Here is a 144,179-nt window from a genome sequence, read left to right on the forward strand (position 1 = left end):
TAGACAATACTGAGTATTAGTTGTTGTAGATTTTCCAGGCTGTATGGCCGTGGTCTTGGCATTGTAGTTCCTGATGTCTCGCCAGCAGCTGTGACTAGCATCTTCAGAGGTGTAGCATCTCTCAGTGTCAATACGTGGAGAAGATGTTAGCAGGTAATTTATATCTACTCATGAAGGTGGGATTGGTCTGAGTCATCCTGTAAGAGTTTCCCAGGGTGTGGAATGCTAATAGGGGGAAGCTTCGCTGTATCCTGAGGAGGTTCTTTTGCATATGGATTGGTAGTTGATATGCTAATCTTATTTGCAGGGCTATTGTAAGGTGTAGAGTATTTTGTTAGTCTGGTGTTTTTCAGGGCTGGAAACCATGCTGTATTCATTCTTAAACTCTTAATAATAATACTGACTATGATGGAGTAATGGTCTGACTCAGTATAAGGAAGCTTCATGTATACTTACGGTTGCCAAGCAACCAGCAGGAGATGGAAGATATAGGGACTATTTTTTTTTTTTTGCTGGGGGTAATCAGTGTTCCTGGTGCAATGACATTGCTTTCAGGGCTGATATTCTAGTGCTGGCCCAAATCTCTATGGTTTATCATAGAGTTTGGGGTGCAAATGCTAGAGTGTCACCTGGTGTGATGATGTCACTTTTGGACCCTGCCAGAAGCAATGTCACCTCACCAAGGATGCTGACTGTACCCTCCCCACACACATTTCATCCAGGTATCTTTTTCCACTGCTCAGCTGAGTGGCAGTGGGCACTAGGGGTGGGAGATCCCCTGTCCCCAGCAGGTCAACGCTGTGTGTTCAGGTGTGTGTCTTATACACATAACCCAGAGATGGAATTCACTATAATTTGAATGGTCCCAAACAGACACAATATATAACACAATCACAACACATTACTTCTTTTATCTGTGTGATAGGAATAGGCTATTTTCCCAGGAGAGCATGCTATCAATATCACCATCCACTTCATGCTAATTGATTGATCACATTTGCAGTTATAACAGAAGAAAAGTTAGGAGGATATTAAGCTGTTGTAGCATGCCCCGAATCACCCTTGATGAAGTTCAATTGGCAAGGTCATTACGGACAAAATCCATCCTTGCAAAATCTGACAGGGTAATATGGTGTACCGCACACAGTTCCTTTTCCCACTGTGAGCTTCATAATGAAAACCTAAGTGATGACTAAAAAGGGAAGAAAGAAATCTAACTATAATAAGAACAGGCTGTAAGTTACAGCTTTCATGAACAGCATCAGTGGTTTAGCAAATTCTAAACATAGAGAAATGAGATCAACAAGCAATACAGGGAACTGCAGTATAACTGTGCCTCCAATTTGTTTATTCTGCTTCATGTGCCTCGGTACTTTATCCTGAAGAAACATGAGCATTTGGCCAGCAGTGGCAATAGATGCTGTGGAGTGTTTGCCGAGAGAGGGGTGGGAGGGCAGCAATACCCACATATCTTTGGCATCTACATTAGGGAGAAACGTGGGATTATAAATATTTTTTTAAAAAATAAATAAATAATTTTACATAAAAAGAGATGTTGTGGATTAGGGTAGAGAAGGGAGTTGTAGTTAACACATCCAGAGGGGTTAGCCATGTTAGGCTGTAGTTGCAAAATAGTAAAAACTCTAGTAGCACCTTTGAGACTAACCAACTTTATTGCAGCATAAGCTTTCGAGAACCACAGATCTCTTCATCAGATGCACGGAGGGTATGAAGAAACTGGCCAGAAATATATAGGTGGTGAGGGGAGGGAGAAGGGATGTCCATGTAGATGCAAATCAGTGGCAAAAGTCATGAAAGAGGTGGAGTGCACAATCCAGGCTGGGTATGACCCCTCCCCTCAATTGATGAATATGAATGGAATGCCTGAAGGCAGTTACTTCTGATAATGAGATATCCATCCAGAGTCATTATTCACTCCAAGTCTGATTGAGTCAAATTTACATATGAATTCCAATTCGGCAGCTCCCCATTGGATTTTGCTTTCGAAATGTTTCTGTTGAACTATGGTGATCTTTAAGTCCTTGATGGAATGTCCTGGTAGACTGAAGTGTTCTCCTACTGGTTTCTGGATATTGCCATTTTTGATGTCAGATTTGTGTCCATTTATTCATTTTGCACAGTAGTTGGCTGGTTTGTCCTATGTACAGAGCAGAGGGGCATTATTGGTACACGAGGTCATATATCACAGTGGAGGACAGCTGTAAGAGCCAGAGATTGTGTAGTTGACGCCACTGGATCCTGTAATTGTATTTTCTGGGTAGATAAGTGGGCAAAGTTGGTATCTGGGTCTGTTGAACGGTCTGGTTCCTGCGTTGGTGGCTTTGTTAGCTAGTTCATGGTTGTCAGTGAAAAGTATTTTTAAGGATGAGGGGCTGTCTGTAGGCAAGGAGAAGTCTTCCACCCAGGGCTTATGAGAGAGAGGCATCGTTTTCCAGGATGGGCTGTAGATAACTGATATGTTGGATAGGTTTGAGCTGGGAACTATAGGTGACAACCAGTGGTGTTCTGTTGTTGGTTCTTTTAGGTTTGTCCTGGAGTAGGCTGTTTCTGATTTCTAGTTAACACAGTTATTCTTTCTGCACAGCACTTATTTAAAGTATTTATATTCTTCTCTCTCCATAGACTCAAGGTGGGTAACAAGAAGAAGGTTGTCTGAAGAGTGTAACTGGCACATAAAAGTGTATCAAGAGATGTGTTTTGATAGGTATGAGGGCCCTAGGCTATGAAGAGCTTTAAAGGTGATAACCAGCATTTTGTATTGGACTCACAACAAAGTCCAATACAAATATGCTCTGAGCGCCTAATTCCAGTCAGGATTCTCGCTGTTGCAGTTTGTACCAATTGAACCTTCTGTTTTGAGCCAACTTCAAAGGAAGCCCCCACATAGAGCATGTTAAGGGACTAGCTTGCAAGCCAGACGAAGTTGAAAGAAGGTGCTCCTAGCAACAGCAACAGCTGGTTTATCCCTCAATCAGACTGAGTCCAAAAGTACCCCCAGGCATTTGATTTGCTAAGAAGAATATAACCCTATCTAGGTCTCGTAAATCAACACCAGCCAATCACAGTGCCTTCCCAACCAGCCCCACCTCCATCTTATTTGGATTAGGCTTCGTGTATTTTGAATTCTCCATGCAGGAAATTTTGCTACAACTGGTTGAGTGGTGGATGGTTATTCAGCCAACGCACAGTTTTCCTGAACTGCACAAGGCAGATGGAGATAGTTGAGGTCATGGATATTTGAATCTCTGAATGCTCATCTCTTTAACCTTGTTCAAGGTTGGGGGAGAGCAATTTTCAGAAGACCTGTTCTGAGGCATGACCTTTGTGTTATGGTTGGGATGTGGTATTGAAATTCCTGGTGGGTGTTTGTAGCTGAGGATCTGAAGAAGCAGGCCTCTAAGATGTTCTGAGATGACAACTCCTATTAGACTGCCCTGTATCTTTTTATTGTTGTTGTTCTCCATGGCAGATAACTGTGTGGCCTTTCATCAAAGTTCCACATTATTAACTGATAAACGCCTCACGTTGTATGTAACCCTGTGTCACACATGTTGTTATGTGAGCTGCTTTCCCTTGCCGAATCTTATATACTCCTGGTCCTGTGTGCTGACTGGCTACTCAGTTACTCAGTATTCTTCCATCAGATGTGGCTAGTGAAGGTGATGGATGGCAGCTGTTTTAGGACCTCCATCAGCTCTTAGAGATGTATAGTTATTTACTACAGTTATTTTAAAGAATAAGTAACCTAGCTATAGAGAATGATTCCAGCTAGAGTTGCCAGGTCCCTTCACTCCTCTGGTGGGAAATTGGGATGATGGCTCTTACCTACCTTCCTTCCTTCCCCTTGTCCTCACCTTGTGTGTGTGCTCCCAGCTAGCATGATGACATCACTTCTGGGAAGTGACGTCATCATGTGGGTCAAAGGGTGGCCCAGAAGCACTACTGCGCTCGCCAAAAGGCTGAATTGCCCCCCACAGGGCCTGATTCAGCCTGAAACAAGCCGGCTGCATAACATGGGAGTGTGCCTCTGTGGGCTGCGGGAGCACACTGCACTGCTGGTGGGGCACCCCAGGGGGTGCTCCCCCCTGCTGGCCTGGAAAGTGGGGGCAGGGGTGCGAGGTGGGAGCAATTCTCCCCAAGTGGGGGAATTGCAAGCCTAATTCCAGCAAAGCAGACCAATCCTCCAGCACCACTTTACTCCTTTAAACTATGTTAACTTAAAAGTTATGATGGCATAACGATACCACTATAGAGCCTTTTCAATCATTACAATAACATAACTTTACAATAACATTATAACATTACAATAACATAGTTTTGGACTTGCATCATAACTTTGGACTTACATCAGCAGAAGTGATTAGTTGCTATCCTATCCTTGTCCAGTTTGTGCAACTCAAAGGTGTTATTGCAGTTAGTTACCCTAGAAAGGTAACTTGAAAAGGTGATCTTTTCAATTCTGCGCCCCAGAGGGAAATGGTCTGTAGCCTGCAGTGCTGAAGATGAATTTGTTAGAAAAGTAAAGTAACAATTGAACAATGTATCTCCACTGCTTTTCTTTTCTATAACCAATTTAAAAATAATTCCCATTTTGTATCACGAAGTGAAAGAAAAAGTCTTTCATTTTTCTTTAGTTTTATACCATTACCATAAGAAACCTGAAAGGTTTACCTTGGGAAAGGCACCTTGATAGAGAGATATTAAAATGAAAGAACATATTTTACTTGGGTGTTCAGATGAAAGGCTAGGCATTCTCACACAGTCTGATTAAACACTGAAGTCAACAGAAAGAATTTGGATTAGATTATATTAACATGGCTAGTATTTACAGAAGCCCACTTGAAGGGTATTAGCAGTGGATACTAGCCTCTGCTAAGCAAAAACCTCTGCTAAGCAAAAACCAGGGAAGCACAACCCGAAGAACATAGCATAATTTTGCTCCAAATGGGATCTGGACTGGAACTACAAATTCTGGTTTAGATGGAAGCATTTCTGATACAGGACTCAGGCCCAGGATTGGCTATTCTCTGGAAATTCCTAAAACATATTGAGTATAGAAAAGTTGCACCCATCTGCAACATGCTGATGTTGCTACTGCCTCAGTATACTAGAAACCTGAGGGTCACATGAGGAGAGGCCTAGTGTGGCTCAGGGGATGACTCTGAGAGATATTCTACCTTGTTTTGTATCCTCCAAGGCCAGTAGCATGCTAGAGGTCTCTTTCAACATAACCAAAGAGATCCTTAGAATGCCTTATGGCAAAACCCTCTCCAGTGTTTGGGCAGAAAGGAAAATGGCCATTCAAATGCTTTGCATTGAAGCTAGTGTGTCAGTTCATCCTAGGGTTGCCAGCCTCCAGGTAGTGGCTGGAGATCTCCTGGAATTACAACTGGTCTCCAGGCCACAGACATCAGTTCACCTGGAGAAAATGGCTACTTTGGGGGTGAACTCTATGGAATTATGCCATGCCAAGGTCCTTTCCCTTCCCAAACCCCACTTTCTCCAGCTCTCAGGCAGCTCTCCAATGTTCTCAGTCTCCCATTCTTTGTATTAAGCAACACAAACAACATTCACATTATCTGAGCTGCCACTAAGGGAGGTCACAGGGGGGAGTCAGAGCCAAAGTCATCTATCTACTGTAGAAGGAAGCTAGCAAACCAGAAATGTGACATCAACGTTTCTAAACATGCAGCCCCACGAAACAGTTTCCCAATTAAAAAATAGGCAGAATATTTTGTGTTCAACAGCAGTGACCAACTTCAGATGCTAAAACTGTCTGCATGTGTTTTTAAGCAGCAGTTCAGAGTATGTGATTCCCAAAATCAGGATGAGTGAATCAGGGGTATATACATGCCCTCTCATATTCAGCAGAATTTTCAGCATTTGTTTTTAAAGGACTCTATTCTCTTTTTGGAGGGGCAGTACAAATGTGGCAGGCAAACTTCTGCACAGTTGTTGAGAGATGAATCTGTTCCTACTTTCCAATGTTCTGGGAAATTAATTAAAATGGACTAGAATAGCTTGCAAGCACTTTTGCACCTCCCTTTTAATTCCATTATAACGTGTCTAGTGGGTAACACATATTATATTACATATACTTGAGTTCTGAAGCTTTGCATTCAATTAGGATGTCACCTTGAGTCCCCAAAAAGTGTCCTTAGAAACAACCACCAAAAATTTCTGGCTACCATTTTGAAATGAATAAATGAATAGAACAGCATCCAGGCTGTAATCTCCAGAGTAATTATTGAGATAGGGAAAACTATGACTGGTTCCCTAGCAAATCACTGGAAGAGCTATACAATGAGGGATAAACTGACTCTCCTTAAGTTTAAAAAGAATTCATAGACAGCAAAGACCTTTGCTTTCATGTGTATAATAAGAACATGCCCATCTTCAAAGTATTTATTTGGAAGACGGTCTCCTTGCTCTCATTAGGATTTCCTTCTGAGTGATTAAACTACCAATCTATCATTTCCACTGATACTGAGTAGAGATGGGCACAAAATGAAAAAAAAAACCCTGAACATGGGGTTCAGTGTTTGTTGCCATCCACGAACAGGGACCCATGAACACTTATGAGCATGATCTGTTCACGAACATGTTCGTGGTTGGATGTTCGTAGGAGCCAGCAGGCTCTCCTCCAGCCATCATACAAGTTTGGTCAAGATCCCTACTGCACCACTCCCAGAAACCTGACCTGAGCAGGCATCAGGAACTTGAAGGGGTAGATCCCTACCGCACCACTCCCAGAAACCTTACCTGAGCAGGCAGCAGGAAAGCTACCAATAGTAAATAATAGCTTGGCCCCAGAGCCTGGCAGCAGCCCTGGAACTTGAGGGGTAGATCCCTACCGCACCGCTCCCAGAAACCTTACCTGAGCAGGCAGCAGGAAAGCTACCAATAGTAAATAATAGCTTGGCCCCAGAGCCTGGCAGCAGCCCTGGAACATGAAGGGGTAGATCCATATCCCACCACACTCAAAGAAAATTCAAGCTCCAATGCACTCTCCCTGTCTCTCTATCAAAATGCCAATAGTATCTGTCTTTCTCCCTCTCCACTGTCTGCAAAGACTAGCCAGAGCTGGGAGCCCCCCCTCCCCCATGGTCTTTGCTCCCTTGTAACAAATTTGGAGCTCCACACTTGAAAGGAAGACCTGCCTATCAAGCTAAATTGGGCTTAGATTGGGGTTTCCAGAGCAACAGCAGGAGTTCAGACAGAGTTCAGACAATCTCTGCCTAAGTTGCCAAGGGAATTGATTGCAGGTGCCAGTTTATCTGGCTTGATGAACAGCAACGAACGAGGCTTGCAACGACCACCTGTTCATTTAGAATGGGGCCTCACGAACATCTTGTTCGCAAACAGCAGATTGGGTTGTTCGTGGCTTGTTTTTGTTCATATTGATGTTTGTGCCCATCTCTAATACTGAGAACTCCCCAAAAATAAAGAAACTAGAATTTTCCAAAAGCTACATGTGAGAAAAATCCAGATTTATACTTTTTTAAAAAGTACATGTTTTGCGCAGATCCGGTACTACCATCATAATTTTTTAAAGAATGGATTTCAGCCAAATATCATGTATCATTGTGCACTGGTGCAACAGCACATTTGTACGGACAAATGTATTAGCACATATGCATGTTAGAGCATCTGTACAAGAAGTGGGAGATATGTTAAGTTACATGGAAGATGGGCAACATTTGTTTGTTATGTTAGATTAACCCAGAAGTCAAGCCACTATGCTGAACTATCTTTTTTGTATTTAAAAATGGCTTTGATGGTTTGGCAATATATTTCCTAGGTATTTCTCATATAGATGCAAGTGCTAATTAAATAGTTAGAAAGTACTCTAGTGTTAATTAAAAGAGTTAGAAAGTACTGTATAGGGTTGCCAGGTCCCCTGACCCCCTGGGCAGGAGGTCGGAGGCCTGGCACCTATCTTTTAGGATCCCTTGTGTGCATGGGAAGTGACATCATCATGTGGGTCACTTGTCACCGTGGGAACACTCCTGCGCTCTGTAGGGGGCTGACTCAGATGTTATTCGGCCTGATTTGGGCCTCTGTGGAGTGTCTGGGCCAAATCAGGCCCAAATCGGCCCAAATCTGGCCGCTGTGGAGCACAGGAGCATTGCTGCGATCCACAGTGTCCTGATTCTGGTAACTCGCTGAAACCAATCCATGAGCAACTACTTAAACCAATCCAAGGACCATCTAATACCTACTTTTGCCTCTGAATGCCTCAATAGGATGGCATGATCTACTATATCAAAAGCTGCAAATAGATCCTTGGGATGTGGATGAAAAAAAACCCCACACTGGGTTGTGTACACTGGGAACAGGTACAGACTGTAGGTTAACATACACATGAAAAAAAGATCTCACAACGCTACATCGTGTCTCAGATCTCCTGACGTACTGCTCCAGTACCTTGGCTGCAATTCTGAGGGTTGCTTAGCAACTCTATAATCAATCAAAACCAGCTACAGTGGCAAAAAGACACTGCTGATGGGTGGCAGAGGTGTCAGGGCAAAAGGAGGGCCACGGCCAGGTAAGCTAGGCAGGCAAAGTCCATGTCAGTGATTTTGTGTGTGATAGAGTTGCTAGGCATGGCCTTTAAACTGAGGGAGCCCTAGCTGGACAGCCTTAGCACAGAATCAAACAAGCAAGAGCATGGACACACATGGCTGTGATCAGAAAAGCAATTGGAAAGAAAGGAAAAGTCACTGAGGAAGGCAAGAGAGGTGGCACCACTGTATGATCCCAGGAGGAAGAGGACGGAGGTGAGCAGGAAAAACAAGAGAAAGATGAGGGGGGAAAGGGAGGGAAAGTACCAGCAGGATGACACAAGCAGCAAGAGAAGTGGGGCGGGAAGGGGCAGGTGCTGGCGAGGCCACGCATATCCTACAAACTCCAGCAACAGCTGTCCATAAGTCTCAAGGGATTGGATGGGGAAAGAATTGTCTACAAGCATTCTTGCATTCATTTAGCTGGATCCAACCCATTATCTTTACCTTCCCAGGCCTTATATTTCCTATGTCACACCCTTCATACCTTTGGCTGAGACTTCCCGCTCTTTTCCACCCTGTAACCCTCCTGTCCTGCTTTACACCCTCTGCCCTCAGCTCTTGGGGGCCCTACAGGCTCCTTGAGCCTCTCACAAAATCCCTTTGACCTATCCAGCAGTATTTCATCTCAAATGTGAGGTAACTGCACCAATATCAGTCAGACCATCAACCACACTGTCCCGTTCCCATACTTCCTGCATCCTTTAGGACTTTGTATTCCAATGACGCAACCATAATACTTTTAGAAACGGACTTCTCGACTTTTTCTTTCTTCATATACAGTGGACATATAAAATGGGCAAAAATAATGATGTAGAAAATTCATTTATGAAAGAATATGTGATGTGGAACAAAACTTTTAGCACTGGCAATAAAGCAGTAATATGAATACAACCTATTACCTCATTATACAAAAAGGTATGGTAGATGAATGTTCGCAGAGGTTCCTGGCAGTTCTCCTACAACTGAATCTTCTAGATAAGACTGCAAGGCATTTCCTATAATAACTTCCTCTTTTCACTTGATCATAAAACCCTCTGAAACATTAATCTTGTTAGGCTGCAATTTGCCAAGCTCAGCACATGTCCTCAAAAGGCACGTCTCTCCGGAGACACTGAACCCAGGGTTTCCAGACTTTCTCCCTCTCGCTGCTGAACTTATAAAAAAGGAAGGGATGACAAAGCACTTGAACACACACACAATGAAACAACACACTTGGTTAGATACATTTTGTTACCAAAGGGATTAAAAAAGGCTGACTTTTACCAATCGAAAATGGCAGTCTGGCACCTTTGGGCTTATTGTCATTTTGGGACCATTTCCACCAGGGATTCGTTTCAGATTTCACAGAGAGGCAAGATTCCTAGCAAGGTCCAAAGATCCCTTTTTGAAAACTGCAGAAAGAGTAAACTTTTATAAAGTCAATGTTTGCTTTTTTATTGTTGACGAACTATACTGTTTAGTCAACTTTGATATACAAGTTCTGGGGTTTAAATTGATATTATGGAACCATACTTATAAATAGAAATGACAGCTATGGACAGGCCCTAATTCAGATCAGTATGATGTGGTAACGGATAAGTGTATATAATCCCCGCTCGCTGCTCTCCACTGTTAATAGACATATAAAGTAAAAAAAAAGGTATCCATTTTTTTAACCAGTACAGGAAACCTAGTTTTGAACTGAGAAGCTACATGGAGTGAAAAAGGTAAAGACTTTCTCCCCTTATCGCATGGCTCTAATTGAAATCAAACCCCCAAATGGATGCAACTGCACTTTTAAAAAGACTATAGGATCAAGCAAGATGCCCTGCGGTACAGTGTAAACTTACCATTAAGAAGGTAGATGTTTCATTCACCTCTACTGTTTTAAGAATTTACTTGCATATCATACAGAAGCCACAACCAAGAGCTATACCCAATAGCATTTCCCTCAAAACTGTATTCTGTATGATAAACTTATTTGCACAGAGATGGTAAACTTATTTGCATATTCAATAAACTTATTTGCACAAATATTAGATGTACACCTAAAATGCAATATGCATAATTCTGGGTTTGCAGATAAAGGACAAGTTGGCCCACCTTGCTCCATATTCCAGAGTCCCTCCATAGGGGTGTGCAAGCCAAAAATTTTCGGCTATAGCCGAAAGTAGAAAGCCGAAAGAAGATTCTCTATCGTTAAAGCCGAAAGCCGAAACAAGAATCTCTTTCGGCTTTCGACTTTCGGGATTCTTTCGGCATTATTTCGGCATTCTTTCGGCTTTTTTCTATGGGAAAATGCCTCCGTCTTCCAGGACGCCTGGAGGAGGCATTTTCCCACCAAATAAGCCCAAAATTGGTGGGGACCTTCCTCTAACCCTTCTCTAACAACCACCCAAGTTTCAGACAGATTGGACTTTGGGGGGCCATGTTATGGCCCCCCAAAGCAGGTCCCCCCATCCTCCCATAAGAAAGCGAAGGAGCAGCATATTGTTAGCATGCTGCTGCTGATCTTTCTTCATTATTTCCTATGGGGAAAAAATGAAGAGGCAGGCTTCCTTTGCCAGGGGTGGCATTTTGCATGCAAAATGCCCCCCAGCCCTCAGGGGCCCTTCTCCCACCCCTCCTCCCACCCCCCACCAAGGCTCAGCCTGCTCCCACTTGGGGGGGGCATTTCATGGCCTCCCCAAGTAGGTGCTCTAATCTCTACCACTGACAGCTGGGGGAGGCTTGTGTTGCCAGGGGTGGCATTTTGCATGCAAAATGCCCCCCAACCCTCTGGGGCCCTTCTCCCACCCCTCCTCCCACCCCCCACCAAGGCTCAGCCTGCTCCCACTTGGGGGGGGCATTTCATGGCCTCCCCAAGTAGGTGCTCTGCTCTCATCTCTACCACTGACAGCTGGGGGAGGCTTGTGTTGCCAGGGGTGGCATTTTGCATGCAAAATGCCCCCCAGCCCTCTGGGGCCCTTCTCCCACCCTTCCTCCCACCCCCCACCAAGGCTCAGACTGCTCCCACTTGGGGGGGGGCATTTCATGGCATCCCCAAGTAGGTCCTCTCAGCCCCTAAAGTCCACCCCTTACAGCCCCACACAAACCCAATTCCCCCCCAGCTGCCACACACAGACCCAAATCCCCACATTAGCCCCTCACAGACCCAAATCCACCCCCACCTGCCCTACACCCATAACCCCAGGAACAGGCTGGCAAAGGTCACCCCTCTCCCTTTGTTCCCTATGCTGGGAACTTCTAAACTCTCTTTCCCTGGGCAATTCTGCACAGCCCAGGGGTGCCACAATGGTGGGCACACTTCTGAGTGCCAGCTGGTCCCTGTGAAAGAGCACCTGAACCACAGACACCCTCCCTCAAATTCCCCCACCACCTACAGAGATGGCTGGCCAGCCAGCCCCATTGTTCCCTATGATGGGAACCAACTGCACAACAAAGAATAAAACAAGAACAACACAAAATAAAGTTTTAAAAAAATTATTTTCTCCCTTCCAAAGTACAAGTAGGCAAAGCATTATGACACATTACACCAGCAGTCCCCCACACAGAAAAATTAAAACAAAACTCACTTAACATCAGAGAATCACAAAGCATGATTCCTGTCAAAAACACTTTATTTCTTGAACAGCTTTAGGTTACACAGCAGGGGGGAACACCAAAGGGCATGGCAGCACTATCTTACACAAAAATAACACAACTCACTTAACATCAGAGAATCACAAAGCATGATTCCTGTCAAAAACACTTTATTTCTTGAACAGCTTTAGGTTACACAGCAGGGGGGAACACCAAAGGGCATGGCAGCACTATCTTACACAAAAATAACACAACTCACTTAACATCAGAGAATCACAAAACACAATTCCTGTCAAAAACACTTTATTTCTTGAACAGCTTTAGGTTACACAGCAGGGGGGAACACCAAAGGGCATGGCAGCACTATCTTACACAAAAATAACACAACTCACTTAACATCAGAGAATCACAAAAACACAATTCCTGGCAAAAACACTTTATTTCTTGAACAGCTTTAGGTTACACAGTAGGAGGGCACAACAGGGCATGATAGCAATGTACTACAAAAAATAATACAACCCACTTCACCGTTTTTGACAGCAATTGTGTTTGTGTGATTCTCTGATGTGAAGTGAGTTGTGTTATTTTTGCGTAGTACACTGCTTTCCTGCTCTGCGGTGCCTTCCTACTGTGTAACCTAAAGCAGTTACAGAAATAAAGTGCTTTTGACAGCTATTTTTTGGGGTGATTCTTTAATGTGAAGTGAGTTGTGTTATTTTTGTGTAAGATACTGCTTCCATGCCCTTTGGTGTCCCCCCCCCTGCTGTGTAGCCTAAAGCTGTTCAAGAAATAAAGTGTTTTTGACAGGAATTGTGTTTTGTGATTCTCTGATGTTAAGTGAGTTGTGTTATTTTTGTGTAAGATAGTGCTGCCATGCCCTTTGGTGTTCCCCCCTGCTGTGTAACCTAAAGCTGTTCAAGAAATAAAGTGTTTTTGACAGGAATCATGCTTTGTGATTCTCTGATGTTAAGTGAGTTGTGTTATTTTTGTGTAAGATAGTGCTGCCATGCCCTTTGGTGTTCCCCCCTGCTGTGTAACCTAAAGCTGTTCAAGAAATAAAGTGTTTTTGACAGGAATCATGCTTTGTGATTCTCTGATGTTAAGTGAGTTGTGTTATTTTTGTGTAAGATAGTGCTGCCATGCCCTTTGGTGTTCCCCCCTGCTGTGTAACCTAAAGCTGTTCAAGAAATAAAGTGTTTTTGACAGGAATCATGCTTTGTGATTCTCTGATGTTAAGTGAGTTGTGTTATTTTTGTGTAAGATAGTGCTGCCATGCCCTTTGGTGTTCCCCCCTGCTGTGTAACCTAAAGCTGTTCAAGAAATAAAGTGTTTTTGACAGGAATCATGCTTTGTGATTCTCTGATGTTAAGTGAGTTGTGTTATTTTTCTGTGTGGGGGACTGCTGGTGTAATGTGTCATAATGCTTTGCCTACTTGTACTTTGGAAGGGAGAAAAAAAATTTAAAACTTTATTTTGTGTTGTTCTTGTTTTATTCTTTGTTGTGCAGTTGGTTCCCATCATAGGGAACAATGGGGCTGGCTGGCCAGCCATCTCTGTAGGTGGTGGGGGAATTTGAGGGAGGGTGTCTGTGGTTCAGGTGCTCTTTCACAGGGACCAGCTGGCACTCAGAAGTGTGCCCACCATTGTGGCACCCCTGGGCTGTGCAGAATTGCCTAGGGAAAGAGAGTTTAGAAGTTCCCAGCATAGGGAACAAAGGGAGAGGGGTGGCCTTTGCCAGCCTGTTCCTGGGGTTATGGGTGTGGGGCAGGTGGGGGTGGATTTGGGTCTGTGAGGGGCTAATGTGGGGATTTGGGTCTGTGTGTGGCAGCTGGGGGGGAATTGGGTTTGTGTGGGGCTGTAAGGGGTGGACTTTAAGGGCTGAGAGGACCTACTTGGGGATGCCATGAAATGGCCCCCCCAAGTGGGAGCAGTCTGAGCCTTGGTGGGGGGTGGGAGGAAGGGTGGGAGAAGGGCCCCAGAGGGCTGGGGGGCATTTTGCATGCAAAATGCCACCCCTGGCAACACAAGCCTCCCCCAGCTGTCAGTGGTAGAGATGAGAGCAGAGCACCTACTTGGGGAGGCCATGAAATGCCCCCCCAAGTGGGAGCAGGCTGAGCCTTGGTGGGGGGTGGGAGGAGGGGTGGGAGAAGGGCCCCAGAGGGTTGGGGGGCATTTTGCATGCAAAATGCCACCCTTGGCAACACAAGCCTCCCCCAGCTGTCAGTGGTAGAGATTAGAGCACCTACTTGGGGAGGCCATGAAATGCCCCCCCCCCAAGTGGGAGCAGGCTGAGCCTTGGTGGGGGGTGGGAGGAGGGGTGGGAGAAGGGCCCCTGAGGGCTGGGGGGCATTTTGCATGCAAAATGCCACCCCTGGCAAAGGAAGCCTGCCTCTTCATTTTTTCCCCATAGGAAATAATGAAGAAAGATCAGCAGCAGCATGCTAACAATATGCTGCTCCTTCGCTTTCTTATGGGAGGATGGGGGGACCTGCTTTGGGGGGCCATAACATGGCCCCCCAAAGTCCAATCTGTCTGAAACTTGGGTGGTTGTTAGAGAAGGGTTAGAGGAAGGTCCCCACCAATTTTGGGCTTATTCGGTGGGAAAATGCCTCCTCCAGGCGTCCTGGAAGACGGAGGCATTTTCCCATAGAAAAGCCGAAAGAAAGCCGAAAGAATCCCGAAACGTTTCGGCTTTTTTCTTTCGGCTACCCGAAACGTTTCGGCATTCCCCGAAACGTTTCGGCATTCCCCGAAAGAAGCCGAAACACTTTTGTTTCGGCATTCTTTCGGCATTCTGAATGCCGAAACGCACATCCCTATCCCTCCATTAAATCTGAGATGTCATCATCTACAGAATTTCACTCCTCTGACAAATTTTCATAAGACAGCCAACCTCAATTTGCACTAACAAATAGTTTGAGAAACATGCATCCCCAGTTGCTTACAAGCAGGTCTGGTGCATCCATGGAGGTGGTGCCAGCAGCCACCTCAACGGCCGAACTCTGAAGGAAGTGCCGCATGGCCCCCGATGACCCCCCCCCGACCCAGAAGCAGGCCGCGTCCCCGCTCACCTCTCCACCTCTTCGCAGATGCTGCCTGCCTCGGCTCAGCTCTCGGCCCAGGCGGTGTGGCAGTGAGCAGGAAAGCGAGCAGAGAAGCAGGCTGCCTCTTCACCGCTGCCGCCCACCTCAGGTGAGGGGGATGCTCCTGTGCAATGTTGTCACAAGTGATGTCATCGTGCAGGGCCGGAGGGGTGAGGGGTGCAAGTAGGTATCTTGCCTCAGGCACCAGAAACCCTGGCACCAGCCCTGCATACAAGATAAGTGCATTCAACAGGACTCTGTGTATGAGAATCTATCCTGCATTTTAATTCAACTAATCTGGAGAATTCTTAATTAACATAACATAATCAAGTTATGCTGATGCTAGCATTATTACCTTAATGAGATCTTGTTTTTCAAAATATCCCATTCAAGGAAGAAAGAACTTCCTTATAATGATGTCTAATATGACAAGCATTGTCTCATTTGTAGGTATCGCACATACTTTATTCAGGCATCAATATATCCGATTCTTGCTTTTGCCGAATCTGTGGTTACTTAAATCTGGAGACTGGTGTCATGAACAAACAAGACAGATTTTTCTACAAAATAAAATCTGAAATTGAAAAAAGATACATGGGGGGGGGGCGTTAACTCGCCATCCAAAATAACAGAAGACGTGCTTGTTGCTTTAAGAAACAGATACCCTCTGTGGCTGTTGTATTTCCAGTCAAACTCTTGGCAGCAGGAGGGACACTTTCCAGGGCTGTTCTAGCTGTTGAGGGAGGACTTTGAGGAAGGCAGCAACCACTGGGCAACTTGATACCATGGGAGCTGAACTGCTCGCTATTGTTTCAGAGAAACCACTCAGAAAAGCCACTGTAGTGTAATGGTTAGGGTTCGACGAGGATCTGGGAAAGCCAAATTTGAATCCCCACTATGCCATGGAAGCTTGCTGGGTAACCTTGAACCAGTCACACATACTCAGCCTAACCTACCTCACAAGATTGGTGAGAAGATAACATGGAAGAGAAGGTTATAAGCTTTGTATCTCCACTGTGAAGAAAGGTGGGGTATAAATGATGTAATTAAATAATAAATATAGCTGAGGAAGATGGCAGATAACAGGTAAGTACAAACACAATATGTGAAGCGAAGTTCTTAGGTGAAGATTCATTTATTCAGATGTGGAATAAACTCCAAAGGAGTGTATGTGTAATATTTCGGAGTGTAATCACAATGATTTATTTACATTAATTCTCTGCCTTACAAGGATTGTGGCGAATAACTACAATTAGTGTGACAACATTTATTTCTCTTCATTCCAACAAATCATGGAGAATTTTCACTCTTATCAGACCCAGGATCCTATATTTATCCTGCTGTGAATTATTGTATTTTTGGTAGAGTATTTGGATACTGTTGCTACTCTCCTTGCATTGTGGAAACATATGTATGGATAGTTTATACATACGGTACTCTATGTTTCACTCTGCTGAGAATTATTGTACTGTGAATTATTGTATTGTGTAAACTATATTGAAAAATTTTATGCATTACATATTATGTTCATTCAGCTGTGAATTGTGTCTGTTGTAGAACTAATTATACTCTTTTCACTTTATGGAAATATATATTTGTGGACATTTCTGTATGTAGTATTCCATGATTCATTTCACTGTGATTTATTGTGCTGTTGTGAAACGTATTCTAACTAATTTCTCATATATTACATATCATGTATTATATATGGTTTTATCTGTCGTGATATACAAATTGTATGATTTTGTTAAGGTCTTTATTTGTTGGTTTGTTCCCTCTGTGGTATCATTACTTTTTCCCAGGACTTTTTTTCAGCGGGAACGCGGTGAAACGGAGTTCCGGAACCTCTTGAAAATGGTCACATGGCTGGTGGCTCCGCCCGGTGATCGCCAGACAGAGGGGAGTTTAGATTGCTCTCTGAGGGCAATCTAAACTCCCCTCTGTCTGGAGATGAACAGTGAACAATACACAAATCCTGGACGAGATCTTCAAGTACAGACCACAGAAGATACTAAAAATTCACCTAAGATTCTGGGCTGGATCCTATGACTTCCTTATACTGAGTGAAGAATTATTTCCTCTGGATCACATATTGGAAGGAGAAGATCTAACCCAATATAAATTGTATAAAACAACTAAGCAGCTCATAGTTGTTCTGAAGTCACCCACTGCATTCCCTAGTAGGTTGTACAACATAGATGTCATAATAAATATCATAGCTCTTTTGTACAATTCCAGAGTAACATTTAAATTACATTTTCATGCTATTTCTAACAATTGTTTCTTATCTGATTCTTAGCAGATACAGAGAACAATAATCTCCCTTCCGTCTGCCTTTGTTTTAGTTTTGGAAGACTGCCAGCATATTACCTGCTTTCTTTTAATCTAAAATACACACAGACCTTCCTTGCAGAATTTGCTTTCTGGGCTCATCATTTTTTATAGCTTCCCTAAGATTTTTCTAGCATGGAGTGGAGCCCAGAGCTGAATACAGCATGCCAATAAAATGACTGACCATAATTTGGATTCCCATTTTATCTAAGTATTAGACTGTAATTAAGTGAATGCAATGGCTATATTACCACAGATTATCCTTTTCTTGGAAGATGCAAGCATCTGGCATAAGAAGTGGTTTGATCACATGTCACTACTTGGTAAACATATATTCACCTACTGTCAGCTCCAAAATATGTGAACAGCTGATTTGTATACTGGAGAGTCCTGACATACAGACATGAGAATCATTAGCATGTCTGAGAGCCAAATACACAAGATGAATGGCACGTGAATGACACACAAACGGACTTACACGTCTCCCCATAGCTTTCCTGTACACTCGCCAGTGCAGCCAGACTGCACTTGATCCCAAGTCTGTGCTGGCACGGGTTTCTTCTGTGTTCCTCCAAGATGCAGGAATGGTATCCCATCATGCACTGCCAATTTGCACATGCTTAAGCCGTCCCTTGTAACTATCCCCTGTTCCCTATTGCCTTTTTGTGCAGGAAGAGGGAAGCAACTCAATGATATTGACCACAGACACTCGCAAATGTGACTACACGTAAACTGCTTTTTTGCCGACACATGCACAGAGCACAGCCATGGACACAAGTACACCAGGGGTAAAAGAGACATGGGAAGGTAAGGAAAAATAATGAATCTGGCCACTAGCATAGACTTGAGTAATTCATCTTGTCTAGTTCAGCTGTTAATCTCCACAGGGCATGAGTCTATGTATCAAGGCAGACTCTGGATTCCCAGTACAATGAAAACATGTTTTATTATAGCTGACATTCCCTTTTGCTTTAACATAATCTTCATTGATGGGTAAATCACTTGTATGTGCGGATCAACTCCAACTTGGATAAGCACTATTCAATGGATCACCCACCAATCTCACAACTGTTAACATCACCATGTTAACCTCTGGACACCCACCCTGAGAAGCCTAAGGTGTACTCCATTTTGAAATCAAATGAATTCCACTCAGCATAAATTGTGTGAATTCCTCTAAGCAGATGTTAATTGACAGTGAATTAAAGAGGTCAGCAAGACCTTTAAAGTACATTTTCCAGAAGAGCACTTAAGCACAGAAACAGATAATAAGAACTTGGCAATGGTTCAGCTACTTCCAAAACACCATGTTCTGTAAAGAGGATAGTTTCACCTTTCCGATTGTAGATACCTAGCAGAACCAGAATTTCCATACATGGGCCATTTTCACACATCTTTAAAATAGCACAATTCTCACAGATGGCTGCTGGCTTCCTCGCATGATTTTTGACACCATCCATTTACAAATTGGAGGCAGGTAGGCAGCCATCAAAGCACCACCATCACGGATGGCATCAAATATCATGCGAGGAAGCCGGCATCCTTCCATGTGTATCACGCCATTTTAAAGATGTGTGAAAATGGCCATGGTCATATACATATATAAACAAGGTCAGGGGCCTTATAAGTTGACTTCTTTCAATATGCCAACAGTGTATTCTAGCGAAAAAGATTATCCAGTTTTAGGGAATATAATTTGAGGATGAGGAAATATGAATTATTTGAATTAAAAGAACATATATTATTGGATTTAACAAATGTGTTCTGAATATTTTACAATCCAAGTCATTTGAAATTAAGATTTTCATTAGCATCTTAGGATAGAAATGCTTCAAGCCAGTAAGAGATTTCATCAAACACCTTTCCTGAAATAACTATGGACTTCAGCATAAGCCTAAGGGCCAAGCTACAAGTGACGAATGACACTTGAATGGCAAGTGGATTAAGTGGAGGGCAAGTGAACAGGGAGAAATACACTTGCCGTTCAAGTGTCATTCGTGACTTGTAGCTTGGCCCTAAAGATTGGAGAAGATAAAAAGCCCAGAGTTATGAATTGGCATGGTGTCAACTAAATGAAGAATGCATAACATGCTAGTAAATGGTAGTGAGCAAACGGAGGGAGCTGCTAATCAGAAGAAAAGTGTCTGAGGGCCAAGCTACAAGTGACGAATGACACTTGAATGGCAAGTGTATTTCTCCCTGTTCACTTGCCCCCCACTCAATCCACTTGCCGTTCAAGTGTTATTCGTCACTTGTAGCTTGGCCCTCAGTAACCAATTCAGTGCTTCAGATTCTGGTTAAAATGGAAGCAAAGAATTGCCACCTGTAACTGAATTACACAGATCGTTAGAAGAACCCTGTACGTAATTAAGAAGTTCAAAAGAAAAGCATCCTAAAGAGACTTGCATGGAAACAAGTACCTAAAGTTTCTCAGAATCAACAGGTGTTGCTGAATGTGGGGGGAAAAGATAAGAAGCTTGAGTACCAAATGTAAAACAAATGTATGCCAATAATTGTAAACATTTTATTTTTTCCTTTCTTTTTCTCAATTTCTTTGTTGTGTTGCATTTCCCTTTTGGGGTTTTTCTTGATTGTTGTGTTTTGTTAAAGTATGATTATAGGCAATAAACAAAATAAAAAGAAGTAGCAGCCTGAGTACTAAACTGGCACAACCAACTAAGAAGCAAGTTAGGGCCAAGCTACACATGACGAATGACACTTGAACGGCAAGTGGATTGAGTGGAGGGCAAGTGAACAGGGAGAAATACACTTGCTGTTCAAGTGTCATTCGTCATGTGTAGCTTGGCCCTCAGTCAAATATGTATTTGCTTTATTTATTGCCCAGTTTCTCACCAAGACTCAAGGCAGAGTGCAAAATTTTAAAGAAAGCAATATGGCAAAACATAACAACCTTGAGGAGCCAAATAAAGCACTGCCAGAAAAGACATTGCAGTATTTGGGATATTACTTGGGAGATATTGTGAGTATATGTTTTTTTTTTGTTCCTCTAGAAAAGAGATCTAGTGTTAAAGTAAATTAATGGATGTTCATAGCTTCCCTAACCCTTAGCCAAGAGAAATGAATAAAAGACAGAAGGGGATGGGTGTAGTATTGGGTTTCCAACTCCAGTTTGGGAAATTCCTGGAGATTGGGGATGGATCCTGGTAAGGATTGCATTTGGGGAGGGTAATGGGCTCAGCCATCTCATAAGCTGGCTAGGATACACGGGGCGAAAACTCTTTGGGGAGATCCTGAACTTTCAGCACCTAACAGGTAACTATAGTTTTAGAGACTGAGAACAATTTACCAGCTAAGGCAACTTTCTCAGATTCAGTTGTCCTATTCAGAGGACATCAATTAGCTATTTATTTACCTATTGCCTTAATTGGCAATGCTGAAACAAAAAAAAGACATTTTTTTCAGATTCCATCATCCTATTATTTTCTATTAAATGTTAGCAAGTACTTTTACCAACTCTGACCAGAGCATCTTCTAAGCAGAAGACAAATGTGGTATAAAAGAGTAGACATGGTTGATTTGTTCCATGTTTTCGAAATCAATATGACTATTAAATAGCCATTGAATAATAAATAAGTAGTCATTAAATAGTCATTAAATAATAAAAATAAATTAAACATAAGACTATTAAATATTTCTTATATTTCACTGTGACCAAGGAAGATATTTTATAACTACAGAAATACCTGTCTGCTCATCATGATTAAGCCAGACTATATTATTATCCTGTGTGATCCACTTTGCTAGAATTAAAAACTGTGCTACATAATTATAGCAGTGGAGATTAGGAAACGTCAATCTTCCCTATTGCTTTGGCAAGATTTATATCTGAGTTCCTCCCACCACCCTATCCAACAAGGCAAATATTTTCTGCCATGAAACCAGTATAATGAAACAAAAACATTCAACATATAACACACACCTTGACTAGTGTTATTCCTCCCCTCCACACGCATACAGCAACTACAGTTTTGAATCACTGTTTTATCTTCAAATCTCTATGGATCACATTGATAAACTTACAGTTGAAACACAATTGATCCAGCCTGGAATTTAAGCTGCACGCTTCAATATTTTACAGATTTAACCTTCCATTTAACCCACAGAAGTTTCCCTATTACTACATTTTGTTGCTTGTTCAAAAACGTCTAGAAGCATTAACCTATTTTTCTCCCAAATCTGTGCTAATGCTTGAATAAATGTCCTTAATCAGTAATTTGGACTCAGCTAAGCATATTGTCATCTAAAACATGCTAATGATAACATTAGCATCCCACTGCCTCATCTTTATTCTTCACATTCTGCTCTATTTCCTAAACTTCCCCACAAACAGGACTGATGACAGTGAGCAGCCTAATCTTATAGCTGTATCTATTTCAATAACTGGATGTAGATTCCAGTTGATACACTACAGAGCCTTAGTTTATTTATATCATGCTAAATTCTATGTAATGGCTCCTTCCCCAATGGCAAATTTCTGCAATCCAAGACAACCAAGACAACCAGAAGAACACCTTGAAAAGATGATTATTGCTCTTCCTTTTACACATAAAAGAAACAGCATGTCTTACATCATAGTTTAGCAATCTTCCACTAATAATTACTCCAAATGAATATGCAAATATTACAGTTTACTCTAGTCAAGCTAGAATCTTGGGCCGATTCCAGACGGCCCCCCGCCTCGCGAAACGTCACGCGTCGTCGCGCAGAAAACGCGAAATATCGCGTTTTCTCGTGTGAGTTTTGCACGAATAAATGCGATATTCCACAGAGCGGGAACCTGCATATTCCCTGATGACATCCCCATATCAAGGTCAGGCAGGCTGGCGCCTCACAGGGTGATGCCCACGACAGAACCTGACAATTAGGACCATCACAGTGGCACCACGTAGACCCCAGACTAATGAGCAAGCAGAGTGGATGGTACAACCACAAAAGATGCACTGGAAAGGATTATTTCTGGGGACTTGACAAAAAAATTGGCAAGATTCCTGTTGGCATAACATGTTTCACCCTGCCTTGCAACCAGGTTCAGCCCAGTTGAGTTGCTTATTGGATGCTATCTCAGGACATGCCTAGATCATGTCCACCCTGACACTGCAAGTGACTTGCAGTCTAGGAATCAACAGGAGCTGTATTCTGCTTTGACATTTATGAATCTACGTACATTTGATCTCAGGAATCAGTATTGGCTCAGAACTATGGAACCCATTCACAGTGAGTTCCAGCTAAAAATGTGGAAGTCACAGGGCCCGTCTTATATAGAGTGCAGACTGTGGATGGACAGTTGGATGGACGGAGATGTCATGTAGACCAACTGTGTGGTCACACTGACAATTCTAATTCTTCAACTGTATCTTCTAAAGCAGAGATATTGAACTCATTTGTTACAAGGGTCAGATCTGACATAAATGTCATTTTGTCAGACCAGGCCATGTGCATTATAAAATTTAACTCCAGATACCGGCAATATAAGCTTTATAAAGGGCTTAGGCAAACCCAATCAATGATGTTATTTTTTTACTCAAAATACAAATGTGCTTTAAAAATTAACACTGACAAGACTTCCATTATTTAACAGTCTTTGATAACTGACACCTCTTGCTCTGAACTATTGCATCAAAATCTGGAGTTAAAGTCTGTGCCGTAGCAATTTTGAGTATGCTGTTCAGATGTGTCTCTGTAAGCTGAGAAGAGTTTTTTGGTTTATTGATATTCATTACAGAAAAGAACTATTCACAGACATACGTTTACCCTAAATAGTAAAATTTGCTAATGCCAATTTCAGAAAGCTTCCTCTAGAACACAGGATCATACTGCTGATCAAATATTTCCATCTGGAGTGCCACCGGAAACTCATGGAAGCACACGGAAAATGGATTACCGAAAATTCCTAAGTTTCGGTGTAGGTTTCCAGAAACAGAAAAACCTTTCTTGGAATTCATTTTTGAGTTCAGAAATTTTTCTCATGTACTTTTCTGTGGATATATTATCATTAGAGATTTCATGGTGGAAAAGTGTGCCAATTATTTTCTTGAAGTTGCTTTCCCCCAAACTGAAGCTTCATCTCAAAGGCACAAATGCTGTCATAAAACCTCCTCACAATTTTGTTTCAACTCTGCATCTTTGTGTTGAGACAGTTCAGGTGTTCTGTTATATACATCATAAAAGGGAGCAGTGTGGATGGACCATGAAGGAAATCGTGCACCTGCAGGCTGTCCAGTGCAGCAACCAGATCGGAGACAAGTTCTGGGAAGTCATCATTGATGAACACAGTATAGACCTCACGGGCACCTACCATGGAGACAGTGATCTTCAGTTGGAGAGGATCGTCTACTACAATGAGGCCTCAGGTGACAAGTACGTCCCCAGGGCTGTCTTGGTTGACCTGGAACTCGGCACCATGGACTCGGTCAGGTCTGGACCGTTTGGGAAAATATTCAGGCCTGACAACTTCGTCTTCGGTCAGAGTGGTGCTGGAAACAACTGGGCCAAAGGACACTACAAAGAAGGAGCTGAGCTGGTAGAGTCTGTCCTGGATGTGGTAAGTGAAGAAGCGGAAAGCTGTGACTGTCTCCAGGGCTTCCAGCCAACCCACTCACTTGGTGGAGGCACTGGATTTGGGATGGAAACTCTACTGATCAGCAAGATCCAGGAGGAGTACCCAGACAGCATCATGAACACCTTCAGTGTGGTACCATCACCTAAGGTCTCAGACACTGTGGTGGAGCCTTACAACGCCACTCTCTGTGCACCAGTTGGTAGAGAATATGGACAAGATGTATTGTATTGACAATGAGACGCTCTATAACATCAGCTTCCATACCCTCAAGCTCACCACTCTCACCTACGGAGATCTCAATCACTTGTACTCAGCTACCTTGGGCAGTGTGACTACTTGTCTTTGTTCCCCCGGCCAGCTTAACGCTGAGTTCGAAGAGGAGGCAGAGGACGAAGTAGCATGAAGATCTATTTTCTGTTCCCTCATGACTCTTGTTTATTCCCAGCAGACTTCTGAACCAATGGACCATATTCCTGTGCTGGCATAGCCTTGAACATTCAAGGCCCACCTTAAAAGAAGATCAGAGCTGTGTCAGCCTTTCCCTCCCAGCTGCCAGTGCCATGGTGCAAAACGATCCATATGGGATTGTTGGGGGGGGGGGCATCAAAGTCTCTGTTCAGGAATGGTAGTGAGTGGTAATATGTCTAGGTAAAGCACTACCAACCTCTTTTTCTCACTGGCTCTTGCCCTTTCTTCCCCTCTGCCTACTCTCGAAAGTGGCTTATCTGCAGTGATGTCTACTTTTAGTGTTCTGTACAGTTGTGTGAAATTTTTTGTTTCCAAAAATGAATATGCACTAACTCGTAACCTGCATTTGTTGTAGGGTTTTTTTTCTCATCTATTCCAGACTTAACGGAGATTGTAATGGAACTGGGAGGGAGGGTGGTTGGTGGGACTCTCCTTTATGGTAAAATGTAGTCACTTTTGAGTGTGTTTGCTGTTAAAACAGCTGTATGTCTTCATAATAAATTACTGAATATTGAAAATATATACATCATAAAAGCAAGATCTTGAAGCCAGTCATTATCTTGTAATTCAGGGACAGCCTTTCCTTTCTTATCCATAAATACCTGTATTTAACAGCGTAGTTCATAGAAGCATTTCCGTACAGCTCCATGACTTAACCATCATACTTCAGTATGGCATGGTACTCCAAGTCTGACCATGCTTTCCTCCAAAAGACTGTTAAATTGCCTATGGTTGAGTCCTTTGGCTCAAATAAAATTAACAGTTTTTATAACCATATTCATCACATTATCCCTCTTCAATCTTTTACTGCAGAGTTTCCTCATGCAAAATGCAATGAAAAGTGAAAAACTGATGATGTGGGTTTGGAGCTGCCAATTTTTCTCTGAGTTTTGCTGCAAATCCAGCTTTCCCCTGCCCTGCCCTATCCGTTGTGCTCAGTCTGTGGCTGGATTCACAGCTTTTGTCCAGTTGGCACCTATTTTATCCAGAGCTCCTCCCATGTTCTTGAAGACGTCATCACCTGTGGTTGTGTCTTTCATTGGAACTATTTCTACAAATTCTTTGTAACATGCCTCCTTTCATCAACTCCACAAATAAAAATTGTAAGCTGTGCTAAATCAGTAACATCTGTGCTTTCATCTATTGCAGCTGAAAATGCAATACAGGATTTATTTTTTGTCTGAACTGCCTGTTAAGATTCTCAGTTAAATCACAAATTCTCTCGGCAACTGTTTTTTTCCGTGTGTCTGATGAAAGGAGTGTTGACTCTAGAAAGCTCACACCATGGAAATCTAGTTGGTCTCTAAGGTGCTACTGAACCTGTGTCTTGCTTTTCTATTGCAGGCCCACAGGAATACCCACCTGAAATTTGTTTCTTGAGAGAGTGCTGATCTGGGCAAACTAGTTATACAGTCACTTGAAGGAAAATTGCTTCGTGAGAGAAAGGGGGGAGAACTTGCAGAAATGCTTAACTTTTTCCTTTCCTGCCATTCCTCCCCGCTAGTGCAGTTCAAAACTCATGATTGCTCTCTCTTTGGGGGAAGGAGTGTTGTATACTGTCTCCTTAAGAGACATCCCAGTGTGTCTCAGTTTAACTTTTCCTGCTAGAAGCCTGCAGGCTACCAGAGCCTACCAAGAACGCTTCAGAACCAGGCCAGGACAACCTTGGGCCTTTTGTTACGTATTCTTATGCCCCCCCCCCCCAGCCAAGTTACCTGTCCTATAGTGACTTTTAAGAAAGAAACTTCCAAGTTTAAGGAAACTGTGTGTTTCATTGTTTACCCCACTACACAATACCAGGCCTGGTGTCAGAAGAAACTAAGAGGGCAGTTGCCAGAGCCCAAGGGTGTCTATGAGCCTGCAGGTTCTTCCAAAGATCCCAGGGGTACCAAGGTCCCAAGATTCTCCCCAGTGAAAGATCACTGTAAAACAGCTGACCAAGTCCGCTTGGCAGGGGCTGCCTCATCAACCGAGAGAGCTTAGAGGGCTATGAAGGCAGGGGACTTGGGCTGGGCTGTCTCAGGCTTTCTGGTTCCCAGAAGCTAATGAGATTTGTAGTCTTCTCCTCTAAAGGACTGAAACAAAGAGGCTGACCCCACAACTGCCTCTGCCCCCCCCCCTTCTGACAAGCTCATGCTGCCTGAGCCAAGACAGACAAGAGCCCCTCTTGGTGTAGTGGTTAAGAGCGTGGGACTCTAATCCGGAGAGCCAGGTTTGATTCCCCACTCCTCCCCCTGAAGCCAGCTGGGTGACCTTGGGCTAGTCACAGTTCTCAGGAGCTCTCTCAGCCCCACCCACCTCACAGGGTGATTTGTTGTGGGGATAATAATGACATACTTTGTAAACTGCTCTGAGTGGGCATTAAGTTGTCCTGAAGGGCGGTATATAAATCGAATGTTGTTGTTGTTGTTGTTGTTGTTGTTATTGCCCTCCAGTCCTTCCTTTCACCTGCAAGGACCACCTCAGCCCCACAGCTGCTGCTCTGGTGAGGCTAGCCTGCAGGAAGCATCTAGTCCAACTGGGAATTTCTGCCTTGACTCATCCTGCCCCAGCCAGCCACAGGGGCTGTGGTGCCCCTCATAACACCAGCCTGCCTCTGCCCCAAGGCATGCACACTTCCTTCCCACAGTGCCACCTGCTACATGAAGAGCCTTCTTTCCCTCGTGCTTCTTCTGGACAGCCAATGCTCTCTCTCTTCATTATCAGCTCCGGCAAGCAGGTTTACTGCAAAGGGACCTTTTTGCAAGATGACTCAGAAGTCAGTTCCAGGGAGTTCAATGAAAACCATTCTCAAGTCCAAGAGCAAGATTCAGGTCCAGCAGCACCTTGAAGACAAATTAAGTTTTCAAAGTATGAACTTTAGAGAGTAAAACTCCCTTCAACAGATACGAGGCGTGGAAAAAAAGGAGGCCTTATAATCCAAGCCCATGGTGGGTGGGGTATTGTAAATTAGAGTGTCAGGAAGCTCGCTATAATACATGTTGTAATTAGTTTGATGGAGCAGGGGTATGAAGTGCAGAATATTAACATTTTTAATGTGAGAAAAAATCCTATACAACCCTGAGGGATCCAGTATTCCAGATTTGCAAATAAACTCAGTTTCAGCAATCTTGCACTGTAATTTTCCTTTGAAGTTTCTCTGCTTGAGAACCGCTACTCTTAGGACAGTGATGGAATGTCCTGGCAGATTAAAATGTTCTCCCACTTTTTTTAATGTTGTTTTTTTATGTCAGATTTATGTCCATTTATTCTTTTGCAAATATGCAACTCTGCCTCCATGTTCACTGAACCTAACCGCATCAGCTATACCATTTCAGGCTCATTCACTGGTTCATCATCCAATGTTATATATGCTATCAAGTGTAAGCAATGCCTTTCAACTCTCTATATTGGACAAACCAGGGCTTTTTTTCTGGGAAAAGAGGTGGTGGAACTCAGTGGGTTGCCAGCACAGGGGGCAACTCTTGGCGGGACGAAGTGCACGCATGCTCCCAGGGCCAATGACAGCACTTTGGGTCAGCTGGAACAAGGGGGGAGTTTTTAAAAGTTTAAATCACCCTTGGTGAAAATGGTCACATGGCTGGTGGCCCTGCCCCCTGATCTCCAAACAGAGGGGAGTTTAGATTGCCCTCTGTGCTGCTGGAGCAGTGCGGAGGGCAATCTAAACTCCCCTCTGTCTGGAGATCAGGGGGCAGGGCCACCAGCCATGTGACCATTTTCAAGAGGTTTCCAAACTCCGTTCCTCCACGGTCCAGCTGAAAAAAAGCCCTGGGACAAACAATCTCTTCACAAAGGAATAAATGGACAGAAACCCAAGTTTTGTTGAAATGTTCTTATCATGATAGGGTGTGTAAAATGCTACATATTCTTTGATTTCCAATATTCCCATTTAATAGCAGCTCTATCTTCAGCATCTTTATTTTCCTTAAATGCAAACTCTCATCTTTTCTGTACAAGAATATCAACATCTCTGAACTTAGTTCTGCTGATGAAAAAGAAACATGCCCTAATTTAGCATTACTCATGTATTGCTAATGGGTTTTTTTTAATGGGTCTCTTGCAACAGCGTCATTTTTTCCCTTTGATTAATTCTTTTTTTTACTGCATTGCTCTCAACTGGGTTATTAAGCCCTACAATATTCATACTAGTTGCATTCATGATTACTTCAGTATTTTTCACCTGAAGACAAAAAGGTAATCTTTAGAATCCATCCAGAAGACAAATCGCACAGAATTTGCAAAGATGCAATCTAACAGCACGGTGTTAATTATTGATTCCCTTTCTCAGTTCAGCCCATGTTTCTTCCAGTTCTTCAGTTATTTTCTTAGTTTCATCCTGCGTGTAAGCAAAAACCCATTTCCTTTGATAACCAAAAGATAACAAAAAGATAACCCCCAAAGAATTCCTTTGTCATTTAATACGGCAGCAGGGAACTTCAATTCTTTTCACTGTCACTTGATAGTAAATCAACAAGAGTCATACTCTCTGATTCAATCATTACTATTATTTAGATATAGAGGTGATATTTGAGATTCCTTCTATTACTAGATATGGATTCCTGAAAAATTCCAGAAATATTCAGGAATATCAAAAAATATTGGAGGCTGACACTTTAATAGTGCAATCCTAAACAAAGTTACACCAGTCTAAGCCTATTGAAATCAATGGTCTTAGACTGAAGTAACTCTGCTCAGGATTGTGCTCTAAGGCTGTTTTTCTTCAATTTTACAACTTTTCCAGGCAACTGGAAGAATGGGGGGGGGAGGCATCTCTCTCTTTGAGCCCCGTGGGCTCAAAATGGCAGCTACATTCATCGGCAACAACATCGCCATCCAAGAGCTCTTCAGCCACATCTCGGAGCAGTTCTCGGCTATGTTCTGCTGCAAGGCCTTCCTTCACTGGTACACCAGGGAAGCCATGGATGAGATGGAGTTCACAGAGGCTGAGAGCAACATGGATGATTTAGTCGCTGAGTACCAGCAGTACCAAGATGCTACTGCTGAAGAAGGTGAGTTCAAAGAGGAAGTGGAGGCAGAGGAAGTAGCATGAAGATCTATTTTCTGTTCCCTCATGACTCCTTTTTATTCCCAGCAGACTTCTGAACCAATGGACCATGTTCCTGCGCTGGCATAGCCTTGAACATTCAAGGCCCACCTTAAAAGAAGATCAGAGCTGTGTCAGCCTTTCCCTCCCAGCTGCCAGTGCCATGGTGCAAAACGATCCGTATGGGATTGTTGGGGGTGGTGGGCATCAAAGTCTCTGTTCAGGAATGGCAGCGAGCGGTAATATGCATAGGTAAAGCATTACCAACCTCTTTTTCTCACTGGCTCTTGCCCTTCCTTCCCCTCTGCCTACTCTCGAAAGTAGCTTATCTGCAGTGATGTCTACTTTTAGTGTTCTGTACAGTTGTGTGAAATTTTTTGTTTCCAAAAATGAATATGCACTAACTCGTAACCTGCATTTGTTGTAGGTGTTTTTTCTAATCTATGCCAGACTTAAAGGAGATTGTAATGGAACTGGGACGGAGGGTGGGAGAGCCAGTTTGGTGTAGTGGTTACGAGCATGGGACTCTAATCTGGAGAGCCGGGTTTGATTCCCCACTCCTCCACTTGAAGCCAGCTGGGTGACCTTGGACTAGTCACAGTTCTCTGGAGCTCTCTCAGCCCCACCCACCTCACAGGGTGTTTGCTGCTGTGGGGATAATAATGACATACTTTGTAAACCGCTCTGAGTGGGCATTAATTTGTCCTGAAGGGCGGTATATAAATCGAATGTTGTTGTTGTTTGTGCGACTGGGACTTTGTCCTTTAGGGTAAATTGTAGTCCCTTTTGAGTGTGTTTGCTGTTATGTCTCCACAATAAATTACTGAATATTGAAATATATATATACACATCATAAAAGCAAGAACTTGAAGCCATTCATTATCTTGTAATTCAGGGACAGCCTTTCCTTTCTTATCCATAAATACCTGTATTTCACAGCGTACTTCATAGAAGCATTTCCGTACAGCTCCATGACTTAACCATCATACTTCAGTATGGCATGGTACTCCAAGTCTGACCATGCTTTCCTCCAAAAGACTGTTAAATTGTCTATGGTTGAGACCTTTGGCTTGAATAAAATGAACAGTTTTAATGACCATATTCATCACATTATCCCTCTTCAATCTTTTACTGCAGAGTTTCCTCATGCAAAATGCAATGAAAAGTGAAAAACTGGTGTTGTTGTGCTGGAATGTCCTCCATTCCCAAGTTCAGTAGCAGGAGTTCTGGGTTCTTATTAATTTGAAATTGTAAAATCTCACTTATTATTCTTATTATTTCCCCCCAGTACTGCCTAGCTACCTCACACGTCCACCACATATGGTACAAAGATCCCTCATGCTTTTTACATTTCCAGCATTTGTTAGACGTGTTCAAATTCTTAGAAGAAAGTGAAAGTTTATGTCTGATAGATAGAATAAATTTAAAATGGGTAAGGGAAAAGGGACAAGGGGTTGGAAAACTGTTGGAAGTCAACAAAAGGGGGGGAAAGGGAGGGGGTTAGAATTGGGAAAAAGGAAATTGATTGTAATGTATAATTAAATATCTAATCCAATAAAAACTTTATTAAAAAAAAGTGAAAAACTGATGATGTGAGTTTGCAGCTACCAATTTTTCTCTGAGTTTTGCTGCAAATCCAGCTTTCCCCTGCCCTGACCTATCCGTTGTGCTCAGTCTGTGGCTAGATTCACAGCTTTTGTCCAGTTGGCACCTATTTTATCCAGAGCTCCTCCCATGTTCTTGAAGATGTCATCACCTGTGGTTGTGTCTTTCATTGGAACTATTCCTACAAATTCTTTGTAACATCCTTTCATCAACTTCACAAATGGAACCTGACTAATTCCAGAATCCCAACAAATCCCTGAACCTGAATCCCAAAACCGTATCAGGGGACTCAAATACCCCTAAATACCAGCATTTAGGCTCTTCCTTAAATTCAAATTTAAAAAATATTTTTTTTAGGTGAATATTGATACTGTAGGTCTGTTTTTAAAATAAATCTAGCAACGTGAACTCTTAGAAAGACATGCAAATTATCTTCTTCTACCTCTTATTTCAATCTTCTAATCTAAATTTTTTTCTTGCTCTAATCTCTCCCTCCATAGAAACCAGCTCCACCTTCTAAATTGAAAGTATTTGCTTTGATATTGGTCATCTCTCCAAGTGTCAGAAAAATAATATACTCAAATTCACCTAAAAAGAAACATCCCCATGCATATACATGGACTCTTGTTTCAGATGCGCAGAATGTGTTCTCGTGAAGGATTAAATGATAGTTTTCCATGAGTTTTCGTAATACACTGGGCTTAATCAGGTTCACCTCAGCTGAAAGTACCTGTGCCACACGGCATAACAGAGTTCTGTTTCCCCTCTCTCCCCACACAAGTATTAACCGTTCTGTGGGAATGTGATTCCAAGGATGTTGACAAATGGGAGGGAAAAGGGATGACATGGTGCTTGGACATATATGGTTACAGCTTGTCTCACTGCCTAACCATGTGCTGTAGAGAGAGAAATGAAAACAGGGATTTATGCTTTATAGGGAACTATATTCTCAGAGGTATTATGCCCATGGAGGACCAGACTAAGCCCCGTACTTTTCCATCACACACACACACACACACACACACAGTCTGAAAAATTTAAAATGAGCAAGGAAAAGCAATTGCTCAGTTCATCTGGCTTAACAAGGCAACTGGATGTCATGCAGGGCAATGCTGTACTGATAGCAAATGTTTACCGTAGAGGAGAAAGAGGAACCAATCAGCTAAAAGAACAGAAAGCTTAATACAAAACTCTGGCTGATTTGACTGCACTGGGAAGAATTGCTTATTAAAATAAGAAAAGCCTGCAGGGCTTTGATAACATTTAGTCTCTTTGTAGGAAATTACAGCATACATCATACTTGGACATTACTGCTTCCCCCCCCCTTTCTTACAGTCCTACCAGTTCTAAATATTATTTCTAAAGCTCTATCAAGCCTGATTCTTATATAGCTATGGTGTCAAGCAACAAAGATGAAGAGAGCACTTTTAAAAGACTATGGGAAATATTGTTGTGCATTGTTTCTAAACAGCTTGGACCTTTTAGCTGATTACATAGATCTTCTAGACTAACAGCCAGTTCTTGAATTGTGTATGGCGTATTTTTGAAGACTAAAGGTAGATGATAAAAGTTCCACTAAAATAAAACTTCCCGTAAATTTAAATGTATACTAAAATTTAATCTAGTTTAATCCCAGCTACTAAAGAAGTTTTATAGGCAAGTCCATCAGAACAAAGCTCCATACCTAGACCAGGCAGGAAGCCAATACTGCTTGTTCATGGCATGTAGATGCCTTAATAGAATTCTTTCTCACCGTTAATATACAAGGTAACATGCCAGAGTAACCAAGACAGAAATAGAACCAAACCAATTAAAACATATTTATCGATGTGCATCCTGATCAAATAAATATTTATTCAAAAGCAAGTTCTATTGATTTCAATGGTACTGACTTCCTTTGTAGTAAATGAGTTTAGGATTACAGGCATGGCCTCTGCACCACTTCTGTAATTTCCCCTACATTCTATTTAAAACAGATAACTTCATTACTCTTATACCATCATTTTTCCTTAGCACCCTAAGACATGATTCCCCAGAAGTATTCAGAAATAGAGATGGGCACGATCCAAAAAAAATTAACGATCAAGCTGATCGTGGATTGGCGCCGGCGATGATCCTGATTTAATGACCCGCACCGAGCATCTCCCATTCCCGATCAGTGGATCATGGATTGTGGATCATGGAGGCAAAAGCGGAGGGGCGCCCCGCTGTTCCTAGTGATACAGGAATGGTGGGTGATGCCGGCGGCATCTGTGTTTATGTTTGGCTGTCTGTGTTTGGCCGTCAGAGCTGCTTATCAGGGTTTGCAGGGATAAGATTGGAGTGCCCATGGCTACAGAACGCCCCCTTCCCCCTCCCTCCCCTTGGTGTCTTCTCCCAACTGGTGACTGCTTTGCTGCTCTGTGGTTGGAAGTAAGCCCTGCTGATCAAGGAAAGCTGGGTTTCCAGGGCGACAGAAAGAGGGCAAACACAGCTCAGGCATTCCCCTGATTGCTGGATCATTGGCCGTGGACGATAACGATCCGCCCAGTCACGATCGCGCAATCACCATTATCGTGGGGTTTTTTCGATCGTAATGCGGATCGTGCCCACCTCTATTCAGAAATATCAAAAAAGTGATTCTAAAGGACCATATCCTGCAGACCTAGAAGAGACAGACTATTTTCTAAACATCAGATGAGAAAATACTTTTAAAATTAAGACGACAAGGGAAAATGCAAGCCAGCAGTGCAAGCCAACAGCCACTTCTGAGTGAACTGATAGCCCACCCAGTTAAAGAATTTTCCAACTGTTTCTTTTAAAAGATGTACTTCTCCACAGACCAGAAAATACCTTGTTACTTTCACACACAAACTCTCACTTTTACACGCACACACACACACACACACACACACACACACACACACACACACACGGACAAGCATATGCACACGTACACACTTCAATTACATGTATAACAGATTTCAATTTCTGTTGTAGAACTACCTGGAATTTGATAAACTGTTTACTGGCGGCTGTGGCAGTCAGGAATACAAGCATGCTAGTAGAATGCAAATTCTACACTGATCACTTCTCTCACAAACACTCATAAACATAGAAATCCAAGCAGTTTTAGGGGAAGATTATGATTTCGGGAAAGCATACCTCATGTGTAAACTACATAAACACACTGAGGAGTACAAAGAACATAAGTCTGCACCTTTTGCTACATTCCTCCTGAATATACATAAACACTGATACACTCACATTTGCACCATACACAAGCCTTTCATACATGGCAAACATTATATTTGATTTCCAGCATGAGGTATGTGTACTGAAGCATAAAAAGTACCATGAAAATCACTATTTAGGATATGTTTGTGTGACACGTCTAATACTTGTGAATAGCACTTCATCCTAAATTCTGTCTTTAATTAGTACTTGTCATCCAGCTTCTTTGTGGGAATGTTATTACATTTTCCATGAAATAGATAGTGATGTTCCAGTGCATTCATCTGAACATTATTAGGGGTGTTATGGAAGATATATGATCATGGAAACGGTGTTAAGGCTGGGCTAATGAGAGCCACATCTGAATCTAATCCTTCTAGGTCATGGTCTTCTGAAATCAGTTGCTTGAGCTAGAATGAATTGTGGAGCCTGAAGAGCAACAAGGCAGGAAGCAGGGCTCATTTTGAGGGGGAGTGTGCAGGAATGCAGTTCCAGCAGTTCCCCAAAGAGGTCACATGTCAGGTGGCCCCACCCTCCTGACTCTCAGCCATTTTGGGCCCATTTCGGCCCGGATCAGACCTCTGACAGGTGGTGGATCACTCTCCCGCTCAGCAGAGGCCCGATCCTGACCATTCTGGGCCCCTTTTCAGCCATTTTCAGCCCGCCATTTTGGGCCCAATTTCAGCCCTGAATGGCCAGGATTAGATGATGTCAGGGGGTGTGGCATATGCAAGTCAGTTATGCTAATGACACATTTCCAGTGATGTCAAGGGACGTGGCATATGCTAATGAGTTATGCTAATGAGCTCCTCCAGCTCTATTTCTATTAAATGACCCCTGGAAGGAAGTATTTTCTTGTTGGTCAGGCAACGGCAGATGGGTAGGCTCCTGGTATCAGACCAATCCAGAGGCTTCGCTCTGCATTCATATGGCGCATTCTTTGTCTGAATGCCTTGAGTGCACACAGTCCAAGATAGGTCACTTGGGCTGGTTTCTGTTTCAGACGTACCAACATAAATTCTTCAAGTAGTACATCGTCTGTCCATCACTCAAGTAAATTTATTTTAGAGGTGATGTGGCGGTGTACTATTCAGATCATTCAAGAATGTTCTCATCAATTATTACATGCAATAGAGCAGTGGCATAGTGTGGGGGGAGCAAGAAGGACGGTCGCCCTAGGTGCATAATTTTTAGCTAGTGCTGTGGCCAAGGAGAACCTGCACTCCTGCCGCATCGATGGGGCAACTGGCTTGCTGGGTGCTGAGCTGGCCGTCCTGCAGCTGAGGAGCATGCCAAGCTAGCAGCAGCGTGGGCGGCTGCCACGGAGGGCTGCCCAGTAAAAGGAGAGGAGGCAAGCAGCCCAAATCGTGAGAGTGCATGTCATCACGCAGTCCCAGGAGCATTCATGTGCGCACTAGTGGCACCACCTCCTTCCAGAGTTGCCCATGCTACTCCGCTGCTAATCACTTGCTAAATAGCACTTTTACTCAAGAGAAAGCTAATCATAAGATTACTGCCCTAGTTTTACTAGCTTTACTCTCCTCCTTGTTCAAATAGTAGAGAAAGTGAGGGGAGGTTTTTTTTTTTTTTCATTTTGGACCATCACGTTTTGACAGACATACCTTCTACTGTTTCCCTAAACTGTGCCAAATTATAATCTACTTTACTGCTTTACCCTTTTCTGGTCTTTGGAATGCTTTTGTAAATTGAAAGACTCATGTAAAGCTGCATGGGGCATGTGCAAGCATACACTCTTTGAATACCTGAACAGAATTCCAGCCTGCATTTTTATGGATACATCCACTCAAGGGCTTGCAAGCTGTTTTGTATTTTTGGGATGGTCCCAATGAAATATTGTGTTCTTGTTTTTGGCTTTTGTGTTTGGGCCAGCAGAATTGCAATTAACTTTTACCCATCCTCATGTCATTCTCACTGAATTACTTTCTGTATCTTATATAATATTGGCATTATCGTTTAAACAGAGGTCTTCAAAAACTGACTCTAATGTTTTTCTGTTCCACCACCAGGGGAGGCATTGGCGGCTCAAAAATTTTGCTTCACTTAAACAGAAAGTTTAAAAGGAGTATTCATATTTGTAAAGCAGTAATTACTAATTAGTGCTTCTGCTAAATTGCCTTTTAAAATGTTCCCATGAAATTTACAGTGCACTGACACTATACAGGTGCTAATTAATTGGATTTGCTATCCTAATCTCTGCAAAAATAAACATTAAATATAACACACAAGTTCATCTAATATATTTCCATCGCACGCACACAAGCAACTGACTTGAAAATAAACCGATGGCTTAAGGCCAGGAGAGAATTGGTGCCTTAGGTTAATAGTTCAAAAGAAACTCCATCAATTCTGAAAGAAAATTAAGCAGGGTCAAATCTTAGACCATAACCATCTTTCCTATCAGGACAATATCTGAAAAACAATCATGCATAAATAAGTTTAATCTTCCCATCTTCACGTTTTGTGGATACACCAAACATCTTCTTTGAATTGGTTGTTTTCTTTTCCTAAGCAGAGTTCCTTATAGTTGAGTGTAAGCTGTTTTAACAAATATTTATTTGCAGACCAAGAGTCAAGGGGGGTTAGAGGTGAGACCAAAGCTGCAGAAGACACAAGACAACTTGGAAGAATTAGAAAGGCCACAACTTTATTGGTTTACATGGAGCCTTGGCGCTGCACAGGGATTGGAACCAAACATTGGCTGAGCCACCTGCCAGCTGATGGCCCCCTCACCCCCTCAGCCTATCTTCTGGCAGAGGGGGAACCGTGGGATGACAGTAAGGGGGACTCCACATGGGCACCATGTGGAAGTGAGCATGCCCCAGCAGCTCCAAACCGGGCATGTCCCTGCCATGCATCACCCCCAAGATCCTTTAAGAGGATCCCCAATTACTGTGCTCAGTTCAAGGTACTGGTTATCACATACAAAGCTCATCATGGCCTGGGTCTGGCATACCTATGGGACCACCTCTCTCCCTATGTTCCTCCACGGCTGCTTCGCTCATCTGAACATGGTCTCCTGCAGGTGCCAGCCTGCACATGGGAAAATTCAACAGAAGCCCATCCATGGGCATTCTCTGTGGGAGCCCCTACCCTGTGGAATGGCCTGCCTAAGGATATCAGGAGAGCCCCCATCCTCCTTGCATCCTGCAAATGATGCAAATCTGGATTATTCAAAAGAGCTTTTTACTCAGATAGGAGGACTATATTGTAGGGAGGAGGCTTCAGATGCTTCGCTAATGAGCTGGGGACCATATACTTCACCACCATCTTGCTTTACATACTATCTGTTGCTTTAAGTATGTCCTCCTATGTTCTACCTGTGCTTCAAGTATGATCCTACTGGAGAGTTGTATGTTGTCTAATGTTAGTCCTAGAATTGCTTATATTCTGTTTCAGCATTTCTTCAACTCTATTGGATTCTTGCTAATGTTATACCTTTATAAACTTGTATCTATTTACCCTATGGCCTTGTTTATAAAAATGTTCATTGTTTATAAAAACGTTCTTGATATTGACTGTACTAATCTCACACTGTGTAATCAGCCTTGAGTCTCAGTGAGAAAGGTGGACTCCAAATGAAATAAATAAAATTATAGAGAAACTGAGCTCAGAAGCCATGTTTCTGTGCAAAAAGATCCTTGCCCAATGTCAAAACCATCCCTTACCTAGAATTGTCACAAAGCCAAAAAACAATTAGCAAACCCCAAACCCCAGTGCAAGTTACACCACCAACCAAAGAATGGCATCCCAACCAAATTAACAAGTGTACAGTACCCCCAACCACCAGCAATGCAGAGACTGACAGATGGGTTGGAAGCCAACTAAGAGGCAGGTGTTGAAGGGCTCAGCTGGCTCCTGAATATAAACTTAGCTGGAAGACCAGAGGAAAGACTGAGTCCTCCCTGCCAGCTGAAAAACGCTCTCCAGTGAAAGCCTAGCCAGCTCACTGCTGACTGGCTGGCCAGGTGTTTTGCACTGCCAGCTGCCTACACAGCCCTAAGGGGGCTGCTGGGAGCCACTGGGCCTCAAATTTAACAGCAGCCACATGAACCACAGACTTCCACTTACATGGGCTGCAGACTAAGACCCCAGGTACATGTGGGGTCAGAGCTTAATATTGGAAGTGTACAGATATTCACCAAGATTAAAAAATAGGGGTGTGCATCAAGAAAATTTCGGTTTCAGGTTTGGTCCCCGAGGTTACAGAATACTTTTATTCAATTACTAGTTTGTTCCAAGTGGAGTGATGCCAGTTTGGATCTGATATATATATTTTTTCATTTGCATGAATTTTGACGAGTTGCAGGTTGGCTGTACACACACACTGTTCTTTTCAGGGGGGATGTGGGGCTCCGGAGTAGCTCATCTCACTAACCAAAAAGTGCACCAACCATTAGTCCCCCCTCCTAGCCTAAACCATTGATCCACTGAATTTTTCCAAAAGAACAATAACACACAAACACAATAACGGTCCTGCAGAAGTATAAGTGGGTGGGGCAGCGGCAGCGGGGTGCTTCCACGTTGGAGAGGGCTTCAACCAGTGTAGTGACATTAAAAACAATCATGCTTCTCGTTCATTTTTTGCTTTTTCTATAGTGCCAATAACTTATTCCCTTTGCATTCTGTTGTTGCCTGCTGGTTTCATGTTTCCCTGTTTTTCATAGTTTTGTTCCCACAATGAGAGGCGAATCCAAATCCTTCCTTTTGATGCTCAGCAGCATTCTGCTGCAAAACAGGGCATTCTTGCTACCCGTCTTCTCCATTGCCCAAGTGGAGGCAGGCAGAATGATTGGCCGAATCCCATTACCTGCCCAAACAGATCTGCCCTGAGCCTGCTGAAAATGTGGGGAGGGCGGAATATAAATTGGAAAATATATATATTTCCCCCCGTAAGTTTTCCTTTTGCTGTGAGAGCAGGCAGGATTGTTTTTGAAAGGGGTTTGCCATTTGACTCAGAAAAAGAGGGAGCCCTGAAAGACTATACAAGTGATCCTAAACAGGTCTACTCACACTTAAGTCCTATGTTATTCAATAGTGCCTACACCAAGGAAAGTGCCTTTTGAATTGTAGCCTATGATTGAAGACGTCCACGTTTCCAAAGTTGATAGGAGGGAAAGGGTTTCCCCCTGTGAAGACCCAATTGGCAGGGAGGGAGACAATGTCATTTCCTCTCACATGCATTAGTCTCATCCCCGCTTTCGAGTTAACTAATAACGTAAGATCTCTCTCCTCTTGGCAAATGCCATTCAAGAAATCAAGATGCTGCTCTGCAAGGAGAGTCCAGTGCCTGCCTGCTGCTGGAAGGTATAAACAAAATGAAACACATACAGTTTTTGGTGTGGGGGGGGGGTCTCCCTGCACTTTAGTTTCCCACATTTGGTTCATCATTCCAGAATCTGCTTTAACGACCTAAACCAGTGATTTCTGTGTGTATTTTCAGCTCATTCTTCCTGTTAGGCACACCTCTAAATAACTAATACCTCAATATTTATCTTTACAGTGTTATGCTAATAATGACTAGTGTCAAGAGAAGAAAAGCACCTAGGTTGGAGATGTCAAATATAGTTACACATGTCCATTTATTAAGAAGAGATCCTTTGACCTCTCTTCTCTGTGATACAACAGAGTTGTTTACACCACTTATTTCATTATGGAACTCCTCCACACAGCTGTGTACTAGTTACTCATGCCAGCTTAAAAATTTTTATTTGTTTGTTTAATGTGACTTTGGGTTACTGGTGATTATTAGCAATTAATAAACTTGTATTTTATTGATACTCTAACTGTGCTTTAAGTTTTTGCATTGTTTCTTTGTTCATCACTTTGTGCCATGTAGTTGAGAGGTGGGATATAAGTCCTTTAAATAAACAAAGAAATATTCTTAAAACGATTTGGCACTAACACATTTAGTGGAACAGGGTCATAACTACCATATTTCTCCTAAAGTAACATTTCAAGAGGAATATGAATTTTTTATAGTACAATCCTAAGCAGAATTAAAGCCTTCAAAGTCCATTGAAGTCAAGGGGCTTAGAAGAATATAACTCTGTTTAGGATTGCACTGTTAATCACGTAAAACAGCTATAGAAATTTTTAGGAAACAGAGTTACGAGAAGACCAGCAAAAGTTGTGAGAGATTTGATGCTATCCAAGGAAAAAGTGGATGTAAAGGAGTGTATTTTGTGAAAAGAGCAAGACAACTTCACTGCCACATGGCATTGCATGGCTGCATGGATCTGTATTACAGTGTGTTACAGTGTGTTTAGCCTAATAATTATTTCAGCCCTACTTGAGGCCATATTCATTAGTTCATGGCAGGCTAGAAAGTCTTTCCTGTTAGATCACTACCATCATCATGTGTTTATCAATCTCCCTTATTCTGTTGCATGGGCTTGCCAAAATAGACACCAAATTGTAAGAGTAAATCTGTCTTTGATGAAAAGCCTGCATCTTCCCAGCACACTCCAGATTTCAATCCTGTTGCAAATTCCACTTCTGCCACATCAGTACTGCCTCTAGGCTGTATTATTGCAAATCTTCTTGGAAATACAAAACAGCTCAGGATATATTTTTGATACAAAAAATACCTCTACCAGAGAGCACAGATGGCCTAGTCTGGATTATTTCCACTTCATGAACCATTTCAGTATAATCCAATAAAGTATAAAAGCCTTAATTCAATACAAAACTCCTTGGATTTGGGATGCAAACTAGATGGAAAGATGGCCTTGTCCAAATATTTCAATGTATATGTTCCAAACTTTCATACAGAATCTATAAGACCAACATTCCAAGGTACAGAAGTGTCTGTTAAAAGCATAAATGAATACAAAAAAGAAGTTAATTAGGGAGCACTTCATCTTCCTTAATTGAGGGAGGGTTGGGTGTGCATATGTGACATCAGTAATGTCACCGTATCATTTCCAGGTACAACCCGGAAGTGAGAGTGGTGCATTGTGGTAAAACTTTATGGTGATTTCTATAGCTACCACTGTCACTTCCAAGTTGTACCTGGAATAATAACAACAACAACATTTGATTTATATGCCACCCTTCAGGACAACTTAACGCCCACTCAGAGTGGCTTACAAAGTATGCTATTATTATCCCCACAACAAAACATCTTGTGAAGTGGGTGGAGCTGAGAGAGCTCCTAGAAACTGTGACTAACCCAAAGTCACCCAGCTGGCTTCAAGTGGCGGAGTGGGGAATCAAACCTGGTTCTCCAGATTAGAGTCCCACGCTCTTAACCACTACACCAAACTGATGAGCTAGTGACTAGCCTAGAGCCTTTTTATTCAACCCTGCACTCAGAGCAGCAGCAGGCAACAGATCAAATCCTCAGGAGTTTGCCTGCCATAAGCTACTAATTGATCAGATTTTCTGGCAGCAAAGAACTTTTTTAAATATATGAATAAATAAAAGACTATGTCATAACAATTAACTTGCCTCAGTTTTTAAACAAATTATCCTTCCATTTCTGTTACCGTGCATCATTCACTGATACACATTTCATTTTAGCAAAAAAGACCAAACTGGCAACAGAAGTATAATTGGGGCGGGAGGGACCAACCTCCACTTCTTAATGAGACTGGGCAATTCTTCTCTTAAATACATATTTTTCCAACAGAAAAAAATATGGGCTGAGCTTATAGTTCCTTCCTCTGTTACAACTGTTTCACTTGAGCAAGATGCAAGCTCTCTCTCCATTCTTTGGCTCTTTGCCTGTAACTGTCCATGGTGCTGAACTGAATTACTGAAACCAGCTCCTGTATCGCATATATTTTTCTCTAAGTTGTGTTTGCATTTATTTTCTAAGCCACTTTGAGTCTGATGGGGAGAAAAGTCAGGTATAAATGCATTAATACATGAAGAGTTCTACCAGCTGTGATGTTTCAGTTCAAAACAGTTATCTTTCCATGTGTAAGAGGTACGGTGAAAGAATGGACCGGTGGACTTTTCTTCACAAAACGAAAAAAAAAAACACATCAGTTTCTGGATCTCTTTTTTTCAAAATGAAAAAAATAGAGGAGAAAAAGTGGTCCACTGACAAGAAAGCACAAAGGAAAGGACAAGCACACAACTGGATGAAATAACTGTTCATGGCTTCTTCTGAACTCCAGCAAATTGAAGCTGGGAAGTTTGCCCTTCAAGTGGTATTTTCTGCATGGTAAAAACAATTCATATATCAGTTTCTGGATCAGACAACCCAGATCTTTTGTGCAGTTACATGGACCTTGATACTAGCTAAAGGTCAGTCCACACAGCAAAGTCCTAATTCCTCAAACATTGCTCAGCAAGATGCCACACTTGGAAAACAGAAACCTGATATGTGACTTGGATGAAGACAAAGCACGTGTGCCAGTCTATATCTGCTAAAGTGGACTAAATGTTGTGCAACTAGGGTTGCCAGGTCCCTCTAACCTCCCACTGGGAGGGTTGGGACCTGGCACTTACCTGTTCTTTTTTTTTTATTATTCCTTGCAAATGCACAAAGCACATATGTGCTCTGGCGCCATGATGACGTCACTTCCATAAGTGATGTTGCTACGCCGGCTGCACGGCGATGCCACTTCCATAAGTTTTGTCATCGGACTGGCCATGGGAGCGCTCCTGCGCTCATCATGTAGCCGATTCAGCCCTTGGGGCCCAATTCAGCCCCAAACGAAGCCCGAGGACACTCCCGCGTCCAGCGCGATGATGTCACTTACAGAAGTGATATCACCGCGCTGGGTGGGAGTGCGTGCATGCGTGTGCTCCTGAAGTGCCTGCCAGTGGTGGGCAACCTCCAAGACCTTCCCCCCTCCCACCAGTCACCCAGCAATTGGCGGATGAGGGGGCAAATCCCCGGGAGTTTGCCCGCCACCAGCAGGCACCTAGGAACCCCATGTGCCACATGTGCTTGTGAAAGTGACCATCTCCCTTTTCTTCTTTCCCAGAAACACTGAATGGGAATGGCTGTGGCTCAGCAGCAGAGCATCTGTTTGTCATGCAGAAGGTCCTATGTTGAATCACTGGCATCTCGAGTTAAAAGGACCAGGTTGGAGGCGATGTGGAAAAGCTTGGGCCACGGACTGCTACCACTACTGCCAATTAATTTAAGAGCCATGATCCTGAACTTTGAAGCATTTGACACTCATCTTCTGTATTAAAATTGGACACAATCCCCCCTCTTATGATTGAAAAGATATATTTTTACTTCATGAAAGAGTAAATTGTCAAGTCCACATGGGAGGAGGGGAGTAATAAGGCCATTCCTCTGCATGAATCACTATTCTGACTCACTATTCTGGGCAAGCCAGTGACTCATACACAGTGACAATGGGAAGCATCTTTTGGAAGTGCCTACTGCATCTCTTCATTGAGAGTAATTGAACAGCACAGTTACAGCTAAGGAACTTACTTGTGGCCATAGATCCAAAAATGCACTCAAAGGACATTTTTTTTGATCATGTGAATATAGCATAGGAGAAATACAATCCTTGCAGTTGTGCTGAACTTGGGAGGTACACAGGAAACCACTGTGCAGCTTACCTGTGTTTCTGTAGCTCAGTCTAATGTCACAGGCAAGGTTCTACCCTTCCCTGCCTTAGCGAATGGCACAAGGTCTTGTATCTGACAATGTACGCTAATAATCACAAATTTATCTTATACATGTTTATAGTCTCTTTCTTCCAAGGAGCTCAAGGTGGCATACATGGTTACCCCCTCCCCCATGATTTCCCAACAACAACCCTGTCAAGTAGGTTAGGCTGAGAGTGACTAGCCCGAGGTCACTCAACTGAGTTTCATGGCAAGTGGGGATTTGAACCTGGTCTTCCAGATCCTAGTCGGACAGTCTAACCACTTGGGTTACCAAGGTTAGCCAACATTTGTGGAACCTTTGATGCAACAGACTGGAAAGGGGCAGTGGTGTTGATTCTACCCCCAATTTTTCCATTCCAGTGAGCAAAGTTTGAAACCTTCCACCAGCAGAAGATGACTTCCTCCAACAGAAGAACCATTTAAATTGATGGATGGATCAACTGGTTGCAACAGGCTGATTGCAAAAGGGACGTGGGAGGATCCTACCCCTATCCTAGAACATCTGAAGGAACCTTCCAACAAGTATCTTTTCCAAGGGAATCCAACGGAAGAGCCACTTGGAGGAAGGCTTCATTATGTTTACTGGACTGCGAGGATGGGGTAGACCCCACCCCAGTGAATCCTGCAGAGAAGTGTGCTGTAAGTGTATCAAATAAATTTTCTGAATGGAGATCTTCCCTTTGGTTCCATTGAGGATGCTGGAAATGGTCCTTGGGACTTGCCTAACATGGAGCAGCTGAGATTATTTCAAATGGTTTTGGATCTTCTGTAATATAGCAAAGGTTAAATGACACTTCTGCTATTAGCCAAGTGACACAATTGTAAAGGGGATATAACATGAGCAAGTATCGACCCAGGAGCTTTCGATTTCACCTAAGCAGACATTCGATTTGCAACACAGAGGCCATTGGCTTCCAGCAGCTGGCACCTACTGCTAGACATAATTTGCTCTCTGTTGTCCTAAGAGGTGGTATATAAACAATTAACTTTCAGCCCCATGTTTCAATAGCATACGTACTTATAATGATGTCTTAACATTAAAGCAACTGTCTACTTATGAAAATGAGAATTGTGATAGGGTCATGCTCGTTGCGTAATGTTTATTATCACTGTTATGACCCAACAAGGGTGCCTTCCAACACGGTTCATTAAAATTATCCTTTTTATGGTCATCTGATGGCATACAGTTGGAAGTTAATCCAAATAGGCATTTACATTAGTGAAAAGCTTTTAGAGGGAGGAGACCACCTATGGCAGGTAATCAACGTGTCAGGCTTTTGTCTATAATCTAGAGGGGGCTTCTTCCACTGCGTTGTCAAATTTCTATATTTTATTATCTTAGTTCTGAAAAACTAAGGCTCTAGGTGACCCAATTAAAACTCATTCTAAGAAACAAATGATCCTCGGGTACTAGTACAGGACAAAGCACTGATTAGAGCCAGCATTAATTAATGAATGTTTCCCCTGGAAGACTTCAAAGTGATTGCATATAGGATTCTGAATTCAGAGACCAGCAATATGTTAAGACTTGCAGCATGAAAAGCAAGCAAGCGGTGTCTGTACAGAATGCTGAATGGTCTCCTTAGAGACGAGGGCTTAATGCTTCCAGGCAAGGAAGAATTACCAGCAGTCTCTGTCGTGATCTCTGGTTAACTCCCTCGTGCGGTGATCCATAGTGTGGTGCCCTCTGGTGGGTTTCATGGTAACCACCTCCTTCTTCCACACAGCATCTCTTAGCCAAAACAATGCAGTCATTTCTGGCTTCCCTCTACCTCACTGGAGCAGGAGTTATTTTAGAAGAATCCCGAAGGCATCAATTTTGTGTCAGCAAGGAGTGCCTACTTTGCCTCAGTTTTAGGAAGACAGGTGGCTTGGAACCTCCCAACATTTTGAGACTAGATGCATGGTAGCCATTTTGTAATGCCCTCCACTAGCTGTTATCAAAATCCAAAAGTGTTCACAGGTTCAATAAGTTTGGGAACTCCTGCTGTAGTGGCTAACCTTCTGTGCACCTCCTTCTCCCACCTACTGAGGTACAAAGAGATAGCCAAAGATAACAGAGCTGGCTAGGCTTAATAACATTAAGACTTCACACTTTCTTCGCTGTGGCCATGAGGAAACCTTCAACACTTCAGCAGAACAAGGCTGCTTTTCATACAAGAGATGTAATACAGAGTCCTCCTGGACAGAAAGATCGGCACCGAAGCAACATCCTTTGTACTCCTTATTCATTCCGAAAGGAGCTGGGATGGGCTGCTGCTTTTTTTCTCAGCACGAAAGCAAAACGAACAGGAACAGGAATAAATATTATCCGCACAAAAGTATGTCAGGAATCTGAACAGGAAAAGAAGTGAAGCAGCTTTCTGATGAACTGACATGGAAGGACAGGGCTGTCATTAGAGAAGGTAAACATACCCCACTCAGGCATCACCCACTCGCTATCTCTACCCAGTTTTAAACACAAACCTGCTCATAGCCATACTGGGCCCCTGGGCAAAGATTCTTACGGAGCCTTTCTCCTCCTCAGACATTTGCATCTCCCCTTTGAATAAGAAGTGCACATCACATTCTAGCATTAAACATAACATTCACTAATCTCTGTTATAAGTTGGAAGCAACATAGGAAGCATTCCCATACCTGCACTATCTCAATTGTTTTATCTTCCAAACAAGGTTTGGGGTTAATTTGTAAATCTTACACTACAACCCTATCCAGGGGTGCTCAGTCTAAAGATTTTTGAATAGACTGCTCTGTTAACACCCCAATGAAGCTCTGTGTTTCATAGCTCTTGCTGCATTTTCAGTGGTCTTGGTTATTCACAGTTTTCTGCTAATTTTGGAAATCAATTCATCCCCCCATTTAGGACAATTTGAACTCTTGAATCCAAAACATTTGTGACTACCTGTCTCTTGATGCTACTAAAACAGGAAGATGACAAAATGTCACCTTACTTTTCAACAGAGACAATGTGTTGATGCATGTGTTATCTGACAGTTGTCTAAAAGCCTGCCTGCTCATTAAACGGAACAAACGTTAAGTGTGTGTGACCACAGGATCACAACAAGCATTTTTGATTTAGTTAAAGAATTCTATTTCTCAAAAAAAAAAAAAAGATCCTTCAAATCTCTGTTCGAATTGAGTATATAGGCCAGGACAGATTTTTTATGGATAAAAATGAATATTTCATTGGTCAATGTCACTTAGGAGGAACAAGTTTGGCAGTTTTTGAAACATTATGTGGAGCTTGCAGATCATTACTATAGGTTCATATTTGCCCCTCTATGCAAAAGAATAAATGGACATAAATCTGACATTAAACATCACAACACTCACAAAACAGCAGGAGAACATTTTAATCTTCCAGGACATTCCATTGCAGACTTAGAAGTGGCTGACCTTAAACAAAGAAGGTTCAAGGGCGGATTACAATGTGAGGCTGGGGATCCCTGATCTAACACAACACATAGCACAAAGAGGTCAGAAGCTACTTACAGGCTGGGCAATGAAACTAGAACTTATAGCAGTCATATGAAAATATTTTGTCTACATCAATAACAAAACAAAAAACATCTTTTGCTCAAGGGATATCATACCAGGACTTGCATAAGTAATACAATTCAAATTTCCTCAAAGAATCTGCTACAATGAATGCAGAAGATTTTTTACCATACTAACTGCTATCGATGCTTCATGGACAAAAGAATTAATTAGGATTGTTTCACTCATGCCAATAGGGACTAAACTGGACTCAATCACAATCAAAAGCCTCAATGTTATTAATTAGGGGTGTGTGCTTCGGGTTTCCCATTCGGGGTTTTAACCAGAATTGGGGCCGATTTGTATAGATTCGGGGTTCCCGAATTGGCCCTAGCATTGCTGAGCCGAATAGGGAATCCCGAAGCAAAGCTTTTCGAAGCATTTCGGAACACTTCGGGAAGCTTTGTGTAGAGCAGCAGCACTTTCCTTGCTGTTTGCAAACAGCAAGAAAAGTGCTGCTGTTGTTTTCAAAGCTCCTCGACCTCTTTTTCACCCAATGGGAAGGGGAAGAGGGAGTTCCCTCTTCTCCCCTCCCATTGGATGAAAAAGCCAGCCTGGAAGCTTTGAAAGCTCAAACCAGTAGTTTTCAGTGCTGCTCTGAGTTTTCAAATCTCCACCCCTGCTTTTTCACCTAATGGGAGGGGGGAAAGAGAGAGTTCCCTCTCCCTCGCTCCCATTGGATGAAAAAGCCAGTCTGGACGTTTTAAAAGCTCAAATCAGCTGTTTTCAGGGCTGCTTTGAGCTTTCAAAACTCCACCTGGCTTTTTCACCCAGTGGGAGGGGGAAAGAGGGAGTTCCCTCTTCCCCCCTCCCATTGGATGAAAAAGCCTGCGGGAAGTGCTGCTTTGATCTTGGTGTGCTCGAATATTTACAGAGCATACCAAAGCAGCTTAAATACCCGAACGCGTAGCTGCTTGCCGCTTTGGGTTTAGGGTTATTTCGGATTATTTTTCCTGCTTTGGGTAAACCCGAAGCAGGAAACCTGAATTTTTTTTCGAGTGCACACCCCTAGTTATTAATAACCTTCTGGCACAGAAGATGTATAACATTCAGGCATGTAGGAACAGCCATAGAAGGTGCTGGATTGAGGAGCGTCAAGGAATTGAAATCACTATTACTTCTGAATGCACAGCTCCAGCGAGGGGAAAGAAAAATTTAGTCCACGTGTTCCTTGTCACAGATCCTGCAGCCTCTGGAATGATATTTGCAGGTGTCACAGGGAACTGCAGAGATGGCAGGCCCCAGACACAATGACATTCTACCATGTTTACTGTGCGATCCGTGAACTGTCTGGGAGCTGCTCCACCTCTTCTCATCCTAAATTTAAAATATATAGAATAACTTAAATTTCCAAAGAACCTCTACTGAAACAAAGCAGAACTTTTAAGAAATATCAAGTCAGGTGCGTGTGTAGAGGTGACATAATAGCAATACCTGTTGATACTTGATGATACCCTGAAATGCGGTGTGTATGGGGACTGCCGTCTTCAGAGTTTTTGGTAAGAAAAGCTTATGTTTCTATGGTATCAATTCAGTTTGAAAGAAACACTCCATATCTACTCCATGTTCATAATTTCTTGAAGAGACTAGAAACTGGAGCAAGTTATTATACCAAGCCATTTCTGCACTGATCTCATTTCATGTTCTCATCTTAAATGGAAACTTCATGTGACAGTCTTACGAAATGGTCTCATTTTTATTCCATTTGATAGTATGTGGTCTCGATGATGATACGCTTGCAATTTGCAAGTTTTCCCAGGCATTCACTGGTATTTATGTAACAAGCATTTCATTCATGTCATTATCTCAGGACTTTTGACATCAAAGAGAATGGAAACTGTGACATCACCAAGTTATAAACTGCAGAATCACAAATTACAAACTGATGCAAGAATTTAAGTTAAACATTCAAATTGAATTATGGAGCCGAAGCAAACAATTTTGATTCATCAGCTAGCAAAAAGTGCAATTCACTTCAGTCTGGTCTGAGATGTACCATCCCAAATAAGATTATAAAGCCTATAATCATTGATCTCACTTGGCTGATTGAAACCCAAAACGTGTGCTTTACAGCCAAATGAGCTTACAAGGCAAGATTTAACAGCTGGCTGATATTAAGAAACAGATTCTCAATTGCTCTGAACAAGTGCAGGCCATCTTCTACTGCTTGCTTCTTGTACTTGGCTACAGTTCCTGAGTGGCTGAGTAACCACTGATGAAACCTTGCATGCGCCATCACTCTTACCCATTATCCTTTTGAACAAAGCCTGGGATGTTATACAGGACTGAGACAAAAGGGTTATACATCTTTCACAAATCTTTCAGTAGGCTGAACGACAACACTATGGCAAATTTTGAAAGAGGACAAAAGTTTTCAGTTGTCACCTATGTGCTACGTCAGACTGCGTTGCGGCTAATGAATCACACCAGACACATGTTTGGGTTAGAAATGGCCACAACCTTATTGATTACAGCTCGATGGAGCATTGGCCTGGCATCTGGGCATGGATCCCAGTTGGCTTCGGAGGCCTGGCTGCTGACCGAAGCATCACTCGCCAGCCTCCCACTGGCACATCTCGGCACATGTTGTTCTGTCACCAGCCCTGCCTGGCAACCCTTGCTTCCAGATCCGTCAGGGTGAGCAGTCTCGAAGGCCCACTCACCCTGTTGGGATCCGGCCCAATGCCTCAAAACTGCCACCCCATAAAGTTGTGACAAAACCTCCCAATAGTGGGACGGTGACAAGCTGCTCCTGTGGATGCTTGGGTGAAATGGTGTTGACCATGCGGCTGGACCAGCGCAGGATGGATGCTCCTCCTCCTTCAGGTAACCCCGCCTCCACTGTGTCCTGCACCCGGTGCCAACCCCAGCTAGCCGATAAGTCGTCAGCTTCCTTCCACTGAAACTGACAGTAATAAAGGCTTGCATTGGCCAGAACCACCTATCTGACTACTCCAGAAAACACAGCCATATTTTTCAATCAGCTTTTATTTATTCATAAATGCTGATATCATTTGGTCAAATCTATTGGGCTATCACATTCTATCAAGTTCACTGTGTGATCCCTGACTGGCTGGGTGCTGCTGCCCTTGGCCTCTATTTCCATAAAGCATCTGACCATGTTACTTAACAGAACTCATCTCCCTATTTTCCTATTACCTGACATTAAATTTTCTCTGAGGGTTTCCATCAAAGCAGAAATGTAAATGGAAACTCTACTTAGGAGCAGAAATTTTGATTCTGTGGAAGTGAATTTTCAGCAGCATCTGGTATACTTACTAGTTCCTGTCACGTTATTTGATACGACTTGAGATAATCAATTATACTGTCAATCTTGTAACAATAAGTGCACATACCTTTACACATACCACCTGCATGATTGACAAATTTATGTTTGTTCTATGATCTGCTGGAGCACTCAGGAAGAATTCAAATAAAACCCGTAACAAGTAGTGGTAGGAGAGATGTCTTGTGTTATCAAATTTTCCCTCTTGAAATTTCACATATAGATAGTCTCCTGTCGGAAGACAGATAAAATACTGATCTGACACTAGGAACTGAAAGGTGAGGAAAGCCTTTCATTCCAGCTGCTGCCTTCCTCTTTGTCTTCTGCTGGATTACTCTCACACATGTGGAAACTCAAATGTGTAAACTATTGTCTGGCAACACCGTCCTTCTGTCCACCCCCCCACCCCACCAGCTCTGCAGCAGCAGACACCATCTTCAGGCCCTGCAGCACCGCCTCTGACAGTACCTCAGCTGCAGGTGCCTCTACAGGGTCCCAGGCCTCCTGTACCCTCAGGCCAGCAGCAGCCAACACCCAGGCACAGCCCTGGGGAACAGTCTGCAGCCACCCAGCTGACTCATTCTTTTCCTGTAGTTGCCCAGGCAGCTCCACCTCAGCCAGGCCACAGGGGATTGCCAGCAACTCGAGCCAGGCAAGCACAGGCCCCAAGCTGCCAAGGGAGCCACTGGAGAGGATCCAGAAGCTGTTCCTAGGCTGGAATAGAGTGGGTGGAACCAGACAATTGCAGAGCCTACCTGGGCCTCCCATCAGATAGGTTGGGAGCAGGGCCAGTCAGGGAGGCTGGGTGGAGATTGGGAAAGGAGCCAGGGAGGTGGGGCAAGATGAGGCTTAAAGGCAGGTTCCTGTGAAGGCTGAGGAGGACGTGAAGGGAGAGGCAGCTGAATGGTGCTGTGACTCCCAGGGCAGGAGAAGGAACAAGGTGGTGCAACCACCTTCCATGCCCATCTGAGGCTGGAGGTCACCTGCCTGGAGAGCTGGTAGGATGGCAGCCTGTCAGGTGGCAGCGCCAGTGAGGGAGGAGCCTCACAACTATCTAAATTTGGAACCAAAATGCAAGTATGTCAAACATACCACTAAAAAGATTCATGGACAAAGATCACCTCTTTATATCTAATACGACGCAGGAAAGGCAGAGCTTGCTCTCCACTCTGCCTGAAATATGCCCCACACTGCGGCTATGGCCAGGTCAGCCTGGATGATATAGCGAAAGCAGAAGACACCAGGGTCTTTAGTTGCCTTTCTTTGTCATTTCTCAGTACTTTCTCAAAATAAATTAAAAGGATGTTTCATGGAGAGACAAAAATGGAAAGGGGGACATCAGGAATCTTGGAGCAGAACTACTGCAGGCCAGCACCCAAACTGGAGGGAAAACTCCATGTGAAAATACCGTATTGTATTTCCCCCAATAAAAGCATCTTCCTCAACCGCACCACTTCTATCCATTCTAATCACCCATAATAAACAGCATCAAATGTGCTGTGGTAATTTAACATGCCCTACCCTCAATTTTTATTTCATTAAGAAGTTATTTGGGGTTAGTTAGAACCCAATTAAAGGGAAGAGGGCAGGGAAATACCATAGCTTTTTTAAAAAGAAGCTTTTTCCTCTACTTGAATTGCCACTTACTTGGAATTGCAAGCAGCGTCCTCTAACAGCAAAAAAGTTCAGAATTTTGTTCTGCGTGTTATTGCAAATGGTTTTGTGCGTGCACATTCTCATGCTGCATTCAGCAACTCCTGTCCCTCATCGGCATGAACCACCTGATAGGAAAAACTATATTCGTCTATATAGGAAGTACTTTCAACAGTTGTCTCAGAGCCAAGCTACAAGTGATGCCTGACACAGATTGGACACTTGTCAACTTCCCTCAAGTTTTGATGGGAAATGTAGGCATCCTGGTCTTGCAGCTTCGCTCTCCGACTACTGTCCAATGGACTTTTCAACTGTCACTCATCCAACATTCTGCCAAGCTGCCTACATTTCCCATCAAAACTTGAGGGAAGCTGACAAGTGTCCAACCTGTGTCATTCATCACTTGTAGTTTGGCTCTCAATCACGCTTTGCGAAGGGCAATGGTAACACATAGCTGGTCTCACTAGCGCTGTAGGGTGGATCTTGTTGCCTGCCTAGCTCTTAGGCTAAGCCCTGTTCACATTAACCGAGTTTTTTAAAAAATTGTTCCCAAATGCCCAGCTGGGAACTATAGCTTGACCAAGCAACGTCTGAGCATGGGCTCACACGGTGAATGTCTTGTCTGCAAGAGCAGAAGCGGAACAGATGCTCAGAAGCAACCTGATTTTAAATGATACATGATCTGCCCAGAATGTTCCAGGACTGCATCATTCTAGCAATCCAGTCATCTGTGAGCATGAGCCCAAGCTGGCTATCCAGTCAGCCACCATGCAGATTGCTTGACTTCATTTATACTCTACCTTTCTCCCCACTGGGGACACAAAGCAGCTTGTGTCATCCTCCTCTCCTCCATTCTATCATCACAACAACACTGTGAGGTTGATTAGGCCAAGACTGTGGGCCAGACTACAAGTGACGAATGACATCGGTTGGACACTTGTCAGCTTCCCTCAAGTTTTGATGGGAAATGTAGGCAGCTTGGTGGAATGTTGGACAAGTGACAGTTGAAAAGTCCATTGGACAGCAGTCAGAGAGCGAAGCTGCAAGACCAGGATGCCTACATTTCCCACCAAAACTTAAGGGAAGCTGACAAGTGTCCAGCCTGTGTCATTCGTCACTTGTAGCTTGGTCCTGTGTGACTGACCCAAGGTCACCCAGCAAGATTCCATGGCACAGTGGGATTCAGACCCAGGACTCGCACTAATCACTATGCCCCATTGGCTCTCAAATGTAAAATCATTACCCCAAATATAGCACTTTATATTGTGAACAAATAATAATTATAATAATAACAATAATGACAACATTTGATTTATATGCCACCCTTCAGGACAACGTAACATCCACTCAGGGCCAAGCTACACATGACGAATGACACTTGAATGGCAAGTGTATTTCTCCCTGTTCACTTGCCCTCCACTTAATCCACTTGCCAGGCAAGTGTATTTCATCATGTGTAGCTTGGCCCTCAGAGTGGTTTACACAGTGTGTTATTATTATCCTCATGGTAATCATCCTGTGAGGTAGGTGAGGCTGAGAGAGCTCTGGAAGAGCTGTGACTGACCCAAGGTTATCCAGCTGGCTTCAAGTGGAGGAGTGGGGAATCAAACCCAGCTCTCCAGATTAGAGTCCTGCCGTTCTTAACCATGACACCAAACAATATAAGCATACAAGTTTCTTGATTCAAGGGATTTATAATCAGAAATTCAATTTTTCAATTGAATTCAATTTACTTTACTACTTACTGTTTTTACGACCTAAGTCATAAACAGCAACCCTCATTACATAAATGGAAAAACTAGAAGTTGATTATCATGTAACTTAAGTTGCCAGCACTCCTCTCCCCAAGATTATTTGTTTAAAATATTGAGGTGAAGGAAGTTTTCAAAAATTCCAACACATACTTTATGTGAACTTGCCCTAGTTAAAACAACAAACAGATAACCTTTTGGTACTTTGTCTGTCCCAGGAGCTGTTGCGATTAAAAAGTATATGACTTAAATATTGGGGTCCTATGACCCTCCTCTTCAACAAAATAGTAGCAGTAGTAATGGCAGCAACTGTGTTGTTTCCAGTGCAGTAATTAAGATAAGAGAGTGTTAAACTTTCAGTACTGGTTCACCAAGCGTACTTTAGCAAAAAATTTTTAGTTAAATCACACACACAGTGTTTAGGCATCTGGATCTAAGAGGTTTAAGATTGGGGGGAGATAATCATTTTTCCAACAGATCATTACAAACATTTCTGTGCAGGCTGAGCTATTAATAATTGTCATCCAGACCAAATGGTTTCCAGTTGTTGTCTGGCATAAGCAGCTGTCTGGATTATTTATTTTGTTTTACACTGAATAAACATTATTCAGTAGTGACACTGCAAAATTAAGGGCCTTGCATAAGAACTGTAAGAATTATGACAATATAAAAACAGTAGATATGTATATCAATCTATGTACAAACAGAGTGAATGCAAATATTTCAGGCGGCTAAGAACCCTGTGCAGGCTTTTGGCCTGCAATGGTGGGGCTCCCAGAGCTATGCAAATACAGTATTTATATAGTTCTTTTTCTAGTCTCTGAAAACACTTCAAGTACATCATCACAGTAGCTCTGATGACCCCTCTGCAAGACATTTCCTTGACTGCTGTGCCCATGTTACAGAACAGCAGTGGTGAAAGTTGTACTTTCCTAAAGAGCTGAATCATACATTCAAAGACATATTCTAGTGTCCTGTACCTCCCAGATGCAGAGGAGTTAGCCGTGTTAGTCTGTAGTAGCAAAACCAAAAAGAGTCCTGTAGCACCTTTAAGACTAACCAACTTTTATTGTAGCATAAGCTTTCGAGAATCACAGTTCTCTTCGTCAGATGCATCTGACAAAGAGAGCTGTGATTCTTGAAAGCTTATGCTACAATAAAGTTGGTTAGTCTTAAAGGTGCTACTGGACTCTTTTTGATTTGTACCTCCCAGGTGCACCCTGATTCAGGCTGGGACAGTGGTGTTCAGGAAAAGGATGCTGAAGCCTCTTTCCCTGAACTATTTTCCCAACCTGAAACAGCCCTATTGGGAAAACTTGTGTGTAGCCATTGGTACTTGTAAGGTTCCCTAACTGGGCGAACAGGATCGTTAGGGCAATGGGAACTCCTAAGCACCCTCTCCTTGCATGCTGTTGTCCCAATCTCAATTGGATCCATGGTATGGTTGTCAGGTCTGACTTGGGAAATTCCTGGAGATTTTGGAGGTGGAGACTGGAGAGGATGGGGTTTGGGGAGGAGAGTGGCCTCATTGGGTTATAATGCCATAGAGTGCAACCTCCAAAGCAGCCAGGGGAACTGATATCTGTCACTCAGAGATCACTTGTAATTCCAAGAGATCTCCAGCCACCACCTGGGGGCTGGCAACCCTAGTCCATGGGTGTCTGGGGAGCACTGGATTCTCGAACACTTCTGTGCCATTTGGCCCTACAACTACTCAGTGAGTTAGTGGCCAAGTGAGATCTGAACAGGCCACATCCTAGTTCATAGCTCTTAACCACTACTCAGCATCCTTTGCAATACAGTAAGTAGGCAACAGGATTAGCGGTTCTCAGACTTTCTGAAGTGGGACCCAAACTGCCTGCACTTTCTGAGGGACCCATTTGCAAAGTCGCTCCATACTACTGACCTTTGCTAACAAAAAATACATGAATCTCACCTCAGCTCATATCAAACAGGTTTATATTTTGTTTTCCATTTCTGTTATTTTTAAAATATATACCCATTAACTGAGAGCCAAGCTACAAGGGACAAATTACACGAGGAGGAGCATGTGAAGGGAGATGCAATGTTAGATGGGAAGCTGAGTTTTAAAAGAGATGAGAAGGCTTTGTCAATTTCCCCTCTCTACAGAGCCAGGGAGATGGCTGCTTAAAGGGTTTGTTAATTTCCTCTTTGCCTCCCAAAGGCTCTGTCTCCCCTTCTACCAGGTGAAGAGGAAATAAACCTTCTGAGCAGATCACCCTGGCTCTGTCGAGAGGGGAAATTGACAAAGCCTTCCGATCTCTTTTAAAACTCAGCTTCCTGGCTAACACTGCGACTTCCTTCACGTGCTCCTCTTCGTGCAATTCATCTCTTGTAGCTTAACTCTGAGCAAAGGGTTTTATGCAACAGCCCTTTCACACGTTAAGGTAGAAACAAACAAACTCTGCTATCAAGCCTCTCAGGGCCTCCTCTCCCAGCACTGACTGTTCTTCCGTCTCCCTCCTGGCCTCACAACATGCCTGAGAGGGAACAGTCTGTGAACGTGTGTAGCAGATGGTCATCATCTTCTAAAGGAAGAGTGGTAAATATGCGGAAACTGCAGGGTAATGCTTCTGATCCTCTTCTCCCTTATCCATCATTGCTGCTTAGAATGAAATTACGGCTGAAGATATAGGGGACATACAATCTTGTTTACTCATCCAGCACTTGCCCAAGCAGCTATCCAGACTGTAACTTCGTTTAAAAAAATGTGCTTTATGTCTATACTAGGGCATAATACTATTGTCTATATGGAATCTAGTTTCAGCCAGGTTAGATGGCACCCTGTGAAACATAACAGCTCAAGTTTTCCTGCCAGGCAACACTACCCATTTAAAGGTGTTTCATCCTGTTTTCTATTGTGTGCATGTGCAAACCTTTTCTACAAAAAATTATTTAGGTGTTTGGGCTAACTTCCTCTTTTTCTGCTCTTTTCCCTCCATGCATTATCTCTTTTAAAAAGTGGGAAGACAGTAGCCACTTCCAAAGAAAAATTATAATGAAGGAAGAAAAAGCTGATTTCTTAGAAATCCCTTGTATATTGTACAGCAATACTGTATATAACAATAACAACATCTATGTTTTCATGGATGTTAACTATCAGAACAAAAATACAAATGTGAAGGAATAGGGTGAAAAGGATTCTGAGAATAATGTCTGCCACAAGGTTTAAGCAAAATAGTCGTGAATTCTGCAGTTCTCATGTGAACGCAGCTTCAGCATTATTTGCTTCCCTGTGTGTCAATAGAAGGTGCTGTTCTTATCGAGTATAGTAACAGAAGCTTCAGTATAATAAAACTTTTGTATTCTTTGCACATACCAAGAATGTATTTGCTGCTGTTTTTCTTCTATAAAACCTGTGTTAAAACTTGGCTCAGGCAGTTCACCCTCACAAGGGGTGGGTGGGGGGGACTCCAGCTGTAGCTGTCTGGTTTTGAAATAAACTTACAAGACTTACTTTCCCCAAATTATCTTGTTGGACTTTTTCCTTAACTTGTTACTAACAGTGCAATCCTAAACAGATCCAGAGGAGTTAGCCATGCTAGACTGTAGTCGCAAAATAGAAAAGAGTCCAGTATCACCTTTCAGACTAACCAACTTTACAGTAGCATAAAGCTTTCGAGAATCACAGTTCTCTTCGTCAGATGCATCTGATGAAGAGAACTGTGATTCTCGAAAGCTTATGCTACAGTAAAGTTGGTTAGTCTGGAAGGTGCTACTGGACTCTTTTCTATTATCCTAAACAGAGTTACTCCAATGTAAGCTCATTGAAGTTAATGAGCTTAGACTGAAATGACTCTTCTTAGGATTGCATTGCACGTTGTAAAAAGGATATGAACAGTGTGAAATGCTAGGCACATAACCTTCGACGTTTTAATATATTTCATAAGACTAAATGGAATCAAGACTTAAAAGAATAGTATACTGTGATGTCCGCCCACCCTCCCCACTGGCCATATACCATATAACAAAAGTTCAGGTTCCTGTACAGTGTCGCCTAAAAATAAATTCCCTCTAGACCATGATCAAATGCCTCCTCAATGCTGCAACGTGCTTGCATTAAGACATAAAACCAAAGGTGTCCTCAGTCTTTCATAAGAACATGCACAGATTAACAAAAAGGCCAAGCAATTTATTAGTGCAGCATTAATATAAAACAAATCATTATTTATAGCAGACATTAGGAGCAAGTGCAGATGCTCACCAGCTGCTAATTTGCAAATGCAACCAATATGGGCATAAGTCTTACTTTTACACATTATAGACAATATGATCACAGTAACTAACATATATTTGGTCTGAGTAGTCCTTAAAACCAGGATCTTCTGTTACGGTGTTTTTACATGATATTTCTATCATGTAGAAATATCATGTCATCCCTCTTTTGTGCTATTCTAGCATGTAAGCACTTTGTGCCATGAACAAACCATGTGCAACAACAACAAAAACTCCACATATAACCTGTGTTAATGAAGACATTTTAGGCCGCTTCACATATGCAGCATGTACATAATTTCAAATCATTTGATACCGATAGCAGATTTTTACAAACGATCACCACAGAAACTGTTTTATGTTGTGGTGAATGTTCTGTGCATGGAATTTTATCTGCAATGATTCTTTCTTACAATCATCGGTGATCACCAAGCATATGAGAACTAGCCCTTAGACAACAATGGCCATTTCCATACGGCTTACCTTTTTCCGGAAAATAGCGAAATCTCGTGAGAAGACGCTGTTATTGCGTCGCACGATAACAGCATCTTCTCGCAAGATTTCGTGCGAGATTTCACTGTTTCCCGGAACGCGGTAAGCGGTAAGCCGTGTGGAAACGGCCAATGTGTTCTTCCATAGTCCTATTTGGGAAGTAACTATCAATACAAATCTGCCAGTCAGACAGATTTTAGTTACACTAGATACTAAGGATGTGATATCCGGTGTGCAGAATGATCTTCCGTTACTGATTACCTTAATTTGAAAAGAAAAGGCAAGAAATGAAATTAATCCAGATAATTCACAGTTCAGGGATTGTAGAATCTTATAGAAAAAATACACGGATCTCCTATACTCACCATATTTAATTTCTTCAACAGACTTTGCTATTAAACTCTACAGCTCAGCAACAACACAGGAACAAAAGCATAGAAGATGTGGTGATAGAACGCCAGCCAGCATACAGTGAATCTCCTTATTCTGGACCCAATATTCCAGTACTTTGGACCATTTATTAAGTGTTGAGCTGGCATGGCATAGCAGATAGAAAGTCAGACTACGACGTAGGAAAACTGGCTTCAAATCCCTGCTCTGCCATGGAAGCCCACTGGGTGGCCTTGGGCCTGTCACAGTCGCTCAGTCTAACCTACCTCACAAGTAGGGCTGCCCTGAGCTTTCATTACCCATCACTGCTCCAAGTAGTGGCAAGGGAAATTGTTTTTTAAAAACAGTGCCATCACAAGTATAACTCTTAGTCTACTAGAGGGAGTTAAAGAGTTGGGGTATTCCTTATAAGGGGGGAAAGGCAGCCCTACTGCCTTTCAGATTGGAGGGTCTGAAGCTACAGGGAGAAACCCTCTCACCTCAGAAGCCCGCCTTTCTATATCAATATTTTAGTAACTCCTGTAGAAGACATCTGAATACAGAGCACAGCGACAAGTTGGTGCATCTTCAAGCAACTGGCTAGACAGAAGTCAGAAAGACGGAGACCGGGGTCTGCTCGAATACAACAGGCCTGAATTGTTATATGATGGTTGTTGCTGTATATGCTTAAATATTGTTCCATATAGGGTGTCTTTTCAACAGGGCCGTATCGAGGTGGGCAGGGAGGTTACCCTGCCCCTGGCACCACCAAAGAGGGGACGGCAAGTAGGTCGTCCCGGAAGACAGCATGCTGCAGAGCTGGCGGCAGCCGCATGGGCAGTTGAATGGAGGGCTGGAAGGCCACCACGGCGTTAGCTTGCCCCGCTGATGGGGCGGCTGGCAGCAGCGCAGGGTGACCCCTGGAAGTGTGCTGCCCACACTACCTGCCGCTGGAGGGAAGAAAGCATGCGGCAAGCCGGCTGCCCCATCAGCAGGGAAGGGGAACACGCGTGGGCAGCCTTCCAGGCCTCCACTCAGCCACACCACTAGCTCTGTGGCACACCGTGTTCTGGGGTGGCCAGCTTGCCGCACACTCCCTTCCCTCCAGCGGCTTTTTCTGGGAGCCCCCCACGTGAAGACGTCATGAAAGTGACGTTATCACGTAGTGCTGGGAGCAGGGCTTGAGTTGACCTGGGCACGGGCAACCCTAGATCCGGCCCTGCTTTTCAAGTTGGTTCATTGTTAATTTCATAAATGCAAGTGTCACAAGGTGGGATCACACTTGCATAGATGTGAACCCTCTCAGTTTCTTTAAATAAAATAAAAATATTTGATATTGCTTCTTGAATTGAATAGGTTACACAAGCATGATTATGACATTTCTGGGGAAAGTCACTTCTCAGCTCACCACCATCACATCTAGGTTGTCTCCAGAAGTGACATGGTTATGTTTGCTAAGATCCCCTCCCCATGTACCTGTTTCAACTCTGCCACTCACAAAGCTATTGTGAGGATAAAGTAGGTGCAGAACAATGTGCTAAGCCACTTTGGGTCCCGATTATGGGGAAAAGCAGGATATAAATAAAAAATAAGCACTCCCCGTACAGTAGGCAACAGCCCTTTCAACAGCATTCTGAAACTGTTACAGCATTTTAGCGCTCTCTCTCTCTCTCTCTCTCTCTCTCTCTCTCTCTCTCTCTCTCTCTCTCACACACACACACACACACACACACACTCAAAATCTTCCTTGTTGATTATATGTAATGCCCTCTTGTTTGTGCCACTGTAGTTAAGGTATCTTCTTAGTATCAGGCTACAAATAATATTTTTAAAGGATTATCTGATTACTTTAAAATTAAGGATGCAGAATACAGAAATGTTTTCAAGGCCCATTCAAGATGTTTTGGATCAAGATATTTAATATTCAGCTATCTACATTTACTTAGCAATGCCACAACCTGGATGTTCATTGAGACAAAAGTCTTGCACCAAGAGATAGACAATAGATGTACAGTAGTGGTAAACAGACATGTATATACACACAAACATCATCCATTCAGCTCTAGAAATAATCTATCTAACACTCTCATTTCCCAGTTATCTAGCGCATAAAACAAAAGTCCAGACTACATTCAAGATGGGCCTGGAGACCCTGCCATGTGAAGATAACAAGCAAAAAACCGTGGTTCCATAGTAAAAGGAGTTGTTTTATTCAAATATACTGCCACCATGCATTTCATTGACACAACCTCAGGGTCATTGACACTACTTCGTATAATGGTATGAGGCAATTTCCACAGCAACAGTCTTTAAAAAATTGTTGTTTTGGGAATTGCCTCATACTATTATACAGATCCCCCTGAAGAAGCATTAGCAAAACATCAGCCTTCTCCTGGAGCAGCACCCGGCATTATGTTATTGGTGAACTGAATGGAAGTCTATAAATATTGAAAATCATGCCGGACTATCTTGCATCTTTGAAAAAGACTCTGGAAACAGGACCCCAACCAGTCATCCCGTCAGATGGTTGTTTTCATCTGCATGCTACTGGACCTATCTTGAATCCACAACCATATGACCAACAAACTGTATATTGTGGAGTTGTACTGAATAGTATTGGTTGTGGACACAGTTTACATCTTTGCATTGCACCAGCACTTTATGGGTCTACGAGAAGAAGACTGTATAAAATAATATATGTATTTAAATAGAAACTACAATTAATTGAATGGCAATTGATATGATAACATACTTTTGAAGTGGTGATTTCGTTAGACGGTCTTGTAATCTTTCCTTGGTAGTGGTCAAGAGCAGCAGGACTCTAATCTGGAGAACCGAGTGATTCCGCACTCCTCCACTTGAAGTCAGCTGGATGACCTTGGGTTACAACTCTGAGCTCTCTCAGTCCCACTCACCTCACAGGGGATTGTCACGAGGATAATAATAACACACTTTGTAAACCGCTTTGAGTGGGCATTAAGTTGTCCTAAAGGGTGGTATATAAATCAAATATTATGATGTTTTTATTATATATTTGACTAAGTCTACTCCTTTTACCATACCACCATTGTTTTTTGTTCTTTGAGTTGTCCTGGGTGCAGCCCTCTTCTCCAGCATAGGGTTGTGACATCATTACTCTACAGTTGGCCCCAGCAGTTAAGACTTTGCGGCAGCCTACTGGGAATGAGCGGGGCTCTCTCCAAACCACCCCTACCAGAGATGGGGGAAATTCTATTGATAAACTGAACTCTAGAGCAAGGTCTCCGCTCAGGATAGTCAAGCTCACATGCACAGCTGGATGTCATGAGGGTTGTAGGATCCTGACCTCTAAACTCTAGCAAACCCTGGGGCCTAATTTGGATCAATCATATCTTAGACAATCTGAGATCCAATTCAAAATCAATTTACAAACTCCAAAAACATGATGTCTATGGCCATCTCTAATGTTCATTTCTAATACACAAAATGCATACAGCAGCTACAAAAGAAAAGTATGCAAAGTTTGCAATGCTCAGACTTATTATTTGCACAGGCTATCAACATGGCTTTAGGACTCCCGCTAGAATAGATGTAGAAATCAAGGTCGAGTCTTCCATGCATTAGCTCTGATAATTTGACATCAATAAATATGAGTAGGATGCCCCCAAAGAGCCTCCAAGCACACTGTGCCTTTGAAATTTGGCATTGTGCAAACATGTTGACGGCTACTGCTAGGAACACTTGTTCTCTCACTAGAAAAATACAGTTTTGGAGGTCACTTGTGTGAATTGTTGTTCGCATAGAATATGCATGATGATTTGTACTATATTAGAAATCATCATTATAATAATGTATTATAAAAAGTAAAGCATTTGCAGACTTTAGGCTGAAAAAATTGTCTTAGGGATATGATAGCCTTATTCATTTTGTAAGGGAATTGTATCTCACCATTCTCACACTCAGGGTGGCAAAGAAAATACAAAACACAAATCTGTCAAACAAATATTTTTTCAATGATTCTTTTTATGTGCAAAGAGGAGAAGAGGCCCAAAATGTGTGTGGTCCCACTGAATAGATAGCACCAAGATTAAATAAACGAAAGGATTAACAGTGAGATCCTTAGCAAGAATTACTCCAGTCTAAACCTATTGATTCCAATGGACTTAGACTGGAGTAACTTTGCTTAGGATTTCACTGTAAATGTGGAAATGCAGCTCATGTGAAACAGTGGTTATGTTGTAGAAACAGAGACAGCCGTATTCAAATCTCTGCTCTGTCATGGAAGCCTGCAAGTGACATTGAAATTATCATACTCTCTCAGCCTACCTCTCAGGTGGTGGTTACTAATAGTAGTAGTAGTAGTAGTAGTAGTAAAACTCATCCCGTAGGCCACTAGTATGTGGTGTGCCGCAGGAAGTGATATTCTCCCCATTATTATTTAACATCTATATGTGCCCCCTTGCCCAGCTGGTGCGGAGTTTTGGGCTTGGGAGTCACCAATATGTGGATGACACATTTTACCTATTTTTACCCCCTTAGGGGGCAAATTTCTTAAAATCCCTTCTTAGTGAGCCCCTACATCATCAAAGGAACGTTCTCCCCAAATTTCATGTTTCTAGGTCCAGGGGTTTCGGCTGAGCATTGATGAGTCAGTCAGGACACTTGTCTCGCTCTCTATAGATCTATCTTGTCTGTTCATGGCCCTAATCTGTGGATTTAGAATTAGATATAAAGGTAAAGGTATAGATATAGAGGTAAAGTGAAGGAAATATACATATTTTTACGCCAATGTTGGTTCATGAACAAAGCATTTATTGAATTGCCGTCCCAAGAACAAAACTGTTTACATTCAAATTTTCGAATCTGATTTGCTTCATTATGTACCTCAATGTGTACAAACTAACCTAGGCCACACAAGACAAAAACGTAATAAAGAAAATAGATATTAAAAAATTAGCCCCGCACAGGTAAGGCAGTTCTGTCCTCCCAACTTCAGGGAATATGTAATTGCTACAGTGAGTCATTACTAATAATATCAACTTTCTAATTTATCATAGCTGGCTCCTGCTAGTACATTCTCATCTGTACCAGGTATTTGGGCTTTTTTTCTGGCTGGTTTGATTCGCAGGGACTAACTGAATGAAACAACATGTTTACAATACTATTTGTGGTAATCTAAGTAGGGAGAAAGGTAACATGAGGCATTTTGTTCATTTTCAGATATTCGCAAACGAAGAATGCCTATTTGACTTGTTGCGGGGGAAGGTACCAGCAGAAGAAAATGAAATCACGTTTTTCAGGGATTTATTTATAACCAAATTGCTTTACCTTGGAGGAGTATAAAAAGGCAATAGTTATACGTTCCCGTAGAAATGAATTGTTTCTTGGCAATGTATAAAAGTGACAATAGTTTTTTTTTATATATCACTAGAATGCCATAATACATGGATATACTACAATTCAAAGCAAAAAAGGGACGGCTGATGGATGGTTTCAGCAACATTAACTATACATCAGATCAGGGCTTTTTTTCTAGAAAAAGAGGTGGTGAAACTCAGTGGGTTGCCCTCGGAGAAAATGGTCACATGGCTGGTGGCCCCGCCCCCTGATCTCCAGACAGAGGGGAGTTTAGATTGACCTCCGCGCCACGCCGCGCCACTGTCTGGAGATTCGGGCCCTGTTACAGTTCCACGGGGCCTGTAAAATGGAGATGTTCTGGCGGGCCTTTTGCTGAGTGCCAGCAGGTGTTCTCCTTCTTCCATCTAGACCACCACTTTTTCTGGGACTGCCCTCAGCCATCTGCTATGCCCATATATAGACTCCCAATATTTGTTTAAATACCCTGCTCCTGGACTATTTTAATTACTTTTAAAAAATTATTGATTTTATGGTTTTGTGACTTTTAATGTATTTTTTTAATGTTGGTAGCCGCCCTGAGCCCATTTGTGGGGAGGGCGGGGTATAAATCAAATAAATAAATAAATAAATAAATAAATAAATAAATAAATAAATAAGTTGCCAAAGCCCTACCTGAGGCAGCTAGCTCTTCATTTTTGCTCTCTCCTTTGAGTGGTTGTGTCATGGGCCAGTCACGGCACAGCAGTGTTGAGGGCTCCTTGAAAGAAGAGGACTCCTCAGGAGAAGAGGAGCCCTAGGTAGCTAGCCATAAACCAGGCAAGAAAGCTCAGGCCCAACAGCCAGCAGCTGAGGCAGGCCACCAGTGCCCTCTAGACCGGAGGCAACAGGTGAATCCCAGTTGGTTGTTCCTAACCCTCTACACCCTCGGAGAGCTGGAGATGAAGGCAAAGAGAAAGCCTGCAGGAGAGACAGTAAAGCGCATGCCTCCTGTCAGACACCAGCCGCTTGCTGACAGTGATGAGGAGTAGCCCCAGGATCACTCCCAAGCAGCTGCCTGCAAGCCCAGCCCTCTGGTGCCTGGCTATAAAACCTAGCCAAGAGAGACCATCAAGCGTGGCAGAAACAAGTTGCCACCTCTTGACTCTTGCATTGGAGCCTGCATTGTTTTTGTGACCTTCAGACTCTGACTTCATCTAGCCCTTGAACTTGCCAGTAACTGACCTTTGGACCTCCTAACTTTGCTTTTCGGACTGACCCTTGGACCAAGCTACCACTGGCTTTTGGACTCTGTGTTCTTGACCTAGGACTGAACCTTGACTATGCTGCTGGAACTAGCCTCTTGCCTGAGCCCTCCATGTTTTGGGAATGCAGCCTGTGTCACCCAGCCTAACACCAGACAGGTTGGGGCTATGAGAAGTTACAGGGCCCAGGGCAGCTACCTCTGTTGCCCATTGGCTATGATCACTCTTGCAAGGTGACAAGATTGTAGTCACAGTCTAAATTTGAAACAGTGATTCACCTAAATTCCAGGGGCAATGGCCTTTAGCATACATAAAAGTTCTGCTCACCATAATTCTCTTGGCTGCACAATTATTAAAATTAATGGAGCTCTGTCTCACCAAACCAGCCATCAAACTCAAGAGATAGCTTCCAAAAAGATGCATACCTGAAATGATACATTTCCGCCTCTCTACTGTCTTTGCAGAGCTCTTTGGATTGTGCAGTCCCCTCTAGATACAAATCTGCTAGCATATTAATATCAACTTGACAGCACTTCACAGCACTGTAAGAGGCGCTAGCTGGATCCCACAGGGCAGTATGATCTACTCCTTACCAAGGAAAGATTTTAGGCATTGCATTAGCAGACATAGTGAGAAAGGAAAAAAATTCTTACCAGCTAGGGATGGGGCAGTTTATTCATGAACTCTGCAAGGGAGGTCTGCTGAAACACCCAAGGGACATCTATCCTCTAGGATATACATGAATGAACAAATAATTCAGTTAGAATGAAGATGGAACTGAGTCACAGAGGCTTGAGGAAAAGTCCAAGCTGACTCCCATTGCAGAAACGCAGGGGCCAAGGCCAGAGGCACATTCCCAAATGCAAGCTCCACACCAGACAGTCCAAAAGAACCAAATTGACCCCCCCCCAAAAAAAACAGTTTCCCCGGAACAGGCTGACCAGCCACTCTGCATTGTTCCCTATGAGGACCAACGTCACACCAAAGAATCACCCAAAACAAACTGAAGCAAGGGACATTCTTGCAACTTAGCCCAACAGAACCATTCACAGTAGCCAGGCACTGGGTTCAGCCAGTGAGGGAACACCACAGAACAGAACCAAGCAGTACCCAGCCACAAGCACAAAGCATAAGACAGTGACAATGAGGTACTGGGAAAACCCAGGAAATCCTATCTCTGCAGTGAAATCTACAGTAAACACACCAGCCAAACCTCTATGCCAACAGAGAACAGAAACACCAACCAAACTACTATAAAGAAAAAGCAGCCTCAACAACAGGGGAAAACAGCCCCACCCAACAAATAATCAGTAAAAAATATACAGCAACGAAACACTCACAAAAGGAGAAAACACCCCCCCCCCCAAGAACAAGTGATTCTAGTAAGTAGGAACTATAAAAAACCCAACAGCACGATAAAACAGAAGAATTCCCCCAGAAAAACAGCAAAATGAACACTAACTGTAAGTGAAAGTCTTACACACACAAAAGCCAAACCAAACTGCATGCCCCACAGCAAAAAAAACCCCAGATGTTAAAATGCGAAATGAAAAAAACTCCCCCCTTCCCCCTTCCCCCTCTCCTTCCGAGACACCAGACCAACCCCACCCCCAATGATTAAAATAGTGAGTCTATTAATCTCAACCCAGCAGAAATCTTCCAAGTGCAGAAGGTCTCCAGGTTCAGCAGCTGAAGCCCTCCCGGTACAAGTTTCAGCAAGCAGCAGCAGGAATCTACTGGGCAGCAAGGATCCAGTCCACATCGAGTCCAAAGCTGGCCAGGCCCAGGCCAGGCCACAGAAAGAGAAAACAGCCAGCAGCAAGCAAGCAGTGCCTCTAATCTCTCCAGGCAGCCAAAGTACATCTCACAAAATGAAGACTGCTCTGAGGAAAGCCTACATATTTAACTCCTTGCACAGCAGTTTTAAAAGGGGCACTCTCCTTCTAAAGAATCCCACTGGCCAGAGAAGGAGAGTTCCTGCAAGGATTGGCCACTCCCTCCCCCCCCCACTTTCCTCTTCCCCCTCCCTTCTGCCTCTGCTTCATTCCCCCCTCCCTTCTCCCCCCTACCATCAGTGAAAAAGGCTGGAAACAGCAAAGGAACAGCCTATCTGCAATTACCGAAGTTTACCGAATTAAACTGAATTAATTTGGTAAACTTAAGTTCAGGAATACCAAATCTGATTTGGTATTCTCTTCAGAGTTCAGTAATACTGAATTTTACTGAATGAAAATAAATGCAGAGGAGTTAGCCATGTTAGTCTGTGGTAGCAAAATCAAAAAGAGTCCAGTAGCACCTTTAAGACTAACCAGAGATTCTCTGTATGAGGCATCTGACGAAGAGAACTTGATTCTCGAAAGCTTATGCTACAATAAAATTGGTTAGTCTTAAAGGTGCTACTGGACTCTTACTGAATTAAAAGAATACTTAACCAGAATTGCACATTCCTACTTCCACTTTTGCTGTCATCTTTGGGAATGTTAAAACCAAACCAATCTGCAATGTTTTGCTGTAGTTCCCCATTTTTTTCCCTATGGGTTGGATCCAGTGGCTTTGATCCTGCCATCAGATAGTAGAACAGAAGTTTTACTTAAAGCAATTCCATGTGCACAAGTCATTGCACAAGAGATACTGTAAGACCAAAGACCAGCACTGATTTTTTATTTCCAGTGTTGCCATGCACAAAAAATCACAATTCAGATTTTGTTTGTTGCTGCAATGTAACTATAGTCTAATGAGGAGACGCAATATGATTTGAGTGAAGGTCATTATGAGATGGAGGGTTGCTCTAATGTATTTTGTGCTTTACCTGTGCATGCAGACATGCAAGAAGGGATACAGTCAAACTGACAGCACAAAGGCTATTTGTGAAAACTTCCTTGTATTTCTGTTTGCACAAGAGCCCTTGCCTAAGCAGAAATGTTCCATGGGGACCAACCAAGCATCACTTTCCACCAGTGGAAGGGGGGCAACATTGCTAATTTCTCCTCTCATTTCAGCCCAATTCACTCCCACACTGTTCCTGAGAGCCTCTTGTCCCCAAGGAGCAGCATTTCAAGGAGGTCAATGGTCTCCAACAGAAGGGCAAGGCAGGAAGGTTCTGTCTTGCTGACAGAAGTGCCTTCCATTAGCAGAAACCAGACATGTTGTTCCCTTCCAAATGTATGACAACAGCAGTACTCATATATGAGGCCATGCCAATTTTCACCAATTCCCTTCTTCCTCTGAAGATTCCCACTGGGTTGTCCCGAGGGTCCACGAACCATCAAAAACCACATCTTGGAGGGCTCAGTAGACTGCACCAGAGGAGAGGGATTGCCGCTGCTCCCTTTTAAGAAAAGGGTACTTTAATTTTTCTTAATATTGTGGTTGGATACAGGCATTGTCTGGTAATCCTTACAACAACCCTACAAACTAGATCAGTAGTGTTATCTCCAGGGTATACACAATGGTCTGAGACTGAGAAGTTGTGGCTCACCTGCCTTAAGGCTACCTGTGAGTTAAAAGCAGTGGTGAGAGTAGATGAGAGGACATTCTGATTTTACTTCTATTTGTCTTTCCAAATATGCACTAAACTTTTCTATTTTTGATTTGCTATCCCCTCCCAAAGGCACCATACTCAGTACCAGAGAGTACGGTCAGACAAAAAGCTCAGGCCAGTAACATTCATACTGGACTACTACAATGGATTCTTAACACATGGATTCTTAACACATTATCTACACATTATCCACATTCTAGAGTTCAGCATATAGCTAAATTAAGATCTTAGTATAAGATCTTGCTTAAAAGCCAAGCAATCATGGAATGAGCTGGCTCAGGCTGTTGCCGAAAAGAAGGAATCCCAGTTTGGGGAGTTAGTCTCATTTGGTATGGGTAGATCTCTTTATCTAATAGAAGCCCAAATTCCTGGGAATGTTTGGTATGAACATTTTATGAAAATATACCAGTCTCTACTACTCCCAGCTAAACAGAAATTAAGGAACTGGTCATTTGCCATAGAAGTGTAGATGCTACCAGAATGGCCCATTGTATCGGCAGCTGAAGCTGGAAGTTTAATAGCTTCCTTAGCTTCAGGAAAATCTCCAGGGGAAGATCTGATCCCAACAGACCTGATAAAAACTTTTTCCAGCTGGTGGTCCCCGATTCTTGCTAAACTGTTTTCCCACTTGAACAACATAGGTATTTTTCCAGCAGGATAGAAGACTAGCATAGTGGTCCCTATCTACAAAAAGGGAGATAAGTCGGACCCAAACAACTACCTGCCTATTAGTCTTTTAGACACAGTCTCCAAATTATATGGTAAATACCTTCTCCAAAAATTGGAGGATTGGATTATCTACCATTATTACATGCTACTAACATTCCAACAATGACTCCCACAAATAAATTAGTTTAATTGCCTAATGTTAACAAGAGCATTCCTAATTAAAGTGAGATGCCTTATTCAAACCCTACAGTTGTCTCCAGCTATGCATCCTTACAACTAGCATTTGTGTGTGTATAGGTCAGACACAGTATCCAAAACAAGAGAGAATCACGGAAAGACCAGCAGAAAGAAGCACAAGCACCATGAAAAACTTACTACAATGTATATCAATATACATGCAGTGAAACAGTATATCTAAATGTATCAATAGACATTCAAAATCAACAGGCTCGTAGTACAAACATTTACAAATTACATATGTATCTTATGGCTGCGCAAAAGAACTCAGAGACAAACTCATACACGCATATCATATAGGTAACATATCATTTAAGAATGTCTTCTGAATGGATAATACAATGAGCTCAATAACTGTAAACAGACATAAAGTGACCAGAGCTTCCAATACAAAGTGCCAATGCCTCAAATTACAAGAAAGACAAGTCAATGTAAGACAACATCTTAGTGAGGAAATGTCCAATTCATTCGAAAGAGGAAGTGTTCCACGGCGTCTATGTTTACTGTTATTGAGCTCATTGAGCTCAAGGGAGGAGCACGTTAATTTCCCTTCTCTACAGAGCCAGGGAGATCACTGCTCAAAGCGTTTGTTAATTTCCTCTTTGTCTCCTAGAAGAGGAGATGAAACTAACAGAGCCTTTGGGAGGCAAAGAGGAAATTAACAAACCCTCTGAGCAGCTATTTCCCTAGCTCTGCAGAGAGGGGAAATTGACAGAGCTTTCCGATCTCTTTTAAAACTCAGCTTCCCGGCTAACACTGCAACCCTTCACGTGCTCCTCCTCATGTAATTCATCTCTTGTAGCTTAGCTCTCAGTAATAGTCTTAATTTTAAGGAGTCAGGAATGTTTGAATGCTTCAGCAGCCATTTTTTAAAATCTCTCTTTCTGGCTAGTTCATGCTTCAGACGGTGAAAGAAGGTATGGGACAGCGAGTCAACTTCAGCCAAAGGGCAATCACAAAAGCACTGGTTTGAGGGTGTGGCCCTTCATCTAGGATGTTGACAATGCAATGCAATATGCAATCATGTATGACCACCTCAGTTTTGGAACTTCCAGCATACTACGGTAATGAGGCAGGCCAAACTGGGAATATTTAATATTTAATTCCCAAATAGCATGGGAGCATTTTCATCAGCATCTTTTTGAAGAGAATCCCAGTTCAGGTACTTTAATACATATTTTGTTGCAGCACCTTTTTTCAGTAGCCTCAGAAATTTTTTTAATGCACTACCTAGATAATTTTTCATCCTTGTCTTATCATAATCTAGTTTTACTCTTTTTATCTGATAAATCTCCAAATTTTACCCTTCCTGTTGCAAGATTTTTCCATTGGTTTAGTGTTGTGTCCAGATGATGTCAAGGTACTTTAATCCAATTAAAGCAAAGCAAAGCCCACTTTGCCATGGAAGCTTGCTGGGTAACCTTGGGCCAGTCATACACTCTCAGTCTAACCTGAAGATAAAACAGAGGAGCGGAGAATAATCTACTCTGCTTTATGTACCCATTTGGGGGGGGAGTGGGTTATGAATGAAATGGGGAAAATTTAAAAACTTGCAGAGAACCAAAACTCAATCAACATTGTTAAAAAAATGAATAGTAAAAAAATTGCTCATCTGTAATTTTAGCCTGATCCTGTAATATCTCAGAAGCTAAGCAGGGTCTGCCTTGGTTAGAAATTGTATAGGAGGCCACCAAAGAAGACAGGGTTGCTATGCTGAAGCAAGCAATGGCAAACCACCTCGGTTAGAGCCAAGCTTTAAGTGACGCCTTATACAGGTTGGACACTTGTCAGCTTCCCTCAAGTTTTGATGGGAAATGTAGGCATCCTGGTTTTACAGCTTGGTTCTCCATTACAGCTGCAAGAACAGGATGCCTACATTTCCCATCAAAACTTGAGGGAATCTGACAAGTGTCCAACCTGTGTCAGGCGTCACTTGTAGCTTGGCTCTTAGTCTCTTGCCTTGAAAACTCTAGCAGGGGATTGTCATAAATCAGCTATAATTTGATGGCACTTTCCACCACCAATTTTTAGCCCTACAACTTTCTGTCATTTCTGATGTTCATTGAAGATTTCTATTAACAATTCTCCCATTAGAGCTTCCTTTCCTAGAGTTTGTTCATTTAAACATGTAAGTTTAACACTAACCGAGTTTCACAGAATTCACAGTGCAATCTTAAAAAACCTTCTAAGTCCATTGAAGTCAACGGTATATACTGGAAAAGTATAACTTCGATTAGGACAGTACTGTAGATGTGTACGTTTTAAAGGGGGAAAGGTGGAAAGAAACTACCTGTCTGGCACTCAAAGTTATGCCATTAAGTCAGAATGAAAGAGGACATGAAAAGGCAGGAAGTTAATGAATGGGAATTTAACCTGAGTGTTCCTTAGGTTGGAAGGATGAACAATTGCTAGAATATGTGTTTGCAATGGGAGTCATGTACAGCTGAACCATGTACAACTGTCCTTTTAAGCCAAGAATAATACACAATAATACTGAGAACTAAACTAAGATGCCAACTCATTCAGAAAATCCTCACCTTGTAGGTAACTGTACGGCTGTTATTACAGATAAGTGTCCCAACCATGCAATGACCCTCTTTGCAGGTAGGCAAAAGTGTCTGTGGCAATAATAGGATAGGTTTAGACATCCTTCATCAGTTTTTCCTCAGAGAGACCAGAAGTGGTCTTGGCCTGGTAAGTCATCTCCCTACTCTCAATAAAGATAGAAGTGAACTATGGCTCCAGGTGACCCAGCAATTATTTGAAGTTGGCATCTCTGATCTGAGGAGATTAAATACTTCAAAGAGGAGAGTTTCACAGGCCGAGTATTCACTGTTCTCCACAGTAAGACAGAAAAGGGTTGTGGGAGGAGTGGCGAGAAGGAAGCTGAGGGGAGATGGGAAGATGACATATGAACATGCCTTGGGCAGTCCATCTTGAGATATATTTTGACTCAATCAGGTTATACCACTCACATGTTAGAGCAGTGATGAGAGGGAGTTTTAAAAATCAGGTTCCCCTTCACTACAGTCAAAAAAGAAATATCTGTTTACTAAATGCAGAGGAACATGGATGCATACCAAAAGAAAAGTCTCCAGAGGAACTCTAACAAGTAGCAAGACATTCTGATGTTAATATGGTATCATAGGAGAGCTGGAACATCCATTGCCCAAATAAACATCCCCCTCCTTTCCCCCCAACATAATTTTAAATGAAAAGGTTAAAAATGAATGATAAAGTAGCAGACATCAAACACAATAGTACGGATACTACATAATTCATGGTTGCACAGCAAACAGGTTGCCTTATGTGATTAATTACTGTAATAACTCTATAATTGAAAACTTTATCTTATGGATCTATTATCACAGGGAAGAAGACCATAAATCCAAACCTCCAGATGCAATGCATCTTTCCTGCTGCAAAATCATTTGTGTGCAAGTATGTTAAAACCTAACTGATCTGAAGGTTTCATTCTACAATTCAAAAATTTCCAATCTTGTAAATATATAAAGATTTGCAGTAAGGGTCTGCCCTTCTAAAATGTTTTTAATCGTCTTCCATCATAAGAAAATACACAAGAGAGTAAGACATTTAAGGTTCAAACACAGTATGATTTCAACAACTGAACTTTAATTAAACGGAACTGTTTCACCTAGCCGCTGTTGCATAGTGGTTAGAGTGTCAGGCTAGGTTCTGGGAGAACTGGGTTCAAATCCCCACTCTGTCATGAAAACTTTCTGGGTGACTTCGGGCCATTCACACACCCTCAGCCTAACCCACCTTACATGGTTGTTATGGGGATAAAATGGAGAAGAGAATTATGTAGACCCTACTGGGGAGAAAGGTGTGGTATAAATAAAGTAAATCAAAATAATTTTAAAATGAGTTTCCTATTGCTGTGTTCTCTCAACAGTTCTGCAAAGTAACTAGTTCCATAAAACCAGGGCTTTTTTTCAGCTGGAACATGGTGGAACAGAGTTCCGGAACCTCTTGAAAATGGACACATGGCTGGTGGCCCCGCCCCCTGATCTCCAGACAGAGGGGTGTTTAGATTGCCCTCCACACTGTATGGAGGACAATATAAACTCCCCTCTGTCTGGAGATCTGGGGGCGGGGCCACCAGCCATGTGACCATTTTCTCCGAGACTGATTTAAACTTTTAAACCCCCCCCCCTTGTTTCAGCTGACCCGAAGTGACATCATTGGTCCTGGGAGCATGCATGCACCGCCCGCACATGTGGTACCAGGGGCACCACCTCCCGCCAAGAGTTGCCCCCTGTGCTGGCAAGGCAACCCACTGAGTTCCACCACTTCTTTTCCCAGGAAAAAAAGCCCTGCATAAAACACTGGATGACATGACAAAGACAACTGTTTCAAGCAGTTGCTTTTTTGAGAAATTACCATCTAATATAGCTTCAAAAAGATAACGTTGTCTTCATCTTCCAAAATGGTTACACGTAATTCTGTTTCTTCCCCGTCCCCTTGCAAAAACTGTATCTTTAGACACCTCTTATGGGAGGAGCTGTGAAGCCTGAAGCTGCGTATATTTTTCCCCATTAGTTTTCTAGGCTGAATGTGTCCAGTAGAGAGCTGTCTGAATATTCAATATTATTTTGGGAGGGGGACTTTTGTTAACATTTTCAAATGTAATTGACTAGTACTTTGTAAAAAAGGGAATATGTTAATAGAATCTAGAAAACTTGTGTTCAAAGTTCACCCTATTCATTCATTTTAGAGACTCCTTTGGAATTCCATCACCTTGAACAATTTGATGTCATCTGGCTACTTGGCTACTTTTAATAGATCTAGACTTGGCTACTCTTAATGGATCTAGCTGATCTCAGTTTTTGTGTGCCCCCCCTCACATGCCTATAAAAGGGTGGGCTGCTCTTGCTCTCAGTTCTAATGACCGCTGCTGGAGAAAGAAGAGCTCATGGCGTGATTGGAGGGAGGGATGTGTGCCTGCACAGAAGACCACTTGACAAACAACTGTTACAGGTTAAGTGCAACCTGGTTTTCATCATTGTGGATTCTTTGCAGTCCCTCACGGGAGATTAACAAGTTGACTTATTTTGGAGGAGGGGGTGATGCTTTTCAATTGAAAAGACTCTTCAGGACATCTCCACCTACTGCGTATCTCATTTGAAGTAACCAGCTGGTCTAGCCCAGACATCTTTCAGTGATATCAAGCATGCTTTGCATGAGGGGAAATGCCACAGGTTCTGCAGCTTCAGAATACAGCACTCTGAACACTGGATCCAATGATGCTGGAGCCAAACAAGTGAGCTCAGTGTCAAGTGACCTTGTCATTCCCATCATCCATTCTGTATACATGTGAATGACTTCACTGGGAGAAACAGCTGATTCCTCTGTAAACATATCAGGTGGCGATGGTTAAGAAGCTATATTGGAACCAATGCCAGAATCACCATCAGACTGATCCATTGGTTTAAGGGTGGGTCATGAACAGCAATTCTCTCTGGTGGCGCAGAAGAAACCAATGCAAACTTTGATTTGTCTCTCAGTTCCTATGCACTAAAAAACCTCCAATTTTCATATGAATTGGACTAAGGAATCTAAGGGCCAAGCTACAAGTGACGAATGACACTTGAACAGCAAGTGGATTGAGTGGAGGGCAAGTGAACAGAGAGAAATACACTTGCCGTTCAAGTGTCGTTCGTCACTTGTAGCTTGGCCCTGAGTCTATAGATTCCTGAACAAGGTGCCCCCCCCCCACAGCCATCCTACTTGCAGAGGAAAAAGGGGCTTTATCCCCACCAAAGGAGAGAGGGAAGGAGAAAGCCAGAACTGCAGCATTGCTTTTGTCAAGCAGAAACCATCTTCCCTTTTCCACTGCCTCAGAAATTTGGAGATTCAAAGAAAAACAATATGCCGGCTGGTGGTGATGGTAAGCACTCAAACATGAAAAACTACACAGATTTTTCAGGGTGGGGTAGTTTTTCATAATGCCTAAGAATCCTGGATTCGTTCCAGAAATTGTTCCAGATTTGTTCCAGAAAAGTACAGTAACGGCCTGAAACAGCAACTTTTGTGTAGGTTTTCAACTTCAGAATTCCAGAAGGCACATCCTTAACTGGAATTTTCTGTTATCACCCCTCACGCACAATCTGTGTTTTCTTATATAAATCTGCCCATCATTTATGATCTTGACGTACTCCTGTTCTGAAGAAACTCACATTCAGACGTCAGGTGGATTATTATAACTGTAGTGAGGGGCTTCGCTGGGGTGGCACCAGATTTTAAAGCTCTCTCCTTACTCAAATTCATTTGGTGCCAACATTTGATGGCAGCTGCACCCATGCTTTCACTCTCATATTGAAATTCAAAGACATTATTTGAACCTTTAATAAAAAAGAGGGAGGTGTTTTTTTATTAGAAAAGGCTAGATTTTGCATGGTTCAAAATAAACACTCTGCTTTATGAACCAAACACACCCTGTGTTAGGGTTGCCAGCTCCAAGTTGGGAAATTTCTGGAGATCTAGGGGGTGAAACCTGGAGAAACCTGGAGAAAGTGGGGTTTGGAGAGGGAACGAACCTTGGTATGACATAATTCCATAGAGTCCACCCTCCAAAGTAGCCATTTTCTCCAGGTGAACTGATCTCTGTGGTCTGGAGACCAGTTGTAATTCCAGGAGATCTCCAGCCACTACCTGGAGGCTGGCAACCCTACCCTGTGTAGAGTCCTGGGCCTTTGGGAACAGTCTAAGCATTCTAGATTAAAATCACTCTCCAATACGTCTAAATAGAGAAAACATTAGATTCATTCTAAAATTTATCTCCTTAACCAGAAAAATTATCAAATTGATTTCTTATTTCTTGGCTAACCTAGTACAAATAATCTACTACTCCTAAATGCCTTTCACGCTGCATTTTCTAAATGCTGCCAATAATATCATGTTTTTGAACAAAGAAACTTTTCTTGGCTATGTTCTCACCATTTAAAAGAATTTTACAGTAATATATAAAGGTGTTCTGAAGTAAAATTTTCTGTCAAAAAGCCCCCCTCAGCTCTAATACATGCTGTGGGTGTTCCAGCAGTACACATAGTAATGCTTTCGAAATTTGATTTTGTGGGATTTCCAGTAGGTTGGTGTGATGAAATTATGATTAAAAATCATTTGTATCTGCATGAGCCAATATGATTTCAGTTCCATGGAGGAGGGTGACTGTTTGAAAATGGCAGTTGGGCTAAGAAATGAGGGAGGAAAGGTGCTACAGTTAGTAGAGTCAGGTGACAGACCTTTTTATTTAAAAAAAAAACCTTTCTGAGAGTGATAGAAAAAGTTTACAGAAACAGAATGTCTCTTCAGCTAGAGGCTAAATCGGGACTTATGATGCAACCCTAGAAAGACTTAATAGGGACCAAGTCTTAATTCTGAGCAAAAACATTTAGGATTGCACTGTTTCTGTTTAGTAAATGACAGGCCTGCCTGGATTCAAATCATACAGGAGAGAGGTGCGGGATGAATCAGCAAACAAACTGTATAAACCGCACCCTACTAACTAGATTATATGAATATATCAACTTGTTTAATAAAGCACTTTCATAAGAATCATTAATACAAGCATAATACAAATTCACATCATCTGAGGATCCACATCCATCCTGACGCCATTGAGCAGATTGCCACTTTGCACTTTAACTTTTGGAAAAATGTATTGAACTACTACTATATTTATTGAAATGTCATCCATCAAAACTGTTTAAGTAACTGCTTTGATAAAGGGATTCCAGAACAGGAGTTCCTGCTGGCAACCCGTCAGCAGTTACCTTTATTATATTAGAATCTTGCACAGCACAACAAAAATTATATATTTGAATTGGGTTATGATGGATGTGGATCCTCAGATGATGTGAATTTGTATTATGCTTGTATTAATGATTCTTATGAAAGTGCTTTATTAAACAAGTTGATATATTCATATAATCTAGTTAGTAGGGTGCGGTTTATACAGTTTGTTTGTTGGATTCAAATCATAGCAAGTGTTGTTAAAACAAATTCACTTTTTCTCTGGTTCTGATTGCATATAGTAGATTTTCCATGGTTCAAAATCAACACTCTGCTTTATGAACCTAACACACCCTGTGTAGTACTAGGCCTTTGGGAGCAGTCTAAGCACTCTAGGTCCTATAAAGGCCTGCAATATCCATTCTATGGAGACAGTCTAAGCAGGCAGATGATCCTGCAGTGGTTCCAGATTTGTGTAAAAGTTTCTAGTGCACCCTCAGCACATCACAGCTGCTCTAGGTCATACCACAAATCTCGGCACTATATTAAAAATTAGGCAATAATGTCTCCCTAACATATAGTCTGTGTTCTTATACAAACCAGACCATATACTATATGTCAGAACAGAAGCTCATCTCTGCTTACCCTGATCTTCAAAAGGGTGAATATTGAAGAGAGGGAATTTTCTATGATGGCACCAGATTATTAAACTCCTTCTATGAGGTTTTTTGTTTTAAACCTGACCTTGTGACCTTTATTACAGCTTTCCCTTATGTCACATTGAACTTTTACCTCAGGAGGGCCCTGGTCACACAACCAACACTCCTTTTTTTCTCCACACGCACAGAATTTCAGGTGTTCTCTACTTTGTCCAGGCTTATACCTCAAGAACACCTTTCCTTTGGGGTTTGCAACCCACTGCTACCACTACTTGTGATATTTTGTCCTGTTTGTGTGACTTATATATTGCTGCCTTCCTGACTCCCTCAGTCTCCCCAAAAGGTTTTCACTTCTACTAAAGTCTTTTGCCTTAGACTTCATCTGTTTGTCCTGTATTAGAAGGCTTAGTTATGGATGGAATCATTTTTTTGTTTAACCAAAAGTAGAATTTATTTATAAGTATATAAGCAAGATGGTTGCAAGATAAGCTTTTGATGACATTTTAAGTGTGATTGCTTCTCTGAATTTATATTTATGATTTTATGTATTGTTTAATGTTTTATTCTTCATAGATTGCTCATATTGATTACAACCAGATCTGACTTTTTTAAAAAATTGAACACTGAGACAAATATTTATTTAATAAATAAGGGACATAAGGACAAAAGGAACAATCCCAAGCTACTCAGAAGTAAAACTATTTTAATCAATGGGGCTTACTCGTAGAAGAGCATTTGTAGGATTTCGGCCCAAATTACCCTCTATATCTTTAGCAAGCCCAAGCTTGTGAGGATACAGTTGCTTATGTTTTTGAGACTGGTAGCTATTTGATATCACCATGTGACATTTCCACACTCCTGTTTCCACCTCCAATAGTTGAAACTGTAGGCCTGTGACATGGTTTCACCATCCAATAGCAACATAAAGCATGTGGCCCAACCCTACAGATACTTGTGATTTTGACATAACATGTACATAACAAGTTAAACCACTAAAAGCTGTAATTGGCATATGTTCATCATTTATTTTTCTGAGCACAATGTTTTTTTCAGTTTGCTAAATGATCAAACAAGAATACAGTATAATAAAGGGTGGTTATTTTTGTTTTCTGGGAGAAGGCAGTAACTGGAGAAACGTCAAGAATTGCAGTACACCCATATAATATTGTAATATAATACTGATATCATAATATTATCAATTCCGTACTGTACTGAAACATGTAGAAATGACACCATATTGACAACCCCTCTAAGTATTTTAAACCATGGAGATTAATCTACAGAGAAATCTATAGATTTCTGTCAATCTATGCTCCACCACAACTCTGTCCTTTTCAAAGTCCAATTTCAAATTCAATTTGTCCACTACCACCTCCCTCATCTCCAACCTGGGAAACTTACATTTGTATTTCCCCTCATTTTAGTTTGTTATAACAAAAATTCACTTTCAAACAGTCAACCCTAAATGAGTCTATATGAAAAAAATGATTTACTAATCTGAATCCTCATGGGATATGTCATGCTTTCTGTGCCTGGTTAACGTGTGTCTGACGTCTCTTTCTGTATACATCTCAGAAAGGTTCAAAATGTCAACTACAAACCACCCCCCTCCCATTTCTTTGAGGTACTTATCTGAAAGATGATCTGGCAGAAACACAGAATATGACTGGAACTTTGCTGGATATAGTCAGTTTCTGAATATAATTACCGGCAAGCAATGTTAAATTGATTAGGAGCCTTTATGAACAGATAAGTTAAAGATTCTCTTTCATTTTCTCCCACCTCTAGTTGCCTCAGCGGAGACTGTCAAAATCCTCCTTAAGAAGTTTGATTTAACAGTATCTCAGACTGCAAAACCCAAAAGATTACCCATCCTTTCTGTGTCAGAAGGACTAGCATTACCTCATGATTGCTTGAACTACAAAAGCTTCTTGTTTTTCTTAGCATATCATGATATTTAAAATGGATTGTTTTGGTATTTGGTCAAAAACAGCTAAAAATCTATAAACACATATGTTCCAAGATTAAGATGAAAACATATTTTATACAAACAGACATTAAAAATGAATGTAGAGTTCTACAAGAGTTCTACAAGAGTTCTACGTGATCTTATGCAAACCCCTGTTCCAGACCCACTTCCTAATATGCCACTTTCTTGTTCTGAAAAGATGGGAATGGATCTGATGTGGGTAGGGCTATTTGAGGAGTGTCCTGACTAAACCATAGAACTGGTGCATGTATTTTGGGTACCTTAAGTGTCCAAAAAGCTGAATTCCCTACACTGAATAATACTGGGCAGGCAACTCAATCTCAGTACTGGGAGCATTTGTTCTATGCAGTTCTCCTTGAAAGGGACACCAAACTCTAAGAATGAGAAAAATGCTTTCCTCTCTACTCCCAGACTAGATGATCCCCTTTCCTAAAACCTTACAAGAATACATAAACTGCCACCTGCTCTGGATATTCAAAGCTTCTGAAGACACGTTATCAATCCTCTTATTAAAGAGTTAAAAAAGCCCAATATTAACAAGGAACAACCTGTGATAGTGTGACCAAGCAGCAGGCTCATGGATAGGATGTGGTAACTCACAGACAAAGTTTTATATTAAAAGTCTATTTATTTCAGAAAGAAATGAGAAATTTATATATTATAAAAAACAAGGCAGATAGCAACAAGATTCAAGTCCAGTAGCACCTTGAAGACCAACAAGATTTTCAGGACATAAGCTTTTGAGTCAAAACTCCCTTCATCAGATACAAGTAAGAATGGACATCCCTGAGCCTTTATATCCCAACCAGAAGGTAGAAGGAGTATTGCAAGAAAGGACATCAGAAAGCAAGGGTCAGGCTAATCAGGCTACATGTTACAATGTAGCCTGATTAGGGCAGAAATTAGCATCTGTAGTGAGGTAAGAATCCTATATCTCTATTCAACCCCAGGGGCACCATTCTTCTGAATTTGTGAATGAACTCAAGTTCATTCATTACATTACATTGTAATCTTCCCTTGAATCATCTCTGTTTGAAGACAGCCCACTTTTAGGTCAACAATGGAATGTCCTGGAAGATTAAAAAGTCCTCCCACTGGTTTTTGACTGTTGTGCCTTTAAATGTCAGATTTATGTCCTTTTATTCTTTGAATAGGGAATGGCCTATTTGTCCAATGTAGAAAGTAGACATGGGCACGAACTGAAAAAAATCCAAACCACCTGATTCGTGGTTCATTGCTATTCCATGAACCCGGAACCACGAACTTCCATGAACTTTTATTAGTTCAACGAATCGGTTCGTGGTTCATAGTTCATGGAAACCGACATTCTCCTTCTCCTGTTGCCCCGAAGCGGCAGGAGAAGTCTGTCAGTTTCAAAAAAACCCGCGTAGGCTTCATCCGATTGGGTGAAGCCTGCGAGGGGCATGTGCATCAGGGAGGTATAAAACTCTCATTGTGCATGTGACACAAAGTCCTTGTGTTGTTCCCCAACAAACACAAGGGCATTGTAATGTGTAGATGGAGCCTAAGAAAGCCAACTGTATGCGTTTCAAAAGACCCATACTCATGAAGACTAGAGGGTTGCAGTGGGAGAGTGTTACTGTTGTAGCTGGGCTACACCAGAGGAGGTCAAGGGAGAGAACAGAGGAAGCCCTGTCCAGGGGGAAATCAGCAGGAACTAAATGATTCCCCTCAGGAGCTGGCCTGACAGTTGTGGCCAGGCTCCAATCAACTGGATTGGGGATGGAAAGCCTTTACGACTATGAGCCATGCTACAAGTGACGAATGACACTCGAACAGCAAGTGTATTTCTACCTGTTCGCTTGCCATCCACTAAATCCACTTGCCGTTCAAGTGTCATTCGTCACTTGTAGTTTGGCCCTATGATGGGAGAAGGAATGCCATGGGAATGTAGCATGTCCAAAGAGAAGAAGCAGAACCTGAAACCAGGGAGAAGGTCCAGTCCCCTTTAAGAGCTGCCACTCTGTGAAGACTGGGGTGGGCAATGGAGAGGGGAGCTAAAGGAAGGGAGCCCAGGATCAGGAAGTAAGGGAAATTTCCCAGAAGACAAGCCTGTTCCCCAAAGGGAGTTATACAAGGGAAACTGCCAAATAAAGAAAAGATAGAACTGTATCTTTGGGATGGAGTCTCTTGGTAAGCAGCCAGGCGTGGCCATGGAGAATAACCGCCATCCAGTCTGCTTCATCCTCCCACACTCACAGAGGGAAGAGGCCGGAAAGTCAATTCCACTGATGGAAAATTTAGCTTGGATGCAACTCTTGATCGCTATAGTTCAAAATGAGTTTAATCAGGGAACATATTCACCCCTCTCTTTGGGGAAGTCTCAAAAATGGAAGAAATATTTGGAGTCAGCCTATGACACGGTCCATGGTCCACTGGAATTCCTACAATCTCCCACTGGGGGGAATAACTATCAGCTAACACGAGTACAGTTCCTTTCTGAATTCTAGTATTTTCTCTTGACATTCAACTCAAGAGATTCTTGACAGCTAACAACAAAGATAATATGCTTTAAAAAGTCAAATAAATGGTGATTACTATTTAAATAATCATGACTAAAGAAAGAGTGTAATGCACAATGTAATTTGTATATTCTCTCTCCTAGTTATTATCCCTAATGAATGGATTTATTGTAGCTCAAAATGATTTGGGTTTCCAACACACAATTAGTGATGCTGCCAAATTACAACCAAAGTGGCATTCAGGCTGAAGCCCTAGGTGCCAACTAGGGGTGGAGACATTTTTGGAATAGAACCAGGATTAGCTCAGCTTGAAAATAACCAGCACAGTGAATGGTTGTGGAAAACTGTATTTATCTTTTATCTAATTCCATTCATATTCCAACATTCCTCTAGGGAATATTAGTGAGTATACATGTTTCTCCTGCCCCAGCCCTATTCTCACAACTCCGAGAGGAAAGTTAGGCTGAGAGATAGCAATTGGCCCGAAGTATCCCAGCAAGTTTCATAGCCAAGCCTGATTTGAAAATTTCTTTTATCTTATCCTAATCTGACAACTTTATTGCTAGACTGTTCCAGTGTTGCAGGCCGTCAAGGATGCAATCCAGTGTTATTGTTGCCCATGCTCTGCAGTGATTTCCATATTCTGGAACAGATCCTGCAGTCCACTCATACAGGCCACAGAATCTTTCTGCAAATGCTCAGCCTTGTAGGATGGGAGGCGCTCTTACTCTGATTTCCATGAACTATGAACCATGAACCGATTCGTTGAACTAATAAAAGGTTCTCAGCTGACTACAACCAGTACTTAATTTTGCGTGATCATGATGACCCTTGAATGTGATCATATCTTTCAAGGAAGGAGCTGCCAGTCAGGGAGAAAACCATTGAATTGGGAGAATATAACAGGAAAAGGTTTACAAGAGTTTTCCATGGGTTCCCCTCCTTTTCTGATTAAGTATAGAACAAAAACTCAAACAACTGGAATGCTCCGTGAGCTAGAAAAGTCTCATCAGCGCTAATTATGTTGCTTAGAAGTCCCTTCAGCAACTCGCATTAGCAAAATGAAGAATCTTCTACACAATGAAGAAAAACGTGAAACATACGATAAGAGCAAAATAACCATTAAACAGAAAGATATCCTTGATTCATCATCAACTATCAATTTACCCTGAATGGATATCTGAATTTCTTGCTTGAATTATAAGAGACTCTTTTACTCTAGGAAAGAAAGCTAATGACTAGCAGAAACTATTATATTCTGGATTTAAATGTGGCCGTAAATGATCAGACAATACACTAATTACGCAGCAAGGTATTTACTTCATAAGCTATTTGCCTAGATTTACACCTATGCATAAGCAAATGAAGTCTATAAAAAACTAAATGATTAATGGTGAATCAGATGACATTATGGCTTCTGTGAAGCATACTCAAGCACTTCTTAAAGAAAAAAGCAATACAAAATCTACAATGCAATAGGAAATAAACATCAATACATAAATGAACCACAAACTACAGCTTTCCTGTGTGGCTAGCAGGCTGCTGCCTGCTTGCACCCCCACTCACTGCTAGCACGGCAACTCTTCCCTGATTGGGCCAGCCGTTCAAGGTCATTTGCATATGTGGCTGATTGGGGTTCACAACATTTCACACCTCATCCCTCCCTGAAACAGTTGGAACACAGAGGTCATTTGCATATGCGGCATGGTTGGTCCTCACCCCCCACATTCTAAACAGGCAGTTGCTATTGGGAGTCATTGAATGTGTCCTGAGGTAAAATGCATTTCCCAGTCTTCCCCTCAAAGTCCACTCGGGTTACCAATCTCCCTGTGGGGCCTTGCTTTCCTGTGCCCTGGCAGGCTCCTGCCTGCTTGCACTCCCTCTCTCTGATTGGTCAGCTGTGGAACTCTGTGTTCTGACGTAAAACAAAAAATGTTACATACCTGTAAGTAGTATAACTGGATTTAAAGTAGTTAAATACCGTAGTGAAGCACGGGTAGCAAGCTAGTGTGTATATATATATATGGATCCATGGATGCTCCATGGATATAGCATTCCTTCATCTAACAGGCAAATCTGCAGAATGGTGTCTGCCTTGGCTACCATTTACAGTTCTAGAAACCTAGGGAATCTCTGGGTTTGTAGAAAAACCTTATTTTTTTAAAAAAAGCCTGGTAATAATAGCAACTTCTAAAGGGTAAGTTATCTGGAGTTGGTGGAGAATATTCAACACCCCACTAATTCTTCTGTGCCCCTCTCATTTTGACTAACTGCTGCTTTCCCCTAATTCACTTGTAAGTCTAAGTAAGCTAGGGCCTCAGGGAAACAACATGGTTTAGGGCTCCCTCTATTGTCTCAAACCAATACCTGTAGCTAATCTCTTCCAGAACCCTCGCTTCCTTCTGGCAGACTTCCCAGGATCATTTTGATGTCTCCCCCCAAACCCTAGGGTTGAAAGTAGTAGGGGAGCACCCTGTTCTTCCAGGGCCCTAGTATTTGTCACATCCGGGCTTACCTCAGTTGTACATGAAGCAACAATATTAGGGCTGAAATTTGGAAATAGCAAGATTGATCTAAGCAAGCATTTAAGATGAGAGAAGAATAACTATACCAGACACAAAACATCATTATTTTCTTTATTCTAGATTGATTCTCTTCTCCTGAAAATCATATTATTAAGTCTCTATAGCCATTTTTTCTCAAGAGCTTATATATCCATTTTAGTGCAAAACAGTCAGTCTGGCAATTCATCCCAGTAAAAAGTTACCAAAAAGTTTACATGGCCCTGTCTCCCTAAATAATAATATGTGTTGCAAAGAATTATCATCAGAGAGCACCTCATAAGGCCAGACCTAGACGTTTTCTTCATTGGTCAGGACACAATGCCAATCATCATGACAGGACTCAGCCTCACCCCACTCCATGTCTCACAGGAATTGCCAAACCTGGGCCAGCAACAGGGGAGACAGACTAAAAAGGTAAAAGATAGGAGGGAAGGTAAAGCTGGTGGAAAGAGGAGTAAAAAATGTAAAAACTAACACTGAAGATGGAGAAGGAAACAGGAAAGGGTAGGTAGATGGAAGGGAAACAGGAAATGTGAGTGGACAAGTGGGAAAATGATATTATTCTCCCTATCAGCCCTTGTAGGTCCACCATTTGTCGCACACAACTTTTATATCATTAATGGAAAATAGGCATTAATTTTAACGGTGATATTTCTATCAATTTTTTTTTACTATGATTGGGGGAAACAGGTGGTTGCAGAGAGCAGAAACTGGAACTTACTTAGCATAACACTATGTTCATGAAGTTTGGACTCATCCCTAGTTGTCATGAAAAGCACTACATGGCCATTTCCACACACGTCAGATAATGCACTTTCAATGCACTTTATCAGTCGTTTGAGGTGGATTTTTTGTTCCGCACACGAAAAAATCCATTCCAAATGATCTATAAAGAGGACATGTGCAGAATCAGCCTACGTCTCGGAAGACCCTTAATTTCCACGTATCATTATCTGAAACTCAGCCACTCTGTTCTGAGGGCTCTACAAATTTCATTTCTCTCCCCCATACTTCCGACCAATCCGTATGGCTCAACCAGCATCAGCACTGCTGTTGATACAATTCCAAGATGTGCTCAACATGTATCAAACTGGACACTTCTTCAATCATATTGTTACAACTGCTACACCTTCCAGCAAGAAATAAATTTCTTGGCAAGAATTCATGCACTGTAGAACTGCAAGATTTATTAGCATGCTATCAACTTTTTCCTACCACCTTGCTATAGAAAATCTATACAAAACAAAGTGCCCAAAGAAGCGAGGTGTAAAATGGCAATATGCATTTTTCTCACCTTATTTTTCCTGAAGGTATATTTAGATGCAGAATGTGAATACACTTTGTCACATTAACAAGCACATGCTCACACAAATTACTCAACTGAAATCTGTGAGGCTGTTCACACTATCACTTGCTCACCAGATGGAAATAAGAATTCTACAGTGGACTTGAAGAAGTGCGCTACGAGGGCAGGCAATTCACAGAGTATTCAAAGAGCAGCTTAGTCTAATCACTGTGAAGTCGATGGGAACAGACAAGTACAAATGGCCAGCAAGACACCAAAATGCAACTCTCCAATGAAGAACCCAAAGTAGAAGAATTGGCTTCTTTTAGGACAACGAATTTTTCACAAAGCTCAATCACGAAAAAGATTCGTTTCTGTTACAGTAGTGAGATAAATGTACCCCAAATGGCCTGGGGGAATTTCTGCACCATGTTCACATATAGGTGAATGTTGTGTAGATAATTTTATACCGTCCGAGGGTTACAAACACATAAAGCTGCCTTATATTGAATCAGACTATGGATCCATCAAGTATTGTCTACTAAGGCTGGCAGTGGCTCTCCAGGGTCTCAAGATCGAGATCAACTTCACTTGCTGCCTGGTCGTTTTTGACCACAGACGCTGGGGATTGAACCTGGGACCTTTTGCATTCAAAGCAGATGGTCGACCATTGAGCCACAGCCCTTTTCCAAAAGGAGACGTTGAAAAAAAAGGCAGAATAACTTCACAAATACTTCGTACGGATCTGAGATTTCTATTTTAGGATTAGAGAGGAACCTCTCCATCAACAGCAAGATGACCCACATGAAGCCTATGAAGGTTATATTTTTTCCTTGAGATGTTGGGAAATGTTTGATGTAGGAGTGTGCAAACACAAAACTTGAGTAAATCTCAACTGGTATTACTGGAACACAGGAAAAATTGGTAGTACCTGAATAGCAAATTGATTATCGAGTTTGGTTCAGTAATATAGCAGAAATTCCATTAAATCCAACCATTATTTCCTGTGGGAAACACAATCCTGCAGCTATCGAGTAGGCTGGGTGTGTGTGTGTGTGTGTCATTTTTCAACCAACTGAACCAGTGTTATTCACAGCAGGCAGGCACTGGGTTCAGCCAGTGGTGAAACTCCACTGAATGGAATCAAGCAGTATCCACCCATAAGCACAAGGCATTCCCTGGCTTGTTTGCTTCTTTTAGGCTATATTGCAACTGTATCTCTTGCTTCATTTTGGTTTGGGTGGAACTGACATGTTTCTATAGTGTGATGTTGGTCCCCTTGCATCACATTGGTTCAGGGTGTGAGTGGGGATTTCATTCCTGTGCTTCAGTTTGGTTTTGTTGGGCTTTGGTTTGGTGGGGAGGAATTTCATTCCCTTGCTTCAGTTTGCTTCTGTTGGGCTAAGTTGCAGCAGTATCCCTTGCTTCATTCTAGTTTGGATGGAATGGATGTGGTTCCCTTGCACCACATTGGTTCAGGGTGGGAGTGGGGATTTTCATTGCTTCAGTTTGGTTTTGTTGGGCTTTCTCTGTGCCATGTTCATATATAGGTGCGTGTTGTGTAGATATCATTTGGGAATGTGCCTTGGCCATGGCAGCATTGTTTCTGCAGTGGGAGTCAGCTTTTACTTCTTTCCCATTGGAAACATTGGAGTGGCTGGGACATCTTCTTTGGGGGCCCACAGAATTGCCCCCAGAGGGTATAGTATAGTTCTAGAACAATGGCCACAGATAAGGAAGACAAATATTGAAATAACAAAATCAATCACATTTAAAGAAAACCTATATAAAATGTTCTACAGGTGGTATGTGACACCGGAAAAATTAGCAAAAATGTATCCAAAAATGTCCAACAAGTGTTGGAAATGCAAAGATAAAACAGGTACATTCTTTCATACTTGGTGGTTGTGTAAAAAGGCGATGAAATATTGGAAAACGATACATGAACTATTGCAAGAGGCACTAGGCAAGACTATACCCTTTAAACCTGAAATGCTTCTACTAAATATTATACTGGAAGGGATGCATAGGGAAACTAGATATTTGATACTTCATATAATTACGGCAGCAAGAACAGTATATGCCAGGCATTGGAAGAACACAGATATACCAACAAAAGAAGAACTGATAGAAAATTTTTTGGAGACTGCAGAATTGGATACACTAACAGAATTAATAAAAGAAAAAAACAGACACGATTGGAAACAAAGATGGATCCCCTTTTATAGGTGGATTGAATTAAAATACAAAATAAGAATTTAATTATAGTCTAGGAAGATAGGACCCAAAATAGCGAGAAAAGAAAATGATTATCAAAATTAAACAAAGTAGACGTATAGAAATAATAAGCTAACAGTAATGAAAATACTACACAAATACAATTGAACTGAAGAGATGGAGTGTAATATATCGTATAAACAGGGCTTTTTTTCTGGGAAAAGAGGTGGTGGAACTCAGTGGGTTGCCCTCGGAGAAAATGGTCACATGGCTGGTGGCCCTGCCACCTGATCTCCAGACAGAGGGGAGTTTAGATTTGATATTCCAAACCTGATTCAGTATTCATTATTTTGCTCCAGAACATCTGGATTTTACCAAAGCAGCTAATGTAATGTAAAATCTGGAATACAAGTATGACTCAAACACCATTTGGAATATTAATACTGTTCCAAAACCCAATGATGGCTACACCATTTTAAGAGCAGACTTCGGTAAACCATCTGGGTTAAGTAGTTCCTTCTCAAACTACACACTGGCTTAGTTAAGATGTCACGCCAGATCAAGGCTTAGCATTCCATGACTGTCTCATGCTCTGGTCTGATTCATTTTGTTTGCTGTTGCACCCAGATTGGAAAACTGTGGTTTGCACTTACCCCAAGATTGCAAACTACAGTTTGACTTTGGACTGTAACAGCAAGCTAAGATTTGCATGAATTTGGATGGAACTAACTGAACTGCAGTGTGCAAGAGGAGGAAGATGTAACTTGTGAGCATATGGCTTATTTACCTAGTGCCAAACAGCGGTTTGTTGTTACTCATTTATTCTGAATTATATACACGCATTCTACTCCTGCTTTCTTTTTTCATTTATTACTGCTAGTGCTCCCCCCATTTAAATATTCATCTGAATGAATCAATAACTTAGCTGATTTTTTAAAAAATCCCTTGCTTCCATCCTTCACCTGGAAAAGATCTGGTTTGGGTCTCAATGGAATGAAAACAGCAATAATGAAAGCATGTCATTTGCATCCAACTTCTGGGAAGAACGTTCAGAAACTGGAAAATCAACAAATGTATCAAAACACATTTTATAACAGTATTCATCTCAATGAATTTGTATACTTATACTTCAATCTCATAAGTGATTGCATCATTACTGACCAGGAGCTGGCTTATTTTGTCCCTCTTCTTTACCTTTAAACAAGATGGCGGGGCACCATGACATTATCTTGGCATCAGGGGTTTTTTTTCTGGGAAAAGAGGTGGTGGAACTCTCAAGAGGGAAATGAGGAAGAAACACACGGGATTCTTTGAAATCATATTATTTTCAAGCACTATTGTATTTTCAAGAGGTGCCGGAACTCCATTCCCCCGCATTCCTCCTGAAAAAAAGCCCTGCTTGGCATGCATGGCACCTAGCAGTGACATGACTTGCTTTAACTGAAGTGCCTCAAAAATCTGACACAATATTCAGTTTGGGCAGTTTGGGCAGCTGGAGGGGGGGTGTCTGTTCGTGGTACCTGTTCGGGGCTTTGTCATTAGCTGTCACCGGGAAACAGAAAAAACACAAACACAGCTGGGGCTTTAAAATTGGGACCAGTTTAGAGTGGGGTTTTCCCCATAGACAAGAGTCTGAAAAACTAGGCTATCCTGCAGTAATTGAACCATTTAGGCCATAAAAGTTAATTTTTAATTATCTATGATTATTACGTTGCTATCCTATCCGAGAGTATTCCCGTGCTGCTTTGGAAAATTAGTTTCCCTGGCCATGATGATAAGCAACATCTGTTTATCTGAGTAGGATTTTCTGCTTTGCTTTCTCTGACCTCAGATATCTATCAGAAATCCAAAGGATCTTTTATACTCCAAGCAATTTCTATGCATGCAGCCTTGAAAAATGTTTTTTCTTGTTTACGCTGCACATTAGGTTTTAGACAATTCAAACTCTACTGTTGGATAGTTAGGCATGGCTAGATGTGAATGGGATTGCACACTGGAATACTGATACCATTGAGTTTGATGCAATGCTGACAAACGAACATACTGAGATGTGAATTCTAATGCGTATTCAGCTGTTTCCACCCCCCACATCTGCCTCACTCGCACAACCAGCTAATTTATTTTCCTGCTGGAAAATAAGGCTGATACAATAGAAATTTCGTAATAACTGTTCACACCAGCAGAACAATGTGCAGAGTCTTGTCGATTTCCATGGCCTCCATAGACCCCATGGTTCAGCTGTACTTGTATGCTTACATAATATACTAGTGACACCCACTCCTTGAGTGCACAGTAAATACTAAAGCACTGGCAACTATAATCACTGTCGCTAACAGGTAAGCAGCCCTTATTTTCAGGATCTTTTAAAGGAAAAAATGGATGAGCCGTGAGCTAAATATTAACATAAAATGTTTTCATTTACTTTCCCCAGGCTTTGAAATGCCTAACTGAAACCTGCTCAGTTGCACACTGAAATATGTTCTTCCCTCTTAGGTGGTACTCAGAGTATAGCTGCAGGTCTTAATTTGTTTTCCGTCCATTGCTGCTTGCAAGGTAAATTAAGATCCCCCCCACCCCCAAATTTAGAATCAGCAATTCAGTATTTGTCTCATACTTCAAGATATCAGAAAGAAGTGTGACATGCATGCTTAGGACAAAAGTGTATGTTTCAAGGGCAGCAAAATTCAACACCATTTAAGCATCTATTTTGACTGGGTCTGTGAATCGCATCCCCACCACTGTATGTTGCTTTCCTTTAGTGTTGCTATATTGCAGTGAAAATTAATGCTCAGAAATTACAACCATCAAAATGCAAACGTTAAGTTGCTTCCTAAAGGACCAAAGACTTGACGCAAAACGCATTGTGATGTGGTATTAAAAATAAGCTCTCTCAAACATAGTGATTTATTAGTTAAATTGGGCAGATATGTTTTTAAAGTAAAGAGACCTGAAAATACCTCCATTCTTCTTTGTCCCTTAAGGAAAGTTCGAACCTCTTTAACGGTATTTGCTTCCTGTCACCGGCTGCCTTTGTTCATGGGAAAGAAGAGGTAGAAACACTACTCAACAGCCACCATTTTCTTCACGTTCAGACTCTTAGCAGCTTGATCTGACATTCATTAGAGATTCATGATTTTCCTTTGCTCAGATTTTTTTTTATCATCCATCATAACCTGACTACAGGTCCCCAAGGGGACAACTAACACAGTTGTCACAGACCAAAGTACTTTAGAGAGAATGAAACACTTTTATGCTACCAAGCTTTCTTTTAAAACACACACATCTGTTTCTTTCAGGCAGAGCAACCTGCATATTGGATACAATTGTGGGTAAGTAAAGCAAGATATCAGCCTAGGGGATTTTCTGCATGTCTTTCCCCCATTGGTTCTGGTCCCATACTGCTTCAATTTATCTCCTGAGTTCTGTATGAATTTTTTTGCCATTAATTTTTTTTTGGTTTTCAATTGTTTTTTTCCAGATCTTTCGAGTCCACTTTTAGCCCAATCATTTTCTGGAAACTGATTTTGGGTAGATTTTTTCCTCATGCGTAATAGTTCTTTTGGTTTTGTTCATCCCACTCATTGCCAACTCACTTTTTGATGATTGGACATTCACCACCACCACCACCTTCTCTTCCCCCTTCCTGGTTTCATTTTGATCTTTTTAAATTGTCAGTTTCATAGAACTCTATTGACCTACCATTGTAATAATAGGTGCAGCAGATTTTCTAAATTTCCAGCTTTCATTTTTAAAAAAGGAAGCATTTAGCGTCTTCCTTTGTGGAGATTGAAGGAAAGGGTCTAGAGACCCTTTTAATTTATTCTACTGGCTTGGCTTGTTTTATTGCTTGTTTTGTTGTGTGATTTGTTTTAATTTCTTGTTTATTGACTCAGTTTAGTTTTTTAGTTTTGGTTGTGAGCTGCCTGGATCAGGTCCGGCGAGGTCACATACAAATGCCCTAAATTAAAAAAAACACACCAAAATAGGGTTTATCAAACTAAAACCAGCATGTTGTCGTGGTGAGAGTGCAGGACTATGATCTTGGAGACCTAGGTTCAAATATCCACTTGTCTATGAATGCTTGCTGGATGGACTTGGGCCAGTCACACACACTCAGCCTCACCCACCTCACTGTGCTGCTTTGACGATAAGATGGAGGAGAAAACAGCAACGCAAGCTGCTTTCGGCCCCGACTGGGGGGAAAAGCGGTGTATAAATAAAGTAAATAAATAAAATACGCAGCAGAAATGAGAAAGCAAGGTTGAGAAGTCTCTACTTCTCCAACTGCTCAGTAAGGATAATTTTCATTTCGCCAAAGGCACAGCTGGGACTGATGAGAAGGTTAGAATAGTTCCTTTGAGCTTCAGAAAGAACCTACCCATCAGAGAATGCTTTTCAACAATCGTTTAATAAGGCTCATTTTCAAGCTCTCTTGGACTGTAAATAAAGTATCAATATTCCCTTATACAAACAGAGCCTTCCAAGAAGTTTATTACAGAAGATTTATACAAGGAAATAAGCGCTGATTATACAAAATGCACACTTATTGCCAAGAAAATAAAAATTACACTGGCCAGTAACAATCTCTGGTTACACACCCCCTGTGGACCAGTGTCTTGGGACTGAATGGAATAAAATTTCATGTACCCAAAGTTTTAAAATACTGTTCTTGAAGCGTCAGTAAGTTGTGACATTGTAACAAAAAGATGTCCAAAGCAGGACTGTAAATTTCAGGCTTTTTACAGCCATGTATTTGCCGCATGATATCATAAACAATAATTAGATACTATATCATTACAGAAGATGTCATGAACTGTAACAATATTGTATTTTATGGCAGAATATGATGTCAAGTTAGTGGCTAAATAACATCTAGAGCTCATTCGCTCTCTCATTCCCTCTTGGCACAGTGATGCAGTAAAGAATTACGCTCTCATAATGTTCGTACAGGAGACCAACCAGAGTTTCTCTATCCAAATATCTAGCCCCTTTACAAAGTTATGTTTATTAAGTTTAACCTGCCGTATTTCTTTGTCAAGAGTGGCATTATGTTTTTCTAAAAGTTAATGTTTTACAAACGGGCGTGGGGGGTGGAAGAAGGCTATTTTAAAGATAAAATACACGAAGCAAACAAATCTGGATCAGTACTAGATAGGAACTGGATTAGCAAACTGAAATGATGCAATTTGGAGAAACAGTTTAGGACAGTGAAGAAAAAATGGCCCTTGCATCTCAGGTAAAGTATATATGTAGTAACAAGGGCATCACATTCCTTTTTCTTCAATTAGTGTTCAAATTAGGGCTGCCAGACACCCGGTGCGGGCGGGGGATCCCCCACTCCCACCCTCCCACCCCGCCCCCACTTACCTTACTTTCCATGCACACCCCCCTGCAGTGCTGCGCACCCCCGCGCACAGCAGCCCCAAGATCAGGTCTGTTTTGGCCTGGATTGGGACCCCAGTGGAGCGCAGGAGCATTTTGGCACGGGTTGGGTCTGTTTTGGTGCGGATTGGGCCCGTTGTGGGCCCCTTTGGAGTGCAGGAACGCTCCCATGCTCCACAGGGGTCCAAAATGCGCCCAATCCATGTCAAAACAGACCCGATCTGTGCCAAAATGGATTGGGCCCATTTTGGCACGGATTCGGCTCGTTGTGGGTCCCTGTGGGGCGTGGGAGCGTTCCTGTGCTCTGCAGGGGCTCACAATGGGCCCGATCAGCACCCAAACGGGGGCTGCGTGGTGACGTCACTCCCAGAAGTGACGTCATCATGCTTGCAGGAGCGCGCGCATGCGCACAAGCACCTCCAAGGTAAGAGCCAGGCCCCAATCTCCCGCTGGGAGATCGAGGGGGCCTGGCAACCCTAGTTCAAATACTCTGCAACTCACACAACATTCCACAATATTCAATATTGGAATGGGTAATTACTGGGGAAGCATGTGAAGGGGAAGCAATGCCCTTGCAATCTCTGCATACGTGCATACTTTTAAACAAGTCAAGCCAAGATGCATCTGATTCATCCCTTGGCAGCACCATCCCTAAGCACAGTTATACCCAGTGCTTTTTTTCTAAAAAAATGTTTAGAGGTACTCTCAGTTTGACTCAAGAACAGGGCTTTTTTTCAGCTGGAATGCGGCGGAACGGAGTTCCAGCACCTCTTGAAAATGGTCACATGGCCGGTGGCCCCGCCCCCTGATCTCCAGACAGAGAGGAGTTCAGATTGCCCTCTGTGCTGCGGAGCAGAGAGCAATCTAAACTCCTCTCTGTCTGGAGATCAGGGGGTGGGGCCACTGGCCATGTGACCATTTTTGCTGAGGGCAATTTAAACTTTACAAAACTCCCTCCTTGTTCCAGCTGACCCAAAGTGATGTCATTGTGTGGTCCTAAGTTCCACCACTGAGGGCCAAGCTACAAGTGACGAATGACACTTGAACGGCAAGTGTATTTCTCCCTGTTCGCTTGCCCTCCACTCAATCCACTTGCCGTTCAAGTGTCATTCGTCACTTGTAGCTTGGCCCTGAGTTCCACCACCTCTTTTCCCAGAAAAAAAGCCCTGCTCAAGAAATTCACCATTTTATAGTTCAAATCGGAAAAAAATAAATGCAGTCAATGGACAAAATTACCAAAAATATGCTCACTCTTCATGTGGTCAACAGAAGACAGGGCCTTGTGCCCACTCTCCACGTGGTCTACAGCAGACGCTGTATCACACAACACCGTTGTCACATCTTTTGTTTTTACAGAGTCATCATTCACTGTACACTTCTTTGCTGGCTGTGATGATGTAAAATAGTAATTTTCCTACTCATATTGAAATACAGCCACTCAATGAGGTTATAGGCCAAACTTTCATCAGTAAAACACCCCACTACTTCACAGATTAAACACTCGCTTCCATCTGAGACTCAGGAAACACCATGAAAGGAAATGACGTCAGAAGACTGTTGGTGATGAGAATTATGGGTATTGCCAACCAAGCCCCTCTATAGTGACATGTGCGCACAAGCAAAGAGTTTCGGTATAGACATATGCTTTGCACTCTTTGCGCAAAACATACACAAATAGGTCGCCGCCATCGGGGGCAGCAACAAGACTGACCAATCACCGTGCTAGATTCCAACTACCAGAGCTCTAAGTGGCTTAGAGAAGACTTGTTTGCATTTGTTGGCACCCTAACGATCACCGATTATGCCAGCGATTTCGGTGGCGTGTTCGATACTCAAAGACATTCCATTTTTTGTAAGATAAACAGTGCTCCTAGTGAGTTTAAATATAACTAAACACCTTTGTTGCCAACATACGCTACATAAAGCTTAACAAATCCCATAAATATCCATAATATGTTTGGAGTGACCGCAGCTACTGTAGCTGTTCAGAGAGAGCTGCAACCGAGACGCGGGGTGGGGGTGGGGGAGAAGACCTGACCCTGACTGTAGTTCGTATTTTATAAGAGCTACCAATCTAATAGCAAATTAGAAAGTTTAACTTTAAATAATTGTATTATGAAGGGAATGCAATACTTGTAGATGTAGTGTGTGTTTTTTATATGTTGTTTCTTCCCTTTCCCCTTGTTCCCTTTTCCCCTTTTTTGTAGTTTTTGTGGTTAGTAATTAAAAAAAATAAAAATTATATATATATATAAAAAAATGTTTGGAGTTGGTTTAGCGGAAATTCCAACATTTTAAATTTTTTACTTTCTCCCATTAGATTCACAAAATGTTTAGGGGTATGTGTACCCCTGTGCCCCCCCCAAGCACTGGTTATACCCTTTTAAGCCTTAATGAACCTGGGGGTGGGTGACAATCTCTGCTAAGGATAGCAACAGAATTATATTTATTTATTTCCTTTATATTTCATCTTTTCTCCCATACACAGACCTAAAAATTGTTCTCCTCTCCTACATTTTATCCTCACAACAGCCCAGTTAGGTGGGTTGGGCTGAAAGTGTATGACTGGCTCAAGATCAGCCGGTGAGCTTCCACAGCAAACTGGGAATTTGAACCTTGTTTTTCCACATTCTATTTGAACACTCTAACTGGTACACTAGATTGGCTCTCCATGATAAAATGTTGAACAACAGGTCTGGGAAGATCTGGGTCCAATAGGACCCAGAAGCAAGATGTGGGTCCAATCGGACCTTTAAAGACCACCTAGATTTCCAAGGTATGAACTTTGAGAGTCAAAAGCTCCCTTTGGCACTCTCAAAAGCTCATATCTTGGAAATCTAGTTGGTCTTTAAGGTACTATTGGACCCAGATCTTGCTCTTCTACTGCCGACCAATAGAGTTACACCTGAAACTATCCTGAAAATATAGTGTGTTCAGATAGGTTCTGTCTTTTCTTGGATTGATATTTTGAGGGAAGGGAGGAAGAAGAGAAAAACTGAACTTACTTAAGAGTGCCCAAGACAGTACTTTTTACTGACAAGAAATTCTCTTCAGAGAGAAAACGAAAGAGCACCACGTGCAGGTAACAGTGATCCATTTGTGAACAAAGCAACATTTTCTTCCTGGATAAGCCATGTCAAATTTAGCTCAGCATCCTTCAAGGATCACAGCAGTCTTCTCTTATCCTCCATGACTTTTGCAGTCAAGCAACTGTACATTAGTACAATGATATTGCTATTCCAGGAGGAGAGGAAATAAAAAATGGGTGGAGGAAGAGGTTTATTTGTTTGATTACTGTTTAAATAAGGTGACCAGCACAGGATTTGTCCCAAGATATACTATATTTCAGACATTTAGAATTCAAGGCCTCCACTAAAAGCTACATCTTTGCGACAAAAGCTACCGTTATTAAAAGCCACAGGAGGAGTACATTAGGAGTTCTACGGCCTTTCAAATTATGGTTCGCTACACTTCTTTACACAATTGCCAAGTATGTTTTACAATAATTTGCTTTCATTGTGCCATTTAGTCTTTTTATGTACATTCCCCCTGCTGTTGTGGAACCCTGCAAACAGATTATGATTTTGCCCCATAATTCTGTACTGATGTTATAATAAATTACCTCGCGAATCATTTTCTTTCCAAGTTTGAGCAACCATCTTGAACACCTTCACAGTGCTGCTCCATGGTTACCAGCCTTAGTAACCATGGGGGTCCTCCCCCCACAAAATACACTCTCAGAAGGGGAAGAAAACTTAAAGTAGTCGAAATTGTAGTTACTCAACATTATAGGAAATGAAGTGTGCAACTTCTTTTAGGGTCCACAAGAAAACAGACGGACCATCAAGTTGTGGAGGGGAGATTGGGTTCTACCTATTCCAAGTTCTGCAACATCCTTTGAAGAGGTGGCTGCCTGAGTAGATCAACAAATGACAGCAGCTATTTAGTGATGAGGATATAGGGAATGGACTGAAAGTTATTGAGTTGTGCACTTGCTTGCAGAATCTAATTTGCTTCTTTGAGTAAAGGGTTGCACCTAGCCAGGTCCGATTGAGTGGTTACAGTTCATATACTGTTTTATGAAGATATGTCACCTATCACTTTGTTGCAATGTTCAGCCTGAGCTATGTTTTCATTTGATAGTAAATGCTTTTATTACAGACTTTTATACCCCTCCTCTCAGTTAAGTACTCACAGTGGCTCACAAGCTTTGCATACCAAAACAGCAAAAAAGAGCAACAGAGTAAGGCCCTAACTGATGAAGTAACTGATGAAGAAAGCACCCTGAAAGCAAGACACTGAAAATGACAACGGAATACAGAAGATGCAACAGAATGTTGTCAGACATGAGCTCAACTGTTACCAGGTTGAAGAAGGCTTATCCATCCTTCAGCCTGACAGAGAATTTTGCTTGACTTTAGAAGCAGCTCTTAAAAGAAAAAGAGAGAGAGACTGGAGAAACAGAGACGTTTACAGCAAGATCAGGAGCCGTTTATAGAGCTTTGTGCGATCCCCGTACTATGAGGGCATGTCAATTTTTTCAGCTTTCAAAATCCAAATATGAGGGGTGCTAAAAAGCTGCAGCTTCACTGGGGAATTCTAAAGATACTACATTGAGGGTTGCCAGGGAAGAGATTGTAACTAAGGAAAGAAAAGTATCAGAATGGAAAGATAAATATGAAGAAAGCTGGAGGGAAGTAACGGGAATGAGGAAAATTGTTTCAGAGTATGAGAAGATGATTGAGCAGATGATAAGTGGATAAGCAGAGAGAAAAGTCTACGTCCCGTCACACAGTTCAACAACTGGTTATGGGAAAAGAACAAGCATTAGCAGACCTGAATTCTGAGGAAAAATCTTTAGGAGATCTCTTCGGAAGATATGAAGAAATGAAAATAGTTCTTGAAGGGTTTAGGAAGAATGAAGAAGTATTCAAGAAATGTGCACAGGAATACTTTTCACGAGTAAAAAAAGACAAGCAGAGATACCAAGCCCTGAAAATTCATGCAGAGGAAAAACTGGACAGATTCAATGCTGAAATTGCACAGGCCCGCGGCAAGGCTCAGCAAAAACAAGCAGCTTTACCAGGCCAGTCTCCGTAAAGAGCAGCTGAAAGTGGATGCATTGGAAAGAACACTGGAACCAAAGAAGAAAGAAGTAGAAGAATTAACAAAGATTTGTGATGAACTGATTGGCAAACTGGGGGGGAAGCTAACTTTTAACCAAAATCATGGATTTCAACCTTGAGTGCAATATGTCCTGCGGCACACTGATGTCTGCAGATCGATGTGAAAAGGATCTATTTTCACTTTTTTTTATGCACGACTGTTAAATTAATATAATGCTGTTTTGCTTGGTAAATAAATTTGTGAAAATGACGACTTTTTCTACGTTATGGTGGAATTTCCAATCATTTTGAACGTGCCTTATTACAAATATTACATTCTTCTCATGAAAATGTTTGTACAATTGCCTGAAAATCATGAAAAAAATATTGTCAATGCCAACAGTTATATTACATATTAATATTATTGTCATTATTATATTAGATATTGCATATATAAATATGTAATCCATAACATATATATATATATATATATATATATATATATATATCTTAGTCTGGTTTCGCTTATTTCACAGGATCTAACTGGTTCTGGCCAAGAGTTGGTGGCCTCTGAACTCTCAACTGTGCATGATGTTCTGAGGCATGGACTAATGCTAAGATAACAAAGTGGTAAAGTTGTAAGAAACTACCCAGCAGCCAATCTTGCAAAGGACATTTACCCTAAAGTGCTTGAAAAGTGGGAACTGGCAAACAGTTATTTTGTAACCCCCCGCTGTAAATTCACAAATTACAATTTTAAACAAGATCCAAAATATCTGGGAGCAGGCCAAAAACATATCCCCTGGTAGAGGAAAGCTAGATGTCGAAGAGGCTTTCACTGCAAAACTTGACAGGCTTTTTGACATCCTCGACTGCAAGTGTAAAAATTTTTCCTGCTGTGAATTGGGCTGCCCTGCAGATGCTGGTTGCAAAAAAGGAGTTCACATGAACTGCACATGCCCTAAGAAGATTAAGATCCCTGTGAATGAACTTGCTTTCATTAAAGGTCAGAGAGACAAGACAGGTTCTATTGGACCACATCGGATTGCCTTGCAAGATCTCCCTGAGCACATCAGACAAGTCAAAAAGCAGAAGCAGCATGACAACATGAGCAAAAGGCTTTCTGAATATAAGCAGAGAAACAGGATGTTTCAATACCATCATATGAAATAATTTTCACAAATGATGAAAATGAACAACAAATTCCTGATGCTCAAGTTGGAGAGGAAGGAAGTTATGAAGTGACCCACCCACCTCACCGGGTAATTGTTGTGGGGATAATAATAACATACTTTGTAAACTGCTCTGAGTGGGCGTTAAATTGTCCTGAAGGGTGGTATATAAATTGAATGTTGTTGTTATTATTAGACATACTAAAAGTACACCTTCCACTTCAAATAAAAAGGCAGAATACAACACATTCAAAATATGTAATGTTGCTATGCAGAGCATCAGATATAGTGTTGGCCTTCGTGCCACAGCTGCCATCACCACTGCCACCTTTATAGATGCTTGCTGGATCACTGAAGAAGACAAGAGACTTGTAGTTGATCACAATAAAGTCAAGAGAGCCCAAGAGAAAGTTATGAAATCCCTGGATCAGCAATTTGATGATCTGTGTAAGAAGGGTGAAATTGACTGCATCTTCTTTGATGTCTGTAGAGATTTTGTGAAGCCAAAAACCTGTTCATTGCTAATACATGCTTCAGGCAACCAAAAAGACAATTGTATAGGTGGAAATCACCAGGTGACCAATACAGTAACCAAACTGGAAGCAGAAGATGGAGAAGCTCTATTCTCTCCACTAAAACAAGACCAGGAACTGATTGCAATACAGATCATAAGTTGCGAATATCAAAAATTAGAATAAAGCTGAAGAGAAACACTAAAAGAATCATAGTGCCAAAATATAATCTAAATAATATTCCTGAAGAAAGGCCCGGTAAGAAACAGATTAACAATACTAAGTTTAATTAATTCTGAGCCAGAAGAACTATGGGCTGAAACCAGAAATATTATCAAGGAAGAATGACCAAAGACTAGCCCTGTAGCCAAAAGGAAGGAGAAGCCTAAATGGATAACTGAGGAAACTCTTAAAATTGCTAAAGATAGACAAGAATGTAAAATAGAACAGGGCATCAGACCACCCAACCGGAGAAACAACAATCAATTACCTACAGTGTCTTAAAGTGAAACCCTCACATACAATTTATAAAGGGCCCATCATCATACTGCCATCAATCTTTCTGCAAAACTCGTATCAATAATTACTGACCAAACAATGTTCCTAAGACTGTTCAATAAATATGGTAGATGTAATAAATAAGTTGCCTCTTGTCAGTTTGTACTTGTGTAAAGATAGATAAGAAGTAAAAGCAAAAGGTGACAGAAATAGGGTCAAAATTCTAAATGCAGCTTTTCAGCAACTTGCATGCAGAGACAAAGAAATCTATTATAACAACCAGTGCAAAAAAAAATAGAAAACAACAAAAAGGGACGAGCAAGAGAGCTCTTCCAAAAGATCTGGGAAATTCAAGCCACGGCTCAGGATGCTGAAAGATCAACACAGAAATACCGTATCTGATCAGGACAAAATAAAGGAAAGATGGAAACAATACACAGAAGAACTATACAAAAGAGATGGAAGGATGACAGATACTTTCGATCTTGGATTTGTGTTACCATATCAGAAAATCAAGGTAATGATTTGGAACAGCATATATACCTTAGATTCAGGAACATCATTAGAGGTGGGCATGGTCCGCAAAACGGACCTAAATTTGACATGGTCCAGCCTGGCTCATGGTTTGCAAACACGCGGTTCATGGGACTCACATTTTTCACAAACTGGTTCATTTGGGCTAGTCCATGGTCCATGAGTCCAGACATCCTGGTGCCATTCTATCATTCCCAATGGAATGGACATTCGCAGACCTTCTGCAGTCCTTGGAACACACCAATCCTAGCCCTCAAAACCTTGATAGGCAGCTCTAACTGTCAACTAGAAAGTCCCCATTCTTCCCTATGCGAGCAAGGAGAAAGAATGAATTCTCTAGGCAACGGAGGGGAGGGACGTTCTGCAAGCCTGGGAACACCAATCCTAGCCCTTAAAAACCTGATAGGCAGCTCTGGTGGCCAACCAGAGAACTCCCATTCTACTCTATGCAAGCAAGGATCAAGAATTAATTCCCTAGGCAATGGCTGGGACGGTGACTGTGTGGTGAGGGGGCTCTTCCCCCACCCTTTTCTGTTTAATTTTGCTTCATTACAACTGTAAGCCAATGCAAGTCAATTGGCATTTGCGACTCCCAGTATATACTGGAAGTTTCCTGGGGGCAGCTGATTTGGGGGTCTGTAACTTGGACCTCTGAAATGCAATCTTGGCCAAACTTGGAAGGTGGCTGGAAGAGAGCCTGCTGAAGCCTTGCTGTACGTTTGGCATCTCTAAGTGCAAAGGGGGCAGTCCTAGGGCCCCCAGAAGTGACAGACCATGGACCGGTGAATGGGGCAGGTCCATGAAAAGTTCATGGTCCATGAAGCGTGATGGATCAAGGGGCCGATGGTCCATGAGGTTTTTCTGGTCCATGCCCACCTCTAAACATCTTCTTTTGTTTTCTGGTAATATTATTTGCTCAAAACTAATGAGAATATTTTCTAAAACACAGGATATTACAGGTTTAGAGGGGTGTGGAATAACATTTACAGAAAAGACTGACCCCTGTATTATCATTAACATAACCCAGCTGTTAGGTTCCTGATATTGCAACAATATACTCAACCTGACTACAAATACAGGGTTGCAAGATTTCTGTATCTTTATGTATCTAATGAAGAAAAGGCTTCCTCAGGTTTTGTTTTCCTGCTTTTTTTTATCAGTTAAGACCATCAATGCCTTACATCCATCTTATCTGAACATCAGAGGCTGCGTACTCTTGTCACTTCTTTTAATCAATTTTGCTGTTTATGAAATAAGACTAGTAGGAAAATCTGCTATCACAATTCAAGTGAATCAAAAAAAGGTGATACAACATAGGCCTAAAATGTGAGGCTTCCTAGGAAATGAAGAGCCTGTTAATGGAAATTTCATAAACTTACATGTGCTGAAAGTTCTCTAAAAGCTTTCGGTATCACACTGTGGAATCTGACAGATCAAAACAACAGGGCAATTCATAAGAAACATATATGTGCCCCAAGATATAGAGGCAGCACTGACTAAACAATATAAAATTTCAAGGACAAAATTACTTCCCCCCCACGTATTCTCTCTCTAAGAAACTATCTCCATATCTTCTGAGCTAACAATGCAAAGTGAACTTTTGTAAGCAATGAACCTTTTGGGGACAGTAGCAAATGTCATACCCATGAACCCATTAAACAAATCCTTGACAAATGCAGCAGTCATTTCAGAATAATACTGGACAATTTCTCCCTTTTCCACAAAGATGAACTTGGACCAATATGGTCTGAATATTTACCATCTTGATATTTAACAGATTTGATTGAAAATGGGACACCCCGCTCAATTATAGTTGTAATAAATTTGCCAATTATGGCCAAGCTTTGTAAGATGGCTCTTTTGACTCAATTTCCAAGTAGTTACTATGGGAAAAAAATAGAGGCTGTGGACATAGATCATAGGTTTTTATATTTAATCCAAGCCTTATATTCTGAAACATCCCTTAAGGTCAAGTGTAATAGGAAAGGTCAACTTTCTAACTCTGTTGTATAAAAGGGAGAGAGAGAAACAAGGTTGCATTTTGGCACCTTTACTGATGAGTGCTTAAGGCACTCAGTTGTTACTAGACGTGGGCACGAACGGGGAAAAAATGAACAAGCTGTTCGTTGTTCGTTGCCATCCATGAAAATGAACAGTAACAAACATGACCCTGTTCACAAACATGTTCATTGTTCATGGCCCCTTAAGGATCCCTTTAAACTATCCACTGGCAGGTGGCAGGGGGAATTCCCCCCTGCCGCCTGCCAGTGGATAGTTTAAAGAGCCCTTTCCTGCCATGTGCAGTGCCCTTTTAACACCCCACAAACTGACCTTCCCATTGTCCAATGCCCACCAAATTTGCAGGGGACATAGTCCTCACTGTCCTCTGAAGACCCCCAAAGTTTCAGAGAGATTGCACCCCAGGAAAGGCATGATGCCAGGAAAGGCATGTTGTCATTTTCTCTTCATAGTGGCAAAAACAGGACTCTCTGCTGGAAGTACTTTGAAGGGTTAAAGCCAGAAGGAAATCCAGAAGGAGTTCAGACAGAATTCATTCCCTGCTGTTGCCAGAGGAATTGATTGAAAGGCCCCAGACTGTCTGGCTTAACAAACAGCTGATGAAGGCAACGAACGAGGCTTGCAACGACCACTTGTTCGTTTAGAATGGAGCCTCACAAATAGCTTGTTTGCAAACAGATGAACGGGCTGTTCGTGGGTTTTTTCCATTCATAATGCTGTTCGTGCCCATGTCTAGTCGTTACTGCAAAGAGAACCAATTAGAAATTATTAACCATCAAAAAACTAAAATAATATATTTTGGCAAGAGATGGAAGATAAGACTATCAATGGACATAGGCTGGAGCAGGTGCAATGTATTAAATATCTGGGGGTAGTAATTCAAGCATCTGAGCCTAGGAAAGCCCATTGTGAACACATAGCTGGTACTGGACAAAAATCAGCCCACAGAATAATAAAATTTCTACATACTAAAGGGAGAGTATTACTAACCAGCTGCTCTTAAATCATTTCAATGCACCAAAAATGTGAAATCCTACTACGTAACACCTTCAATATCAAAAATAAATACAAACATTATAACAGATATTGGGTATTTACTTGTAATAGAGCAATAAACACTTCTATTGCAACAAACTGTTGATTGGTCTAATTTTTAGTATTAACTTGCAACTTACACTTATACTATAAGTTACTGATAGGTCTAAATTCAAATTCAAATTTTCCTCTCCATACCAACAAAAGACACACCTCTTAAAGTGCCATACGCTAAACAAATTGTTTGGACATTTAGGACGTTCAATTGATTCCGTATTTCAACCTTAACAAAGTGCTGGTGCTAATTCATCCCAATGAGACTTATCTGGTTAGTGTATAGCCTATTGCACATACATCCATAAAGTTCAAGTGCATTTGTAGCACCTCCAAAGTACAAATATCTACAAGTCATACAGTCCAATGTGGCATTGAAAGAAGAAGAAAAAAACACTTCTTTGTACTTGAAAGACTGTGACTCTTTGAAAAATAAGTGTTTTGAAATGGGATACCTTGGACCTAGACGACCCATTAGAACAAAGGACCAACCACAGCCACTTATGGGAACCTTCATTTGAACTTTTATGAATGGACTCTCTGGTGCTACAGGGATAGAGTGCATATGGACTTGAATCTCTATTACTTCACATTATAATGGACTGTATGATACTTGTAGATACTTGTACTTTGGAAGGGCCACAAATGCATTTGCACTTTATGGATGTATATGCAAGAGCATCATTTCAACTTCCTGTGTTTCTAATGCAAGCTCGCGTCTGCAGTCCAGCCTTGACAAAATGGAGGCGAGGGTAAGCCTTGCCTCAATTAATTTTCGGCTTAAGTTAAACTATCTCCCACAGAGTCTGACACTTCTAATTCTAATTTCCAACCTTCATGGGCAAAAGCTGTGCATGGTGAGCTGCTGCCTTGAGGACTATCCTCTCAAGCTGTCCTTGAAACAGGCTATGATCAATCCAAAGCATTGGTTAAACAGAGATTGTATGATATCGAACGACAGGAAGATTTGACTAGAGCTCCAAATTTCTTGATTCCAGAGAATCTTGGATTTATTGTAGCTTTGGCCCCTTATCTTAATTTGTTGGAGATTCCAGAACAGTGGAGGGCTTTCTCCATGGCAAGATAGAGGGGCTCTCCCATCTACAGAGATAGAGGGGAGATATAACAAGACTCCCTTGAGGGAGAGACACTGTCCCTGCAGAGCCATGAGGTGGAATAAACTAGACATGTTTTGCTTCACTGTTGTTTTTATCATGAAATAAGTTTGGAAATTATCTTCCCTTTGCTTAGGAAACTCAAAGGTCTTCCTTGATTTGCAATAGATGAACAAACAATTTAAGGTCTTGAATTTTCTTCTTTAAACGGCAAATACATTCTTCTTCACCAGATAAGAGCAATTTTTCCATTCTTCTTCTTCAGATAAGAACTAATTTTCTAATGTTCCATCTAGTGTATGTCCAGTTTCTTCATTTTGCTGCCCGATTTCTCTTTTCAGGTTTAATCTTCCAGTTTCTGCTCCTTTACACTCAAGAGACTGTGAACATGTTCTTCTAGTTCTGTCATCTACAGGGTATGTAGTATGGGGCGGGGGGCACATTGCTCGATAAACAGCTCTTGATCTGGCTGCAACTTCCTCAGGTTCTCCAGTCTCTCTCTCTTTTAAGAGCTGCTTCTAAAGTCAAGCAAAATCCTGTGCCAGGCTGAAGGATGGATGAGCCTTCTTCAACCTGGTAACAGTCAAGCTCATTTCTGACTACATTCAGTTGTGTTTTCTGTATTCCATTGTCATTGTCATAAATTTGAGGAATGCCACAGTTCAACTTAAAGTATTGCTTAATGTCTGAGGATATGTTCAAAAAAACCTGTTTGTTAAATAAAAATGATTTATTCAAATTCCAGTTTGGTCATGTCTGTTTAGTATTAACTATAGTGAGTGTACATTCTGTCCAAGCATGGTCTGTCCACAATTTGTCACCAATGCTGGATGAAACAGTTTGATTAAATTGGGAGGTAAAAAAATATAATCTATTCTTGTGTACGTGTTGTGGGTAGATGAAAAGTATGTATAATCTCTTACCAGGGGATTCCGGTAATGCCAAATGTCTTGAAGACCTGATCTGGTCATTATGTGAGATAGTTCTGAGGTTCCTTTTTTCTCCTTTGGGTGGTAATGTCACTTCTAAGATTTATCTAAGTCATAATTCATAATATAATTGAAGTCCCCAGCTAGGATTTTTTCTTCTTCTGCAAAAGAATTTAGATTGAGTAGGGTATTCTCAATCAATTGTAACTGATTCTGGTTCAGAGCATGATAACTGTTAATGTATGGCTTCTTGGTCTAAGTGACCTTTTATAAATAAAAACCTACCCTTAGCATCTCTTAGAGAGTCTGTCAAAGTAAAATGCTCATCTTTTGAAAATAAAATTGCCACTCCCCTAGATTTGGAGGAGCCAGGGGATTAGTATTGGTGTCCAAACCAGTTTGATTGCAATACTGTTAGAGTTGGTTTCTTCAAGTGTGTTTCCTGAAGAAATAAGATTGAAGGCAGTAGTTTTGTTAGGGCTGATGCTACCCTCTTGGTTTTAATGTTATTATTTAGTTCCTGACAGTTAACCGAGACAATTTTATAACTGATTTTCCATTACAACAAAAGATTAAAGATTGAAATACAGAAGGCCTTTCTCAACAAAGAGGATTGCCTTAGCCCATTTACAATTAGGACAACTAGAAATTCCCAATTGCTTTAGGGATAGGTAAGTTAACCAAATAAGCCATTTTCTCTTCACAGATCTTCTTTCCCTGACTTGTCTTTTCCCCTTGCCTCCTAGGAAATTTTTTTCCAAAGCTAGATAACAGTGAAGTAAAGTACATCTTCTCTAACTTAAGCTTGATGCTTCCAACCTGCAAACCTTTTAACCAGGAAGAAAAACTTGAAGCAGATTCTAATCACCTCTACCCTCCCTTTCCCCCTCCCTCCAAAGAAGATCTTTACAAAACTAGCTGTGATGCCCATGCCCTCACGGGTGCTGTATAAAGACTAATAAATAGATAAACTAATAGAAGAACAATGCAGTTAAGTATCTTGATTGTCATTGTTTGCTTGCACTCTCTTTGAAGTATCAAAAACATTCCCTCCCACCCCTTGTTCCCTCCCTCCTACATCCCCAACACAACTATTTACAAAGCTGATGTTTTGCAAGCAGAAAGGAATAAAGAGAAAAAGAAACATCTTAAAAGAATAAAACACGTACCACCCTGGGCTCGGCCTTAACTAAGGCTGAGGTAGACTCTATTCCTGGGGGGTAAAGAAAATATGGGGGTAAAAACCTCTGGGAGATGCGAACTCCCGTATCCCGCCCCAACATCGACTGGCTGAGTAGACAGATAATGTGAATGATAAAGGCACCCTTGCGCAGGTAAGTCTTGAAGATATTAATATCAGCATTTAGATTGTGGTTTAGGATTAATTCTTCTCCATTTGTCTATTATCCTGGAAATTTTTGAGTCTTTTGGTGAGGACTTCATGGGAGGTTTTGGAATTATACTTAGGCCTAAAGTGTTCAAAAGAGTTTGTCCTTCCTCAAGATCTGTGACATACCTTAGGCTTGTCCTTCCTCAAGATCTCTGACGTACCTTAAAATTTCATTATGGAGCACTGAACATTTGGCAGAAGAGCCAATCCATCTGTATCTTATGTTGGCTTTTGAAAGAGCATTGGTTATCAGCTTTAGATCTCAGCGCATTATTAGTGTTTCAGAAGGAAGGTCTTGGTATACTTGGATTTCTTTGCTGTTATGTAATAGATGACCTTGCTTGCAGGCTTCTTTTAGGATTTTCTCCTTTGTTCTAAAGTCTCTAAAGGTCACCAAGCACATCCCTTGTGGTGCGGGGCCTACTTGATGTGACAGGGCCCAGTCCATAAGCTAATTTAATACTAGGAGCAACCCCATCTTCAAATAAGAGGATTGTTGCCATCCATGAATAGATAAATATAGGAAGATCCACATTTCCTTCCTCTTTTTCTGGGATGCCCCTAACTTTAAGATTTTTAGCTTTAAATTTCATTTCCAAGTCAATCACTCTGGCTGATAGGATACCTTCCACTATTTGAATCTGCTTTATTTTTTCTTGTAAAGTGAGCCCTAATTCTAGGGCTGTCTCAGCTGTTTGAGTTACTGTAGAAATAGATTCTTTAATGTTTGTAAGCTGTTTGGCAATTGGTTCTAAACAGCTGTTAGCTTTATCTGCAATTTTCTCAGATAATGCAGAAAGAATTCTGCTTTCTAAAGTTTGCAGAGAATCAGAAAGCTCCTGCTTCGTTAAGCAAGTGGAGCTGTGTTCTAGATTTGCTATTTTGGAGCTCTTACGGATCAGAGTTGCTTTGCCATTTTTAACGTCTTCTGCTGAAAAAAAGGATTTTACTGATGCAGATTGTGCTTAGGGAGGCTTCTTCTTGCCTGCCCCCGCATTTCCCATCACTTTGGGATGCCTTTGTGCCATTTTGGGCATGGAACAGCTCCGGAGCTTCAGAAGAAAGCACCTGCCATCTTCTGCATGAAGCTCCCCCCCCTCCAATAAAGCAGAATAACTGCACTCAAACTCTTGACAAATTTAAAAGTTATGTGGCTGGAATAAGGAATATGTTTAACAAAGCTCCAGAGGTGTTATTTAAAGACAATAGCTCTGAGTATTGTGGCAGTGAATTCCAAAGATTCCTAGAACAGGAGGGGATTAAGCATGAAAGGAGTGTAGCCTACTCAGCCCAAAAGAACACTTCAGCAGAAAGCTTTAATAGGACATTACAGGAAATGGGATGTTGTTTACTCTTTCAAGCTGGACTCTGATTCCTGCTGGGCAGAAGCTGTAAATACAGCTGCCTAGCTGTATAATAGAAAACCTTGCAAAGCTACTGGAAAGATACCTTTCCAGAGATCATATGGGAGGACAACAGGACTGAAACATCTTAAAGCATTTGGAGCTAAGGCACACATACCCAAGGAAAGAAGAGGAAAGCCGGACTCCAGGGTAGAACTGGGCATTCTGGTGGGATAGGCTGCTAGCGGGAGATGATACTGAATTTTATACCCCAAAACTTTTAATGTAAAAATCTGTATCATGGTTCACATTGACAAAAGCAACTTGCTCCTAGCTAAAAATGTACCTGACTCAACAGCGCCACTCAGCCAAGATGCGGAGGAGCTTTACTTCTGTGATCTAGCATTGAGGTTGCCTGCTGGAGAACCCAGTCACCAGGCACAGCAACAAGAGGCTGAGAAGTCTGCTTGGATCTGTGGATTGTTTTGCCAATTCAGTTAAGTTCAATTCAATGAATTAATCCCATGTGGTGGCTTATTTGAGGATGCTGTCATACAGAAGCTTTTTTTCTTAATTTTTTTCAGAAGTTCATCATCATGTAAATTCAATAAATCTTTTAAAAATCGGTCATTATAAAAGGACTGAAATGCCCTCTGTTCATCATTATAATAGCTTTGCCTGTAACTATCAAGCTGTTGCCTGACTTTGAAAATAATAATCATATGGGGTTTGGTGCGCGGGTTGTGAACACCATAAAGAACTTATATGCGAACCCAAGAGCATCTCTTAAAATAAATAGTATAAACTCTACTGAATTCCAACTAACTGAAGGAACCAGACAGGATTGCTCTTTTTCTCCTATTTTTTTGCCATCACAGTTGAGCCTCTAGAGCTCCAAATTTCTTGCTTCCAGAGAATCTTAGATTTCTTGTAGCTTTGGCCCCTTATCTTAATTTGTCGGCGATCCCAGGACAGTGGAGGACTTTTTCCATGGCAAGATGGAGGGCTCTCCCATTTGCGGTGCTAGAAGGAAGATATAACAAGACTCCTTTGAGAGAGAGACTGTTCCTGCAGAGCTGGCACGGTGGAATTAATTGAACATGTTTTGCATCATTATTGTTTTTATCATGAAATACATTCAAAAACTATCTTCACTTTGCTCAGACAACTCCCTGGCTGCCCAGACTATGAAATTTTTAGGTTGTTTCTGGAGGGTGTTAACCCCCAGTTACAGTTCGTTATGCAATTTTTTTTTGGAGCAGCCTGTAAAATCTGCAATGAAATTATGTGCATCGAACCTAAATTTTAGAATTTTAGCCAATTTCTTTTTTAAAGTTTTATTTTTGTACAATGGAATTATGGCTGACATTTTCTGCATGTGGTACCTAAATTTTGTAGCTAATTTCTTTTTTAAAGTTATATTTTTGTACAATGGATATTTTGGTCACACTTTCTGTATTGTTCTAATTTGTGCTGATCTTTGACTGAATAAATAGATTGATTATCAACAGAGGTCAACACAAAAATGGCTACTCAGGGCCAAGCTACACATGACGAATGACACTTGAACGGCAAGTGTATTTCTCCCTGTTCACTTGCCCTCCACTCAATCCACTTGCCGTTCAAGTGTCATTCGTCATGTGTAGCTTGGCCCTCAGACAAAGATGGGGAATAAATCAAAATGACAGTTACCTGACCAGTGTAAATCAGATATGTACAAATGCCTGGAAATTGCCTCATGGAATGTGGCCGGTTGGAATCGGTGGCTGCTTGGAATCGGTGCACGAATCAGGACTCAGAATTTTAAGACTCGTATCTCATGAGAAATATGACATAATTTTGGTTCAGGAAACACGTTGAGTTGAAGATCTTGTGATGAATGGTTACAGATCTTACAACAGTGGGGCAAAAATGGTGGGGGTCCTGGGAGGCTACAGGGGTGCTTGGGCATCCAAGTATCTACCTCCCTATTCGTGAGGATTACAGTTCTATATCCTTCTAAAAAATCTAGCAATGGCTATTCGTATTCAATTAGCCACTAACCAGGTATTAGTGGTCAATGTGTATATTCCTCCCCATCAGAAAAATGTGACCACATTTGCAATCTGGGCAGATCTGGAGCAATATTTACAAGAGCTTATTATGGACAATATTGCAAATAAGGTTATAATGAGGGGTGATTTCAATGCAAGGGCTGGGCCTGGAGACTAGCACCTTTATGATAAGATTTTGTAATAATAATAGAAGACAAACAAACTCATACCCACCATCAGCACTGCTCTAATGATGTTAAAGCAAATTTTGCCAGACTATGTCTTTTTGGGTTGGCTCAAAGTTAAACTTCCATATTCTGAATCGATCCACTAATAGGGATTATCCAGGTGACTTCACATTTATGATGAGGAAACAGGTGGCGTATCATAGCTTATTTTCTCACCACCAGAGATATACTTCCAAAGCCGTCTCATCCTGTTTGTTACATGTAGTGATGGCGGAAAATGAAAAATCTGTGTGCTTATGATAAAGTTCCAAAAAATGTAGTACCAGAGGGGCGCCAACTCTATGATGTAAGATGTTGCTGTTATGCTCTGAGAGATGGATTTTGAGAGGTCTATTTGTTTTTCCCACATATTTTATTACATTCACATTTTATTGCATACACCACGTGATCACGGTTGCAAGTAGTGAACTCTTTAAGATAATACAGCTTGTATTGATAAATGGGATTAACAAAGTATTTCATTGATTTAGTGTTCTTGAAAAAGATACAATACCCATAGAGGAAGTGACCCATAGGTAAGCTGACTCCTGGAAGTGCTGGCTGCAAGTTCTTACTCTGATAAATCCTGCTGTGTATTAGGAGGTCTTTCAAACTGACCTCTTCCTTGTATGCAATGATGAGTTTCTTATCACACATGGGTATATCATCTAGTATGTTCCAATTCTTGTATATACTCTTTTTTAGGCCTGCACTTATAGAATTGTAGGTCAAACTGCAGACAAGCTTTCCAGGATCATCTTTTTTTACCCCTTAATAGTTCATTCCTATCTTTAGCCATGGCCTTGGTTAATGATGTTTGTAAAACTTGCTGCGGGTATCCTTTTTGTGTCAAATTCCTTTGTAATATTGAAGCCTCAGAGTGAAAATCTTGTATCCTGGCGCAGTTTCTCCTGATTCTGAAAAACTGACCATAGGGTAAATTGTTCTTTATATGAGGTGGGTAATGGCTATCATACCTAAGAAGAGAGTTCTTATCAGTAGGTTTTCTGTACAAATTAGTGTATATCTGATTTTCCCCCCTGAAAACCATGATATCCAATAATTGATCTGATTACTACTTGTACGTATGTCAAATTTTAGATTTGCATCTCTACTGTCAAGCCAATTGTGAAAGGTGATGTTTTTAAAAAGGATTGTTGGGAGAGTACACATATTTATCGTCAAAATCACTCATACAGGGCTTGTTTTCAGCAGGAACACAGTGAAACAGAGTTCCGGCACCTCTTAAAAATGGTCACATGTCTGGTGGCCCTGCCCCCTGATCTCCAGACAGGCGAGTTTAGACTGCTAAACTCCCCTCTGTCTGGAGATCAGGGGGCGGGGCCACCGGCCATGTGACCATTTTTGCCGAGGGCAATTAAAACTTTAAAAAACTCCCCCCTTGTTCCAGCTGACCCAAAATGATGTCATTGTGCAGTCTTGAGTTCTACCACTGAGTTCCACCACCTCTTTCCCCAGAAAGAAAGCCCTGCCTGGAGTCATATACCACCTCATAAGTAGTTTATAAGATACCAGTTCTATATTAGTGGATTTTGAAGTGAAGATATTAGATAGCCATATCTTGTCCCATTGTGATTTGTTTAATACTACGGAGCAATCACTATACCATCGTTTTAGATAGTTCAAAATAGTTTTGCTAGCTATTTGTATTGAAATCTTATACAGTTTAGATGATAGCCCTTCATATGACATAGAATCTGAAGCCAAAAGATTCTCAAACAGTATGTTTGGTCTACTAAGGCTTTTGTGGATCTCTCATCGCTTGAATACGTAGCTCATCTGAATATATTCATATCAATATAGTTTGGTTTGGTGTTTATTTTCTAGAAAGGTTTTTTTCCCTAAAAGGCAACCATTTTTAGAAATATTAATAAATTGAGTGAATCCAGCTTGTCTCCGTGCTTTAAAAGTGCTTAAATGATGGAGCTGTTTCGGCTGCTTGGAGTTGTTAGGATTTCATGGTGGGGAGGAAATCAGTGACTGATACACAAGGACATGGCAGATAATTGGCCAGATGGACTTGCAGCTTCACACCTGGATCTCAACAATGTCTGACTGGAACAATTGGAATGCACGACTGAGAGACGAATCATATGTGAACAATATGAAGTTATAATTATACATAAGGCCTCTCAGGATGATTTATTGCACTGAGCAACAGCTGCTAGGACTTCATCCTTCCTTCACGTACATTATGTGGCAGCATAATTGAAATGATGGAAAATTTTACAAATGAGTCAGCCTGATGAGAAGCAAACAAAAGCTTTGAGAGTAATGGAGGATCTTTTCCTCTTGTTGCCTTTGTAGTAAACATACTCACAAGTGATCCAGATGGCGAAGCACGTAACAGGCAGAAAGAGAGCTCGGCCTATACTGAATGATGACTCAGTCTTATTGATTTGTATGGGGACATGTTTCAATGCGGAGAGTGTGAAGGAGGAAGAAGGGAAAACTTGTTTTTTGGCCAAGGAACTTTTAGATGTGCAAACATTTAGGGTCCTTTTTAAGTATGGAATTTCAAGAAACTTTCTTTTTTTAGATTGATTTGATCTGAGATCTTCCTTTACTTTGATGCACAGTAGGAGCAGACTTGACTAGTCAGTGATTCTCCCAATTTTACACTGGCCCGTTTTAGAAAAAGCATGCAGTCTGCTATCATCTTTAAACATGGAGGGGAGGCACATTCTTTCCTTCATTAGCAGGTCTATTGCTAATCATCCTTCCCCATCCAAAGTGCTAAATGATGCCACTCACCATCCCTTAGCCTTTCAAAGCATGAATAGTCCACAGCAGGGTTTTTTTTCTGGGAAAAGAGGTGGTGGAACTCTCAAGCAGCTTCAGGATTCGGTTATCTTTACAGAGCACACCAAAGCTCAAAGCAGCACTTTTCTTGCCATTTACAAATGGCAACAAAAGTGTTCCTTTCAGAAGCCAGCTGCTTTTCAGCTGATGGGAGGGGAATCCCCCTCCAGTCAGCTGGGGAAAAAGCTGCAGGCTTTGAAAGCAGCAACAGTTTTCTTGCATGGCAAGAAAAATATTGCTGCTCTCAAATGCCCTACATTTTTCAGCTGAAGAGAGGAGGGGGTCCCTCCTCCCTTTCCCCTCAGCTGAAAAAGCTACCAGCATTTTAAAACAGCTTTTTTTCAGCAAATGAGAGGAGAATCCCCCTCCTATCAGTGGGAAAAAACTGCCAGCTTTGAAAGCAGAAACACTTTTCTTGCAAGAAAATTATTGCTGCTTTCCAATGCCCCGCTATTTTCAGCTGAAGGGAAAAGGAGGAGGGGGTCCCCCCTCCCTCTCTCCTCCACTGAAAAAGCTGCCGGCATTTTAAAACAGTTTTTTTCAACCGATGGGAGGGGAATCCCCCTACTGTCAGTGGAAAAAACTGCCAGCTTTGAAAGCAGCAAAACTTGGGCTGATCGGGGAGGAAAGGGGTGGGGCCAACAGACGTGATTACTTTCAAGAGGTGCCAGAACGCCATTCCACTGCTTTCCGGCTGAAAAAAAGCCCTGGTCTACAGAATGATTGATGGTATCTGCTACCTTGGTTCTGCAAAATGGGCAAATATTAACATTACCTGCAAGCTAGGCAGAAATGTATGTTCGATCATATGCACCATGTTAACATTTCCCTTGTAATATTGGCCTTGATAACCAGTAGGAAATCTGCTGTTATATTTGGAACATTCAAAAGATACTGTAAATATGCCCCTTTAAGTTCTTGCTTTGGCAAATAAAAATCAATGTCATTTGTTGCAGGTGCTTCTAGAGTAGAGCTTTACGATGCTCCTCTTTTGCCCCAAGTATGTATTCATTGAGCAGCTGTGGCCATATAACAATCCTGTATAAAACTATCCCCATCTTCAAAAGATTGCACTCTCCATTATTTGCTCCAATGCTGAGGAAGATGCAGTGGACATGTTAGGTTTTAAATTCAGAGGACACTGAATAAGTAACTGCCGCTGTTTAAAAGGGAATCCAGGAATCACTTCCGGATGTTATCTATCCATAATTGCCTTTGTTATATTATTGGCAAATAGCTTTAAGAATTGGCCAAGACAGGCAAGTCTGGAACACTTGCAGAGCAGCAGGAGTAGATGAATTGCTATATTGCTAACACAACACAAGTGTCTTTTTTTGTATTATAAAGCCAGAGTAAAATTCTCACACCTCCTCTGCAGTATGAGTATTTTTTTTGCTAAAATCGAGCTTGAAATATTCTGCAAAGATTCACTGGGTAATTCATGCTGATTCTTTAAACAATGCTGCTAGCAATGAACTCCTGCTTTCATGAAGGAATTACTGCAAATGATATTTCCCTACTATGGGTGCTATGGGAATCTTTCAATCGTGTTAAATACGATCCACTTTATACATTTACCAGAGTGGAAGCTACTTTTCCAATATTGGCCTACAACCACATCCTGGGCCGCAGGGAACGAGTTCACATATTACTCCAGAAATGTGTGAACTGGGCATGCGCTATATATGCTAACAAGGTTTTTAACTACTCTGATGATTGCTCACACAATTCAAAGCCAATGCAATTTAGTGGAGGAAGGACTGGGCTTGGCTCAGGGGAGTACAAATCCCCATGCAGCCATGAAAATCACTGGGACAACCACAGCATACGTTCCAGGACTTTGGTGAGATGAAATGAGATAACCCCATGTTTGTTGCCTTCAGCTCCTTGGAGAAAGGGTTAAACAACAAAAACTGCACTGCATACCAGGTCACACAAACTGCCAAAAGTTACCACAGCAGCTGTTATGAACAGATGAGATCCTTCCAGCGTTTCTGCTGGTGAATGTGGAAGGAGGGGTCATTTCTGACTGTGCTGGGGGTTGTGTAATTCACATACACAAGAGCCAAGTGCAAGTACAGTAAGGGGTGGAATCGGGTGCAATCAGGTGGAGAAATTGGTAAGATTCAAACCAATGTCTCAAACAGTCAAGCTTCCTTTAAATTCATATCAGAGGTGCAAGGACCACTTCCACTACATACTTGATGCTGAGGTTTTAGCTGAAGCAACGGCTCCCAGACTCACCTGGAGGACTGGATTGCGGGCATTGCGGGGGAGGCGAGTGGGGAGATGGCATGGTGGCCACCATGTTGTGGGGGGGCGGGGAAAGGCCAGGAGCCAGGGGTCATGCCCAGGTTCATCTGGTGCAGCCCCAGGCCTGGGAAGCTGGCCTCCGCCCTTCAGCACTTGCCCCATGGCGGCATCCCGCCCAGCCCTCCCTTTTGTCACAACTTTGAAGTGAGTAGGCTGCGTATTGGGCACTGGGCACCGATCCGTTTGGGGGAAAACAGGGCCCTCAGGCTCAGTTTCCCTATTATGGGGATCCCCATAAGGGGTCTGGGGAGTGAGGAATGGCCGGTGCATGCCCAGTCGGGGGCTGTCAGTCCACCTCACTCCCAGGTGCCAGGGGATGGTTCACAGAGGGGTGTACACCCACGTGGCATCCCACTGACTGTCATCCCATGGTTCCCCCCCCCCCTCAGCACGGGTCTGAGGGGGCATGTGGGTCATCGGCTTGGCAGACAGGTCAGCCGATGCTCGGATCCGTGCCCTATGCACGCCTTTGCTCCCTGAGCTGTAATCTCAACAAAGTTGTGGCCTCTTTACCTCCAGCACTGTGTCTGTGTGTTTTGTCGCCGTGCCTCCTCTCCACTCTCCTCCCCCACTCAGCACTCGCCTGCAAATGTGCATTTCACAGCTACTAAAAATACTAATACCACTCTTAAAACAATCATAACTATCATTTACAAAAACAAAGCCCTGTCTGCATTCATTTCCTTACTCTTATGATGGCTGACAAAAAAAATTACCTTTCCACTGAAAACTCTATATTTGCCATACTTCCTTGATGTACTTGGTTGTTTGTTTCCATTAAGAAAGTGAGGAAGACTTCCATTGCAGACCCTGCCTCTATTCCATCAATCTACCATAATTCCTTAAGGGGAGCTTTTTCTTGGAGGGGGGGGGGTCACTCCTTTTCAATCAAATAACCTCAAAATACTCCTTTTCAACCAAACAACACCAAAATGACAGCAGCATTGCAACAATAAACACATCCTGACTACAAATACAGGGTCTCAACATCAGAGGCTGTATACTCTTGTCACTTCCTTTAATCAATTTTTGCTGTTTATGAAATAAGACTAGTAGGAAAATCAGCTATCACAATTCAAGTGAATCAAAAAAAGTTGATACAAGATAAGCCTAAAGTGTGAGGCTTCCTAGGAAATGAAGAACCTGTTAACAGAAATTTCATAAAGTCACTTATTTATGCTGAAAGTTCTCTAAAAGCTTTCAGTGTTACTATGAGAGAATCTGACAGAACAAAACAACAGGACAATTCAGAAGTAACATAAACATGTCCCAAGATATAGAGTCAGCACTGACTAAATAACATATAATTTCAAGGACAAAATTCTTCTTTTTTCAAGTATTCTCTCTCCAATAAATTATCCCAATAAATATCTTCTGATGCAATAAGTGAACTTTTGTAAGCAATGAACCTTTTGGGGACAGAAATAAATGCCCATGAACTCATTAAACAAATCCTTGACAAACTTTTCCTGGAGCTTAATAACTAGATAATGTCTCCCTTTTCCACAGATGAACTCGTACTAATATGGTCTTAGTATCTACCATCTCAATAGTCTAACAGAATTGATTGATAATGAGATTCTCCCAAATTATAGTTGTAACAAGAAGTTTGCAAAGTGTGGCCAAGCTCTGTAAGATGGTTCAGTTGTAAGAATTTCATGTTATAAATAGCCTCTCTACTACAGCAGCCTTTCCAGAACTGACAACTACTAAGATACAAATACGCAACAAGAAGTCCTGATGACAACAAAGTTTTGTGACAAAAAGAGAGGGAGCCAGAGTTATGACCTCATTGGTTTTCAAGGCCAGAAACACGAGCAGTGTATCCAAAGAGCTGGGAACAAGAAACTTAAGCCAAGCATCAAGAGTATAGCCTAAGATTCTTGCCGGAATCCAGTGGCAACCGAGTGTTATTTATTTATTTCAAATTTCTATTCCGCTCTCCCCACGAGTGGTCTCAGGGCAGATAACAGCATATTAAAATACAATAAAAAATTAATCTACATTAAAACATTTTATGGATGATTCTGGTCAGACCTGATTCAGATATAAGCATGCACTAAGAAGACCTGAGCATCTAGTTAGCTTTCCTATATCAAATCATTTAGCTCCTGGCAAGAGGTATACCACAGATAATGCCTTATATTTGTTACTGGGTAAAGTACAGAAGTAATACAATTACAAAGTTTCTGCTTCCATTTGAAGCCTTTATTATTAACAAATAATTATTCAGCATTCTTAATGTCAGCTCAAACAGCAGAAAATCATACCATCCATTATAATTACACGCAGGGCTTTTTTTCTGGGAAAAGAGGTGGTGGAACTCAGTGGGCTGCCCTTGGAGAAAATGGTCACATGGCTGGCGGCCCCACCTCCGTATCTTCAGACAGAGGGGAGTTTAGATTGCCCTCCGCGCCGCTCAGCAGCACGGAGAGCAATCTAAACTCCCCCTGTCTGGAGATCAGGGGGCGGGGCCGCCAGCCATGTGACCATTTTCAAGAGGTTCCGGAACTCCGTTCCCCTGCGTTCCCCCTGAAAAAAAGCCCTGATTACATGGATCATTAAAAGGAGAGCAATTACATGAGTCGAAAAAAGCATTTTACCCAAAGAGACAAAGGTCACAGGCAAGGAGCCCCTCCAAAGATGTCGCTCACTATTAGTTTAGCTTGCCATATGTATCAGAATCTTTTCTTAACAATAACTGCTTCAGAGACTCATATTCTTGGCTGACTTATTATCTTATGATTTCATACACCAAACAGATTATCCATATTTGAAACTTTTCTTGAAACGTTTAACAATAGCTAGTACATTCTGGCTTCTTTTTGTGTTAACGAAGTCTATGTAGAATTAGTGATTACAAATTTTCATACATCTGAATAGGACGTCTATAATATCACTAGCTTCTATGAGGCCAGACATTCCTGCCATTTGTGGTCTGCAATTTTAATTCTGCTATTTTAAATTTAGATGGGGGGGGGGTTATGAAGCCACTGCGGTAATTTTTTGTTTTTGGTGGAAACCAGTGCTGTTCTCAATTTTGTCTGTTTCGTTACCTTTATATATCATAAATGTTGGCAGTGGCAACGTATGGGCCTTCCTGCTTCCCCAACTGCTCTTGCCATGAGGGGGCAGAGAGGGACACAGCACTCTGGGGCGACCAGCTTTTCTTAGAATAGCCCCAAAATGGCATCGAACACACTCCTCCTCCTCCCATTGACCCACTAAGTTTTCAGCAAAAGCACAACGTACACACACACATTAACAGGCCCTCGAGGAGAGCAAGTGTCAACAGTCAAGAGGGCACACTGGCGGGAAAAAGGATGACACTTCCCCAACAATCCTGCCTGGGGAGTGGGGGAGGGAAAAGGTGCTCTGCAGCTGGCTTTGCTTAGAATGCCCCTGAAATGACACTGAACACAATCCTCCTCCTCCCATCGACACACTAAGTTTTGTGCTCTGCAAAATTATCTTTGTATCCTGCCGTGCTATTTCCTGTAACTGCCTGGGAGGGACTCCTATTTGCTCTACTGGGGGGTCATCCTCCCTCCCCACCCTGCATCCAAAAAAATTTGCCTTCCCCCTTCCCCTCCAAAGGGACGGGCTGGAAGGAGTAGAGTGGCAGTTATTCCCTCAGTTTCCATTGGATGAGAGAAAAATGTTGTCACCTTGGAACCTCCCCCAGCAAAGGTTTACTTCCCCCCCTCTAACAGACTATTTTTAATTGTCTCATTCCTCTTTTCTCCACAATGACACAGCCTGCCTGCTATCCATCCCACAGGTAAGAACTGAGCAGAAATGGCCATTGCTGGGCCTTACCCACTTCTGCCTCCAGACAGCCCACCGCCAGAGGCCTCGGCTACCATACCCAGTGGAGAACCACCAACGACGACCCCCCATCATTCTCAGCCCAGGATGCACCTGCCAGCCCCCAGCTTCCCCCAAGGTCTTAGCTCCCATCTCCAACCAGCACTCTGCCACCCACCTTACCCTGACCAGCACCCTACCTTGCCTCCCCTTTATCAACCAACACTTTGCTACCCACCTCACCTCCTGCTGACAGAGCCATGGAAGCAGAGGTGTCAGAGTGTCTGGTGCCAACTATGGGAGAAGACGCAAAGTCTGTGGTTAGTGGCCCAGAGAACCTGGAGCCAAGCAAGAATGGAGAGCATGCATGCCCAGGCCAGGTGCAGCTCAGCAAGGAAAGAGCACTTTGGCATAAAAGGCAGAGGGAGGGAGAGGCCAGTTATAGAAGCAATGAGCCCCCACTGCCACTGATCCTGACTCTGACCAGCTCCAGTAACTTCAGACTGCCTTGGACTACAACTCAGACCGGCCCCAGTGACAACCACTTGGCCCTCATAGGCCCTGACTCTTCCTTGGTCTTGTGACTTCAGACCAGCTTGAACAGTTACTCAGACTCTCATGCATGACCTACGGACTGGATTCTGACTATGCCTTAGTCTGTCCCTGGATCTGCAACAGGTGGTGATAGTTGTTCAAATCATAGTTGGTTACACTACCCTGAGATAGTACCAAGCTCTTCCAACAGATATTTTCTGTTGGTAGCCAGTTGTCTGCCATACCCTTCAATCCTACTCAGTATAAAATCAGAGTTGTCTTTACCTGAGCTAATTGATACATAGAACTGCAGTAAAAGGGGGGTCGGAAAATACCTCCAGGCACAAAAAACTTTAGGAATTATTAATTGCTTTAAAATTTATGACAGTTATGTTAATGGTCTAATACCTGAGGTTTCAAAAACAGTTTTTTATAGTTTCAATTCTTTTAAATACAGCTTTGTAAAGGACCCGTACTGTTTGAGATCCAGAGGATACTGTCTGAGTTATTCAATATGCAAAAGGAGAAGGTTGAATCTATGCAAAAGAAACATTCTGCCTTGTCAAAGAGTGTTTTCAAGTTCTGGATGCTTAGTACCATAAAACGCAATAATATCTGACAGTCACAAACACTGGACTTTTTCTACTCAAACAGTGCAATCATAAGCAGAGTTATACTAGTCTAAATCCATTGATTTCAATCGGCTTAGACTTGAGTGACTCTGCTTAGGTTTGCACAAAAAGATACATTTAACTATACTCCAAATATATGTAAGTTTTTTTCAGAGCTTGATTTGAGGGGCAGAGGTGACTTACACATTTTCCGAACAAATGAATAAATGGCAAATATGCAACAAAAAATTGCTTCGAAGTGCACATGCAACTCAGAACATTCATTATTTGAAAAACTATTTTTTCAGGCAAATCTCTGTTTCTTTAAAGCTTGGAACAAGAAACAAAGCTATGATGCAGAATAACAAGCAAAGCAATTCAGAGAACTCGCCCTTACAAAAACAGTGTATCTGCTACCACAGTCAAGAACTCAATGAACATTAGTCCATTTTTCACTGTTGCAGAAAGATCTGGGAAAATGATAGGGAAGAATTTGCACACGTCTCATTGTGTGAGACCAGTGTGTATCAAGCTGTAAAGGCCAATTGTATGGATTGCATATGCTAACTTTTGAAAGCTCATCTCTCAAGGATATAGCAATGTATAGTAGGCACAAATAAATCAGAGCCTCATACTTACATGCACTTCCCCCTCCCACTTCAAATATTTATTTTGTTTCGTAAACACACATTTTACTAGCATATTATGACACAGGAATGCCTTGAAAGAGCTGCACAATACCGGTTCTCACCCTGGCAGGTTAATTATGAAGCACTCTAAGAGAAATCAGTCAAGCATCCTTGGCGAATTGAGGGAAAATAATTTCCCTGCATCTCAGATTAATTAAAAAGTAGAGTTTCAATTTTACCTTACTACTCAACAAGACAACTGCAACTGTGTACACCGTGCCTTCTACTACATTTTTAATTCCTACCTTTTAACTCACTATCAATCTTGGGGTGACAAACACAAAGAGATAAAAAGAATGCCTTCTGTTTAAGTGTATGGCCTTTCAAGCGTCTTGCAACCTCAAACAGCATGTAAAAAGAGTATTTCCTTCATAAGATTAAATTGTGACACTAAATGGAGATGGGATACTAGTACCAACAATAGGAAACACTGCTGCATTTCACCAATTTCCTTTTGCCAAGGCTGCACCAAGAAGCATTCTTACGTAAGAATTTTCTTGGTCATTTCTGAGAAAAAAAGATTTGTCTCTGAAGTAAAATAAACATATCACTGGAACAAGCACAGTACCCTCTATCTGAAGGTAGTTTAACAAGTATAGCATGAAGACAAATGTAACCTGCCATTGGGGGAAATGGCCAGTTCAAGGCTTCGAGCATCCTTTCTTAAAGCCCCGTCCCCCAACCTTGGCTTAAGCAACTGGCTATTTATTACAACAGGAAAATTACAATTTTGCACACAACATAAGGTAATTCCCACCCTCAACTCCTTTCTCCTCCATGAACCAAAGGCCTTGTGGAAATATTATTTTCCTGTGAAGCTGGTCCAGCCATAGTCCCTCAGAAGCAGGCCTCCAGTGGGAAGGAAAGTTCTCAAGGCCTCTCTCCTCACCATCCAAGAGAAGAAATCAGCTCCAGTTCAAAGACAGGTGGCCTGGGGCTAACCTCCTCCAGAAGATGTGATGTCCAAAAAGGGAGAGTCCACACCAGACAAAAGCTTCTTCAGCTGAGGCCTTCCAGTCCCTCAGTCCTTGGAGAGACCAAACTGACTAGGCCCCTCACTCCTCCCCTTCCAATATCTTCCCCCCCCCTTTCAGTCAGTCTTACACACATTCCTTCCAATATGCAAAATAAGCAGTTTCATTACTCCACCCAAAAGCATATATCCTCAAAGCTCTACACAAGTATTTTTTTGATCTCTGAGAACAAGCATTCATAGGAACAAGGCCTCCAAAATTTGTAACTACTGGGATTAGAATAAGGTGGTACATGTTTTATGGATCCACAGCACAAAAGAGCCTCTCCAAAGCCTGCCACCTTCTTCCCTTCTCCAAGTAGCTTTCCTGGCAGTATCAGCAGAGGAGGTCTCTGCATCCTGCTCTCCAGTACCAGCATTTCTGTATCTGCATCCCTCCATTCAGTGCCTGAGACTTGCAACAGTAACATCTGCGGCCAGAGAATATAGAAACTAACAGCATCATCCTAAACAGTTATACCCTTCTAAGTCAATCATTTTCCATGTACTTAGATGGTTTTATCTCTGCTTGAGGTGGCAGTGAAAGACACCCTGAAGATCACCCAGATTATCATGCATCTGGGCAGCTGCTGTTAGAGCATACTAGATAGCAAAGCAAGCAAGGTGTCTTTGAAGACGGAGACCCTTCTGCTGCCATTGGCCTGCTTGTTCAGTCAGAGAGTTTAGGAGAAAGGAAGGAAGCAATAGAGCAAGGGATGGGAGTTTCACAGCATTTTAGGGGTAATTGCACAGGGACAACAATAAGCTTAGCATCATTATGGTGTTTCCAAGCACGGAACTCTGCTCAGGGAAAAAAACAACAACCAAGTATATTGTCGAAGGCTTTCATGCCCGGAGAACAATGGTTGTTGTGGATTTTCCGGGCTGTATCACTGTGGTCTTGGCATTGTAGTTCCTGATGTTCCACCAGCAGCTGTGACTGGCATCTTCAGAGGTGTAGCACCAAAAGACAGAGATCTCTCAGTGTCAAACTGTGGAGAAGATGTTAGCAGGTAATTTATATCTACTAGGGAAGGTGGGTTTGGGTTGCATCATCCTGTAAGAGTTTACCAGGGTGTGGAATGCTAATGCTTCACTGTATCCTGAGGAGGTTCTTTTGCATATGGATTGGTGCTTGATATGCTAATCTTATCTGCAGGGCTATTGTAAGATGTAGAGTATTTTGTTAGCCTGGTGTTTTCAGGACTGGAAACCATGCTCTATTCATTATTAAAGTCTCTTCTTTCTTGTTGAAGTTGTGCTACTTCAAAAACAAAAGTATGTTATTTGGTTAAAAACACTCTCATACAGTCACAATTGTTAGGCCTATTGGACTTTTGGATATTTGGTTAAACTATAAAATCAAACACACTGAATGCTAATAATTATTAAAAACACTACAGCATATTAATTGCTGCCAAAAACTATTGAAAATGTTGTATTATATCTATAATATACATAAGAATTATCATTATCTAATGCTACAGATTGTCTTACATAAATATTTTCATACTACACCTTTTTAATAAAACCTTGTGCCTTTTACTTCACTCATTTCAAAAGGGTGAAAAATCATAGGGGGGGTTTCTGGTGTTTCCTCAAATTTTCCAATTCATGATATACATTTTGAATGTGGAAAAACCTTGCCTTGAGAAGCATTTCACTCATTTTGAAAGAGAAAATATTTCATGAGAGATTTGTTTGAGTGCTCCCCAAATTTTCTGCCAAAAAACCAATAAAAAGTTCTAAAAATATATATTTAAAACAGTTTCTCCCCCACATCTCTGACTGGCCGATCAACTTACTTGCTGTGCATCATACAAAATACAAAACTACAACAACAATCAGTTATACCACCAATACTAACAGCCCCTTAAATTATGTAATCTTGAACTGGAATGCAATAATAAAAGAAAGATTAACATCATGCAGGTTCAAGTAATATGCAGTTAATTATCATGAAAGCTGTACAATGTTCAGATTTTTATGTAATTATATTTCATGGCTCCTGTTTTTTTTTTATTGAAGAACTTATGGCTTGATATTAAAATAGACATCCAGTAAGTCAAGAAATTCTAAGACACAAAAGAATAAAGATTATGTATGAAATCCAATTCCTCTGATAACAGTATACGAGCTTTAGAGTCCCGCTGACCAGTGTTTCTACTTGATCTAACAAAACATGGCAGCTCGCAACAATTAAAAAATGAATTTAAAAATAAATACCAACATTCACTTAAAAACTGAACAACTGGCTAGCTAACAACCAGCACCAGGTTCTAATCTCCAACTGTCCAAGACTGCATTACGCTGTTCACTTGGTACTGCATCAGTGTGATGGCTCATAGGTGCTATAAAAATGTTTTGGCTCTATCATCAATGAAAATGTAACATTCACAATAGGTGTTCTGAACTGAAAAGGGGGGCACTTGTGGTCATTAGGAGGGGAGAAGTCTGTTGTAAGCATGAGCCTGTTAGCACAACTGCTAACTGAGCTCTATTCTGGTATAATCCCACACACAATAACGATATTGTTATCAAGCCACATATCGCTCCCTCCTCCCATAGATTATGAAACTAGTCAACTGGATGGATTAGCATTATATTGCAGTCTCCAACCCCTGGCATGGTATGCTGTGCTAAGCTCTGGTTGTCTCGCTTAAGAATATGGTGCATTCTATGCCCTCAACCACCCATGTAAAACAATGCATTATTATGTATGTTTACTTGCTTTAGGCAAAAAAGGGAAGAGAAAAAGAGACTAATAGTCTAGGAGCAATGTATTATCACAGTGGCACTGCTAGCTGCCATAGATTCTAGCTGGCATTCTTATCCAGCTCTCATTTCCAATTCAGCTAAAATACAAAGATGTTGACTAATGACCTGAAACACAGTGGGTGACTGCATAAATCAAATCCTTTTCCATTCCCACTTGAAAAGTTCTTAGATACCTTAAGGTTAGTAAGACCGAACAAAAAAAAACACATGTAAGCAGTAAGTAATACTTGCATCTTGCCTACATGGAATCTTCCACAAGAAAAAAAAAACATCAAAGGGTAGCACAGACAGAAGTCCTAACCATCCTCTTTTGAAAAATTCATTATTGGTTACTGAAACGTGAGATGTTTTTCCTTAGTCCTCAGAGCTACAGGGCAGAAAGAGCAGCAGTTGCTTGTTCATACAAGGGGCTCTTGGGACACCAACCACTAATTTTTTGACAATTATTATGCATTTACCATAAATCTATCTTTTGCTTTTTTCATTTATTTGCTGCTCTCCTCCTCCCCCTAATCAGCAGCAAATTCATGGCTAAAGACTTGGATCAGTTCTCTCATCGCTAACGCTGAATTAAATCCCAAAGTTATTTGGGGGGGGGTACCTTCTTTCCTGCCAGCTTTGCTTGGAGCCTCTGTTCTTTGAAAACAGATAATGCCATGGAGTTTTCCTCTCTCTGTGATTGTAGTAAGGGTCTTTATTCAATAAACAGCTGGGGAGGAGTGAGTCTTGTTCAGTTCTTTTTTTTTATCCATATGGAGCAACTTTCTACAGTAAGAACAGGGAAAGCACAACGTGTATGCTCCCCTCCCCCCCACTATTTGCTCCAAGCAAAAACTGAGTAAGAAGATACTTATCACAATATTTGTGTTAGACAAGTTTGAACTGGAAAAATTGACAGGCAATTTAAATTCACACTGGAGAACGGAGAAGGCAGACTTGCTGGAATAGTCCGCTGTCCATGGTGCTGATGAACTTGCCACTGAGAACAGAGGTCTGAACAGATCAGAATTTTACATTAATGCTTCAGTCTTCTCAGCAACCAGCTCAACAACCCATTTAGAAAGGCAGCCAGTCACTTTCCCCTCACTGCTCCTCAAAACCACCCCTCCACTCCCTTCATCTTTCTTAACCATTTGCTCAAGAAGCTGACTGTTCTTTGTTGTGAAGACATCTTATATGAATGAAGCTGGTGGTAATCGTGATGAAAGGCAACACTGACTATCAATGCAGAATAGTTTTGCCTATATAGTTTGTCTTTTAAAAATAAAAGTGAAACTGATACAAGAATCAAAAGTGTAGCATAAACAATGCATCGATAATGCTGTTAGAGTTTCATGAAACTTAGATTTGTTAAAATTATAGGAAATGCTGCAAAATAGCTTTTTCAGTCTGCAAGAAATGGCTCCAGTATGTTTTGGTCAGTCTAAGCAGGGTTGAGGAAGGGTTTGCGGGAAATGACGCCAAGATCCAAACCACCATAAATCTAATTCCATGAACTGAAGGATTATAGGAGAACTACTTGAATAGCAACCCACAAACCTTTCAAAAACAAACTCCAAGGGGAAGCTGCTGAATTGGAATTCATATGTAAATTTGACTCAGTCAAGCTGGGATTGAATAGAGACTATGAATGGTTATCTCATTAACAAAAGTAACTGACTTCCTTAACAGAAGCAAACTGATCTCCATATCAGAAGCTACTGTTTGCATCTACTCCTCCCTCCCCTCTCCACCTATATATCTGACCAGTTTCTTCTTGCCCTCCATGCATCTGATGAAGAGAACTGTGATTCTCGAAAGCTTATGCTACAATAAAGTTGGTTAGTCTTAAAGGTGCTACTGGACTCTTTTTGGTTTTGCCACAAATGTATAGGCTCCAAATGTCCAAGTTTGTTGCATAATTCTAAGTACATGTCCCAGAACTACATGCAACTTTATAAGCATCTTCTCTGCTGGGTAGGCAGCCATTCTATTTGAAAAAACACATTTGGCCTTCCCAAACATGTTCACCTTCTTGCATTTTGTGTACAAGCCATGGAAACTAGTCAAATGTCTACATTTGAGACCAAACTTCAGTTCAGTTCTGAAAAGCTGAGAGCCAATGTGGCACAGTAATTAGCATGTCAGATTTGAATTGAGGAGAACCAAGTTCAAACCTCCAGTCTGCAATGCAACCCTCAGGCTCACCTATCCCTTAGGGTCAGTGTGGATAAAATGGAGGACATGAGAATGATGTAAATCACTCTGGGGACAAAGGTGGATTATAAAATAAATAAATAAACTGAAGACATCAGATATATGGAGTGGCATATTTTTCACTCTTCACAACCCCAAAGGCTATGACAAGCTACCAAGACGTTTTAATTGGAAATCTTTAATGTTTCTGATGTTTTCCATGATTCTTATTTACTTCTACCTCATTATGAAGAGATTCAGCATGACAAAACAAGCCACTTTTGTATTTATAGATACTCTACCTTTAACAGCTTCACAGTATTTGTCTAGCTTCATTTCAAAGACCCAAAATTCCGAAAAAGAGCAAAGCAAAAATTTACATAAATGCTCTAATTCTTAGAAATCTTATTTAGGAGGTTTATCAGAGTAAAAAATACTTTGTGATTGTTTCCTATAATTGGTGTATTACAAGCTTACTTAGGATTTTATGGTTTATTGGAAAGTTATTTCATATAGTACTTCCATACCCATGCATAGGGAAGGACCAGGCATAGGATGCGAATCACTTCAAGAAAATTTAAGCTCTTGTTGAGTAACCTGGTCAACTGCCTTTCCTTAAAGCATAGAGATTTCTCACTCAAGCATCTTGGGGTTCAAGTTTGATGAAAAACAGGCCTAATATGAAAAAAAAAATCAGAGATATCAGCATGTAAATGAATTGGAGCTGGGTTTATAGAGGGATGAAATCTTCAAAAGAAGAAGCTGAGGAATGCAAAATACCATTCCAAAGTTTATTTAAATCCTAGCAATGGGCTTTTGCTTGATTGAAGTGCCAGCTTTGCTCTGTGCCGCGTGTGTCAAAAAGATTATAGTCTCAGATCAATTTCTGTTCTACAAAAATAAATAACCCTCCAAGAGGTCCATGTTTTCACAGAGATGTAAGTACAAAACTAATATAATTTGTCATGACTCAGCATTGATTGAAAGTTTCCATCCCAAAAAAGTGAGCTTTTTTTTTTTTTTTTTTTTGCAAACAGGCATTTTGGCTTTATTATCAGAAGGTCACAGATTCTTTGGAGATGTCAAGCGTTTCAGCTATGTTGACCGCTGGCATTTAATTTGGCAAGACAATACTAATGTTGGTTCATACTTCACAGTCTTACCTTCAGATGTATGTGTGAATGGAAGAAAAATTTACCTACGTTTGTACAAACCACTTCTAGGGTCCCAATTCTGAAAGTCAAAACAATCAATTTCTTAGAGCAAGTAGGCTGTGCATATGTCTATTGCTATACAAGACACCCCAATTGAACAATGTAGGACCTACAAGTATCCAGGTCTAACTTTTAGTGGGACCTTGAACTTTTAGTGAGGCCCATATAAAGCTCATAAAAGCCTCAAGACAATAGGAGCAATAATAAGATTCTAAGGGTGGTTTCTTGATAGCGCTGGCCATAAAGCTTTTTGTTTCTAAATTACTCATTTACTGTATGGAATTGAGATCTGGGGGTGGAAGGAACCAACACTTAGCAATTTGGAAATAATTCAAAAATTTTTCATGAGATGTGTTCTAGCCCTGCCAAAAGGGACACCAGCTGCCTTGCTACGAGCAGAACTCGGTCTCCCTTTGATCAGAGCATGTGCCCATTTAGCAATTCTCAAATTGCAGAAAAAATACCAACGGTGGAGAATGTCAGTGAGCTTGTTGAAACAAATGAAAAATCAACTGCACAATCTAATTCATGGTAAAACTGAGAGATCTGTAGCTGGATCCTCTCAGCATTTTAATTGCTAATTTTGACCGGGGTGGGGGGCATGATTTGGAGAGAGGCTGGGAGACAGGAGGAGGCTAGGGTTGCCTGTACCAAGATGGGAAATTCCTGGAGATCTGGGGGGTAAAACCTGGAGGAAATAGGGTTTGGGGAGGGAAAGGACCTTGGCATGGCATAATTCCATAGAGTCCACTGCCCAAAGTAGCCATTTTCTCCAGGTGAACTAATCTCTGTGGCCTGGAGACCAATTGTAATTCCAGGAGATCTCCAGCCACTACCTGGAGGTTGCCAACCCTAGAGGAGGCAGAAGGCTCTTCTTTTTTGTGTAGTTTTATCAACTGAAAATCAGTTCTCCTTTCTGTAATTTACTTTAAACATTTGAGTCGTTTATCTTTTCCTGTTTTTCTTCAGGGCTATTTTCAAAAGAAGAACAAGATCAGTTATTTCTATTTTATATTCTGATTATAGCATCATGTTTCCCCCATTCTGAATTATTAAATGTTCTGAATATTAAAATGGCTGCATCATAACAAGGCTAAACACAATTAGGAGAACACCAACACAAAAATACCTGACTTACTGGCATTTCAATCCTTTCCTAATCATCTCCTATACACATAAAAGAACAATACAAAAAGAACCAAAAAAAATTGAACGCCTCTGGCTAGTGTAACACCATATAATCTGTAACACCTATTTGCAAAGGTTATTGACGGGTTTTCCTCCATAAACTTGCATGAGAAGTAAAGGGGGAAGAAGAAAAAAAAGGCTCCCTTTAACAACATGAACTCCCTGAAAATATGTGAAATATATGTGAAAATATATACACATATATATTAAAGATCTCAACAGGCACCAAGCATCTGTTTCTGAGAAACAACACCAAGAGGTTTAGAACGCTTGTTTTAAGATGGCTTTTCTTGCCTACCAGAAGGTTTTTTGGTGGTGGTAGGAAGGGGAGAAACTTTCTTCAGGCACCATGCGGTGTGTGTAGGTGTAACAGCAAAAGGAATTCTACAGATAAAAATGCACTCTGGGAATACTGCAGCTTGCCCTCTTGCAAAGGACTTGTTTTTAATTTTAAAAAGAGAAAGAAAAGTCAAACAAAAAGAAGGATTAGAACATTTCTCCAAGGTTGTCAAAAACACACACTGTGAACCAGGCTCCGAGACAGAGAGAACCCAAGCCGTTTCGGTGCCAGGGACAAAAAAAAACAAATGGTGCCAACCCTGCTGGTAAAAATAAACTACATAATTGACACGTTTGCCACTCTTTAGCATTATCCAAAATACGCCCTGTCTAATGGTACGCTGAAGGTTCCACCAAATTTATTTAGTCAAGTACATCTTACCCCCATTTTTCTCCCACGCTTACAGAAATACTATTTAAATCAACAAAATAAAAAATTCAAGAAAGACCATTAAAAAAAAAACAGTAAATTCAATAGACAGTATCCTGGGCTGAACTAGGATCCACATAGCCAGCTTACTCAAAGTTCCAGGTAGCAAACCACAGACAAAGAGCCAAGGGTCCTTCATTTCAAAGCAAAAGCTCTAAGACTAAAAAAAAAAATGTTTGTCTGAACCAGAAGAGAACTTAGAAGATACCTGCCTTAAAAAAACCCCTCTCTTTGTACAAATTTGCATTACTGCATGTCTCTGGACTATATATTGAAGGAGAATAATAAAATGTTATTAGTGAGTTGTATGTTGTTATCTGCTCAAATATTAATTAAAAGTTGGATCCACAGAATAATGAGCACCAGTGATGCTCTGCAAACGCGTGTGCAAGAACTTATACATTGCACAAGCTATTATGCTGCTCTTGCCAACTGGATGCACACATCTCTGGATTATTTTGTATCACTTTTGAACCAGCAATTTGAATACAGGAAGCTGCTGCAGACCAGGTCAGATGATTGGTTGATCCATGTCAGTGCTATACTGACAGGCAGCATCTCTCCGGGATCTCCAGCAGAGATCTTCCACATCTCTTCCTAACTCATCCTTTCAACTGAAGACACAGGGATTGTACCTGGAACCGTCCACATGCAAAGCTGAGGCTTTACTGCTAAGGCTCAGCCCCTCTCATGCAATGTTAGGACATTGCAAGGCATGAAACATTCTGTGAGCTGTGCGTGCAAAAAGTCACTTTTGGCTCCAACATCATCTTCAGTTATTTTGTTACTATGATATACCCCCCTGTCAATCACCATTGATGCTGTATTTATGAAGGTCAATAATAGTATTAGCATATTAGTAGTAAAGTTGTTCCGACTATGCACCACCACTCCCCTAATTGATTAACAGCCCCAGTTCACACATGCAGCTACATGCATAGGTGTTCATTTCAAACAGGTAGAGACTAGAGATGAGCACGAACCACAAAAAAACTGAACCATGAGGTTCATGGTTTGTGGGTTTTCACAAACCAGGAACCACTAACTGGGGCAAGTTTATGAACCAGTTTGTGGTTCATAGGATTTAAATGCCCCTTTCTGGCTGCTTAGCAGTGGCAGGGAAAGGGGCATTTGACAGTTGAAAGGGCCCTTTCCTGCCTTGCAAGGGGCAGGTCCCTTTCAAGTATCAGCTGGCAGGGATGGGGGGATTCCCCCCTGCCTGCCAGCTGATAGTTTAAAGGAGGATGCCGCTTGCAAGCAGCAGGGCCCTTAAAATGGCCTGAACCCCAGCCCCCACCCCCAGCCCCACACTTACCTTGTTCAGCTGCCCTGTGGGCCCACAGCATCCTACCCCTACTCCCATGAGGGGCAGAAAGGTGTTTTTGGCCTCTTCCGCCACTGCGAGGGCCCGCAGAGTGGTGGAGGAGCCCGAAAACGGCCTTCTCGCCACTCAAATGGCCGCAGTGGCACGGGCAGATCCCTTTAAACTATCAACTGGCAGACAGTGAGGGGAGTCCCCCCCACTTGCCAGCTGATAGTTTAAAGAGACATGCCACTTGCAAGCAGCAGGGTCCTTTAAATGGCCCAAACCCCAGCCCCAGCCCCACACTTACCTTGCCCAGCTGCCCTGCGGGCCCCCAGCATCCTCCCACTCCTCCCACAAGGGGTGGGAAGTCCATTTTTGGCCTCTTCTGCCACTGTGTGGGCCCACAGGGCAGTGCAGGAGGCCAAAAATGGCCTTCTTGTCCCTCAAATTGATGCCACGGATGGGGTAGGTCCCTTTAAACTATCAGCTGGCACTGACTGCCAGCTGATAGTTTAACAGATCATGCCACTTGCAAGTGGCAGGGCCCTTTAGATGGCCTAAGCCCCCAGCCCCCAGCCCAGCTCCACATTTACCTTGCCCCGGTGCCGTGCAGGCCTGCAGCATCCTCCCACTCCTCCCACAAGTGGCAGGAAGGCCGTTTTTGGCCTCTTCCGCCACTGTGTGGGCCCACAGGGCAGTGCAGGAGGCCAAAAATGGCCTTCTTGTCCCTCAAATTGATGCCACGGATGGGGTAGGTCCCTTTAAACTATCAGCTGGCACTGACTGCCAGCTGATAGTTTAACGGATCATGCCACTTGCAAGTGGCAGGGCCCTTTAGATGGCCTAAGCCACCAGCCACCAGCCCCAGCCCCCAGCCCAGCTCCACATTTACCTTGCCCCGGTGCCGTGCAGGCCTGCAGCATCCTCCCACTCCTCCCACAAGTGGCAGGAAGGCCATTTTTGGCCTCTTCCGCCACTGTGTGGGCCCGCAGAGCAGTGGAGGAGGTTAGGGTTTGGGCAGTTTAAAGGGCCCTGATGCTTGCAAGTGGCAGGTCCTTTTAAACTATCAGCCGGCAGGCAGCAAGGGGGGAACCCCCTGCCACCTGCCAGCTGATAGTTTAAAGGTCCCTGCTGCTTGCAAGCGGCAGGAAAGGTTTATATGGCCATTTTCCTGGGGAAATGGCCATTTAAACTGTCCCTTCAACACGACCAAAACGAACCAGTAGACCAGTTCATGAATGTTTGTGGAAACGAGCTTCCACGAACCACTGGTTCATGAACCACGAACCAACCTGGTTCGTGCAGTTTTTTTGGTCATAATTCGATTTGTGTCCATCTCTAGTACAGACAAATGTGAAAAGCCATTTTTGCAAAGCAGCTTGCCACAGTACAATTGATGACAGAATTTTCTGGCAGATTGCGGAACAAGCCAATTATTTCTTCTGTTTGGCAGATCTAGAGAACTAACCTGCCAAGAATATATTTTGATTTAAATTGTCTTATTTATAGTATCTCAAAATTTTATATGTACATGCATATGGCATGTGAATTTTTAACATGTGCACACACACACACACAATTCAAGACAACATTTAGGAAAGCAGGGAAATTAAGCACTATGCTCCGATAATTTAGGAAACGTAATCATTTTGTGTATTTGTCCATGCATGAGAATTTCACTAGGAGCCAGAGATCTGCATGCATATTGGGAGTGTGGGATTACTAATTTCATCTGAAGTAGCCTTTTGTTCCTCACACGCTGCGGCTCTGAAGGCTCTCATAGCTTTTCAGGGGGACGTCATATCCCTGCACATTTGGACCATATATAGATTTCACTGGATCCTGGTCCTTAGGCTGGCAAACTCCCAAATCTTAACCAACAGAACACAGACAAAGCGCTTGCTTATTTCCAGTACTTGGCTATTAATAATTTGCCACTGCCAGTAAAGAGAACAAAATTCCCTCCATGATTATTTAAAAATAAGCTAACAATATATCTTTCTGGTTCCAATGACAACTCTAGACTCAAGAGTTTAAAAGAACGTGAAGAATCATTTCCCCAAAATCTATTTTAGGCCATGTCCATCAGGGATAGAAAGTGTCAGAATTATCTGGTATCTCCAAACACTGGCTATCTTCCTTTTTTCAAGGGTACATAATATCAGGTATACATTTGCTGGGTATTTTTCAGTTAAAATTAACATTTCAACTCATTTTCACAAATTTCTTTTGCAACTATGCCATCATTTCTCCTTCACTGGGTCATCCTCTTTCCTAAACTAAGTACCCTCATCTTTCCACTTTGTCTTGGAATATAATACATAGTGATCAAAATCTTATCCCAGTCTACAGCACGTTGTGGTATTACAGGACGCACGGAGGTACACATACAATTCTGCACTCTCAAGCCCCTTTCAATTGAACAGCACTTAAAAGTTTCAGCTTTGACCAGAAGATCCTAATTGCTTACATGGACACACTGATGTCATGGCATTTCTCTTATGTGCAGCATGCAAGAGAAGATCATTAACCAAGACCTAGAAGCTGTGCTTTGACTGAGTGCTAAGCTGGTGCAGTGGTTAGACTGTCAGAGCTAGAATCAGGGACACCCAGCTTTGAACCCCCAGCCTGCCACAGAAATTCTCTGGGTGATCTTGGCCAGTCATTCTCTCTCCCCCTAACCTCTGAAGAGAGCTGTGGCTCTCGAAAGCTTATGTTACAATAAAGTTGGTTAGTCTTAAAGGTACTACTGGACTCTTTCCTATTTTGCTACTGCAGACTAACACAGCCTACTCTTCTGGATCTATGACCATGGTGAGCCCAAGACAGCTTAGAGTTCCCAGATGGTTTCCCAATTATGTAGTAAGCAGACTGACCAGTTTACTTTTATCAAGGTAGCTGCATCTTCCAGCCTTACCCTTGAAGTCAGCTATTCAGCTTATGTACTGAAATGTCCCATGCAGCACTCCTTGTATTTGGCATCAACCTGAGGACTGTTGCTTTTTCCTTTCTTCCACATCCTTGAGAATGACCACACTGATACACATAAAATGATTATTCGTCAAATCCCAATCCTCCCATGTTATCACTTGCACTTAGCCATTTTCAGCAACTTTTTAAAAAGCCAACTCAAAAATTGGATTAGCTCCCCGATCTTTGCACATGGGATACCACTGATGAAGGAAAAGAACACACAGTCAATTCCCGAAAAAATCTACATGGTAGACAGTGACATTTCAGTGCATGACACAGCCCATAAATATTAATTTTGATTGCCAGTCTCAAGTACATCTTACTCTGTTTCTACCCTGCAGTCGTCTTGTTTGAAATTAATCACCATCTGGGACATTCAAACCTTCTTGTAAGACAGCCATGCAGATTTCATTTCTACAGTGTTATCACTGAGAAAAAAATATGGGATTTACCATGAGACAACAGGCTGCAATGAATATTTAAGATGACATATAAAATATGAATCATTCACTTTTCCAGTGTAATAAGTTAAGTGGAAACACATATTGAATAATAAAGAACCAGTGTAAGAGTATTGATAGATAAATAAGCCAGTTAAATAAGCATGGCCAAAGTGCCACTGGGCACGCGTTGACTAAGGCAGTGGTATTCAACACATGGGTAGGGGGACCACACCAAAGCACAAAGGGCAGTGAGTATTTACCCTATGCACTCCATCACCTGAATCGATGTCATTTCCGATGTGACATGGAATTAATGGATCGCTCCAGGACTGATTCTCTAAAAATCAGTCCCAAATACTAAGTGACCTGCTTCTGCCTCAGGCTGGAAATGATATCATTTTCCCGTGATACAGGCATGCATGTGCTTATTTAGGACATGGGCCTCCCAGGTGGAGTGCACACTAGAGATGGGCAGAACCGGGGAAATTCCAAATCATGAGATTCATGGTTCATCACGTTTCAGTAACCACAAACTTTCACGAACCTGTCCCGGTTCACAAACTGGTTCGTTCGGTTCATGAAAATGTCACTTCCAGGGCAGCAAAAGGTCTGCAGAGAGCCCATCCTCCACATTGCCTAGGCAATTGATTGATCAGTGCCAGGTGTCTACAGTGACAAAATGAAATACGAATCACACGAACCAGGCTAAAATTCATCACCGTTTGTGAGAAATGAGCTCCCATGAACCGCTGGTTCACGAACCACGAACTGGCCCAGTTCATAATGATCTCAGTTCGTGCCTGTCTTTAGTGCATATGGCCAGCCAGCTCCCCATGCCTCCCCCCACCAGCCTGGTGAGTGGGGACAGGGGGCAGTAGCTGCAGGAAGGGGATGCTCTGCCTCCATTGGGGGACTGAAAACCTTAGCTGGAACCCACATGTGGCTGGCAGGTCCCCACTTGCAGCCTCACAAGCCCTGACAGAATTGCCCTTGGAAGATTTTGCTACCAGGACGCATGCAGAGCAGCCACACCTCTTGTCCCTCTTCATACACATCCTAAGGGAAGAAGACCCCGAAACACCCATCTGGAGCATGTAACTTTCTACAAGGCACAGTAATTTTGGTATGCATCTTTTAAATTTGTGCAATAGAATCGCTGAATCCCTCTTGATGCAGACACATTTATAGAAACCTTTTAGTCTCTATAATCATGGATTAATGACTGAAGAGGGGTGCTGCTGTGATTTTACTGGAAAATAAAATAAAAGTTTGGTGGCAACAAACTAACATGGCTACCCCTCTGTTTTACTAGACTCTCTTATTATCAATGTGTTCTGGTTACTAACAGTTTAATGTTTTTATTATGAACCTTGAGGCCTTTCTCAACTGAGCATGTGGGTTAAAAGCTGTTTAAATAAATGAACCGTCTCCCAAGGAGACTGTCCACTGCATCTCTGCATGAGTGGCTGGCTCTGGGCTTGCCTCCTTCCAGTTAGGAGTCAAAGTGTGTCCTGTGCAGAAACACAGAGGTGAGCTTGTCTGTGGGCAGGTCATGCCCATCACACACAAACTAAAAGTAAACCCTTTAGAGTGTGAGGGAGAAATACCCCCAGTTCAGAGATTTGGAAAATAACTTTCCACAAAAAGAACACATTCTTTCACATTTGCACACAGAAGCTTGCACAACAATAACCACTCCAAGTCAGCCACTGTTAGCACATGTATTAGAGTTATCTCCCGAACTGAACACAGATGAAAATAGAGTGTCAAATTTCATTCCTCCCTCCTTACTGACACTAACTGATTCCCGCCCCCCTTCAAATCACAGACAGAGTATTACTGTATAACCTTGAAAATTCAGCGTAATGGTTGGTTTCACATCTTCAATCACCGTTTTCCTTTTCTTCCCAAGCCTTGAATTTACTTGCTTCCAATTCTGGAGTATTTTGTCATATCCTGGCTAGAATGGCTTTCTCCCGGCTTTCTGCAACTGTGAGCTCACAGCAATATATTTTTTCTTTTCCTCCATGGTACTGCCAGCTGCCACACTTTCCATTGTAATTTAGCTGTGCTTTATTAAAAAGAAAAGGAGGACCGTATGGGGAAAAGGGGGGAGCAATGAACTCTAGCAGAACATGAGCAGCACTTGACGATTCATTAGTTGAGTACCTATGGTCAACAGGCAATGCAAAGGAAACATATGATATACCAATTCTGTTAAGGGCAGGTCCCATTAATTTTCCAGTACCTAGCAATAGGTGTAGCAGGCTCACTGCAATAGGGTCCCTGCAGAACAGAAGAATTGGAGACTTACTAAAGGTAAGTTGTGTATGCATGAAAATATTTTATACAATATCGGATTCGGTTTCATTTTCCCGGCCATGTCGGACGCTCCTCTCCGCAGGTCCGGGAGGAAACGTCCGAGCAGCCTGACCGGGCGGTTGACCTGCGAGGGTTAACCCCCAGGACTCCCAGTGAGGGAGGCAGGGTCCGGAGCGTAGCGGGAAGAACCCCCTGAAAGCAATGCAGGGGGTAAATTGCCCGTTTGCTCCAACGGAGGCCGGCAGACTTGCGCAGCACTTTGCGTGCTGCTGGGCCATGGAGAACGGCAATAAGCAGATTTAAGGTGAAAACCTGTAAGTAAGCGAATCCCTTCTGATTTCTAAGCGTATGCGAAGGATTGGTGGGAGTTGAAGCTAAGAAGGTGCGGATTTCTTCCCCTTCACGGAGTTTCGGAACTTAGTTGGTCCCCCCCCCCTAAGATGGCGACGAAAAAGCAGAGCCCTGCAATGAGTAAATCGGTGATGGCGATGTTACAGGGGAAGGGGGAAACCCTGGAAGAGATGGTCAGACGAGCGGTCTTTGAAGCTATGCAGCCCTTTGTAGCAAAGTTAAATGAAATGGGGCAAAAGGTTGATTCAGTGGAAAGCGAAGTGAAAACCATTAAAGAAACAGCGTCTGGAGCAGAGCAGTCTGCACGCGAAAACGTAGTACTCATGAAAGCAACAAGTAAAGAAGTGAAGCTCTTGGAGAATCAAATAATAGGATTGCAAGTGGACCATGCCCAAACGGTACTGCGTCTTCAGAATGTAAAAGAGGAGCAAAGTGAAAATTTAAAAGATTTGGTGTCAGGACTCTTGGCGTCATTCGCAAAAGCAACTAAAGAAGAGTTAAAAAGTGATATTTTGGAAGTCTTCAAAGTATGCAAGTATGCAGAGTATGCAGTGAAGCGTCAGCTGCCTCGTGAGATTATTATTGATTTTTTATCTAAGAAGACACGGGACACCATCTTATATAATTCGTACAATGTGGACTTGGACTATTTGGGCAACAAGGTTAAAATATTGAAGGATGTTCCATTTTTGGTTCATAAAAGAAGATTTAAGTATAAAAGACTTGCGGCTTTCCTGAGGAAATGTGATGTAAAATACAAATGGTTGTTTCCGGAAGGCATCTGGTTCAGATTTAAGGATCAAACCTACAAGATTACATCGGAAGTACAGCTGACAGACTTTTTGTTCAACCATCAGGAGTTTCAGCAAGAAGAAAGTTCAAAGTCTGAAGGGGAAAGTGGGGGGGGAGAGAATGAGCACAGCTGTTGCAGCTGCGCAGAGAGAACTGAGACCGAGACGCGGGGGGGGGGGGGGAGAAGACCTGATCCTGAATATAGTCTGTATTGTATAAGATCTACCAATCTGATAGCATATTAGAAAGTTAACTTTAAAGAAAAATTGCAGCATGAAGGGAATACAAGACATGTAGAGTAGTGTGCGTTTTTTGTTTATATGTTGCTCTTCCCTTTTCCCCAGTCCCCCCTTTTTCCCTTATATCTTTGCAGTTTTTGTAGTTTTTTATGTTAGATATTAAAAATAAAATTTTTTACAAAAAAAATATATATTTTAAAAAATATCTTGATCTTAAAACGGTATTCTGTTAAGCAGAGCTTCTGCTTAAAATATTTAAGAGTTACTATTAGAGCTATGCATGACCTCAATCCCTGACATTTTGTGGTGCACTCCGTCTCCTGTGACAACCGTTTTGTCATTGCAATCACCACCCTGTATCAGATTTCCAAAGGTGCTTGCACGCTCATAAAGGTTAGGGACCCCAGATTATGGTCCAACCATTCAGTAAAGTTATGAGTTTCACTTATTTGGGGACCTACCTCCTGGGACTTTTCTGGGAGTTGCTGGTTGTTGTTTTTTACCAGAGGAGAAAAGGAAGACTCATAAAGATACACATTTGCAACACACCCAAATGGTGAAATGCAATTGCCACATAAGATTTCATGGTTCAAATATAGAAGTAATATATCACAGATCAATGTCTGATCATTTTTTAAAAAATCAGCAGAAAAAATATCCCTGAAATAAACCCATGAGGTCTTTCAGGCTTTTAAAAACTTGGACAGGAAGTGCCTCCCCAGTCTTAATGAGTCATACTGAGCAAGAAAGAAGATCGGAGCCAATGAAGTGAGGACAGAGCCGGCACGTCCATTGAGGCGGTGGGGGCAGCTGCCTTGAACACTGAACTAAGAAGGAGGCGCCGTCCCCGCTTGCCTCTCCACCCCTTCGCTGCTGCTGCTCATCTCAGATCCTGGTGAGCTGGGTGCCCTGGCAGTGCGGCAGCGAGCACGGAGGCAAGTGGGGAAGCGGGCCACCCCACTCGCCTCTCTTCCCCTTTGCCACTGCTGCGCAGCTCCTGGCAAGCTGGGCACCCTGGTGGCATGGCAAAGAGCGGGGAGGCAAGTGGGGAAGCAGGCTGCATCCCCACTTGCCTCTCCACCCCTTTGCTGCTACTGCCCACCTCGGCTCAGCTCCCAGCGAGCCAGGCACCTCAGCGGTGCGGCAGCGAGCGGGAAGGCAAGCAAGGAAGCGGGCTGCGTCCCCGCTTGCCTCTCTGCCCCTTCGCTGCTGCCGCCCGCTTCAGGCGAGGGGGACACTCCTGCATGATGATGGCACAAGTGACGTCATCACGCAGGGCCAGAGCAGGTATCTTGCCTCAGGCACCAGAAACGCTGGCGCTGGCCCTGAGTGAGGACATTATATTGTAATTGTACCAATGAAATCAAGTAATGCTGGTTGGCTTTGGGGCTCGTTTGCAACCAGACAGTCTATGTGGTTTCCAGGTGGAGGCCACCTAATGTTTTTCTGCATCCTTCCTTCATCCTAGCTTTTCTAAACAAGGATCACTATATAAAGAACTGTTTACCCAACAGATCTTTTTTTCATGCTCCCAACGGCATCAATACTCTCCATATGAATTAGGGGATTCACTTGGTAAGTAGAATTCTTTGTTATGAATCCCCATGGAGCAGATGCAAAAAGTACTGAGGCAACACAGCTCTAAGGTTGTACATTCTTGAGCAGACAACAATTGTATAAAAGCATCATAATTACTAACCAAGTCCTTGACAGGTCAACGGTCTTAACTACTCTTAATTAAGTTACATCTATAACCCCATGACAACTCTCACATTTTGGGCCCAACTTTCAACTTCATGTATATCACAAATGACATTATACCACCTCTGAATGTGAAAAGTCATTCTAAGGCCTTTATAAACTGTTTTGGTTGTTGTTGGATTTTTAGTCCAATTTCAGATAAAACCAGTTCTGCTGCTGGTTACTAACAGATGTTTTTTAAACTTTTTTGAACAAAGCAGCTTGTGTCCCTGTAATGATTTCAAGTAAATGTGTGCATGTTTCTTTAAATGCTTGGTGTGAGCTAGGTGAAGAGTGGGGGTGAGAGAGGGATGAGTGAGTGATACGATTGGTTGATGACAGAGTGTGGGAGGAGTGAATGCAGTTTGAGACTGACAGGGCAGAGAGAAAAGTTTCAGTCAGAAGAAAGCAGGCTAGCTGTGTGCTGCCTGAGTATATTGAAATATTTATGAGAGAAATATAACCTGTGTGGAACCTGAACTGAGCATGTTTGTGAAAGAACACTCAGTCAGGGAAAGACAGGCCAACTGTGTGCTGCCTGAGCAGGTTTAATATTTCCGTGAATGAGAGTCAGAGAAAGAGAGGCCAGCTGTGTGCTGCCTGAGGAGTTTAAGCATTTCTGTGAGAGAAATATTGAGTTAGAGAAAGAAGCTAACTGTGTGTGAAGCCTTAGAAGAGATCTGTGTGAATGAGTTTATAGGAAGTAACTTTAAGAACCAAGAACTATGTTTATGAAACCGATATGCTTCTTGACTAAATAAAAGTTTGTTTTGTCATATCCCACCTCTGCCACCACTTGTTATGACCTTTACTTCTGTGCCCTTCTGATCTACTGCAGTTCATAGTCTGAAATATCAGCAGCACTTTAGCCAGCACAATTTTTTAAAAATTTTCCAGCCTATTTCTAGCATGTTCTGGGGGGGGGGGGGTACAGATGGATGATTAACACTATAATATTGAAAGGATAGGTGTAAGTAGGTATGGTCTCCAGGCCTAGCAATAACATGGTGGACTTGTCTCTGGACAAGCTGATCAGGGAGTGTGGCATCAATGTAAACATGAAAGGGGGGCTGAACACCAGGCCAGTATTTGGTGGTATCAGGTTTCAAATTGGAGTCCAACAAACCTTTTCTTGGCAGGTCAGCATCAAGTGCTGGTTTCCAACACACATTTGATGAATGTCAAAAAGACTGAGGTTACTGATGTCCGATAGAAAATTGATGTGAAAGATGCCTGGGAGAAACTGCTTCAGAAAGACGTCAGGTTCAAAATCACTGCATATAAGAAATACAACAACAGGTGCTTGGAAACGCAACCAATGAAATGCAACCTTCATATGAATGGAAATATCATTGCATCCACCTAATCCA

General features: G+C 42.0%; 2 pseudogenes; both read left to right on the forward strand.

Moving 5' to 3' along the window:
- The first annotated feature begins 23,771 nt into the window (after nucleotides 1-23,771).
- On the forward strand, nucleotides 23,772-26,433 carry LOC129335163 (tubulin beta-4B chain-like; annotated as a pseudogene).
- A 2,976-nt stretch (nucleotides 26,434-29,409) lies between these two features.
- LOC129335164 (transforming acidic coiled-coil-containing protein 2-like) lies at nucleotides 29,410-100,009 on the forward strand (annotated as a pseudogene).
- Nucleotides 100,010-144,179: the final 44,170 nt, after the last annotated feature.

Source organism: Eublepharis macularius, chromosome 8 (genome assembly GCF_028583425.1).
Source record: "Eublepharis macularius isolate TG4126 chromosome 8, MPM_Emac_v1.0, whole genome shotgun sequence".
Taxonomy (NCBI): Eukaryota; Metazoa; Chordata; class Lepidosauria; order Squamata; family Eublepharidae; genus Eublepharis; species Eublepharis macularius.